Below are 144,179 nucleotides of genomic sequence, written 5' to 3' on the forward strand. Positions count from 1 at the left end.
AGGAGCTCGCTACGGGATCAGAGCACGTTGATGCATGCTCCGTTGAGGATCTCCTTCATCTTCGTGGAATGACTTCAGGTTGCATATATGGAATACCGGGTGCACTTGAAAGTTTGCTGGCAAGTCCAGCCGGTACGCCAAGTTTTCCACACGTTTGATAATGGTGAAGGGGCCATCATACTTGCGAATAAGGCCTCGGTGGTGGCCCCGAAAGATAGCTGTGCGGTCAGGAAAGAGCTTGACCAACACTTTGTCTCCAACTCGAAATTCTGCTGGGCGATGCTTCTCATCTGCCCATTTCTTCATGCGCTTGGTTGTCTTGTTTAGATATGCCTTCACCAACTCTGTCTGATCTTGCCAGTTCCTGATAAACTCGTATGCATAAGATGCTTTTCCACGTCCTCGCGCAGCAAGGGAGTGCGGAGTCTGCGATTGTTGTCCAGTTGCGACTTCAAATGGACTATGGCCGGATGACTCGCTCTTTTGAAGGTTGTAGCAGAATTGAGACGCATCAAGTAAATCAACCCAATCCCTTTGGTTGGCACTGACAAAGTACCGCAGGTATTCCTCCAGCATGCCGTTTATTCTCTCTGTCTGTTCGTCGGTTTGGGGGCGGAATCTTGTGCTGAAATGCAAGTTTGTCCCCATTAAGCGAAACACTTCTCGCCAAAACTTGTCAGTGAAGCGTGCATCACGATCACTGACGATGCTCTCTGGAATTCCCCAATGCTTAATTACGTTTCGCACGAATAACTTTGCAGTATCAACGGCTGAGCAGGTGGCAGGGGCAGGCACGAAGATGGCATACTTTGAGAACCTATCCACAACCACATAAATCGAACTGCAACATTGTGCTTTCGGCAAGCTTATAATGAAGTCCATGGTTATGCACTCCCACGGGCGACTAGGGACAGATAGGGGCTCCAGTAGTCCACCGGGTCTCTGATTGATGGGCTTGTCTTGTTGGCAACTCAAGCAAGTCCGCACATAGGCATCTACGTCATCGCGCATCTGCGGCCAGTAGAATGCATGTTCCAACAATGTCAAGGTCCTCTATTGTCCTGGATGACCCGCCCAAGTAGTATCATGACACTCGTGCATCAAGCGCCTCCTCTAGGTATCTTGTCGCGGAATATATAGATGATCGATCGCCTGCAGCGCGGAGCAAACCATCCTCTAGCCAGAATCTCCGCGTCTTTCCTTCCTTCACCAATGCAATCAATTGTTGAGCCATTGGGTCACTTTTCGAAGTTTCTCGCACTTGTTCAAGAAGATCGCTCTTCGGTTGGCTCACACTGCCCTCCCAAGCGAGCAAAGCTGCAAGTTCCGCCTTTCGACTCAAGGCGTCGGCCACAACATTGGTCCTGCCTGGCTTATACTCGAGGACCATATCGAATTCTGCCAAGAAATCCTGCCAACGTGCTTGCCTTGGATTCAACTTCTTCTGAGTTTGAAAGTAGCTAGTCTCAATATTGTCAGTGCGCACAACGAATTGTGATCCCAAGAGATAGTGTCTCCATGTGCGGAGACAATGCACGACCGCCAACATCTCGCGCTCGTGCACCATGTATCGACGTTCAGCGTCGTTCAACTTCCTGCTTTCAAATGCGATGGGATGTCCTTCTTGGAGAAACACCCCACCAATAGCAAAGTCAGACGCATCGGTCTGCACTTCAAAGAGTTGCCGACAGTCAGGCAACTTCAGCACTAGCTCCTTTGTCAAGGCATGTTTTAACCCATCAAAAGCCTTCTGGCAGGCATCAGACCATGGCCATGGCCTGTCTTTCTTCAACAGATCTGTGAGCGAAGCCGCAATCTGGGAGTATCCCTTGATGAAGCGTCGGTAATAATTTGCAAGTCCCAAGAAAGAGCGCAACTCAGGAACCTTAGAGGGCGGCTTCCATGCTTGAATAGCTTCAATCTTCTTGTGGTCCATTTTGAGAGTGCCTCCTCCAATAATATGCCCCAGAAAATGGACTTTCTTCTGGCCGAATAAGCACTTCTCTCGCTTGGCATATAATTCGTGGTCCTTCAAAGTCTAAAACACAATCTGAAGGTGCTGAACATGCTACTTCATCGAGTCACTATACACCACTATGTCATCCAAATACACGACGACAAACTTATCGAGGTGCGGGCAGAAGATCTTATTTATTAGGGTCAAAAAGATAGCGGGCGCGTTCGTCAAGCCAAAGGGCATGACAAGGAATTCGAACGCCCCATATCACGTTACACAAGTAGTCTTTGCATCATCCCCTTCTGCAACTCTCACTTGCCAGTAGCCCGATCTCAAATCCAACTTAGAGAAGACCTTTGCCTTTCCAAGTTGATCGAACAAGTCTGCGATCAAAGGAAGCAGGTACTTGTTTTTCACCATCATTTTGTTCAGTGCCCTATAGTCGACGCACAACCGCTTTGACCCATCGTGTTTTGCTTGAAAGAGCACGGGCGCTCCAAAGGGAGCTTTGGATGGTTGGATGATTCCTGCTTCGAGCATACCATCCAATTGTCTGCGTAATTCCTGCAACTCAGGAATTGCCATGCGATAAGGAGCCATTGCGGGTGGTCGTGCACCTGGTATTAATTCAATCTGATGATCTACCTCACGCCTCGGAGGTAGCTTCTTTGGCATCTCGGCGGACATAATATCACCGAACTTCTTCAATACTGGCGCTAAGGCCTCTGGGACATCCGCGACTTTTTCTACCTCATCTGTAGCATGGATTGTGACAAGAAAAGTCTCGTCACCACTTTTCATGCCTCTCTTCAACTGGAGCGCAGACACCAAACGCTCACAAGGCTTCCCTGTCATCGCAGTAACCATGCATGGCTGACTCTCACTCTCAAAGCTGACAACGTTGAGGTGGGGCATCGACACTGCCTTGTTGCTTCTCAAGAATTCCATCCTGAGGATGACTTTAAAATCATCCATGGGTGCGACTGATAACGCGATCCTTCCTGACCAGTTGTGGATCCGCACTGGTACATCCCGAGCGACACCGTAGATGGCTTTAGCCTCTGAATTAACTGCTTTCATGCGGCTCTCTTTTTTCTCCCACTGTAATCCCAACCGTTCTGCTTCTTCATGCGAGATGAAGTTGTGTGTGACACCTGTGTCTACCAATGCTTTGGTGAGTCTTCTGTTGAGCAAAAGTTCTAAATACATCAATTCTTTGCATACTGTCGGTTCCACACTGGTTGTGACCTTTACTGGATTCATCATATGCATTGCGCCAACTGTTGGTGCCACTGTAGGTTGATCCTCTTCCTCACCCTGAACAACATTCGCAACTCGGAGTGCACGGTTATCTCCATTCCCTTGACCGCGGTTTCTATTGGGACATGTATCCTGCCAATGATCCCCATGGCAGATACGACAGTCACAGCGACGATAATTACCACCTTGAAAGTTATTCCAATTCTGATTATTATTTTGGTCATCTTGTCGGCCATGATTCTGTTGGTTTTCCCGACCAGCATTTTTTCCTTGGTCGTTCCTTCGATTGTTTCTTCGATTGTTGCGATCATTTCCCTGTTGTTTGCCTTGAAATGCAGGGTCCTTCTTATCCAGCTCGACAAGTTTCTCTGCAACCGCAAGCGCCTCAGCCAGTGTTGCGGGGTCATGCTGAATGAGTTCTTGGTTTGCCCATCCTTGCAACCCGTTGCCAAAGTAAAACAACTGATCTTCATCATCCATTCTCTCCACTTCCAATATTATCGAAGAGAATGCCTTGACATAGTCATGTACTGACCCTGTCTGTTTCAATGCCAATAACCTTTTGCTGGCCATTTTTTCTTGATTTTTAGGTAGAAAGTAGTCTCGCATTTTCTTATGGAGGTCTTTCCATGAGACTATAGCAACCAATCCCCGTCGAACATCACCTAAGCGACGTCTCCACCAAAGGGTCGCTTCATCCGCAAAGTACATTGTTGGGGTGCGCAGCCTATCTGCGTCCTCCTCTATCCTCGCAACTTCTAGAAATTGGTCCATCTCGTAGATAAAATTCTCGAGATCCTTTGAGTCCCGCGTGCCTTTATACTTTGCGGGCTCAAGTAGCCTGTAACGTGGTCTATCCATATATGTCGGAACACCGTCAGCCAGAACAGTTCTCAACTGCCGCTCTAACTGTTCATTCTTTCATCGAACAACATCCAATTCAGCAACCATGATGTTGAACCGACCCAACAAATCATCAAATCTGGTGAAAAAGTCTTCCACCAAGTAGTTAAGTTTAGTGGCAAGACCTTCCACCGAGTCTTCTACTCCCTCTACTGCTGTCTTGATCTCTGCATTGAGATCTCTAAAAGCGACACAAGTTCCATTAACCAACTTCTCCATGTTGGTCACTGACCCAGTCCGCTCCGCCACATCGCGCGAGATGGCTGACACCCGATCATCAGTCATGAAGTCCTCTTCAGCAGGAACCACACTGCTTGAAGGAGTCATGACAATCTTCTTCGGCGCCATTGTCACTCCCAATATCGACAAGGCTCTGGTACCAACTTGTCACGGGCTGGGAAGCGAAGGCCCCCGTGACGTAGCTTCGGGCAATCACACACACCGAAGGCATGCCTTTTAAGCGTACAAACAACGCACAACACACGCGCACGAGCAGAAGCAAGAGTACGCGTATGCACAAGCACAAAGAGAGAGAGAGAGAGAGATGCAAAAATCTTCTTTATAGATACTTGAAAGCAAAGTACATCAAGAGGGGAAGAGAGGGTCCGAATACACGGGGTTCTTATGCCGTAAGACCTTGTGGGGCACTCTAGAGTGCCAAAGAGGTATATACATGAGAGCAAAAAGGTGAAAAACATGGCGGTCCGAAATAATCACAATGTTTGTTTATAAATATTTTTCATATTCTGCATTAAATAGGATTGTACTTTCCAATATCTTTTTCTTGTGAAACAGATTGCGAACACAAACTTGTTTCGGTGTTGTTCATGTGCCTCAATCTATTTTTTTCAGAAATTGTAGAATCTGATTTGCATTTACATGAGAATCCTAAATTTAATTAGAATCAGTTCCATCATTTAGTTTCTGAATATTAAATATGAGTTTGTGAAGTCTTTGCGTGTGCTTATCCAAAAATTAAATTTACAGAAGTGGGAGAATTTCAAAATTGCAAACTGCATTTTCTATATATATATATATATATATATATATATATATATATATATATATATATATATATATATATATATATATATATATATATATATATATATATATATATATATATAATCAGTGTTGTCAGAGGCGTACGCCTCAATACCTGAAGCATACAGCTCAAAGGCGAGGCACACCCTCAATACCTGAAGCGTAAGGTTAGTTCAAAGTGTGGCTTAATGAAGGTTTTTTTGTAGTTGGGTCACGTGCGACGTTGTGCAATCAAAGGCTTATTTGATCATTATGCCCCTGAGAAATAGGAAAATGTCGTTGTCATCCATCCCCTGCTTGTGAGTACAGGTGAGAGGGTGGTGCGGTGTTAAAAAGGAGAGGTTTGTGGTTTGAGAACCTGTTGACCGTCCATCTTAGAGTTGGTAAGATGGACGACTACGGTGCACTCGCTCATGCATTGTGGGGGTGCTGGGGTCGGCTATCCTAGAGCTTGGAGGGAGGTGGGTTCTTGATGGGTCGAGCCTAGTTTCTGCTCAACTCAGCCTGTTTGCTTGTAAATTTAGCCTAACCTGTCGATTCTGACGTCACCACCCTGTTCGGCCACGACCAGTTAATGGCGGATGCAGAGATCGATGATGAATTTGATGATGGCAAGATTCGATATGGACTCGAGTTCGGTCTTGACGCAAATGGATCCGATTAGATAAACGGTTCGGCTTCATAAGCTCAAAATTTAAAACATTACTTTAATATTTAATATGATTTTGATGCCTTTTAATAGTGTTTCACTAAAAATGTAAGTTTATCTATCAAATATCAAAAATAAGTTTTATTAATTAAAAATGAAAAATCAGTGCCCTCTTTAATATTATATATTTTATTATTTTGATCATGAAGCTTACGCTTCAACGCCTTGAGGCTTACGCCTCGCTTCATAACATGCTCAACGCCTAGCTTGCCTCATCCCATTTAACAACCTTGGTTGAACTCGTTTACCAACCCTAGGCATGGGACATTATTCGTGCTCCTAGGGTTGTCCTGTGTGTACCGCTGCTGGGGCCACTTTGTCTCATCCGCAGGATTTGTCTAGCATGTCAAATACGGCTTTAGGCTGCGTTTGCATCATACAGAAAGAGACTCCATGTGGCTTTCGTCACGGAATCTCCCACCAACTGAAAGGGAGTCCGACCTACTCTCTGTAGCTGGCAAATTTCAAGTCATAATATTTTTCTCAGTGGAGAGCAGATCAAGTCATATTGTATATAACCAATCGGACCCCACTGCGCATCTCACTTGAGAACGATGAGTGACCTCGCATCGCCACAAATTGAGATGTGAGGTGGGGATTGAATATATAACCTATACAACATTGCATAATCTGTCAACAACCATTAGCCTAACTCATTTCGTCTGAGTTTGGGTCTGATCTTCAAGGTTCAACTCTACTCGAACTGGACCAGTCAACCAGCTTGCAGTTGAGGTGGTATCCCATGTGGTAAGCGAGGTCGTGTGTCAAGCTGGAGGCTCAGGATCGAATCCCTCTGTCACATGAGAAGGCTGTTGTTTTGCTAGGGGTCCTCCTAATTCCAGTTTGCCTTTAAAAAAAGATCAGGTCATATTGTATACAACCAATTCCATCAGTTATATTCAATTTCCCCAACAGATGTTACCTTATAAAAATGTGCATGGACCCCATTCTCACAGTTCTTAAGTGAGATGCGCGATTCCCAAGTAAGATTTGCAGTGAAAATTGAATATAACCGTTTATAGGTTATATATAATATGACCAGATTTTTTTTAAAGGCAAGCTGACCCCTACCAGTTATAGAACTACAACATTGGGTTTTGAACCTGCAACTTTTCAACACAAGTGACCTGCACTAGCTGCTCCTAGCAGACAAGCGGAACCCCAGTTGGTTAATATGACCAGTTGGTTAATCTGACCAGATTTGCATCCTTTGGACAGGTTTAGTCTGACAGTGTATTTCAAATTTAGACTCATTTGAAAAACATGTAGGTTTTGGAGAAATAGGACTCGCAAAGTCGATTTCATGCAGTTGGGATAAGGCTTGATGATTATGAAAAAAAAATGTAGGTTCTTAGGTAAGAAAAATATATACTTGAACGCGTTTATATATATCTGACAACTTTTTGGACCCGATCCAAATGGTTATATGCATTTTATACCCAAACTAGTTTGTACTCAGTTTATATATAAAACCCATTTCCTATCCAAACCTAACCATTTTGGACTGGATCCATGACTTGAATTGACCTCAAACTCTATCTATTATAGACAAAATTCTTTTATACCCTAATTTGCACTTATCTTTTTATACCAAACTCGTGGGGATGAAGGCGGGAGTGGAGGGCAAAATTTTCAGATGGGGTGGGGGTGGAGACCTTGACCTTGTACCTGGCCCCTGCCCGGGTTCACTGCCATCCCTAATTGAAACCATATGCGGTTTTCCTTGCTCAGACGAGGTCCCTGCCTAGGGATGGCAGTGGGGCGGGGCGGGGGACAAGGTTTACACCCCTGCCCCGCCTCAAAATTTTATCCTCCACCCCCGCCCCGCCTCTGCGGCGGGGATGGATTTTATCCTCCACCCCCGCCTCCATCCCCGTTTCATACCCTTCATCCCCGGTCCAAACGGGGATGAGGCGGGGCGGGGCGGGGATATTGCGGGAAAAAGTGGTCGGGGCGGGGTTGGGACGGGGATTAGGCGGGGACGGGGTGGGGCGGGGAAAAGTGCACGTCCACCCCCGCCCCGCCTCCGCGGTGGGGATGGATTTTATCCTCCACCCCCGCCTCCATCCCCGTTTCATACCCTTCATCCCCGGTCCAAACGGGGCGGGGCCCCGCTTTCCCCCGGTCCACTGCCATCCCTATCCCTGCCTGGTCATAAAAAAACCAAATGATGGTAAGTTGGAGTTAATCTAGAAAAGAGGAAAAACTAAAAGCCTCAAAGCGGTCTATTCTCACGTCCGACGGTCTAGATTTTTTTTTTTTTTGAAAGGCCAGTTATACAATGACCATTGGGATTTGAACTTGCAACGTCCCAACACAAGCTGACGTACACTGGCTGTTCCTACCAGACAAGCGGAGCCCCATTGGTACCAACAGTCCAGATTTTCATGTCAGTAGAAGTTAGGCGGCCCTCATGCAAATCTTTTTCCCTGAAGAATATGTTACAGGGACACGCCATTTTGGTGACGTATTTTCATGACACGAGAAGACACACATGAACACGACATGGATACGTATAGACAATATTCTGATGTTATTTTATTATTTGTAATGTTTTAAGTTTTTATTTCAATAAAAATGGTTTTTTACAATAATATAAAAAACTATTTTTTTATACATTAAAAAATAAAAAATTTCGTGACTTCGTATCTTATTTTTAAAAAGTTCGAACTTACTAGTAGAACCCACGTAACGTGTCCTCGTGTTCCTGTGACATAGCCTCAGATTTTGACTCCGCGGTACGTATACATACTGACATACACGTTCCATTTTGAGAAGGTTTTAAACGGCAGAGAGCAGGAGGGCGCCTTCCCCGCCCCCCCCCCCCCCACCCCCACCACACACACACACTCTCACTCTCTGAGGAGAGTCTTCGATCCAATTGTCGAATAAGGAACCGGGGCGGGGAAGTAGATGGTCGCGGCGGGAGATCGGAAGGAGATGAAGGAGAACGGAGACGACGACTCGGCGAGCCAGTCAGGTCACCGAGTCACTCTCTTCACCTCATTATCTTATTGATTTTACCCTCTCGTCTTCCTAAAATGTCTACGTCGAGTGGGGTGCGATGACCCCGGGGACCGATCTCGACGCGTCCATATGATGTCTCATCTCATCCTCCTACGAAGTCATCACCGTGATTAATGCTCGAGAGAGACCTTCAAAATTCCTTCCGAGGACGCTTAATGACGCGTAGAAAGAAACGGAAAGAAAACGCCAAATCCCGTATATAAACGGCAGGGAAAAAACAGTAAAAACTTCGGCTTTTCGTTCGGGAGTGCCCGATCTGGAGGAGCGCGAGGAGCGTGCTTCTGGATCTGCGAAGATCGGAGAGTTTCAGGCGAGAGATGAAGCGGATGTTTAGGGGAATCGAGATTCGAGGAGTTTGATTCTCGGTTTGAGTGAATGTTGAAGGTTTTTGCTCTAGGAAGTCTCTGATTGGCCATCGGATGGAGGTTTGAGGTCAGAAAGTTGAAGTATCGGTTTTCTTTTCTTTCTTTTGAGAAAATTTGAAGAAGTTTGGGAAATTTCTGAAACGTTTCGAAGATATTTTATCTTTTCTGTTAGATTTGGAAACTGTAGTGTACCTCAGATTTTCAGAATTAAGGAAACTTCGTGAAACTTCCCGAATTTTTAAACCTACGTTTTCCTGCGTGTTTTAGTTTAGGTGCATTTGGCTAGCAGAAGTTCTGGATTTGAATAATTTGAGGTTTTTCTTCTTCTTTTTTTGAGATTTTCTATCTGCCTCTTCTTTTCAACTTTCTGGCGGAGATGAATGAACTTTTATTACCTTTGAAGCTTTTTCCTGTGAAGTTCTTTTTTCAAAATTTAAGAAGACGCAGATTTATCTTTGTGTTTTGAGTAAAATCAAAAGAGAGTCTGAAGAATTCTTGAAAATTTTGTATGGATTGGCGAGTATGCTTCTGAATGTAATATCGTTTACGAAATCTTGAAGATTTTCTCAGAAGCATGAAGACTGTTTTCTTATAAGGTGAAGTTTATGATATCTTAGGAAACGATTGATTTTAGTTATTGAAAATTTTGAGTTATCAGAACAAGTAGCTTGAAAATTTTAGTTACCGGTCAGGAATTTAGGATAGTTCAATGGAGGATCAAGCAGAAGATCATGATGCTCGTGATCTCCAAGAAATTAGGCCAAATACAACGGTTTCGGTGATAGTGGTGACTGTAAGTACTTCAACTGAACGTGAAGATGGTAGAACCCCTGAACAAGGGAATTCCGAAAATCTTTCAAACGAGGGGACGTTAAACTTGGAAGAGAAGACTCCAAAGACCTTGAATGTGGTGGAAGCATACAAGGATGTGTGTGTCATTGATATCAAATGTGATGAAGTGGAGAAGGGTGGATTAAGTAGCAGAGATTTGGATAAGGAAAAGGCTTGCAGGATTTGTCATTTGACTTCAGAGCACCATAATTCTTCAGAGGTGATTGAGCTTGGTTGTGAATGCAAGGCTGACCTCGGTACTGCTCATCGTCACTGTGCAGAAGCTTGGTTTAAGATCAAAGGCAACACGTAAGAATTCTTTTGTCCTCCATATGTTAGCTTGTTTTGTCAATTTCCAACTTGAGGTTGTTAATTTCCCGTATAATCATTCTGGTTGGTCCATTTGTCTTGTTCTTGGATGGAATCAAGATCATCACCGTGTTTATTAAACTTATAGTTACTGTAAAACAAAAAGATTATATGATTCATGTCGCCGACCCCATGTAGATGGGACAAGGTACGAAGACAGTGACGATCTAACCAATCAGCCATTCCTTGATTGATTATTGCAATCACGAATATTTTATCTTCATTTCCATGTGCGGTCAGATTAACTCTGCTTTTACCAGGGAAAAAAGGAAAGCAAGTTCAAGTTCAAAATCATGGGGTCAGGGATTTAGTTTGATGAGTCAGGCAGAGTTGTCTGAGCTCTGATTCGAGGCAATTTATATATTGATGTGCTTTTGTTGACTTGTAACTTGGGATGAGCAATCCAATTTGTCTTGCAAACCGATTCAAGTTTACTCTGGTTACCATCCTTCAACTTCTTTGACGAAGTACCTAATATGGCTGAGACATGTTTCATCTTTTAAATATTAGTGAGATATAAGCGACAAATATTACTGTTCTATGATATGGTTGTTATTTTTGTATAACGTGTTCCTCATTATACTTGTGGTCAGGTAGCCATCATGAACACTATTGGTTTCATTCTCTTATATGCTTTTGTTCATTGTTCATCTAGGAAAGACTCTTCTATGCTATCAGTTTCTATATACATCTTTTATACTGCTTTCTTGGCCTATTAATCAATAACACATATTGATGATGTGCTTTTCCTATATGGATTTAATCAGTAAGAAGTGTTTGTTTCAAATCTGGTCAATTGTGATATCTACTTGAATGCTATATCATTCAAATAAACTTGCTGACTTGCTGAATCTGTGTAGTGCCTTTTCAATGTTACTAGTTGTCATTTGGGTTTTCTTCAAGACTTCATGGACCTTGATGTTTTAGTTGCAGACACAGACTATTTTTTTTTTGTCAATTTTTGACATGATTTTACTTCCAATATTTTTGGGAAATTAGAGAATGGTGGGTAAGCTTTATTTAGATGCCAATGCTGAGGGGCATTGACTAACCTGAAACTCGTACTTGATTGACACTAGAATCGAGGAAAATTCCTTTTTCTTATGTTCGAATTATGTGCAAGTTGGCATATTCAGCTCATTGCTTTACGTGGTTTAAAAGTTTATGTAGCCAACACATGACTATTTTAACATAGTTCTGTAAAAGTATATTTTAGTGGCTATTGCTAGGATAATTTCAAAGCTTCTATTCAGGAATATGAAATATCCATTACACCAGCTTGGGTAGATAGCTACTCTAAATGCAGACAATGTAAAATCCAAAGCCTAAAAGGCCAGCTTGGGAAAATAGCTGCTGTAAGTGCCGAAAGTGTAAAATATGAAACCAAAAAGGGAAGCCAGAATGGTAGAGAATAGGAAATTTTCCATGTGGAGGCTAATGTGTTACCTTATAGTCCAAAAATAGACCTATGAATTCAAAAATTATTTTAAGGTCCATCTTTTTCAAGAAATAGCTAAATAGCTTCATGAGCCTCAGTAACTCAGATTACTATAGTCGTACATATGTTAGGTATAGTGAATTTACTAAACCGCAAATCTTGTATACTATTATAAAGTTAGAACAGCTTTCCAAAGCAAGGGTAGAATAGACATTTCTTATGCATGAATGTGAAAATCAGGTCTTATAAGTTCTACGAATCTGATCACATTTGTGAAACTGTTTACCATTTCTGAATTCCAAAGAAACTCTGGATTTATCATTCAACGGTTATAAGAAAAAGAAACCTGGGAATGTGTTAGTCATCTGTTATCAAGAAACAACTCCAGTGGCATCACCTGATCAAGTGTGGAAGCAAGTTTTTGATCATGTCAGTCCCCAAGAAAGTAGGCCAGTGTTTTGAATATGGATAGGCCTAGTAGTCTAACAGACTTAAGCAAGTCACATTGACCCATGAAACTAAGGAACGGTTATTAAAATTCTCTTGATAAGGGCTGGACCTGCAAGACCTTCCCTTCCCTCATACATCAGGGTGCCTCATGTTTGTTGTATCAACCATAACTCTTTCTGACTAAAATGCCTTTGAATCACCAAGCATGGTCTATTATGGATTAAACATAGCAATATGCCTGGGCTTGTGTTACCATGTTTGACTGTGGATCACTATTGATATGTACAATTTTGAACACCTTGTGTTTTCATCCTAACAAGGTTGTCATTTAAGAAAACGTAACAAAAAATTGAAATTTGGCCTCCAGTACCCTTGCTTCTGGTTTTATAAGGTTATAAAGGTAAAGATATCTTCTAAAGAAAGCCCTCGTTTCTTACTAATTTTTGTCATTTCTCCATTTAGAAAAGCTGTGTGTGTGTGTGGCCCAAAGATTCATTGGCGGTACTGTGTAGGGCTACAGAAGCCAAGCTCAAGCAGAGACTAGGATGTTTGAATTAGGTCCAGATAACTGACCAGGTTCAAGCTAAGCTCAAGCTTGATCTGAGCTTCAAAAGTCATGTTCAGTGTTGGCTCCTGTTGAGCTTGAGTGAGCTTGAGTGAGCTGGAGCTTGGCTGGCTAAGCTTAATCTGAGACGAGACATAACTTTTTTCAGTGTTGAGAGAGACGGTGGAATTGATGGGGTTCAAATACATCACCTCCTAAGCAACGGATCAATGACCTAACCGTTGCAACAAAATCCACTTTTATTGTCCTTCATGCACCATGCAATTAATGAGCCCAATTTTAGTGCTCGGGCTCAGATTGTTTTATGTAAACCAGCCTAAGTCTAGGCTCGGGCTTGGCTTGTTTTATGTAAATGAGCTTGCCTGGTAAGAGGCTGAGCTTTTTGCAAAGGCTCACTTATTTAGATCTAGAATGCCTAACCCAAAAGAATGGAAATGCATAATGTTCTGTAAATTTTTATTTTCCAAATATTTCAATGCACGAATGCCATAAACTTTGTTGGTGTTGTAGAGCACGGCTCATGGGATATGATGTGATGGTCCTTTGACATTCAACATGATGTATACTCTGAGATGCATAAGTTCATGTCCATTCCTTTAAGTGTTCTATTGGAGCAATTGAAACATCAGATTTTTCCATCTATAAGGCGATTTTGTGATCCCTTCACTTTGTGAGTTATGAGAGGGAGAAAGTTGGAATGTTGTTTTCGGTGAAATCAAGCATAATTCATGAGTGATAATCATTTGTGTTTCAATTCACATGAACGACCTTTACTCTTTAGACTTGCTTCCATATTGCATCCAGGTTGCACACTCAAGTCTCGGCCTTTAACATAATGCAGGCGTTGTGAGATTTGTAGCAAGCCTGCAAAGAATATCACGGGCTTTGGAGACAGGGGGTTTATGGATGAGTGGAATGCGAGGGAGGTCAGCAGCAGCAATCCACTGCTTGAAAGGGAGAGTTGCTGGAGAGGTCAGCCATTTTGTAACTTTTTAATGGGTTGCATGGTGATAGCTTTCATACTTCCATGGTTTTTCCGTGTAAATATGTTTTGAGAGATGTGATTTCTTGAGTGGATAGTGTCTGTTTGGATGCATAGATGATGTGTGCTAATTGCTTAGTGGGAACTAAGAAGATGGGTATAATGCTAAATCAAGAACGGGAAAGATCTTTGTTGTTTACATCTTTAAATGATAAAATTGTCTCCAGGACATATCTATATGCAATGTTCTGAAACTGATGGATGTATGCAATTAATAGGGCGTTTTTAAGCCATTCAGGTGAGTGGAAAGTTGGTGCATGTTTCTTCTTTCAATTCCTATGGAAAATTCTTGTATCTTTTGTAGTGTGTTTTGTTTATGGTTTGTGTAATACCATGAGGGACCCGCGCATTATGCTCTTGATAATACTTGTACAGCTTTCTTTGCAAACTGTTTTGTACAGTGTTCCTTTTTTCCTTGTCTTCATGTCTAGCTAAGTTTCCCAAGTTTTACTATGAACATGCATAAAACTGTTTCGATTTTATGTGTATGTAGCTGCAAAAGAGCCTAGATTCCGTGGTTAAATTGTTCACGTAATAATCTAAACACTATATGTGATATCTATTCTTTACTTAATAGAAAACATGTATCAGTTTAAGCATTATTTTTATGTAGATGTGTTTTTAGTTCAATAAAAAAATCAACAGTATATAGTTCAAGAATTCTTGTTAAATTGATTTGATCCAAAGCATGGTTTTTAAGTAAATAAGTAATGATAAACACATCTATAGGTTTGGATTAAGCAAAAAACTTGAGCAAATGTGTTTTTTAAAGAGGTCTGAGATGGTTTGAGAGATAAATGGCCTGGAAGCTACACATTACTCAACCGTAAGCACTTGCAGAGCAATTACAAAGTTCGGTATTCTCTTTTTTTCTTTTCTTTTTTGAGTTATGAAGTAAAAGGTTTGATCATAATTGCCCATAAGTCTGACTGAAAAAAGGGGGATGAGAGAGAAGAGGAAGAATGGCAGAGATCAGCTCTCTCTCTCTCTCTCTTTCTCATCAATTTTGACCCAACTCAACCCAAACCGAATATGATCCCGACCTGACCCATTGCCAGTTTAGTTATTGCTGTATGTGTGTCTTATGTAGTGTTTTCTTGAATATGGATCTTACAACAGCTAGGGGGATCCACACTAGATGTGGATGCACTTGTGTCCTATTCGCATTTAATTTTTTTGAAAAAATATATTAAAATGGCTTGGGCATACGTGGGATTAATGTGCTATAATCTTGGACAAGTGGACTTGTATACCAAACAGATGGATGCGGATATGGATCGACCTCGACCAGTTCCTATCTGAACTGCTTACAACCTGCTTTAGTCCTACCATAACATGTTGCAGATCACTTTAAACCGAGATTTTTCAATGAAGTATTAATCCCTCATACCGAACTCTCTAAAAGGTTGGATGTGACCTGAAGCATGCACAACTTGACAGCTCATGTGGGACGAAGTCCAATTTTTGCAACTAAATTGTGTTAGTTGGTGATTCACTATCAGCCACATCAGGCTCAAACTTGAGCGCCCAAGGTGTTCAAGCTCAGCTCGAGCCGGCTCGTGTGCAGCCATAGCTAGGGCTGCAAGGGGATTGGATACGGTCAGGATCCTGCCTGATTTGAATGCGAAACAAAATTTTGTGAATTTTATCCAAATCCCAATCTGAGTGTCAAAAAGTCACATTGATATAATATTGAATCTAGATCTGAACTATATGCGGTAATATTGAATGTTGTAAAACATATCCAAAACATGCTTCTTATATGTAAGAAAACAACTCAATCAGGTTAGATTTTGATTCAAATTCAAATGAAATCCAACTTGACATACTGATCCTATTCTGACCCAAATCCAAATATGATCTGAATAATTCCTAATTGAAGGATCCGAATTCAGAAATAATTTGTGAGGCTCGTATCAGATATCCTATCACAGCATAGCATAACCTATAAGCTGAGCACAAATAAGATTTGGCTGATCTGACTTCCTAATCATAGAGGTCCAGTCATCGGCCGAGTACCTTTCAAAAGTACTTGGAGCAATGACTGGGTGCCACACCCCTGCCCCCTTTCTTTCCATAGCTAGTCAAGCTGGAGTAAGGCAGACCCCTAACAGTTTATTGAGAAATTAAAACTAAAGGATTCCAAGAATCGACAATTGAATGATGTATGTCCCATGGACCACTTTCTTTTGCCCCAAACCGACGCAATCATTGATCACAATGTTGGGCACAAGAGAAAATCTCATCTGGATGGTTATGCTCGGTATAATCAGATCCAACTTGCACCAGAGGATCAAGAGAAAACCACTTTCAGGACTCTTTTTGGGTTTACTGTCATGCCATTTGGACTCAAGTAAACATACGACGGACAAAGAAAAAGATTTGAAGAGAGATTTTACAGACAAGGATGGAGGTGTCTGTCGATGATCGTTAAGTCTAGAAAGCGGCAAGATCATTTCGACCATCTTCGACAAGTCCTCACCCGACTCAATCCCAAATAGCAGCCAGAGAAAACAGGCTGGAGAGGTTCCATGCTAGCTTGTCTACCCTTGCTCTTCACCAAGGCATGGCTTTGATCGAGTCCTCAATGTAGTTTGGCAGCTGAAGCACCGAGTCAATGACGACTTGTTACTACCGATCATGGGGGTGCACCACACCACCTCCTTCACAGTGATGTATCTTAGATCCTCATACATGATCCTTTGTGTATTTGTTGGAAGGTGATTGAAAACAGGGCCTTCGGGTAGCCAAAGGTCGAACCAAAATTCTACTTGACCCTTGTTAAGGTGACATCAGATCCAGGTCTAATCCAAGTGAATCCAATGACTCGTCAAGATAAGGATAAGGGTAGCATGCAAATGAATGAGGTTCAAGTCTACCCAAATGCTAAGGCAAAATCTGATGTGGAGTCTAATGAGGATCGAATTCTACTAAAAGAGGACACAAACAAGAATGGGGCGTCTCCAGCTAAGGTGGTCTATTGGCCAAGACTGTACTTAATTCAGAGAGAGTATTGTCATGGACTTAGATTAGCATTAAGGTCCAACCATGTTAAAATCTGGTCCGTGTATGTATGCTTTTTTATTTTGGATTGTGCGAGTGAATGTGACGACGCTTGTTTTATTTCACATGATATCAGAGCTACAAGATCTAGTCAAGCTCTCTACTGATCGTACATAGCTCTCACCTGCCTCAAAGTGTTATCTTCAATTATCGACATCAATGGCGCTGCACAAAACAAGCAATAACACAATAGGTGTGAATGAACTCTTTCCTTTGTTCTCGACCCTTATGAGCCTACAACACTTCTTGTCGCTAAAGCTATCCACACAATTTTTTTTTTGAGAATTTCAATTTATCTCACTCTTGAAAAACTATGATCTTATGAGATTTGTAGATAGAACAAAACTCTGACTTTATGAATATTTGAGTGTGTCTGGAAAAGAAGTCGAAAAAAACCCCGAATACATTAAGTGGGAACGTATAGATCAACTACTACTAAGCTGACTATCTGACAATATACATAGCCAAGCTGCGAGTTTAGCCATCTCATACAGTGTCAAATACGTTTAAAAAAATATATATGCTGCTTATTCTAGAGCTAGAGTTCAACTCAAATCCCAATTACAAAACCTAAAGAAAGGATCATGCAACATCACTGGTTATATTCATAAATTTTGTTCTGCTCCCTCTACGTGGCACTTGATCCCTCCTTGGATATTGTCTGCCTAATTCTCCAAATACAATGGATATTGTCTGCCTAATTCTCCAAACACATGTTAGGAGGGTGGCCCTTAGCCTCATTCAAATGTTTTCATCAACATGGAGACATGCCTAACTAGTGGAAGAGTATGTGTTCGGCTCACTCTTTGATGATGACATTTTTTTGTTCGGGGTTTTACTAGCCTTTGAAACAAGATCAGCAGGATATCTCCATTACAACTTTCAATCTGTCTCGTATAAATTTGGTGCCAGAGGGCTTGATGAAGCCGAGAAGGCCTAAAAATAAAAAAGAACTGAGTTGTTAACTCTCCAAGTTAACTGTTTTTTTTTTCATAACAGAACTGGGGGGAATTAGTGCCCCCTCCTTTTTACAAACAGACTTTAGCCAACCGAAACCTGCTAGAGGCCTATTCATTCTACCAAGCTGTTATTCAACTACCTACATACCAGTAGGGTTTGAACTCGCAACATCCCATCACATGGTGACTTGCACAAACTATTCCTATCAGATGGTCGGAGAGCCCTAGCCTGTTTGTGGTCGAAGCACAAACTGCTCCAACTGGTAATTGTGGTTTTTATGAGCAAAGGTTTTTTGGTTCAGAACACTTATATTGTTCTGCTTTTCTACACTTAGGGATGGCAGTGGACCGGGGGCGGGGGACAAGGTCTCCACCCCCGCCCCGTTTCAAGATCTGAACCTTCATCCCCGCCTCCATCCCCCGCACGGGGATGGATTTCAATCTCCACCCCTGCTTCCATCCCCGTTTCATGTCCTCCATCCTCGGTCCAAACGGGGGTGAGGCGGGGCGGGGCCCGTTTCCCCTTAGTCTATAGTCTTCCCTTAAAAGATTGGGGCTGGGGCTGGGCGGGGCGGGGAAAAGCTTAAGTCCATCCCCATCTCCATCCCCGCACGGGGATAGATTTTAACCTTCATCCCCACCTCCATCCCTGTTTCATGCCCTTCATCCCCGGTCCAAACAGGGCGGAGCCCTGTTGTCCCCCGGTCCACTGCCATCCCTATCTACACTAGGGATGGTAGTGGACCGAAGGCAACGGGGCCCTGCTCCGCCTCGCGCTGTTTGGACTGGGGATGAAGGGCATGAAACAACGATGGAGGCTGGGATGAAGGTTAAAATCTATCCCCGTGCGGGGATGGAGGCAGGGATAGACTTACACTTTCCCTCGCCTCGCTCCATCCCTGTCACAATCCCTGCCTTGCCCCACCCCGCCTCCAATCCTTAAGGGATGACTATGGATCGAGGGGAAACGGGGCCCTGCCCTGCCTCACCCCCGTTTGGAAGACTTGAATCAGAGATGGAGGTGGGGGTAGAGGTTAAAATCCATCCTCGTGCGGGGATGGAGGTTCGGATTTTGAGACAGGGTGGGGGTAGAGACCTTTTCCCCTGCCCCCGCCCCGGTCCATTGCCATCCCTATTTTACACCCGCCTAGGTCGCCCAAGTGGTAGCGGGCTTGGGGAGAAGCTGCTGACCCCTTCATCACAGGTTTGACTCCCACAAAGGTGTCTTTCACCGGTAGGCTTCTTAGTAAGTGCTTGGGTGCCGATGACCCCACCTGGAGTTTACCTACTTTGGCAGGGAACGTCGTCATCAAGAAAATTGTTCTGCCCTGCGCAAGTAGAGGGAGCCACGTGGCAATGGGCCCTGTAAGAAGGAGAGCCCCCGAGCACTTTGTAAGTTCTGCCCGGACACACAACCACGCCTGGTTAGAGCCTCACTTATTGCGCTTGAAAGGCTTTTGACGTGATTGGTAATCACTGTGTTTTTATATATAAATTTTCTTTCATTGAAAAAAAAAACAAAAAACTTGTTCGTGAAGGAACCACACTACCACCTTGTTATGTTAGAAAAAAATGATTCTTAGCTGGTGTTTAGTGTTTATTTTCACCCCTTTTCATATGAAAGAAAATAGCTTTCATATGAAAGGGGGCGCTTTCAAACAGGGGCTGAAACATGCGCCCACGCGAAAGTGAGTGTGAGGCCCACATATTAAATGCAAGAGCCCTGTTTTCATACGAAACGAGGGTTCTACCGATTCCCCTTCTAGGGAAATGACTTTCCCCCAGGGTACCTGTTTCACACGAAATTGACCCCCCTTCGCATGGGACGGCGTGTAACGAATGCCCCATTAAAGACCTACCCAAGTTGCACTAGTTACCAAATAGGTCATGCTTGATGATGTTCCACATTCATAATCGATTCATTACTAATGAAATTGACTGCCATAATCCTGGTTGATGTATATGTGATTCTATGTATGCATCTTAGAGACCTCTCATTTCGTCTGAATAGCGTTCACTCATCGATGGTTTCTTCTAATCCAGAGGATCCTGGTTGAGCTTGGCTTTGTTGTTTGTTGCTAGCTAGCTGTAGTTTCTTTTTCTTTAGCTTTTGTTTTTCTATATTTTAGTTTTGCTTTCTATTTTGTTCGGTTCATGGGTTCAACATTTTGTTGATCTTCATGAGTGATAATGTTCATCCTCTCTCTCTCTCTCTCTCTCTCTCTCTATATATATATATATATATATATATATATATATATATATATATTAGAGAAATTTTGATAATACGAACTGGATCCCGGTTGACAACTCCTACGGCTGCAACTGAATTGAATACAGGCTGGATCACTCCAGAACTAAATTAGAACCTGCGTCCCAATCCAAATCAAATCCAAAGAGGTAGGGTTGAATCCGAATATGAAATATAATTGGCAGTACTGGATCTGGTAAAGATAAGAGTTAACAAGCACTCTATATGTTAAAAAAATTAAAGCAACAATTAGATTTTGAGCTGAACCCGAATTTGGACCATCCTAAATACTGATCCAAATCTGAATATCTAAATAAGATCTGATTGCACATTCTGATCTTACTGAATTGCTAAATAACATGTTGGATTCTGATATCAGACAATATCCGATTTGTTTGCACCCCTTACAACTTCTATTGTGACGACCGAGTCCCTAAGTCCCTATTCGTCGTGTACTCAACCTTCACAATTTGGGCCAAGAGCACGGACAACCCATAGTTACCGAAATCAATTACAGTAAATAGGAATCCAGTCTCGTTGGGGATAGGGATGGCAGTGGACTGGGGGAAAGAGGGGCCCTGCCTCACCCCGTTTGGACCGGGATGAAGGGTATGAAATGGGGATGGAAGCGGGGACAAAGGTTAAAATCCATCCCCATCCCCATTCGGGGATGGACTTACGCTTTTCCCCGCCCTGCCCCACATCCCCAGTCCTTCTAAAGGATGGCAATAGACTACGGGGAAACGGGGCCCTGCCCCGCCCCGCCTCATCCCTGTTTGAACTGGGGATGGAGGACATGAAACGGGGATGAAGGCGGGGGTGGAGGTTAAAATCCATCCCCGTGCGGGGATCGAGGTGGGGATGGAGGTTCTAATCTTGAGACGGGGCGGGGGTGGAGACCCTGCCCCCTGCCCCCCCCCCCCCGGTCCATTGCCATCCCTACTTGGGGATCCGGGGAGTCCAAGTCATGATACAACTTTGATGTTTAGAATTTTTTGTAAACTGATGGTAATATATATAATTATGACACTATTTGGACGCTAGTTTTTTTAAGTCTTTATATATATATATATATATATATATATATGTGTGTGTGTGTGTGTGTGTTTTGTTATTACTTCATAAGTTTATCTGTTAAAATAAAACAATAACTCATTTATTACTTTAAATCAGCATTAGATCGTTCTTGACGTTTTTTCAAGGTTTTCTTCTTTTCTTCATTCAAATCGCAGACCTTACGGTTGTATAACTGGTGGGGTTTCCTAACTCCAACTTTTTTTTGATATTTACACGGAGAAACCACATTCAGGATCAGAGACCTAGTCACGCTAGCTTTAACTACCATACTTGTGGTCGCTGTCTTAACAGTGTAAAACTCTATGGGCTTACCCCTTGCCCCTGAGGAGTCACTACTCTTTCGGCTAGAGCAAGGGGTGATGCCCATGGGATTTGAACCTAAACCACTTGCCTAGGTCCCATCCCACTATGCCAAACCCCAGCTTGCCTACCAAAAAAAAAAAAATCTCCATAAGCCACTTCTTAGACAGTTTCACACTTCCCGTACCTTCTAAGGATTTGAAATAACCACTTTTAAATTCCGCTTCCTGTTTTTTATTCCCGCTCTGGCAACTATGGGACAAGCATGGCATCATGATCCAAGGATTTCAAATACAAAGCCTTATTAAGGTTGAAATTGCGTGTACTTTTTTTTTGAAAGGCAAGCTGGGGTTAGGCAAACCCTACCAGATATCTCTTAAGCCCCATGTGGTAGAGTTATTGGAACCTGGGCCTTCAACTTGGCACAAGACCCCTCTTACCACGTGGGATACCACCTCGGTGGTAAAAATTTGGGTATACTTGGGTCAAGCCATGCCTATTACATATACCAAATCCAAGACTCGATTCGATCTTGGGTTACTGAAGTTTCAGTAATCCCTGCTGGCCTCACTCTAGCCAAGCATTCAGCTTATTAACTAATTAAAATTGAGAGTACTAGTCTTGAAAGCTTTGAAATGCCTGATATTTTGAAAATATCCGTTTTCAAGAATGTATTTATTTAAAAAAATAAAACCTTAAAATCAAGAGATTTTCAAAGAAAGGCGGATATTTGTTATTATGGTTAAACAATTAAAAATAATAAATTTTCTTTCATCCTCAGAAAAATAAAAAATAATAAAACGCTCTTGCTCTGTGATGTGGGTTAGTTTTGTTAAAGGAAGTTTTCATTCTTTATTAACGATGGGCCCCATCTCGTTCATCCAACTTGATAGGTTCCAAAATATCACAATTGGACTCTGTTTGCCACTTCTGACTCTATAAATTCAATAAAGCCCAACCATAGCAAGCCATTCTCTCTCTCTCTCTCTCTCTCTCTCTCTCAAACACAATGTCAGCTGTTGTAGAAGTGAGTGACAAATATAGGAGTCACATGTATGAAGAAGAAGAGGAGACACAGTGGAGGCATGGAGGTCCTCCCAACTACGACCTTGTTAACAAGCTCTTCGAGGGGGGCCGAACCAAGGTGTGGATCCATATTGACCCTGCTGCACAAGCTGTTCTGCTAAGCTCAAGTCAAGCTTATGCGGGTTACAAGTGCCCAGCTAATAAACTTAGCTATGTCGAGCCTAGTTGGGCACATGAGCACTTGGTAGCTCATAGCTCATAGAATGAAAATAGGGTTTGTCAGGAGATTCAGACCTATGGGAAGTTATCAAAGGCCCATTGCCCTGTAAATAATTGGCCCTAGATTGTTGAATTACTCATGGAACTTATTTAGCATCATCATCATCACTATCTTCAGCTTCAATTCGTCCATATTGTCTTAGTGTTAATCTCTCTCTCTCTCTCTCTCTCTCTCTCTCTAGGAATGGCCCAAAGGTTCTTTGGAGGAGATCGTGCAGAATGCTATAAAGAAGTGGGAGATGGAGTTGTCTCACAAAACCCGAATCAGAGACTTCAAAACCATCAACCCTGAAAAGTTCAACTTCTTCGTCAATGGTATCATCTCTCTCTCTCTCTCTCTCTCTCTCTCTCAAGAAAACCAAAAGGTATTGTTGCTCAAATTTTTAATTTGGAGAGCTACCTTTTGTCCGACATTTCAAAAAAAGGCTAATATTCTTCAAAAAAGGCATTTCGGAACCTTCTTCACTAGAGACGTCAGTAGAAGTCAGTTCGGTTCCACTCATCCCTTATGTCATGCCCTATCTTCATATCATCTTACATCTTATGATGCAATTTGTTTTGATCAAATCTGACCATATAGATGGATTCAACATGGTAGACGTAATAAGAATCTACACTTGAATCGTACTTTTTGACTAAAAAATATAATTTTTTAATTACAAAATTTTGTGTTTTTTCAACCATTGGTTTTCGAATCATAAAAAAAAACTGCACAAAAGTCAGATTTTGGTGATTTAAATATCGATCTTCAGTAAATAAATGATGTAGATCACAGGAGTCCAATTTGATCAAAACAACTTACATCAATAAAATCCCAAGTAGAGATGTGAAGATAGGGATGACATATATAGGGGATGAGGGGAACCCGTTTGGAAGTCAGCTCAAGCAATACAAGTGAGTTATAGCATAATAAAATTAGTGAACTGCCTCTTTTTTCTTTTTACATGAAAAAACTGTAAAGATAATAATAAAAAAAACTGGCTCCAAAGGGGTTAGCATATATAGTTCGAGCAAGCATAGGCTGTCATACAGGCAATTGGGGTTTGATTCTTACAGGCACTATCCGCTCCCAAAATAGGCCTTAGGGGCGAGGGTTCTAGATTACCACGGAGTTTTACCTGAAAGTTTAAAACCGCAATTTCTTGCCAGATTTTTAAAATATTAAGAGATTTATGAAAAAGTATAAATACCGTGATTTGAATCTGATTTTACGTTTTAAACAGCTATTTATCGTGAAAAAAACTGTGCATTTTTATTTTTAAATGATTTTTATTAAATTGTCTTATAAAAAATAAATTTTATATTTTTTAATTTATTTTTTTATTGTCGAGAATTTGCCAAAGAAAACAAGAGATTTGTGAAAAAAAATTCAATTTCTCGCGAGTTTTTGAAAAACGAGATTTAGCCTAAAAAAACGTTTGTCACTATGGTAAGGCGGTGGCTGCTTAATGGCGCCCGCTGGCCCACTTGTATTTCTGTTTTCTTGTATTGGAATCATGGTGACCCCTCGTCACCCTGTTCCTCTACTTCTTTTTATGAATATGATTATATTTCCTTCAAAAATACTTGCCTTAACTACATAATAAAATAATTAAAAACAGAGCTTTACAAACTAAAGGATAGACATCATACATAGCTTACACTAATTTTAAAAGTAAAATTAACAGTCAAAATCTCTATTTGGCAGTTTTAGTGAAAAAGTTGCGTCGTGAAAACATGGAATTCCTTTTGATAAATCAGGCAAAGGATGAGACAAAGGAATCTTCCCAAAACTTGCTTTTCTTCTTAGTTTATAATCATGAAGTGGGGAAGATTATGAAATAAATGACAGGACACCTGGGAGAAACATACTATATTAACTATATATGCTTTGCAAGCATATTGGTCATGGGACCAATAAATCAGAAGGCTTTTACGTGGCACAATTATACATGACTTATATAATTGATGACTAAGGAACCCTTACAGAGAACAAGATTACTTAATAGGCCGGCATCCTGCAAGTAGGGAAGGCAGGTGACCCGGGGAAAACAGGCCCCCACCCCGCCTCGCCCCATTTGGACCGGGGATGAAGGTTAAAATCCATACTCGTGTGGGGATAGAGGTGGGGATGGACTTACTCTTTCCCCCAACCCGTCCCATCCCCGCTCTGCACCATCTCCAATCCTTCTAAGTGATGACAATAGACCAAAGAAAAATAGGACCCCGCCCTACCTAACCCTATTTGGATTGGGGATGGAGGTGGGAGTGGAGGTTAAAATCCATCCCTGTGCGGGGATGGAGGTTCGGATTTTGAGATGGGGCGGTAGTGGAGACCTTATCCCCTGCCCCGATCCACTGCCATCCCTACCTGCAAGGTAAAACTCCTGGTTGATGACACACCCACCCAACCTTACATGCCCCAACCGTGATAAAGCAATGGCTGCCCCCATGTGTGAGCCGATTTCAATCTTTAACCTTCAGCTTGACACAGGATCTCACTGACCACATGGGTAACATCTATGGTGATCAGGTGGAATATGGATGCACAAGTATTTGTGCATTAAGCACCTGATCATCCTCCATCTTGAGGACAGGGCCTGTCAGGTGTGGGGCCTAAGACCTGATGGAGGGCGATCGAGTGCTTAATCCACAATTTTTATGCAATCATATTGCACCCCATCCGGCCTCCTCACCACCACCCTGTTGGTAGTGCACGCTACAAGACATTATATTGGTGAAAAATCAAGCCACAAATGGTGATGATAAAAACAGTTTAAAATGGTATCATCATACGGCATTTTCGGGTCAACTTTAACACATAAAAACAATAAATAAAACATTCAAAACAAGATTCTAATGTTAGGTTGTTGGCTAGATCTACGTCATTTTTGTAGTCTTTCGTTATGTTTGTTTTACTTGAAGTTTACCTTGATGAGGTGCATGGTCTTGTAGGAAGGAAAGGGTTGTCAGCAGAAGAAACTCTGATTCAGGGAAGCTACAACGCTCTGTTGGACAACTCCCTGCCGGAGGAGTTTCAGTACTACAAGGCCAAGGAGGAGAGCTTCGAGTCCTCTCACGACATCTTCAGGACGACATTCCCTGGTGGGTTCGCATGGGAGGTGGTGGAGCTGTACTCGGGCCCGCCAGTGATAGTCTTCAAGTACAGGCATTGGGGTTATATGGAAGGCCCTTTCAAAGGACATGCCCCTACCGGAGACAAGGTTGAATTCACAGGCCTTGCAGTTCTCAAGGTAAATGCTACTAGCTGCCTCCCTCCAGCACCTGCAGAGGGGGATCAGGTATCTCTCAACTGACCCCTCAGCTAGCCAATCACGTGGCAGCACTTCATGGCCCCCACAGAAACAGAATGCAGGCCCCACTTAAAATGTTGCCATGTGATTGGCTCATGCGCATCCATGGATCTTTTTATATATTACACTTCAGATATATATTATATATAAAAAGTATTTTTTTATTTATACGAGCTCTCCCAAGCGACTCATTTAAGATAAAATGAGTTGCTCGTGGCTCGGCTCATCAGCCATACGAACCCATCATGAACAAGTTCATGACGAGCCAAGTCGCAAGCTGCTCGGTTAATTTGTTTACCAGCCCTAGTGCCACGTAGTGGCTGCCTCATATTAAAAAGGGGGTCCGTGCCTGGCTCTCCCTGTTAAGAGGGTCAAACACTTTATAAGTGCTCACACTGAATGCTGGACCACGCCTCATAAAATTTGCAGCTAAGCCTACTAGGGAAACTGCAAAAAATTTCTTCTTTGAGCATTAATGGTGCTGATAGTCTACAAAATATAGAGAACACCAATAATCATATAAATACAAAAGAGCAAACCAAAATAACATATAGAGAACACCAAATACACTCTAATCAGGTCGTCTTCAATCACCTAAAACCACACCAATTCCTGTACAAATATGTTGAAGAATTCACAAATCCTTAACCCTTCTTTATCATAATTGAAGTTTCTTTTGTCATTGAATTTCTTCACCTCAAACATAATTTTCATCATCTTTGATCTTTTCTCAAACCACTTGCTTCATGAACCACAACATGGACATCATTCTAATTACATCCATCTTTTTTTTTTAAATAAAACATATCGTGTTTAATCATTTTCTCAAAGACCAATATGGTTTTTCATCCCCCCAAACTTAGATAGCCTTTAGCTGTTCAGATTTTGAAAGCTATCAGCACTAAGGAGAAAAAGTCTACAGCTTAGTTGTCTAGAATTAACAAATGAGATGGAAGGAGAGAAGCATCGTTTCTAGTTACTTTCTCAGTAATATTGAGGTTTCCTCTTTCCTCTGTGTCTCAATGAAACTGAAGGTCACACAAATGATCCATCTCACACCAACATGGGCTTTGCAGGTAGATGAGAAGCTTAGAGCTGAGGATGTGGAGATCTATTATGACCCAAGCGAGCTGTTTGGGGGTCTACTCAACGGACCGTTAATATCCAAGAATGACCAACAAGTGCAAGCCTCTGCATCATCTTGCCCTTTTTCCAAGGGCAGTGAATGATCCTTCCTTTTTTTCGAAAGACGCTTATCCTTTTCTTTATTTCAGTACACGGTTATGTACGTAGCTGAATGGACTTTGTTTTGTGTCCAATAAAGTGTTAACTCCTCCTTTATGTGGTGATAAGTCAATGGTTGGGCCTTGTCTTATGAAATTTTCAACCCATTGTTCTGGTTGGCTCCTTGCATCATCATCTGTATCACGTTTCTCTCTATCTAAATAAATTTGAGGGGGGGGGGGGGGCAGCTTTTTCATAAGAGAAACCACTAACTAAATCAGAGACCTAGTCCGTACTTACGGTCACTTTCCTGACAGTGTAAACCCTTAGAGAATTGTCATCGAAAAATAAGAAAAGGCTTATTAATCTTAAATTCAATATTATAGATTACTTTGGGAACATTGTTCCAGTTAACAGCTATACCATCTTAAACGTGTATGGCTCGTCTTTACCCGTTGATCTTGCAACTTAGCAGGTACACCGACATGTTTTCCTGAACAGGTCTTGACAATATTTAAACCCAGAAACTTGAATGATTAGCTACTCTTTAGAGGACTATAGGAAGGAGGATCAGGTGCAATGTGATTGAACACTTTTGGTGTACCGATGCACTGATCACCCACCAACTTCAGGATACATCCTGTGAGCTGTGCTGTAGCAACACACCAAAAGTGTGCAATCACATTGCACCTGATCTTCCCTCTCATGTTGGCGATGAACTATTAATATGTGCTTTCATCTAACGTAGAAAAACCACCACTATGGTTTGGACGTCCCGTTTACCAGCCAAGAGGTGTCATGTTGACCACGAACCCAGTCAGCGTAAAACTTCACTGAGTATTCCCCTTTACCCACCAGTATGGATGTAAACTTTGTGGGTTTGGGTCAGATATCCAATCAAAGCAAATCCGTTTAATCGGATTTAGTATGCATTTTGTAGTCAGAGTAGAAATCAGGTTGGATTTTGGCCATAAAAATTGAATTCCATCATATTCGGATCCAAACTCGGATTTATGTGATATTTTCGATCAGATCCATGTAGCGTGTTAGACAACTCATAAAGTGGCGTATAAGTTAATTTCAAAAAAACTTGCGTTCAATGCAGCAAGCCGCCTACGTTGTCTAAATGCATTGAGACATGTTGATAGGCTTTTAGCCTCGTACCGCTGTGGATTAATGAGATGACATGAACGTTGCAGATTCGGGTCCCATTGAAGGAATACATTCGACACCTTTAAACCCAAATCCCAGTATAAAAAAAATCTGATTAATCATATTCAGTATAACCTACAACCAAACCAAATTCATACCCACCAGAAATAGTTTTTCGTTGACATTAGCTTTATCACAAAGGATGCACACCACGAGTATCGAATTTAATTTCTCTTTCAATCTGAAAGCCTTAAGCAGGTCCACGTAGCCAGGTGTGCAGAGCACTTGCGATTGTTGGGAAAGGACCATTAACAACATTCGTCATTGTCATCATCACAAATAACAAGCCTAACTTTGAAGTAGGTAGCCAATGTATGTTATACATTAAGATCAAGGGTCAACAATGCCTTTTTTCGTTAATCTAAGGAGCGTTTGATGGCAGCACAAGTTTAAGTTGGCCCACACCAGCCCGGGTCACCGAAGTGGCAGCAGGCTTAAGGAGAAGGTGCTGACTTCTTCGTCCCAGGTTCGACTCCTACCAAGTGTGCAAGTGCCTTTAACTGTTGGGCTCTGTAAGGGCTTGGGTGCCGGTGACCCCACCCAAAGATTACCCGCTTCAGCGGGGAACTTCATCATCAAAAAATAAAATAAAATGAGGTTTAAGTAGACCGCATAAACGAACCAAGCATTCAGTTTTTGACATGAAAGATAATGAATACCAACATGCATACGTGGACCAAACAATTTTCAATTATTTTTCAAATAACGAGCACAATCATGGCGAAGAGGATTCACCCCCTGACCAAACAAATGTTTTTAAAGCAATGGTGATGCATAACATGAGCCAAGGCACTTTGCTAATGGAGCAATGTCAAGAAGTAATATTGTTAACTTAAGTCCAAGGAAACCCTTAAACAGGATAGTGGCAATGGTTGTGGGGGAGGCCGACATGGATGAACTTGAAAGGCTCTTCTATAGGTTTATGATCCGAATCTCAGGTCTTAAGGTGTGGTTCCACATAATCTGAACCTAAAAGGCACATAGATCCAAGCAGGTTTAGGGTGGATCCTAAATCACTATCCATCTTGGAGCATGGGGTTATAGGATCAAAGACTTCGGGATATGTCCCCAGCAAGGATGATTTAGTCAGAAACACAAATACACGGGTGAGCTGGGCCACGGGTCACTCCTGCAACACAAAATAGATAATTCTGGTACCTGAAGTCAAAAATCATGCCGGAATTTTGCATCATCAACAAGTGCAATTGATAACATCTCTGTACAGAACTTGTCATCCACCTTCAAAGCCAAAGCCTGTCCACAATGGAACAAGGATACCTCCTAAGCTTCCAATTGGTGAAGAGGGGAAAAGAAATATGATATATGTGAACACTGACCTTATGGTAATATGTAATAGCTGCATCGAAATTGTTCTGAAGAAACAACAAACAAATTCAACACTTGTAAGAGAATCTAAAGAATCAGGCAGGTAAAACATTGTTCTCACGTAGTACAAGGAATTAAAAAAAATAACAGAAAAAGAACACATAATTAATTCACTTTTTTCACTATATTCGGACAGGGCAGGAAGAGTAGTGCTCAGACCTGCTGATGGGCACCAGGAACACAAGTATTTGAAACAATCAGTTAGCCAGTAGCGCCAGTACAATCTATGCGCCACATGCCTAAATATCATATGCGGCCCATTGAATAATACTGGTTGTCAGGCCTATACCATGATAGCAATTGTTTTCTTCATGGTGCCCCCACAGGACACCCAGGCCAGAAGAATAATACTCACAGAACTTCATAAAGAGAACCTAAGGGTGCGTTTGGATTCAAGAGGATCTGAGGGAAATAGAACTCTGATTACCTATCCCACATGATTCTTTAGTTTGGATCCATTTTTTAGTATGGTAATTTGAACTCAAAATTCCCTTTTAGAGTTCCCACTTCTCCAAGTGCGAACTCAAATTCCTCAACCATTGCCACAACCCACCTTGAGCTCCCATGTAGGGTCTCTCTCTCTCTCTCTCTCTCTCTCTCTCTCTCTCTCTCTCTCTCTCTCTCTCTCTCTCTCTATATATATATATATATATATATATATATATATATATATATATATATATGAAAATCTTCCACATCAAAATGTGCAATTACTAGGTATACATACAAAATATAAGAATTTCCAAGAAAAGCAAGAATGACTTGGCATCGTGGAGTAGCTTAGGAAAAATAACTGCTTGCAAAACAAATGGACTAAAAAAATCTTTAACTACCAAATAAAATGCAGAATTCTTAAATCTGTGCGCCAAAAAAATAGCAAATATGATCATATGCACAAAAACATGCAGCTTGGTGTATTCCACAAAGCATGCAAATGCGCACACACACACATCAACATGCATGCACCCGTACACACACGCACCTGCACAAGTGTGTGTCACATACAAACACAGGCACCCACAAGTGTGCGTCTCTCTCTCTCTCTCACACACACACACATGGATTTTCTGACCATTCTTCTCAGATTGTGTGAATTGAAGCAAAACAGATACAAGGCCATGGTATCACTGTCCAAATTGAAAGACGATGGGCAGACAGAAAATTGAGCATTAAACTGAAATAGAAACTAAAGACACGCTGCAAAAGTATGAATAGAGATTAGTGATGCAGCAATTGAGACATAGGCATAATTGAGAACTACAATGGGACTTTTCTTTCAGCTTAGAAATGTGTCAAGCAGGTTGCTATATGATTTAACTAGTTGTAAAAGCATGTCTGAAATTAATAAGCATTGTCCAGGTCATCAGGTCTGAGCACTAAGAATATTTCCCATTTCATTTCTGAATTGACTAAAAGAAATGCGTAGACAACTATTTTAGCCATGCTAATGATAAAGACAGTGACAGATCATAATGTGAGAAAAGCGTGTATACCTGGAGGTGGTAGGTGTATGCAAGACCTGCATAAGTGCTTAAACTTCTGTTTGAGAGGGACAGTGCCTTCTCATAATATGAAATTGCTTCAGGATAGCGCCTAATGAAAAACCTTTTCTCATTAAAAGAAAAAAAAAACCACCCCACTATTGCAATTTGGAAAACTTGTGTTTATGTACCCTTACAAATAGCATATCCAAACTAGCAGACTCTCAAAGTACAGAATCGCTAAAAAAACATGCAAGAGAACAATTAAGAGAAGTATTCAACAAATGTACAAAATACACTTGCAGCACAAAGATGACACTTGTAAGTGCAGTTGCCCAATGACACTTCAATCTACAAAGATGTTATTAATGTTGTTCCTGGTTGATATTAGTAGCATGCAAATTACAGTTGTTTCAATTATTCACATATTTTCATGGTGCAACATGAAGATTCTTTTACAATCTAGACTTTAGATGAGATGAATAAAAAGTCACAGGCTAAATACATTTTCAAGCATTTATTTATAGTTTGGTGCAGACATATACAAGAGGAACGTGCCAGATATAAAGAAAATATTCTTAAGTGCATGCATGAACACACACAGCAACAATAAACACAGGATGTAGAGTATAACACGAGATTCCATCAGATTTGCAACATAAGAAAAAATCGCTCACAACAATTTTCTCTAATAATATGGCACCCATTTTAATGACAAAAATTCCAGTTCTCCAAAGCTGGTTGAAGCATATCAGAACATAATTTCATTCATCACTGGATTGGCAGAGAAGGGAGGAACTAAGCAGTATAGCAAACAACCTTTTTCCTCACAAATTGAAAAGGCTGCCAGAATGCAAGCGTCATTGAAGATGTATAATGCCAAGGCTTCAAAAAACAGTAGGATCCAAATGCATATAAACCATTTGCCTATGTAAGGCAGTTAAAGCACATAAACCACATATACTGAAAAGCAGAATTAAGAAGCAATGAGAGAAGTGGAAGCAAGAAACAAGGGCTTTCAGGTCCAAGGAAACAGAAAGCAAGAAGTGACTAGGAAGCAGTTAAGAAGTGAATTACAATACTTTTCAAAGTTGATAAGTAAAAAGAGACGAACTTGTTATACCATCTGATGCTATCATTACATCTAAGATTTATTAACTAAATTTTTTGTTTTCAACATAAAGTATATGCCAATATAATACTCATTGGACCTAAAATAATTTTCTTATTCTTTACCAAATTCATGAATTTAGCCTACCCCATTTTTATATATATAGACAAAATCAGTATGCATCTTAAATCCAAGCAAAAATCATTATGTATTAATATTATAATGACCAGTAAGCAGCAAATAATACAGAAGTCACTGGTAAATTTATACAAGGGTACATGATAGTGCATATGTTTTTATAATGAGAAGAAATTTTAAACACATTTAATTTTCTTAATGAGGGTTAAATAAAAATTAGAACATTTGTAAATGTGTATTCGTAAATGAAAATATAATTCTCTTGTAAAAAAATTGATGGCCTTGGAGGCATGCACCGACAACGAGAATTCAGTTTCCAAAACGTTATAGCTACTAGCTTCTGCAGCAGCTTTATAGGAAGCAAACTTAAAAAGAATCGAAGATACATAAAATCTTCCAGTAACAATGTTTTAACTAAGAATAAGTCAAACATAATCAAATAAACCCCAAAAATATTTGAGGGATAAGAAACACATACTTAAGCTTCCTTAATGAATGTGCGAGGTTCACTAAAGTTGGTTCCCATATTTCACATGAAGAAGAAGGAACACATGCCAAAGTCTTTTCGAACCACCGCACCGCTTTTTGATACCTGTACATATGGAACATACAAAGAATGAATCCAAGGAAAAGCATGTGATGTAGTCAACAAGAAAAAGAAGTTCTAAAGAAACAAAAAGAAGACTAATAGAAGAACAATAACAACAACAAAAGCAACACTATTCAGGAGTAATGTATTATTACAAATGTTTGTAGGTACAAACACCTCTGGATCTCCATAGTGCAGGTGTTTTGTTCCAATCGAACCTCATAGATGCATTCAGCATGTCAAAAATAGTGGGGATCGGCTTTTCAATCGTGTTTTTTTTACTAAAAACACAATTTTATGACCTGGGAAAGTATCGCACATTGTAGGCTGTTGATTTTTGAAGCTTTACAAAAACCTACCTATATATCATAATCAGACGATCTAAGAGTCGATTCCCACTAAGAAAAACATGGAGAACACATAATGTAAGGTTACTTTCATGAAAAAAACAAAAAAGGAGAAAATAAATAAATAAGAGCCATTTGTACATAAAATGACTAACAAATATGGTTTCGAAAATAAATAAATAAATAAACTAGCAGATTAAAATTCAACAACTCTCATGTTGCTTGAGTAAATCCAGTGGCTTTATGGATGAAATACGATCCACAACCAACTTGCAAAATATCGATAAAGATGAAAGCAGCAACAAAAGAGTGTAGTATATAGCAGATCAGATACCATGTACTATAATTGTTGTTAGTAAACAATTAGGGTCATTTTCCCTGCATATAAACTGCATTGCAACTGGTCAGTGGTCACATGTATAGATCCCAAGTGGTTGCCCACTTGGACTCGGGCTTGGGATGGAGAGCTTTCCCCATATTCCAAGTTTGAGTCTCTATGTGGGTGCTCCTTCTACAAGGGAAAGCATGATGGCTCTTCTTGGAGGTTGAGGGGAGTACACAGCAGTTTTATGTCGCCGGGACAGCGACCGTAGGTTAAGACCAGCACAACCTGATCTCCGATTCCAAAGATGGTCCCCCCCCCCCCCGCTCCCCACCTTGGATATATATATATATTGGACACATGCATGCATATGGTGTATGATCCACAACATGCCCTCTCCCCCACCCCCCAACACCACCTTTATTAAAAAGGAAAACTGAATATCGGAAATATACATATACATATATATGTCAAGACTAAGGTTGGTAGTTGTTGGGTACTTTTGGATGACAAAATATGTATTGCACATGTACTTTCGTAATATTACAAGGATATTTTTAAAACATGAAGTATTTATTAATCTAAATGTCATTAGGGTGACACCTCACATTAAGGACTGACCCATATTCTTTCAATTCTCATCTTCTTTCTCTACTACACGCAGGCTGCAGCATATCAAATACTATGCAAATCTGATATGGTACAGAGTGGGGCAAGAGTAAGATCCTCATCAAGCCACACTAGCTGCACTACCGATAAGTACCTTCTTCTTCTTCATCCCTTCTTCCTCTAATCTTTGTTTCTTTTCTTCTATTGAATCTATTTTCCAATACTCTCTTTCTTCTCCTGCTTTTTTGTTAATTCTTCTTTCTTCTTCTCCTATTAAATCTTTGTTTCTTTTCGTTAAACCTGTTTTCTCCATTCTGTTCTTTCACTACTTTCCGTTTGTGTTCGTGATTGTCACGTGATCTGTTGCCTTTGTTTTTATTTAGTCTCCTTGTTTACGTTCTTGTCAAAAAAATAAAGGAAATATCTTGTTCTTTAGTTTTGCTGTATTAAACCTTTATCTCATCTCCCTTTTGGTTCAACAGAACTATTCTTTTACGATGATCCACAACACATCCCCCGCTCCCCAACCATTTATATATAAAAAAAAACTGAAGATGGGCCATATATATATATATATGGTGGTTCACACTCTTGTTTGCATGGATCTAACCTCCAAATGACCATATAGATGTGTTTAACATAATTTATGTACTAGGTTATGACTTATGAGGTTTTATCATTACAACACCAGATTGATTTCTGAGATGATGAAAAAGTGACACTTAACAATTTATGAAGAAAAGGGTGGTTTAAAAATAGCATAAAACCTCACATTCGAATCAATTTTAACATATGAAAATAGTAAATTGAACATGGTAAACATGATCCAAAGGTTGGTTTTTGCTTTTGAAGATTAGATATTTGTAAATCAAGTGTGTACCACCATAAGTTATGGTGCTTCGATACCACAATAGATGCACACCATGCATACATACATACAAACATACATGCATACACACTATACCCATAATTTTGAAATTTACCATGCCATGCACTCTGTACCTGTACCTGTACCTGTACCTGCACCCATACCTATGTGACAGATGGAAACAAACTATCATTTATTCCCAACCCGATATTTATTGTCATACACATCATTATAAACTACCAAATGTGATGCAATATTGAGAAGGACAAGGAAACCAAGCAAAGATTTAGCCCTTTAATGCTTTCAAATTGCAGCAAAAAGAATTGATCATCTAAAACCCAGTACAGTGCAAAGGAAAACCATAAACAAATGAATTTTCATTAGGAATATGAAGCTAGAAAGCAAAATATGTAGTGCACGATAAAATTTTGAACATTTAGTAACAGATTATGCAAAAAACATGGAAATTTTTTAGGATGCGAGAAGTGTCATACTCTTTCATGTGATAAGCAACTACCCCAAGCTCATTATATACAAGTGGATCTGAAGGGCATATTGTCTTTGCCTGCATTAAAAACTTAACCAGGAAAAGAAATGTCACCTAGTTGTACCAGACAACAAACACACAGCTACAACAAGCCAGAGGACCTAACTTTCTTAAAATTTTGAGAATTAACAGAAAAGATGCAAACAATATAAACAACAGGCTTGTGTTTGAATGACTAACACATGCTAAGATATTAAAAGAGAATTGAACACCAGAGCAATCTTTCCATAGTTGCAGGAAGTTCAAAGCATGACCAAAGAAACAACTCTAAGCAACATTGCCATGCTACATTGCTAATATGAGAAATTAGCCACAAAGTAAATAATAATTAATCAGAATATAGTTTAAACATGGAAAAACATTTGTTTGTATGATTTTGCAAGTGATTGCACAACCTAGAGCAAATATTTGGAGTGACGTTCATACAGATTACTGCCGGAACAAAATAAACACACCAACACAAAAGACATAGTAGCTTTAAGTGTGCCAAAACAGGAACAGGAAAAAAAATTGTCAATATTAGTTTGAATCGAAAGAACAGTCAATGTATATCTGTGTTACATAGATACCCCTCAAGGTCCAGCATGACGGTGGTCAGCCAATGCCCAACAACAACACTTCTTGACACAACTTGGCATAGCTATTTTCAAACTACGAAGTGTCTAAGACTGTTGGACATATTGGAGATGGTGTGTGTGTCGAGTGTTAGACACTCGATGTGCAGTGTAAAGATGCTTCAAAAATAAAGAAATGTCTGATATTTTATGAAGTACTGTTTTTTTCTCAAGCATTGAACATATGTTGAACAAGGATGACCGCCACTACCAAGTAGCTTTTTTAGTGTCATTTTCTAAAAGTGTTTAGGAATTTTTCATCTAAATTTCAAGGATTTTACTAATCATATAATTTTTATTTTCGTGTGATGCAGTATTTTTTTCATTTTCTAGGGTTTCAATATAGTTTCTTCATCTTCTTTTTCATCTTTTTCTGCCCCTCTTCACTCCCACAAGTCACTCCATGTCATGACAAGGTGTTTGCCCAATCCTCTAGTTGAGAATTGGCAACCTTCTCTCTCTTGCCACACCCTTTTTTCTACTTTTGATCATAAATTGAGGGTCTGTAATATTTTTTCTTACATTATATACAGAAATACATATATAAATATATATAGTTATGTCGGTAAAAGTATCTTCAACAAGATACTATAATCTAAGACCAAATATTCTTGATGAAAGATAAGTGCATACATGCACGATAAGAACACCAAGAACACTTGTGCACAAAAGCACAAATCAACCAATCTCACAAATGCACACTAACAAATGAATATAGCCTTTATTGAACACTTGGCTTTGACCCAAAGCCCATACAAATTACAAGGGGAGAACCCCTATTTATATACACCATAGAGAGCCTTGGAGGGGCTCCACTTATAGACGTTGGAGCCCCTCTAACGGTCACAATTGTGACCGTTGGAAGGGCCCAACGTCTATAAGAGTGGGCCCTCCAAGGTAGTTGACTTGGTCAAAAAGAAAAGAAATAAAAGAAAATAGAAGAAAAACAAAATTACAAGCATATTCGTAAGGTGAATATGCGCAAGAAAGGTGAAACGACTAAACTACCCCTACAACTAACATTAAAGAAATATATATATATATAGAGAGGGAGAGAGGGCCCTCCAAGGTAGTTGACTTGGTCAAAAAGAAAAGAAATAAAAGAAAAAAGAAGAAAAACAAAATTACAAGCATATTCGTAAGGTGAATATGCGCAAGAAAGGTGAAACGACTAAACTATCCCTACAGCTAACATTAAAGAAATATTATATATATATATATAATATATGTATATATATCACCTTATATATATAAAATATATATGAGATTACAAGATTTGATACATAATTTAATAATGTCTACATATCCAATTTTTAAAGTTTGACATGTTTAAAACTGTATTGTTTTTTTTAGCATCAGTATGTACACAAAAGGTATATGGCTGATTGTTAAAATGTATCATTCAACCTTTGTAATATTATATATATTTTATATATATAAAGGATAATACATATTCATATATTGTATATATGCATATGTATTATCCTAAATATATATATAAAATATATATTTTTCTATTTATAGGCATAGGGGTATTTTAGACATTTCCAGTTTTACGCATATTCCATTCGGAATATGCTTGTAATTTAATTTTATTTTTTCTTTTTATTTTTCTATTTTTTTGGGTTTGCGCCACCTAGGGAGGCTCCCCAAAGAGTCGTTGGGGGCTCCCAACGACTCCTTTGAAATGAAATGGGGATCTTCGAAACACGAGCTTTGATTAACAAGAGCAAGTGTCAAGAATGACACTAAAGCATAACCCTTAAAAAGGGTATAACTGGAAACAAAATAAAAATAAAAATGTATTCTTTATTGATATGAAAAACCAATTGCTTAAGAAGCATTGGAGTGAAATACAAGAGGGGCTGCACCCCTTTATATACACAGCTGAAAGAGGACTCAATAGAGCTGTTGGGCACAGTCCAACAGCTCTATTTAGAGCTGTTGGAATGTGTCAGTCCAACAGCTCTATTAAGAGCTGTTAGACTGTGTCAGTCCAACAGCTCTATTGCTAGTCAAGTCTGGACAGGACTTGACTAGCAACAGTCATTCTAGTTCAAACTGAACTAGATGACATAAAGACAAAAAATAAAAATAAAGGAAAAAAAATACAGAAAAGAAAGAAATTAAAAATGTATTTATATATATAATAATATAATATTATTATATATACATATATGTACAGTTTTACATTTTAACACTCCCCCTCAAACTTACGGTACAATGAGCGAAAGTTTGTCTAAGAGAAAGTGAAATCGGGGAGCAGCGAGAGGCTTTGTAAAGAGGTCTGCTAACTGATATTCTGAAGTGACATATGGCAGATCAATTATCCCGTGTAGATATTCCTCTCTGACGTAGTGACAATCCATTTCGATGTGTTTGGTGCGTTCGTGGAATGTTCTGTTACTGGCAATGTAGATCGCACTTTTGTTGTCACAACACATTTGTGAAGCCTTTGTTGCTTCAACTCCCATGTCAGCAAGCAGTCGTCGGAGCCAAACTACTTCCATGGTCGTGGTTGCCATGGCTCTGTATTCAGCTTCGGTGGATGAGAGAGATACCTTCTGCTGCTTTTTACACCTCCACGAGATTAATGATTCCCCTAAAAAGACACAAAAGCCAGTGGTTGAGTGTCTGTTATTGGGATCACCTCCCCAATCAGCATCAGTATATGCAATTAAATCAAGAGAAGAGGAGGAAGATAAGAAAAGTCCTCGTGAAAGAGAGGACTTGATGTATCTGATAATACGCATGACTGCTCCCATATGAACAGAAGTAGGAGCATGTTGAAATTGACTTGCTGTATGAACAGCATGTGCTATATCTGATCTGGTAATGGATAGATAGGAAAGTGCCCCGACAAGCTGTCTGTAAGGAGTAGGGTCTGCAAGAAGTTCTCCATCATCAATCTTCATTTTAACATTAACAACTTATGGAGTGTCAACTTTCTTATCATCAGTAATACCAGACCTGAAAACAATATCAAAAGCAAATTTAGTCTGAGATAATAAATATCCTCTAGGAGAATAAGCAACTTCAATGCCTAAAAAATATCTCAACAAGCCCAAATCAATCATTTCAAAATGAGATTTAAGAAGTGTTTTGATTGTTTCAACTTCCTGTTTATCGCTTCCGGTGATGATCATATCATCCACATAGAGAAAAAGCACAATGATCCCTGCATCAGAATTCTTAATAAACAAAGCAGTGTCAGTTAAACAGAATTGAAAACCAATATCAATCATAACACGACTAAACCTATCATACCAAGCTTTTGGTGCTTGTTTAAGTCCATAAAGAGCTTTTTCTAAGCGAAGGACTTTACCCTTAGGAATACTTAGACCAGGAGGGGGTTCCATATATACTTCTTCAACTAGCTTTCCATTTAAAAAAACATTTTTGACATCCATTTGAAAAATAGACCATTTTTTGATAGAAGCTAAGGCAATTAAGGTTCGGACAGTAGTCATACGAGCCACCAGAGCAAAGGTTTCTTCATAATCAATCCCGTATTCTTGGGCATAACCTTTGGCTACTAAACGGGCTTTATATCTTTCAAGAGTACCATCACTCTTGGTTTTAATTTTATAAACCCATCGGCATCCTATAGTTTTCTTCCCTGGAGGAAGATCTTGAATATTCCATGTAGAAGCCTTTTCAAGTGCATCTAATTCAGCTTTCATGGCTTCTATCCATTTGATATCATTTTTTTCTTGAAAATATGTGGATGGTTCTTCATATGAGTGAATTAATGCAATAACTGCCCTATATATGGGTGAGAAAGACTCGTATGATACAAACTTTCCTGGAGGCCTCGAGATTCGGGATGATTGTCTAGCTGGAATGTTAGAATATTTCTCAAGTGCACATGGAGGATTAGACTCTTGTCGCCTGGAATATTGAATACTAGTATCTCTATTAACTTCTTCATTTTCAACATTAAGATCAATAATTCTTTGATCATCATCAAAGTTACAGTCAAGGTCATATTCATCAGATGTTGATGTTAGATCTAGCAAAAAGGAGTACTCAGTGACGTCTTTTAATTTTCTAAAATCAAAGAAGCTCTCTTTTTCAAGAAAGGAAACATTTCTAGACACATATAGTTTATTATTTTTGAAGTCAAAACATCTATAACCTTTCTGGTTTTCAGCATATCCTAAAAAGGCACAGGGAATCGCACGAGGGGAAAGTTTATCATTTTTGTCAGTAAATATGAAACATTTGCACCCAAATATTCTTAGTCTAGAGTAGTCTGGAGAAATATTCATAAGTTTTTCAATGGGAGTGATATTTTGTAACGAAGAAGATGGCATCCTATTAATGAGATAGGTGGCAGTTAAGGCAGCTTCTGCCCAAAAGTCTTTCGGGACTTGATTTGCTATTAATAAAGTCCTAGTGGTTTCTATAATATGACGATGTTTTCGTTCTGCCAGTTCATTTTGTTGAGGTGTATAAGGACAAGATCTTTGATGTGTGATGCCATGCAATTTAAGATAATTTTGAAAATCTGTGGATAAAAACTCTCCCCCTGAATCTGTGCGAAAAATAGTAATATCATTTTGAAACTTGTTTTTAACCATATTATGAAAAGTTTGAAAGTATGAAAATACTTCAGACTTATGTTTGAGAAAGTACATCCACGTATGTCGAGAGAAATCATCGACAAAAATTACATAGTAAACAAATCCTCCTTTAGAAATTACTGGTGCAGGACCCCAAACATCCGAGTGTATTAATTCAAGTGGTCTTGAAGAGAAAAAGGTTCTATTCTGAAATGGTAATCTTTTCATTTTGCCGAGAATACAATCTTTACAATCAAATGATTCAGAGTTACAAAATTTCCCTAGATTTGGAAAATGTTGGATTTTGGCTATATGTGGGTGACCAAGTCTCTTATGCCACAGTTCCAACTCTATTTTTTGAATATTATAACAAAAAGCTTTCTTCGGCAATTGCAGCTCTTTTTTATCTCAGCTCCTTAAGTTTGGGACATTGTGGCCTGTAGTGTCCCGGTTCATGACAGTGATGACAAATAACTTTCTTCTTATCATAGTCACCATTTTGTCGGTTAAAGTGAGGAGGCCTATATGATCGAACATGATTCCCTGGTCTAGACACGGCTAAAACGGAATCATCTTCAATTTTTAAAGAACCTTTCCGGAGACGATTTTCTTCCATTGTTAACTCTTCAATAGTTTCCACAATAGAAGGAATTTTTCCCCGGTGAAGTAGGGCCGATTTAGTGGTTTCAAATTCCGGCCTTAATCCAGTGATAAATTGGTAAAAATGTTCAACATCGAGTTGTTTCTGACGAAGCTCGATGTCTTCGGCACAATGCCACTTTGGTTCTAAAAGGGAAAGTTCTTCCCAAAGTTCGGACAACCCATTGTAATATTCACGAATAGTTTTGTCTCCTTGTGTCATCATTCGAACTTTTTCTTGGAGGTTGCACACGTGTGCAATATCTTTAAGGGAATACATATTCTTAAGGTATTCCCATGCCTTATCGGCATGATCAAATTTGGCAAGACTTGAACATTTTTTAATGTCAACGCTATTGATAAGCCATGACATTATCTTCGCATGAGATATTCTCCATTCTTTCCATTTCTTCTCGTATGAGGCAATAGCCTTGATTTTCTTTTCTTCCGATAGAGGGACCTCTTTATCTCCCTCCTTTTTAGTAAGAGATAGCTTAGGTTCTGAATCGGAACCATCCACAATCCCCCATAAGCCTTTTCCCCATATATGGTGCTTCATGATTGAAGCCCATGTTACATAGTTCGTATCGCTTAGTTTAATAGGCATGATGGTGACTTTATCATTGTCATCCATCGATTACAAGGAGAGAAAGAATAGGGATAGAAGAGAAACAAGAAGGAAAATGAAAAAGAAAGAAAAAAAAACAATACAACAAGATGTGAAATCTTCTCCAATGAAGTGATAAAACACTTCTCTTCAAGTGGCGAACACTTTTGCAAACGGGCACGGAAACCGAGGCAGCTTTTCCTCAAGATTTAGTACTTTCGCGGCTCTGATACCATGAAATGAAATGGGGATCTTCGAAACACGAGCTTAGATTAACAAGGGCAAGTGTCAAGAATGACACTAAAGCATAACCCTTAAAAAGGGTATAACTGGAAACAAAATAAAAATAAAAATGTATTCTTTATTGATATGAAAAACCAATTGCTTAAGAATGATTGGAATAAAATACAAGAGGGGCTGCACCCCTTTATATACACAGCTGAAAGAGGACCCAATAGAGTTGTTGGGCACAGTCCAACAGCTCTATTTAGAGCTGTTGGAATGTGTCAGTCCAACAGCTCTATTGCTAGTCAAGTCTGGACAGGACTTGACTAGCAACAGTCATTCTAGTTCAAACTAAACTAGATGACATAAAGACAAAAAATAAAAATAAAGGAAAAAAAATACAGAAAAGAAAGAAATTAAAAATGTATTTATATATATAATAATATAATATTATTATATATACATATATGTACAGTTTTACATTTTAACATCCTTTGGGAGCCCCCTTTGTGGCTCCTCTCTTGTGTTATAAATAGGGGTCTCCCCCTTGTATTTCTTAGAGATTTAGAGGAGCTCTTGCTCCATTGTAAGGGGTTTTTCCCCTCTTCTCCCTTTCTTTCAATAATATTCAACTTATGACTTTAAGTCATATTTTTGCCCCTTGTGTGGGTTTATGTGTTAGCACATTATGTGCTTATGTTGTTCCCTTTAATGGGTTTATTCGCACTTCATGTGCATGTATGGGTTCATTATTTGAACCTAATGTATTCAAAGTCACTTTCTAACATGGTATCAAAGCCCGGTTACGATGGGATTGTCTCTTGGCGCAACGGAAAGCATGGTGCTCAAGAAATGGTGAAGTATTTATTGTTCTTTTTTTATTAGAAGTTTTTCGGTATGTATCTCTTTTCTTAACATATTATGCATTATGAAACTATCTTTCTTGCACATTTAGTGTTTTTAGTTGAATCATTTCCTTTCACTTTTTCGCGTGTTCGTATATCTACTTTTAAATTTGGTAAACTTGTTTATTGTTCAAAAATATAATTCTTGGTTATATAGTTATCGATTTCTCATCACATATAATAGTAATTTATGTTTTGCAAAATTATTTTTCAATTATGTGAGATTTATGATTTTTCATAAGAATTTCGCGATTAACCTATAAGTTAACTTTTTAAATACGATTTCTTGCTAAATTAATGATCTTTGCTTAAAAACTCTTGTGTTTGGTTTTTTTGGTAAATCTTTTTGTAACTTATATAATTCTTGTATAAATTAGTGTTCTTTGCTATATTCTTTGATTTTCTTATCTAAATCTTTGTAGCTTACCTCTTTATGAATCCTAAGTAGTTCTTGTTAATGATAAGAACTCCTAAAGATGTTTCAATGATTTTGGTTTATTTAAAGGATTTTTTGTGATAAATAGGTTGTTCGAACCATTGTAAAAGATTTTTTAAAAGAATTTCTCACACTATATAGAATGCATAGTGTGTCTACTACATCTTTTTGGTATAAAAGATTTCGTTAATTTTATTGATACAACTTTACAAACTTGTTGGTTTGTATTTTTCACATAAGATTTCAAAACCTCTTGTTTATATCTCTAAAGATGTCTATGTTGACCATCATATGGTCCTCTTTGTCCTAAATTACATTTATCAAGCATATAATTGCATAATTAAAAGTTTGAAAAATCTCAAGGATTGCTCTTTTTATAAAGTGCATACTTGCTCCCTTTTGTGTGTTTTTGTATTTTATATACATTTGTTTCTCAAATAGTTGCGCTTGTATGCATTTCCTCTTTTCTATGAAATGCATGCCTTAGTGCATGTTTGTTTACACCTTGGTGTGTATTTGTTCAAATATTGTATGAGTGCCCTCGTGCACATCTTTTTGTGCTTGCATATGTATTGTCTCTTTGTAGACATTTCTTACATTATGAAGCTTTTATGCACATTTCTTTTTGTGAAAAATATAATGAATTTAGATATTGACCCTTTTTTTTAAATCATTATAAAACATGATAAGTACTTATAGCACTTTGTACGTTTCCGCATATCTCATCACAATCAAAGGATATTTAAAACTTGTTGTATGGGATTTTTATCCCAAATCTATAAATTTTCAAGTACTATTGAATATTCTTTTTTTGAGTTTTGAGTTAAAACTCTCTTTGTGAACCATTACGATTCTTGTGATTCCTTTGATTAAAAAGCTTGATTGTCTTGATTATCCCAAGATGTATTCTTCATGTCATTATGTTTGTTGCCAAGGTATTCTTTTGATTTTTAATGGCACTTATTTTATCCATCACATGTTGTCATATGATGCATCAATTCTTTTATGGCCATATTGTTATATTAGAGATTTTTGAGGTGAGTTATGGGCACCTCGTGTTATATCATTCTAGATTGTTCACTTGTCATATTATAGATGGTGATTGAGGTGAGTTATGGGCACCTTAGGACTCTAGAATGATTTGGTATATGATCTCTAATTATGAGTGTGGCACTCATTGTTATGTCATTTTAGTTTGTCCACTTACCATATTATAGATGGTGGTTGAGATGAGTTATGGGCACCTTGGGACTCTAGAATGATTTGGTATATGAGTGTGTCACTAGTTTAATGTTGGCCATTGATCTTATGGATGCTCTTATTTATATATAAATGTGATGGATATATAATGTTTAAAACCTTAAATGTTTTAAGGTATATTAAAATCAAGGTTTTGGGGGTTTTTTGCCCAACCTTTTATTGTTTATGAATCATATGAGTGCATTTGCACATTTATGTTTTGTGCTCTTATGCACAAGTATTCTTGGTGTGTGTATATTCACACATTTTATTTCAAAATGATATTGTTATGAGTATTCTTTTTTTGAAGAATATTGTTTCAAGGTTTTATTTATATGTTTGTCATTACAAGTTTTATTGCCTCAAAAGTCTTCTCCTTTTATGCCCCTTATCTAAGTGTCATCATATGTAGACAAGAATTTTATTACACCTTCGTGTGTTGGTAGCCCTTTGTTGGCTTTTGCTCTCTTGGTCTAGTAGTTGAACACACTTGTCTTGAGTGTTATTTTATGTAGACAAGGCACGTTGATTCACACCATGGTGTGTGATTTTAGTCCATGTTGGCGTTTGTGTCCTTGTTCTAGTCGCTGAGATGTAGGCCCATGGTTGACTTATTTCACTCATTTCAAGTGTCATCTTATGTAGACAAGAGATGTATTGTGTTTTAGCCCATGGTTGGCTTGTTACTCTTGTTCTAGTAGTTGAACATACTTGTTTTGAGTGTATTTTTACGTTGACAAGAGATGCTTTTGGTCCATGTTGGCGTGTATTCTCTTGTTCTTGTCGTAGATGCACTCATTTCAAGTATTATTATATGTAGACAAGAGGTTCTTTTGCACACCTTTGTGTGTGTCTTTGGTCTTTAATGACATTATATTTATATTCTTGATCTAGTAGCTAATACACTTGATTTATGGGTTTTGGAGGACTAATGAGGTAGTGATTTGTAATGGATGAACTATTGTTGAAATTTGCAAAATTTCATTCATGACTTATGTTTTAAGATATTCAAGTGAATCATATTTTTGATATGCATATTTTAAAAATCAAGTTGATTTTTGGGCATATATTAAGTGCTTATGGTTCTTTGGCCACTTTTGTATGCAAAATGTGTTTTTGTCAATTGAGTGAGATTTTCCTAAATGGGTAAGATTCTCTACTCAAATAACACTCTTCGTGTTGCCTCGTAAATGGATTTAAAACCTTGTGAACTCTTGTGTTTATTTTGTCTAAAGTATGCTTGGAGACGTCGTTTCTTTTGTTTAGCACTTCATTACATGTTTAAAGCATGATTCATTAATGATTCCTTTAAGTATTAATTCATTTCATGATAATATATGCATAGGCTCTTTATGGCTTTTTAGGATCTCATTCAATAAAGCATATGTAACTTATGCCTCTTCGTAGGCTTACTATGGTGTCCCTTAGGGGACCATTGTGTTATTCCCCATTATGGGGTTATGTTTGTCCAATGTTGGACCTTATGAATAAATTATGCATTCTTGCAATTCATTTCCGCATAATTTGCTTCCGCTTACCATTTAACATGATATATGATTTTGAAATCTTGTTTTTTCTAAATTTTCCTCATGCTAAAGTAATTATTTTATCATGTGATCTTGCATAAATATAATTTTGCACCTTGTTAGGAAAGTTCCATTTGAGTAAAGTGCAAAGACATTTTTTACTTGTTCTTTGTTGTTGTTCCACAGGATCTTGAATATAAGTGGAAAAGGAAGTACCTTTGATAGATCATGGAAGGTGCTCATCGTTAAAGACATTCGAGGAAGACATTTACATTTTCAATGGCATTCAGACTAAAGGCTCTTGAAGCCTTGAGATTCTTCCTCTTGCTTTCTTCAATCTTTTCGTTCCCCCACGCAAAGTTTGAGGGGGGGTGTTAAAATGTATCATTCAACCTTTGTAATATTATATATATTTTATATATATAAAGGATAATACATATTCATATATTGTATATATGCATATATATTATCCTAATTATATATATAAAATATATATTTTTCTATTTATAGGCATAGGGGTAGTTTAGACATTTCCAGTTTTACGCATATTCCATTCGGAATATGCTTGTAATTTAATTTTATTTTTTCTTTTTATTTTTCTATTTTTTTGGGTTTGCGCCACCTAGGGAGGCTCCCCAAAGAGTCGTTGGGGAGCCCCCAACGGTCACAAATGTGACCGTTGGGGAGCCCCCAACGACTCCTTTGGGAGCCCCCTTTGTGGCTCCTCTCTTGTGTTATAAATAGGGGTCTCCTCCTTGTATTTCTTAGAGATTTGGAGGAGCTCTTGCTCCATTGTAAGGGGTTTTTCCCCTCTTCTCCCTTTCTTTCAATAATATTCAACTTATGACTTTAAGTCATATTTTTGCCCCTTGTGTGGGTTTATGTGTTAGCACATTATGTGCTTATGTTGTTCCCTTTAATGGGTTTATTCGCACTTCATGTGCATGTATGGGTTCATTATTGAACCTAATGTATTCAAAGTCACTTTCTAACACTGATGTCATTCATATAAAAGTACAAAAGCACCTTAAAAACCATAAAAAGGATTAAATAGAATCAATACCTGTTCAGCAAGTTTAAAGCAATGGGTCCGCATGTATTCCATCCCCAAGTATAAAATGGGCAAATGACACCTGTAATAGGAGTCCAGATCAGCAAAGTCATATTTACTTTTGATTCAGATGAATGCTTTCAAACACAAGTATCACAACAAAACAGCCAATACTGAAGCAAAACTGATGAATCCTCATTAATTTCAAACAGATTGCGATAGACATTGTCAAACAATGGAACATAGTACCATCAAAGGCAACAGTTGTACAGTATTGCATGAAAGAAGGAGCCATATCACATAAATCAGATTCACTTCACGAATATTGGCAACAGTATGCAATAAGAAACAAAATTAGCAGACATGAATAATTACGGCAGATTATGTGAAACCAGAAGAGTGCCACTGGGATATCAACAGTCATGACCAGCTAAACTATGTAACACTAACAAAAGAAATTGCAAACACACTAACCATCATAGGTAGTTTAGGCTAAAATTAACCCAAGTAGCTACTACAAATAGTAAATATATCTTAGTCCAGTTTTGACTATTTGACTGCTCACAATTAATTGTCTTATTAATGTAGGCATTGTGTCACCCATTTTAAGTTGTTTAGCTATTGATTCTACCATAAAAGATGTTAGTTCCTTACCAAGTCTTTCCTGCATGACAATTCACATCCACCTTTATGGGAAAGCTCGAAAGGTAAAAAAAAAAGGATCGATGTCGCACAAGACTTCTACACCTCATCATGAGATTTTAATGATCTTCACGAAGTACTTACCATTTCGCAAGTCACAACCATGGGTCATTAGAAGATCTCCAACATCCTGTATAACATATTAGTCTACACTATACAAGGGCATTTTCATAATTTTTCACTATGAAACACCTTGGCAATTGCACCAGCTGTGTTAAACACTTAAACTTACATTATTTGTTTAGTTTCTTGTTTGTATCATGCTTCCTTTGGTTTTATTTGATTTATGGCCATATCCTGTATTACACCACTAAGAGTGGCATTGTTATAATATTGGCAATTACATTGGCTATTCTCAACCAACCCTACAAGGACTTCTCATAATAATAAAGAAGAGGCTATGCAGCCCAAACACCTGTTAAGATATTGTATCTATCAAATATGTATATTTATATATATAGTTTTACATATATGTGAATATATATATTTTTTATTTCGTATATATATAGTTTTACATACAAGGAATGTTTGTAGAGCAGGTAGTTAAGGAAGCTGATTGGTGTGTCGAGAAGGATTCAGAATCAATGTGGAATAAGATAGCGGGTGGCATAAGAAAAGTGGCTAAAGAGGTATTGGGTGAGTCTAAAGGTGGTGCACCAATAGGTAAGGATACATCATGGTGGAACGAGGATGTCAAATTAGCTATTAAGGTTAAAAGAGAGTGTTATAGAAATCTAAGAGTCGTGATAATGAGAATTTGGAGAAGTATATGATAGCAAAGAAGGAAGCTAAAAAAGTAGTTCGAAACGCGAGGGCTAAGGTATATAAGGAGGTTTATGACAAGTTGGATACCAAAGAAGGCGAGAAGGATATTTATAGGCTTGCAAAGATGAGAGATAGGAAATCGAGGGATTTGGGTATGGTTAGATGTATCAAAGATGAAACGCAAAGGGTTTTAATCAAAGATGAGGAGATTAAGGAGAGATGGAAAGATTATTTTGATAAGCTATTTAATGATAGTCATGCTCAAGATCTTGGAGACTTCTCCATTCCTTTTCATGAGATAAATCGTGACTTCATGCGCAAGATTCAAAAGAAAGAAATTGTAGTGGCATTGAAGAAAATGAAATCAAGAAGGGCAGTTGGCCCAGATGGTATACCTATCGAGGCTTGGAAATGCTTGGGAGATAAAGGTTTAGAATGGTTGACAAATCTTTTTAACTTGATTTGGCGAACTAATAAGATGCCTAATGAGTGGAGGAAGAGTACTTTGGTGCCTTTATATAAGAATAAGGGTGATATACAAGATTGCACAAACTATCGTGGTATAAAACTCATGAGTCATACTATGAAACTTTGGGAGAGGGTGATTGAGTCTAGGTTGAGGAAGGTTGTCATGATATCGGATAATCAATTTGGTTTTATGCCTGGAAGATCAACTATGGAAGCTATACATCTTCTTAGACAACTTATTGAAAGATATAGAGAGAGGAACAAAGATTTGCATATGGTTTTTATTGATTTAGAGAAGGCATACGATAGATTACCTAGGGACGTTCTCTGGTGGACAATGATGAAGAAAGGTGTTTCTCTCAAGTACATTAGTATAATTAAAGATATGTATGAAGGAGTAGTAACCAATGTCCGCACTTGTGGAGGGGTGACAACCAATTTTCCGATAACGGTTGGGTTACATCAAGGATCTGCTTTAAGTCCTTTCCTATTTGCGATAGTGATGGATGAGCTTACGATATCAATTCAAGAAAATGTACTGTGGTGTATGTTGTTTGCTGATGATATTGTTTTGATTGATGAGTCTAGAGCTGGGGTTAATGCTAAGTTAGAATTATGGAGACAGACATTGGAAGCTAGAGGTTTTAAGTTGAGTAAGAGTAAGACTGAATATATGGAATGTCGGTTTAGTAAGCAACGAAGTAGTGATGGGAGTGTAGTGAAGCTTGGTGAGCAAGAAATACCGGTGAATGATTATTTCAAATATTTGGGATCCATCATTCAAAAGTATGGAGAAATTGATGGAGATGTAAATCATAGGATAAAGGTTGGGTGGATGAAATGGAAAAGTGCAACTGGAGTGTTGTGCGATCGTAGAATGCCATTGCGGTTGAAGGAAAAGTTTTATAGGACGACTATTAGACCCGCTTTACTATATGGTACGGAATGTTGGGCTGCCAAGAGACATCATATTCAAAAAATGAGTGTAGCTGAGATGCGGATGCTTAGATGGATGTGTGGAAATACAATAAAAGATAAGATCCGGAAGGAGGAGATACGTAAGAAGGTAGGTGTTGCACCCATTGAAAATAAGATGCGAGAGAATCGTTTATGGTGGTTTGGACATATTCGGCGAAGGCCTAATGATGCTCCAGTTAGAAGGTTGGAGAAATGGAAAAATATATTAGTTAAAAGAGGTCGGGGTAGGCCTAGGAAGACTTGGATGGAGATGATAGGAAAGGATATGAATGCTTTGAACCTCACCGAGAACATGGCATTGGATAGAAATGATTGGAGGAAAAGGATTCATGTGGAAGACCCAAAATGAATTTCTTTTTTGGTTCATATCGCTGACCCCAATTGTTTTGGGATGAAGGCGTAGTTGTTGTTGTTGTTGTTGTTGTTGTTATTTTGTATATAATATATATAATATTTTTGCTGAGTATGTACAGTTGTAAACTGAAATACCCATCAGGGGTATTTCAATCATTGCACAGTCCTTTTACTCTTTTTTGCTGATTTTCTGCTTTTTTTTAGGTTTTTAAATGGTTGTTGTGACAGTCCAACTAGTCATTGGAGGCAATCCAACAACTAGCTGAACAACCTACCATCTCTCATTCTTGGCTCTATAAATACAGCCCTCTACTTTTTATGTAATGCTTTTTTAAGCATATTTGTGATTAATTCAAAATTATATTTTTATTTCTTCTCTCTTATGAGTTGTTAGTGGGTATCATCTTTGTGAGATTGTATTTGATCCATAAGGGGCCTCTTTGTATTTGTGTTCTCTTGAAGCCCTTAGCGGCATTCTCTTGTATTTCTTTTGCTTATTTACATGGTATCAAAGCCATCGGTATTGAGATCCGAGTGAAGCTTGTTCGTGTGGATGCGAGATCATCAGCTTGTGGTGTCTAAAAGAACCTTGCTTCTATCCTATCTTGCTCTCTCCCTATCTCATGCTTTTTCTCTCATTCCTTCTCTTGTATTCATGGAAGATGAATGATAAATTATCGTTTTCATTCCCGTGAGGCTCAATGACACTAACTATGTGGTGTGGCATCCATTGTAAAGTATAAAATTGTGCCACTAACGATTCATGTCATTTTTTTAATGAATTGTGCCACATGTAACCTTTTTGCCCAAAAAAGGAAAAAGGAAGATAGAAGAGAAGAAAAGAGAGTGGCCTCTATGGGGCCATCATTCAAGAAAAATGGTATAAATGAAGGCTCCAAAAGTGTTGAAAACATGTCACTTGATTAACTTATGGAAGCTCTACAACCACTATTCAAAGGACAAACTTCTTCTTTATATGGCATGGTCGTCTCTACACGCATGGTCTCTAGTAGGACTTCTTGGATTCTTGATTTCGATGCCTCCTTTCATATAACTCCTAATGAGTCCATAATATCTGAATGTCACATTAACCCCCAAAGAGTTATGTTTCAACCAGAGTTGTCAGTCAAGAAAGCGAAAGCGGGAAGGGTGGGATGACTTAGAAGCAAACCAGGAATCGTCTCAGAATCGGCCTAGGAAGAAGGGGGAAGCGAAAAAAGAAAAATAAATACAAAAATAATTAAAAAAAAGAGGGAAAGCAAGGGGGAAGCGAGCTTCCCCACTTTATGTGACGCTTTTGGTAACTTTGGTTTCAACCGCATATGGAACATCTTTAAAAATTCAAAGTTTATGTACTATAAAAATTTCTTCGAAAAATAGCGAAAGTTTTGATGTTTCAAACATTATAATAGTACCTAAACTAAATCTAAAACTCTTGTTTGTTTCTCAAATTATCAACCATGGAGGTATGCTCACTTTCTCATCTAGTGGTTGCTTGGTGCAAAATATCTAGTCTGAGAAGCCGATTGGGCGAGGCTATAAAAGAAGGGACATCTACGTCATGTATAACTTAGAACCTTCCAATCAAGTTTTTTGTAATTTTGTTGAATAGGACATTCAAAATTGGCATAAGAGATTAGGACATCCAAAAATATCAAAATTGTATGTATTTTCTTTTCATGAAAATTGTAATAAAAAAAGAATTAGTTTGTGAAGATTGTATTCTCAGAAAAATGAAATCTTTACCTTTTGGACCTAGTCATTTTGTTTCTAAAGAACCATTTGAGTTAATACATTTGGATGTACGGGGATCGTATCGATTATGCCTAAAGGAGAAGTATCTTATTATGTTATATTTGTGGATGACTATAGTAGGCACACATGGATTTATTTTCTTAGACTCAAATCTGAAGTATTTGATTGTTTTCAAAAAAATTATAGATATGTCAAAAATCAATTTTAAGTCTATTAAAATCTTTAGAACTGATTCGGAAGGAGATTTTTTATCAAATGATTTTAAAAAATACCTTAATCAATAAAGAATTCTTCATCAAAGATCTTCTCCATATACACCATAACAAAATAGGTTGGTCGAAAGAAAACATCAACACATTATTGAAACCACTAGAAGTCTAGAACTCTTCTCATATCCAAAAATGTTCCAAAAAATTTTGGGTTGAAGTCGCCCTTATGGTGATCTATTTAATTAATAGAATGCCTTCAAATATTCTTGAAAATATTTTTCCTATCGAAAATTTGTTTAAAGTGCCTCCTGACTATAAATGAAAAGATTTTTTTGTTGTAAATGTTTGATTTTTCTAACAAATGACAATCTTTCCGCAAAAGTCATCCCTTGTGTTTTCTTGGATTATGCCAAAAACCAAAAAGGATATAGGTGTGTTATGATATTGAAAATGACAAACTTTATGTTTCAAAAAATGTGACTTTTCTTGAAAAAAAATGGTTTTGGAAAAAATGAGTCTAAGAAACCGCATGAGTACTCATTTTTGTTTGATTTAATATAAATGCATGATGGTAATATTGTTGAGCATGATAATGATATTGATGATGTGAATGATAGTAATGTGATTCAAGATGTGCATGAGAGTAACAATGATGACACTCATAATGCACATGAAAACGATACTTCTATTGACATAGTTGAACCTCACAATGAAATACATGTTTATTCTTGTCAAACTCAAGAACATCCTCCATGTGCATTAGAGAGGTATTATCAAGGTCAAGACATAGATCAACCTAGTGTTAGGAGATCCATGAGAATGTCTAAAGCACCTAGTAAATTTATATCCTATGAATCATTTGAACTCAATTATAGAGTGTGTCTAATGGTCATTCACTCCTATGTAGAACCCTCTTCATATAATAAGGCTAAAAAACATCAAGAATGAATTAGTGTCATGAATAATGAATTAGAAGCTCTAAAAAAGGCAAAAACTTGAGAAATTCATATTTTACCAAAAAAAAAAAGAAAATTATAGGATGCAGGTAGGTTTACAAGGATAAAACCAAAAGTGATGGAACATTAGAGAGATATAAAACTAGTATTGTAGCTAGAGGATATAGTCAAGAGTAAGGTATCGACTATGAAAAAACATTTACTCTCATTGCTCGTATGACTATTGTTAGAACCCACATCTCTATAGCTTCAATTAAAAAATAGACTATTTTTTCGATGGATATTAAAAATGTCCTTTTAAATGGTAACCTTAACGAAGAAGTTTATATGGAACCTCCTCCAGGTTTAGAGTTGGCACATAGAAGAGTTTTTCGTTTGCGAAAAGCTCTTTATAGCCTAAAACAAGCCTATAAGGCTTGGTATGATCGATTCAATATTGTGATAGTTCAACTAGGTTTTAAATCCTGTTATACTGACATTGCATTGTTTGTTAAGTCTTCTGATGGAAAAATAGTTATCTTGTTGCTTTATGTGGATGACATGATTATCACAGAAGGTGATAAGCAGTGAGTTAGTCATATCAAAGATGTCTCAAGTCCAACTTTGATATAACAGATCTTGGTTTTTTATGTTACTTTCTTGGTATTGAAGTTGCATATTCACCTCATGGTTATTTTTTGTCTCAAACTAAGTATGTTACTGAGATAATAGAATGATCTAGGTTTCTTTATGAAAAAAGAATTGACACCCGAGAGGTCATCAACGCTAAGATGAATAAAGATGATGGAGAGCCCTTGAAAGACCCAACATATGGACAAATGGTTAGAACCCTATCTTATCTCTCTATTCTTCGTTCTGATATTGCTCATGTTATTTATTTTGTTAATCAATTTGAGCATGCCCCTACTACAGTACACATGAGTGTTATAATGAGAATTATTAGATATATTAAAAACAAAATAAACTATGGTTTATTTCTTTCATCCTCTTCTTTATAAGAAGTTATTGCATATTCTGACTATGCTTGGGTAGAGATGTGAATGATAGGCGTTAAACTACCGGTTTTTGTATTTTTGTAGGTGACTCACTAATTTCGTGGAGATGCAAGAAACAACGGGCGTCTCTTTCTAACACAAAATCAAAATATTGTGCAATGGGGACAACTACTTCTAGACAGTTGTTAGAAGACTTGAGAGTTCACAAAGCAAAACCCTCAAGATTGTGTTGTAACAACAAGAGCACAGTATACATAGCGTGCAATCATACATTACATGAAAGAACCAAGCACATTGAAATAGATTGTCACTACGTTCGTGAAGAATTTATGAAGAAGACCATCACGTTGCCAAATGTGTCATCTGAGTATCAACTGACGGACTTCTTCACCAAAGCGTTTTTGGTGCCTAGATTTCATTTTCTCCTTGGCAAACTCTCGGTTATTGCACCATGAGTTCGAGGGGGGTGTTAAGATATTGTATCTATCTAATATATATGTATATAATATTTTTCTGTGTATGCAAAATGAAATACTCATTAGGGATATTTTAGTCATTTTATCTTGTAATAGGGGCAGCCTAGTAGGGGCTGCACAATCCTTTTGTTTTTTTTTTGCTGATTTTCTATTTTTTTATTTTTATGTTTTTGACTCAAACGACTAGTTGGACTGCCTCTCATTCTTGGATCTATAAATAGAACCCTCATCTAGTTTGTATGTAATGCTTCTTGAAGCATATTTGTGATTAATTCAAAATTATATTTTTATGTCTTCTCTCTTATTAGTTGTTAGTGTGTATCTCCTTTGTAAGATTGTATTTGGTCCATAAGTGGCTTCTTTGTTATGTCACATAGGTGCGAGTGTGGATATGGGTGCAAATGTGGCGATGCGGCACTTTAAAAAAACTTGAGTATAGGGATACAGGAAAGGTATATATATATATATATATATATTAATAGTTTTAAGTAAACATTGTGTATATGTGTAAATTTATGTATTTATTTATATAATATAGATAAAACAGGGCTTGGTTAGGGTTATATGAATCTACTTTTAGATAGAAATGGACCTCAATGTGGTTGACTTCACTTGACAAAGGATGTTGTGTCCAAGTGTCGCACCCGCATGGATGTGGGTGAGAGGTAGGTGTGGTGCCCTGTTAGAAGAGTTTGTGTTACATAGCTTCTTTGTATTTGTGTTCTCTTAAAGCCCTTAGTGGCATTATCTTGTATTTCTTTTGCTTCATTACAACATCAAGAGGCAATGTTATCAGTATTGCATCGTATCATACGATACGATACGTTGTCTCAACACATTCGTAGGAGAACCAATACGATAATGTCCTTGTATTGGCAAAATCATGATCAACAGCCCACGTCGAACTGTGTTGTGTGATACATGGGTGTATCGTATTGTCTCGTACGATATACCTTGTATCACACAAGTCTTCCTTTTTTTTTAATTATCGGTGTTGGCAAAGTGGTGACCGACCACTTTTGGAGGTCATTTTGACCCCATTTTTTTACTTTTTTCGTCTCTAAACTTTGTTTCTAAGGCTACCCATTGATTTTGGGGTTTCTGATAGATTCAAGCCCTAGAAGTATGATTTACCCAAAATCTACCAATTTTCATCTTAAACAACCATTTTTTTCCTCTAACCTTCAAAATTGAGTCCTAGGAGTTTGTGTGAGATTGAAGTTACATAAAGTAAACTCAGCCTTTTTGTTGTTGTTTCAAGATATTCCTTCATTTTCGCCTTTAACCCTTTTCTTAAGCCTTAGGTGTATTGTCGATCCTAGTTTTTCCCATTTTCATACTAAAACATATTTTTGTATTCTTAAATTTCAAAATCATGCCCTAAAGGTCGTTGGACGGTGGAAGATAACAATCCAACATGGAAAATTGAAAACTGGTGGACTTATGGACGAGTTAAGATGGATAATAAAGTATAATTTTTGTGGTTTTGTAATACATGGTGAATTATATAGATTTAAATGCCACATTGTGGGGCATAGCAACTCCACCGTATAATTATGTACTCATAGTATGCCCTTTTGTTAAAGAAAAATTGTCAAAAGTCATTCTAAAATAAAGATGAACCATCAACATCTCAAGCTAGTGGATGTTGCAACAAATGGAAAAAATCATTGAGTTGATGACATATATGTATACACAGGGAAGGGGGACCGTCCAACCAAAAGAAGGTAGAAATCGGCCAATCCATTTTAAAAAATAATATATAAAAGCATTTATTGGAAAATCAGACAACACGGATGTGATCTTCATGATAAAAAACCTAAAAACTTACTCTTATTGAGAACTTTTTTATGCATAGATTGGATTTTTACGACCTTTAAAACTTCAAAAATTTCAAACCGTTGATTTTTAGTACATTATAAAATCCTACGTACACATCAAAAAAAAAATTGCTACAAGAACCGGTTCTTAGGTCTTTGACCATGGAAATCACATTCGTACGATGTTTGGATGTTGGATTTTTGCCAAAAAACACTTTTAAAATCAATTTTCAAAATTAGTTTGTACCTTCCTTTGTTTGGATGTTCCCCCTTTATATATAGTTTGTAACTTTTTATGGCCTTTGGTCCTAACTAGAGTTATGAGAAGCTTCTTAGATAGGTGGGAAGCCTACTTTCCGAAAACTCGTTTTAGAAACGCGATACTCCTCGCTTCCGAAACTTGATGGGAATCTCAATTCTCCCACATTTCTCCTATGCTTTTTACACGCTTCATCTATTCTTCTTATATGTTTTCTAACTCTACTTTTCATGTTTTTTATGTGTTTCCTTCCTCTCACTCACTTTCATGTGTTCTCTAAATTGGTAGTCATCATTTTTAGATTTTGTTAAAAAATAATTCTTAAACTAAAAAATCATGAAATTTAAGAATAGACACTTATTTTAGTTTTTATTTGTGCTTCATTTTTATTCCCATTCAATTCTTATATTATTTTATATTCTTTGCTTCTCGTTTTCTATACATTTTAAAATACATTGCTATTCGCTTCCGCTTCCTGTATCGTTTCCTGCTTCTACTTCCTAGTCAGACAACCTAGGTCCTAACAGTGTGTTATATAAACCTTTTGACTTTTGTATGTAGGGATATTTTATTTTTGAGTTTTACTTAATTGCATTTGTGAAAATTAGAACTAGCAAAGGTCTGACATATTGATGACCTAGAATAGTTGTTGATGGCCGCTGAAGGCATTACGTTTTGGGATTTAAATTCTGCCATTCATTAATTCGTGAGGACTTGTATCACAATCACATAGATCAAGAACTTGGTGCGCTAGTGCAGCCATGTATTTGGGCCTTCAGATGATGTTGGGGCTACAATGCTCGTCAATCTGAATAAGATAAATAGAATGAGGAAAGAAATATTACAAGCATTGGCACGTGCACAGGGCATTCATACACGGGCAGAAGGAAATGCAAATGATGAATCAGATGAGAGGCACAAGAGGATATCTCTGATTATGAACATGGAATGCTTGGTATTAAAGATGAGTGATGTAACTTGTTTTTTAGTCTTTTGATTTTTGTAATCACGTAGTCAACTTCTATGTTATTGACTGTATGTAGTGAATTTCTAGGTTCTATGTTATTGACTTTATATAGTGAACTACTAAACTCAATTTTATGTCAATGACATGTCAATAGTCTATACTTATTTTTATTTGATCACTTGATTTTAGTGCTTGTACTCATGCTTAAATTTATTTTTCTTGCATTCTATGAATTTTTAATTTTTAGATAAGTTGATTTTTTCTGGTTTTCTATGTTTTTTATTTTTTTGCAAAATTTAAGTATTTTTTCTTGTATCTTACCATAGGACATGATACATCTGTATCCCCAGCCTTTCTGATAGGGTTTTGATACGATATTTACAACATTGCCAAGAAGTGAGAACAATTTGGGGCTAGAGTTTTCTTCTTTAAAGGAAACATCCACTCCCTTGCATTAGTACCAAGAATTATTATAAGACTGCTAGAAAATTCAAATAATAGAATTGGGACCAGGAGAATTTTACTTACCCTTTTTTTTGTTTTTTTTATAAAACCTATCCAGCCATTTCAGAATCCACACTGATGAAAAAGCCACATGGACCACATGGCCTCTCCTTGTACCCAAATTATCATTAATCGTTTACGGTGGTTTGGACATATTCGGCGAAGGCCTAATGATGCTCCAGTTAGAAGGTTGGAGAAATGGGAAAATATATTAGTTAAAAGAGGTCGGGGTAGGCCTAGGAAGACTTGGATGGAGATGATAGGAAAGGATATGAATGCTTTGAACCTCACCGAGGACATGGCGTTGGATAGAAATGATTGGAGGAAAAGGATTCAAGTGGAAGACCCAAAATGAATTTCTTTTTTGGTTCATATCGCTGACCCCAATTGTTTTGGGATGAAGGCGTAGTTGTTGTTGTTGTTGTAATCAGCTTATTGTTATCTACCGCCTCAAGATTAACACACCACACCACTCCTTTCAAGAGAAGAAATCTCATTCACACAAGAACAAGCTAGGTAATAATATAAGTTCATAGAAATCAATAATCAACATACAGTTATCTAGCGCATCTAGATTGACACACCACACCACTCCTTTTAAGAGAATAAACCTCACACAAGAACAAGCTAGGCAACAATATCGATTCATAGAAACATGCACAAGACTTCATAGCCACTTAGTAAGAATAGAAAACCAGACACAAAAGAATCAAAATTTCAAAAAGCAACAAAAGAAACTAGAAGATAGACAACAACATCCTGTCTCAAAGTCACAAAAACATAGATGTCACAAAATAAAATTAAGGAAAAGGGATCATATGGAACAAAAACAGAGACCACTCATTCCAATTACCCAGGGAATAGACGTGTTGCGGTTCGAAATGCAGCGATTGCTTGGTCACCCTCTTCTTTTGCAGCATGAGCATTTCCAAAACATATCCAAGCCGCAGCAAATGTTCCATCCAAACTCGTTGCTTTGCTGTAGATAAAAAGCAAGGTAAAATGGTCAATAGGTAATAAGCCGAGAAAACAACATAAGCCCTACAACCACAAGTCAAATCAGTCCCAGAACAAAGTGAAGAAATTAATCATTTAAGGGGAGATGTGAAAAAATAACAGACAACAAGAATCTCCTGACCGCTACTGAAAATGCTGCCACTTGATTTATTTCTTTTAGTTCTCATTTCACATCAAGAGAAAGATGGCACTTCACAAAGAAACAAGCAAAACTTGAATATGTACTAGTTAGCTCATTTCGGCTACCAAAAACATAAAGTGCCAATTATTTCCAAGAGGAATAACAGATTTAAAACAAGATCATATAAGATGCAAATATCAAAGGTATGGAATTCACTCATGGAGTCCTCCATATACATCACCAATTTGATGGCAATGTTATAATTTCTAAATGTGATTCTAGAATTATTTGGGAGTGGCAGTGACATAATATTCAATCAAATTCGGGGGAGCCATCTAAAAATGGCTCTTTGTAATTTACATGTAAAATCTATTGCTGTAAGTATCATATTGGTATGATACACATCGTTACTATGGGCAAAAGTGATATGATATACACTCATATCGCAATACCAGTGTGTATTGAATTTGTAGCGTATGTATCATACGTTATAGCCATGTATCATACGATACAGACATATATTGTATGATACAACCATGTATTGTGTCGTATAGTACAATACACCCTCGACGCACTTTAAAAAGGGCTGAAATTTGTTTTTATTTTTTGAGTTTTAAAGACCTCTTGAGGTCCCACTTCTTCATCTGTGTCGAGGTCATTAGAGGGGTATCCATGCACCCTAGGAGTCATGAGAGTGATTTGGGGGCCGAACTATGCACAAGGAAGAGGGTTTTTGTGGTTTGCTCAAGTAATAGTGCATTTCCACAATTTTTTCACTCAAGGAAGTGGATTAAGGTAAAAAATCTCTATTATAAGTAAAATTACAAAACCACTCTCCAAAAAATCTGATTCGGAGGCTCACGCCCCCAAACCCCCACCCACCCCCTGAACCCCCACCTTATGGGCAGGGGGCGCTGGCCCTTGCAACCCTCTGCCAACTTACTGCAAAGTTATATTCGCAAAAATTAGAGATTCATATCAAGGTCGAAACTAGACTTCACACACCAACAAAGATAGCATCAAATGAACTGGCATGGCAATGGAGCACTGAAGTAATGAGTGAAAACCGATTGAAAATCGAGTGCAGCTATTGTCATGATATTTTTGTTTATGTAATATGAAAGTATGAGTCTTAAAACATGTTCTTAATTGCAAGATACTTAATATTTTGCATTTTTTTGTGAGATAGATGTTTGATGATGTCTTATGTAACTCATAGAGACAAATGCTTCATATGTGATTTTATTATTGTAATTGTTAAAATGTAACAAGTAATACATATATAATATATATATATATTAATAAAATAATATATATTTATATTTTTTATTTCTTTTTTTATTTCTTTTCTTTTATTCTTTCTTTTTATTTTCTAGTTTATTTTGAACTAGTTAGTCAAGATCTAGTTAGATCTTAACCAACAATGTAGTCGTTGGACATAGTCCAATGGCTATAAATAGAGTCGTTGGACCTAGTCCAACGACTATTAGGAAGAGCTCTTCCTACCTCACTCTCATCTTGTATATATATGGGTGTCCCCTCCTTTGTATCTCAACGCTTTTTAAGCATATCTTGTGAAGAAATAAAGATTTATTATTTTAGTGTGTTTTTTTATTTTTACCCTTTTATGGGTTGTGTTGGAGGTGCCGCCAATAGACACTCTTTTGAAGGTTTCTTGTGCTTTTGTAGAAGACCACCATTTCATTACATGGTATCAGAGCCTTGAAGACCTTTAGATCTTAAAGATTTTCACTGCCTCCTTTGCAAAAAGTGATTTATCCTCTTGTTCATGACTCAAGAGATTGTTTTTAAAGAAGGAAAAGCCTTTGGAAGAAGCTTGGCTACAAAATTTTGTGATTGTGCTCATTCTTCTCCTCTCTTATATTTTCTTTTCTCTTTTTTTCTTCTCTTATCTATTCTTTCTTTTTCTTACCCTTGTAAAAGATAGATGACAATGAGAAGATCACCATCATACCCATGAAATTAAATGACACAAACTATGTAATGCGGGTTTCAATCATGAAGCACCACATTTGGGGAAAAGGGTTGTGGGGTATAGTGGACGATTCTGATTCGGAACCAAAACTAATCCTCACAAAGGTTGAGAATGACAAAGAAGTACCTCTCACGGAAGGAGAGACGAATAAGGTGTTGACAACCTATGAGAAAAAATAGAAAGAGTGGAGGAAAGGGCACGCCAAAATTATGTCATGGCTAATTAATAGCGTTAACATTAAGAAGTGCTCAAGCCTTGCCAAATTTGAGCATGCCAATAAAGCTTGAGAATATATTAAAAATATGTATTCTCTTAAAGATATTGCACATGTGTGCAATTTGCAAAAAAAAGTCCAAACCAGAGTTACCGGAAGCGCCTAGGTAAAAGGGGAAGCGCGCTTCGGAAGCGCGAAACGTCGCGCTTCCGAAGCGTGAGGGGAAGCGTCCCCCTTTTTTGGGAAGTGTGCTTCCCTTTTATGGGAAGCGTGTTTCCCTTTTATGGGAAACGCACTTCCCATTTATGGGAAGCGTGCTTCCCCCCACGCTTCCCCATTTTTTTCGCTTCTGGTTTGCTTCCTAGGTCGCTTTCGAGACGGTTCAGAATTTTCTTCTAAGTAGTCCCACGCTTCCCCGCTTCCTAAATTTTTGAAAGTGGCTCGCTTCCCGCTCCCGCTTTCTCGACTGGTAACTCTGCTCAAGAGTGTCATCGCTCTTGGTTTTAACTTTGTATACCCATCGACAGTCAATAGGTTTTTTGTTAGGTGGAATGTCTTGAATGGTCCAGGTATTTGCCTTTTCTAAGGCTTCTAAATCTATTGTCATAGCTTTAACCCATTCGGGTTGTTCTTTGGTTGTAGCATAACTAGAAGGTTCTTCATAAGAGTGTATCAAGGCAATGTAGGATTGATATTTTGGTGAAAATGACTCATAAGACACAAATTTTCCAGGAACTTTAGAGACTCTGGACGACTTTCTAGTTGATATTTGGTCTTATTCCGTAGTATATTTTTCAAAAGCACATGGTTTTTCTAAATTTTCTCATCTAGAATATTGAATACAATCTTGATTGTTATTAACTGGTTTTGTACCTGTCATATCATTTTGATCATCTTGATTTTCATCAATATCGCTTTCATTAATCCTTGGAACCAAATCTAATAAAAAGGAATACTCATCTATTTTCGTAGGATTTTTATTTTCAAAAAGACTTTCGTTTTCTAAGAATGATATCTCGAGACATATAATTTGTTGTTTTTAGGATCGAAACACTTGTAACCTTTTTGATGACTTGCATATCCTAGAAAGGCACAGGGAATGGCTCGTGGGGAGAGTTTAGCATTTTTATCTGTAAACACAAAACATTTGCACCGAAAGACCCTCAACCTAGAGTAATCTAGAATTTGCTTGTAAAGTTTTTCAGTAGGAGAAATATTGTTTATTAAGGAAAAAGGCATCATGTTAATAAGGTAAACATCAGTTAATGTTGCTTGGCCCAAAAAAACTTTGGTACCTGATGTGTAATGAGTAGCGTTATTGTTGTTTCTATAATGTGCCTATGTTTTCTTTAAGCTAGACCATTTTGTTGAGGAGTATATGGGCATGATCTTTTATGTGAAATCCCATATAAGTTTAAATCATCTTTGAATTCTTTTGATAAAAACACTCTCCCTGAATTAGTGCGAAATATTGAGATATCATCTTTAAATTGATTTTTGACCAGATTGTGAAATATTTGAAAATATGAGAAGACTTCGGATTTATTTTTAAGGAAATAAATCCAAGTATGCCGTGTAAAGTCATCTACAAAAATTACATAATACATAAAACCACATTTTGATATAATAGGTGTGGGTCCCCAAACATCTGAATATATTAGATCAAGTGGTCGTGAAGAAACAAAGGTTCTTTCTTGAAAAGGTATTCTTCTCATTTTTCCAAGAATACATTTTTCACATGTAAAGGTTTCAAAATTAAAAAAAAATCCATGTTTGGAAAAAACTGAAACTTGGATATACAGGGATGGCCAAATCTCGTGTGCCATAGATCCAAGTCCATTTTTTTAATATTACAACATAGTGTATTCTTGAGTATTTCCAAAAAATCCATATAGTATAAGGCTATAAGCCTCCTTCTCTATAGCCTTCCCCAATCAGCTTCCCTGACTGGTGATCATGCACTCAACAATCACGAGAGGAGAAGGAAACATTACACCCATGGTCAGTTAATTGAGAAACGGATAAAAGATTTAAATTGAGTTTAGGAATATATCTAATTTTTGGAATACAAAACCCTTTTGAGTTTTGAGAAATATTTTCAAAACTTCCTATTCCTTTAATCTCAAGCGATGTTTTATCTGCAGTAAAAACATTTGATCCACTTGAGTTATGACATTGGGATAGCATTTTTATGTTGGGTGTCATGAAAAGAAGCACCTGAGTCAAGAAGCCAAAGAGTTTTACCGGGATCGAAGATGCCGACGGAAGAGACAACGGCCCCGGTAGATGAAGAAGCTCCTTTGAGAAATGGTTGAAGTGCCTCCACCAATTATGTTAGAGACATGCTCCCAATAGATGTCTCACTTGATTCTTACGGAGATTTAAATGTAGCAACCTTCTTTTGATAAGGCCGCTTTAATTTTGAATAGTAAGTCTTGACATGTCCCGGTTCACGACAATAGTAGCAAATGATTTTTCTTCTTTCAAAATCATTTCCTTGTTTTCATCATTTATTTGTTGAATTGTAATCCATAAGACAATGTATTTTATAATATATATTTTATATGTATAAAAGAAGATACATATACATATATATTTCATATATATGTACATGTATCCATCTACTTATATATATAATATATATTTCTTTCTTGTATTAGTTGTAGGGGTATTTTAGTCATTTTACGCATATTCATGTCGTTGAATATGATTGTAATTCTTCCTTTTAATTTTTCTTATTTTTGTAACTTTTTATTTTTATTTTATCCTTTTTTTATGTACTGTTTTTTGTACACAGTCAGTAGCTGACTGTGTACAGTGTACAACAGTCAGCCACTGACTGTTGTACACAGGTAAGAATAAGGGACGTTGGGCTGACTCTCAACGGCTCTAATTAGAGCTATTGGGAATCAGCCCAACAACTCTTATGAGTTGCTAAAGCTTATAAATAAGGGTTGTAAGCCCATTCTAAAGAGCGAATTTCAGTAAGGAGTTGTCTCCTTAAGCTTATAAACATTGTGCATTTATTGCACTTCTTTTGTGGTGTAAAGCTTATAAACAGTGTGCATTTATTGCATTTCTTTTGTGGTGTAATGCTTATAAACACTGGGCATTTATTTTGTGTCTTGAGTATTTGAATTATCAAGTTATTTGAAAACTTGAGTGTTTGCAAGGATTCTTCACATGGTATCAGAGCATTGTTGGAGAAAGAAAGATCGTGCGGATTCTAAATTTTTCGGGTGTCGATGCCCAAGTCTCAAAATTTCATATTTCTTTTACATCAAGAGATGTTCCATCCGCGGTTGAAAAAAAAGATGGAGAGTGATTTATACTATATAGATTCTTTTCAAATTCCAAAGAACCTGTTTTGTAATGTTGTCCAACAAAAGGATATTAATGTGTGGCACAAGAGACTTGGACATCCGAATATTGCAAAAAAAATTCATTTACCTTTTGTTAAAAGTCTATGTAAAAATTATTTCACTTGTAACGACTGTATTCTTGGGGAAATGAAAAAATTACCTTTTTGTCAAAGATCTATGTTTACAACAAGACCTTTTGAAATTATCCATTCGGATGTATGGGAACCGGCACCCGTCCTATCAAAAGAAGGCCTTGCATATTATGTCATTTTTGTTGACGACTACACAAGATATTGTTGGTTTTATTTTCTTAAACACAAATATGAAGTTTTCTCAATTTTTAAAACCTATCATATGATGATTAAAAATCAATTTAATGAGAATCTAAAAAATTTTAGAACTCTGGTGGAGAATACCTTTCAAGTGAATTCAAAAATTATCTTGAAAGTCATGGTATTCTTCACCAAAGACCTTGCCTGAAAACCCCTCAACAAAATGGATTAGCCGAAAGGAAGCATAGACATATAATAGAGACAACTCGAACATTACTTGTTTCTCAAAACATCCCAAAAGGTTGTTGGGCTGAAGCGGCTTTAGCATCTGTCTATCTTATAAATCGGCTACCTTCTAAAAACTTGAACAATATCGCGCCTTTTGAAAAATTGTATACCAAAGAACCCGACTATAGTCGGTTGAGAATTTTCGGTTGTAAATGCTTCGTTCTTACTGACAAGAACAACAAGCTTTCACCAAAAGCCATTGCCTGCGCTTTTCTTGGATATTCTGAAACCCAAAAAGGGTTTCGTTGTTATGATATTAAGAATGACAAGCTATATCTTTTCAGAAATGTGAGTTTTCTGGAAAATGTTAATGGTTTTGAAATGAGTGAACCCTTTGAAAGCAATGGAATGTGAGCTTTCTGCTCTCAACAGGGCAAAGACTTGGGAGTTCCAAGATCTTCCTAAGGGTAAGAAAACAATAGGTGTAGATGGGTATTTAAGGTAAAAACTAAGAGCAATGGATCTCTTGAGAGATATAAAGCTCGATTAGTTGCAAAGGGATATAGTCAAGAATATCGGATTGACTATGAAGAAACTTTTGCCCTTGTGGCCCGAATGGTTACTGTCTGATGTCTCGTTACCGTTGCCTCAATCAATAAATGGAACATCTATCAAATGGATGTTAAAAATGCCTTCTTAAATGGTGATCTGAATGAAGAGGTATATATGGATGCTCTACCAGGAACGAAGACTCTCAAAGGGAAAGTGCTCCTCCTTCGAAAAGCACTTTATGGTTTAAAACAAACCCTCAAGGCTTGGTACGATAGATTTAACTCCGTAACGTTAGAAAATGGTTTTTCTTCCTGTTTCACTGACACTGCCTTATTTGTTAGAAAAACCAATACAGGTAATGTCATTTTGCTCTTATATGTGGATGATATGCTTATAACTAAAAGTGATTCTAAAGGGGTTAAAAGCATAAAATCAATTTTGAAGGATAGGTTTGAAATGTCTGATTTGGGATTTCTAACTTATTTTTTTGGTATTGAAGTAGCATACTCTCATAGAGGGTATTTTTTATCTCAAACTAAGCTTGCCTCTGAGATTATTGACAGGTCAAGTATTACGAATGATAAGGTTTGTGAAACTCCTGCTATAGTAGGAGCCAAAATGAAGATTGATGATGGTATTCCTCTCTCCGATCCCACCCCCTACAAACAGCTTGTGGGATCTTTGATGTATCTGAGTATTACTAGACCAGATATCTCCCATGCAGTTCATACTGCAAGCCAATTCCAACATGCACCAACATCAGTTCACATTAGTGCCATCTTGCGGATTGTGAGATACATAAAGAGCACACTAAACAAGGGAGTATTCTTATCCTCTTCTTCTGAATTAAAATTAATTGTTTATACTGACTCTGACTGGGAGGTGGCTCAAATAACAGTCACTCCACCACTAGTTTTGTGTGTGTTTAGGAGACTCATTGATTTCATGGAGATGTAAAAAGCAACAAAAAGTGTCTATCCTCAACAGAAGTTGAATATCGTGACATGGCGACTACTTCCATGGAGATTGTATAGATTCATCAGCTACTAGAAGATATGGAGATTAATGTAGAAGGGCCCACCAAGCTATACTGTGATAATAAGAGTGCAATTTATATTTTCAAAAACCACACATTTCATGAGCAGACCAATCACATCGAGATGGACTGCCACTATGTCCGAGAAGCATATCTGAAAGGAGTCATAGATCTTCCATCTGTAACTTCAGAATATCAGCTGGCAGATTTCTTCACTAAATTGTTGTGCTCTCTGCGATTCAACTTCTTTCTTGACAAACTTTCGGTCATTATGCCCTAAGTTTGAGGGGGTGTTAAATTGTAATCAATAAGACAATGTATTTTATAATATATATTTTATATGTATAAAAGAAGATACATATACATATATATTTCATATATATGTACATGTATCCATCTACTTATATATATAATATATATTTCTTTCTTGTATTAGATGTAGGGGTAATTTAGTCATTTTACGCATATTCATGTCATTGAATATGATTGTAATTCTTCTTTTTAATTTTTCTTATTTTTGTAACTTTTTCTTTTTATTTTATCCTTTTTTATGTATTGTTTTTGTACACAGTCAGTAGCAGTGTACAACAGTCAGCCACTGATTGTTGTACACAGGTAAGAATAAGGGACGTTGGGCTGACTCCCAACGGCTCTAATTAGAGCTATTGGGAATCAGCCCAACAGCTCTTATGAGTTGCTAAAGCTTATAAATAAGGGTTGTAAGCCCATTGTAAAGAGTGAATTTCAGTAAGGAGTTGTCTCCTTAAGCTTATAAACATTGTGCATTTATTGCACTTCTTTTGTGGTGTAAAGCTTATAAACATTGTGCATTTATTGCATTTCTTTTGTGGTGTAAAGCTTATAAACACTGTGCATTTATTTTGTGTCTTGAGTATTTGAATTATCAAGTTATTTGAAAACTTGATTGTTTGCAAGGATTCTTCACATTATCCTCCCAAAGTATGGAGGTTTGTATGAACGAACATTATTTCCTGATCTAGATACCGCTAGAACTGAATCATCATTACTTTTGAAAATTCTTTTCTTGAGCCTATTCTCTTCCATACTTAACTCTTCTATTGTGTCTTTTATATAAAGAACTTTTCCTCGATGAAGAAGAACAGATTTGGTTGATTCAAACATCGATCTCAATCCATTAATGAATTGAAAGAAATGCTCCGCATTCACTTGATTTTGAAGGAGATCTATGTCTTGTGGACAATGCCACTTTGGTTCAAGGAGGGCCAATTTTTCCCATAACTCGGACAAGCTATTGTAATATTCTCTAATACTCATGTCTCATTGCACCATATTATGAACTTTCTCTTGAAAATTGCATATGTGTGCAATATCCTTAAGAGAGTACATTCTCTTAAGGTAATTCTAAGCATCGTTAGCATGTTGAAACTTTGCAAGACTTGAACATTTCTTTATGTCAACACTTGATATGAGCCAAGACAAGATCTTGGCATGTCCCATTCTCCATTCCTTTCATTTTTTTCGTAAGTGGAGATGGATTTGACCCTTTCTACCTCTCTGAGAGGTATTTCTTTCTCTCCTTCATCCTTGGTGAGGATTAGTATAGGTTCTATATCGGTTTCATCTACTAATCCCCATATAAGTTGCTTTATGATTGAAACCCATGTGACATAATTGGAATCATTGAGTTTGATGTGATTAATGGTGACATTATCATTGTCATCCATTTTACAATTTTTGAGAGAGAAGGAATAAGAAGAGGAAGAAAAGGAAAAATAAAAAAGAAGGATAAAGAAGAGGATACTCTACCACAAACGGTGAATACAAGTATCCCTCCAAGCTTTCAAGCCTTCACACGATCTCAACTTCAAAGGAACTTTACTTTCTTTTAAAAAACTTGAGTGGCACGCTTCTCAATGCACCGAAAGAACTTAGCTTAATCACTTTCACCAATGGCTCTGATACCATGTAAGAAGATAAAGTCCACAAGCAAAAACTCTCAAAATACTCACAAAATATCTCTCACAAGAACCATAAAGGTTCACAAATAGTGTTCAATCACAAGAACCACTAGGGTTCATACAAAATACCAAAAAAAGGGTATGAACAATGAAGACGAGAAAAATGTATTTCATTAAGTGGGAGAAATCCCAACTCAAAAGATGAGATTACAAGGGGGAAAGCCCTCATATTTATAGATGATAAAGAAGAGTCATTGAGGGAGTCATTGGGCTCCCAACGACTCTATTTAGAGTTGTTGGGAGTCCAACGGCTCTCTCATAAACTTGCTTTTGACTTTTGGTCAAAAAGCAAAATGGCTGAAAAGGCTAAAAAAGTCCTAATCCTAATTAGATTAATTCTATCCTAACTAAAGTACATAAGTAGACTAAAAGAAAGGAAAAAATTACATATGAGATTAAAATTACATATCAGATACATATTTTTAACAATATCTACATGAAACCATTGATCTGCCATATGTTACATCAGAGTATCAATTAGCGGACTTCTTCACCAAACCACTAGTTGCTCCTAGATTTCACATCCTCTTAAACAAACTTTCGTTCATTGTAATGTAAGTTTGAGAGGGAATGTTAAAATGTAACATGTAATACATATATAATATATATTAATAAAATAATAATATAATATATATATATATATATATTTTTATTTCTTTTCTTTTTCTTTCTTTTCTTTTATTCTTTCTTTTTATTTTTTAGTTCATTTTGAACTAGTTAGTCAAGATCTAGTTAGATCTTGACCAATCCAACGACTCTTAGGAAGCTCTTCCTACCTCACTCTCATCTTGTATACATATGGGTGACCCCCTCCTTTGTATCTCAACGCTTTTTAAGCATATCTTGTGAAGAAATAAAGATTTATTATTTTAGTGTGTTCTTCCATTTTTACCCTTTTATGGGTTGTGCTTGAGGTGTCTCCAATAGAGACTCTTTTGAAGGTTTCTTGTGCTTTTGTGGAAGACCACCATTTCACTACAATAATTTGTGCAATTCATCATTGTTTCATGTGTTATATTTTTTTAGATTTTTTGCGAATTTTTTTCTTATTTTTCATGTTTTTTTGAAAAAAATTATGATTTTTTACAATACGATAACTATATTATTTTGGGCCTGACAGATATGGCTAACAATACAATGCTTACAACCTTGGTAAAATCCACTTTAATAGTTAATAGTCCTAAGTAGGGTTGTATTGTACATAGAATACAGATGTGGACACAGTTAAGAACCATATATACTGAAAAAAGATATTCAATCAAGAGAGATCCTCGAAAAAAAATTCAAAAGTCTGGTACATATCAAAGGAAAATATTTTAGGGTGTTCCTTTTCAATTTTAAACTAGTGCACTTGATTAAATAGTTTCCCTATGTTATTTTCTTCTTACCATTATTTTACAGGAATTTATAACAGAAAATGAACAGATGTAGAGAAATTGCATCACAAAAAAGAGAGGCATTGGTGGCTATGACGCCCATTTGAGCTCAAATGTTAAGCCTATTTGAGCTCAAATATTAAGCCTGCAGCCACAAGAGAAGAAGCAAGCACAAAGAGAGAAGAATACTCGAGAGTTCATTTCATCAAGAAATAATTTGTTACAAACCTTATAAAGAGATGACCTCCTTTACAAAAAAAGACATAAAAGACCATCTGACATTTTGACTCTTACCACTGAATTACATTATGTACAGAAATATCCCTTAAAAATAATGTAATGTACAAGAGGGGCCACAAGAACACTAGTGATACAATGTTTACATTTCTTAACAACGCCCACCCATATCCAATACATAGCACTTCATACAATGGTTATTACATCCAATAATGCTATATATCATAAAATGAGTCCTACATTACTATAAAACATCAACATACCAGGTACAAACAAAATATAAACTCCTTTAACCAGCCATTCAATAGAAATGCAGTTTGTCTTTTCACTCATATCTTTACATAGAAGCAAGGAAAACATTTAACTGAATTCAGACACAATCTTAGAATAGTAAAATAATTTGATAATTGACACCACCTATGTGAGACCATAATCACAGATTTGACGAAATTTTCAAAATATCATGATAGTATCGCTGTAAATTCAGCTAATAGTAATACGGGTAAAATATCATGAAATTTTGAAAATAATCTCGTGATATTATCAATTAGTTTTACTGTTTTTATTTATTTTTTACATTTTAAATGTTTTTCTCTTTTTTTTAAATTTTTTACTTATTTCTTTTATTATTTATGTATTTTTTGTCTAGACATGATATTTTCTTATTTTTGTTATTTTTTATATTTCTTAACCCCTGAGATTTTCCCAAACCTATAACATCGCAAGAAATAGATACAGATATTTGTGACTATAGGTGAGACAAAGCATTATGATGATTATTAAAAAGACACAGTTAACAGTGAAACTTTTTTCATACCTAATTTGCAGAGGTACCTTATAAGAAGGCCAAATCAATTAAACAAAATAACATCTGATATATATTCATATCTCAAGCAATGTTTCAAAATTTTACAGGTGAACATGGACTTCTAACAGTCAATCACTAGATCCAATGGAACTGACAGAATTCGAGTCATCAATCATTAGGAAAAAGATCCTCATGGACAATGGCAAAATAAAAATTACCAGAAGTATCGGCGTGATTGATCAAACTTCTTGATGCAGTAGTAGTAGCAACCAACTGCAAACCATGATATTGCTCTGAAAGAAAAAATGCAAAAAAAAACATAACAATAACTTTATTACTTATGCTGAATGAATTACTTTCTTTCAAAAAATAAAAATAAAACAGATCAGAATCTTACAGAGATTTTACCTATGTATAAAAGCTATGAAAAACATGCTCATGGTTTCCATAATTCTTGCACAGAAGAAGCAAAATATTCAAACAAAATTTTACAAAAGATTCCCACATATAACTTGGATATAAACTAACAACACACAGCACCAAGTCCATTGAGAGATTAAATATAATCATGTACTTAAAATATTTATAATCGGTCACCACTTTTTCCCTTTTATGAGACCATAAATTATGAGAAGGGCATTAAATTATATGCATAAAAAATTAGAAGCAAAAAGGTTAAATGAATTCTATCAACTTTAGGACCCATTTGAATTCGTGGATAAATGGTCTGACTCATCCCAGTTTGGGGGGATAAATAGTACAAAAACAGAAGAAATAATCCCCGAATATTTCTTCCATGTTCAAGTCCGACGCAGAGCCTATCAATGTAGTAGGGGTATTTTAGTCTTTTACTCATATAGGGGTATTATGGTCAGTGTACATATTATTGTCTTTTTGCTTATTTTTATTTTCATTCATTATTGTACATGTAAAATAGGCCTTGGTCCTTTTTGTATTTTGGCCAAAGAGCCGTTTGGATCTCCCCAACAACTACATTTCTAGCAGTAGGGGAGGTCTCAATGGCTACATGGCTGCCCTTGTATATAAAGGGATTGAAACCCTTCCTCATTGCAATGCTTTTGAAAGGCATTTTATCAATACAAATCTAATATTTTTTGTGTGTTTTATGCCCATAAGTGGCAGATTTGTGTCCTTGTAATTGACCCCATAATTAGTTGTTGTATTGGAATTTGTCCATAAGTGACACTTGAGCAATCCTTGGTGTTTCGTTACATGGTATCAGAGCTAGTGCTCTATTATTGTTATTGAGATATTCAAGAATCAAAACACTCATGGTAGATCGTGAAGATCGGATAAAGCATCGGGAAGTGTGCATAAAGTCTCACTTGAAGATCAGTACTCATGGGACTGATTCTTTGAAGGTTGTGGAGATTGTGGAAGCTTTCTCCTGTCACACATCTAAACAAGTACCGTCTATTCCTCTTGTGCTTTTATATTTTTTAACCTTCTCTCTTCTCTCTTCAATGGCCGATAAGGAGGTGATAATGGTGGTCCCAATAAAAATTGATGAAAATAACCATAACTTATAGGTCACCACCATCAAAAGAATTCTAATCGAAAAAGGTTTGTAGGAATATATTGATGGTTTCTCAACGAAACTACAACATATTCTCACAAAGACTATTAGTGAAAAAGAAGGAACTACTAAAGGCGAAGTTATTAAAAGAGAAGAGAAAGAGAAGGCTCTCTTGAGCTATAAGAAAGCTATGAAAGAATGCAAAATTGGACATGCAAAAGTCCTTTCCTTATTTATGGGAAGTATGAGTGAAGATGCATGTGAAAACATATTGGAATTCGAAAGAGCCGATGAAGCTTGGTCCTTTATCAAGCAAACTTATACTCAAAGCGATTCCCCGTATAGATGGGAATTGCAAGACAAAATTCACACTTGCAAGCAAGGTGAAAAGAATGTGAGAGAATACTACGGGACTCTAAAAAGGTTGTGGGATCAAATGGCCAAGATGGAACCCGTTTGGGATACTCCAAATGATGGCCAACAAAGAAAGAAACAAATCGTGAATGAGCAATTTTTTTAATTTATGAGGGGTCTAAGACCCTAATTTGAACAAATGATAAATAACATCCTTCATAGAAAGAAAGAAGAACTTTCACATATTCATGAAGTATTACCCAAGTTTGCATGGAAGAGACAAGATTAAAATCTCTAACCGAATCAAAGGAGTCTAAAGATAATGTTCTAGTTGTTTCAAGACCGGTTGTTAACTCTCATTCATACAAGCCACTACATTTCTACAAAAACAATAATTTTGGAAAACCTCGGCCTTATGATGGGAAGAAAAAATTGTTTATTATAGTTGTGGAGAACCGGGACATATTAAGCCATATTAGCTGGAATTTAAAGCTAAAGAGGAAAGGAAAATTGCTTTGTTGGTACTTCTCAAGTCAATAAAGAAAATTTAAGCAAATCCATAGAGAACGTATCTTTATCCAAATTGATGGAAGTCTTACAACCTCTCCTCAAAGGTTTTTCCACAACTGGGCTGCCATCTCCACTTCTTCACCTCTTGGTATGACTCCTTGGCTTCTAGATTCTGGCGCTTCATTTCATATGACCTATAATGGTTTCATGCAGTGTTATCAAAAACGCGTCTTGAGGCGCAAAAGGCGCGCCTCGCTTTGAGGTGCGGCCCTCTGTCACTGAAGGCGCAAGCCTGAGGCACAAAAACAAATTACAACAAGATTTTTGAGGCATAATCTTCTTGAAACTGGTTATGGCCCCTAGGGATTTACAATTCTTTAGTTTTTATGAGTAATTATCGTGTTCGTACACCCCTCAACAAAATCGTGTTCGTACACCCCTCAACAAAATGGACTTCCCGAAAGAAAGCATAGACACATCATTGAGACCACTAGAACACTTCTAGCATCTAAAAATATTCCAAAAGATTTTTGGGCCAAAGTCGCCCTTACGGCGGTCTATTTGATAAATAGAATGCCTTCAAAAAATAATGAAAATGTCTCTCCTATTGAAAACTTTGTAAAACGTCTCCCGATTACAAAAGGTTGAGGGTCTTCGGGTGCAAATGTTTTGTTCTTACCAACAAGAATGATAAATTCTCCCCTAAAGCAATTCCTTGTGTGTTTCTGGGTTATGCTGAAAACCAAAAAGGATATAGGTGTTATGACATTGAAAGAAACAAATTGTATGTTTTTCGAAATGTTACGTTTCTTAAAAATGAAAATGGTTTTAGCGAAAATAATATCCAAAAGAGTTGTGATTATTCATTCCTCTTTGACCTAGTCAATGATAAGTGTGAAAATATTCATGAGAGCCAAGACATGCACGAGGCAAATAAGAATGTGAGTAGCAGTCTTGACAATGTAGACCTATCTCACAATAATTTACAAACCTATGCTCGACGTACCGAAGGTCACCCACCATGTGCTTTAGAAAGATACTCTTAAAGTCAGGAAGAAGACGCTTCTAGCCTTAGAAAATCCATAAGAATTTCAAAAGCACCTCATAGATTTGTATCATATGATTCCTTTGAACCAAGGTATAGATCTTGCCTAATGGTTATTCACTCGTATTCTGAACATCAATCATATCATGAGGATAAAGATCGTCAAGAATGGGTTAAAGCCATGAACAATGAGTTAAAAGCATTAGAAAGAGCAAAAACTTAGAGATCCAAACATTACCTAAAGGAAGGAAAACTATAGGATGCAGATGGGTATACAAGGTATAAACCAAGTACAATGGAACATTAGAAAGATATAAACTTAGGTTAGTGGCCAAAGAATATAGTCAAAAATATAGGATAGCCTATGATAAGACGTTTGCCCTAGTCGCTTGCATGACTATTGTTAGAACCCTCATTGCAATAACATCGATTAGGAAATGGCCTATATTTCAAATGGACGTTAAAAATGCATTTTTAAATGGTAATCTTGATGAAGAAGTGTACATGGATCCACTACCTGGCTTGACTTTAGCACATGGAAAAACTCTTCGATTACGTAAGGCCTTGTATAAAACAAGCTTCAAAAGCTTGATATGATATGTTTAGTGATGTGATGACACAATTTCATTTTAAATTTTGCTTTACTGATACTGCATTGTTTGTTAAGTCCTCTAATGCAGGAATGGTGATTCTACTACTGTAGGTAGATGATATGATAATCACAGGAGATGATAAGCAAAGAGTTAAACATATCAAAGATGTGCTTAAAGCCAACTTTGACATGACAGATCTTGGTTTTTTATGATACTTTCTTGGAATAGAAGTTGTTAAATCACATCGTGGTTATTTTTTATCACAGACTAAATACGCAACAGAGATCATTGAAAGATCAGAAATCTCGGATGAAAAAATGGTTGATACTCCGGAAGTCATAAATGTCAAAATGAAGATAGATGATGGAGAGCCCTTGCAAGATCCAATGCCCTACAGACAGATGATTGGGGTTTTGTCTTATCTTTCTATTACCCGCCCTGATATATCTCATGTTATTCATTCTGCTAGTCAAATTCAGCATGCTCCCACAACAGTGCATATGACCGATATAATGAGAATTGTTAGATATATTAAAAAATCTATTAATGTTGGCTTGCTTTTATTATCATCCTCCTCACTAGAAGTCATTGCATATTCTGATTCTGATTACAGAGGAGATGTCAATGATAGACGCTCAACCACTGATTTATGTGTATTTATAAGTGACTCTCTAATTTCATGGTGATGCAAAAAGCAACAGAAGGTATCACCCTCCTCCACTGAAGCTGAGTATCGAGCCATGGCGACCACTACGTCTGAGTTAGTATGGTTGAGACAACTCCTCGAAGACTTGGGAGTTCACATTACCAGAATCATATCATTCTCTAACAAGATGATAGACCACTCAATTGCATCAGTGAGCTCAAATAAACTAGATCTTCAGCAAAGAAGCATCCTTGCAATCACAAGACAATGAAGCCAGACAACGAATGAAAAAGGTGATAACCATCTCGACCAAAATTTCTAAAGAAGTGCATACTGCTACATTATTTCATGGTCAGGCTACACGCCTATGTAACACGGACTCTTCTAACAGGGCACCGCACCCGCGTCGCACCCGCACCCAGGCGGGTGCGACACTTGGACATAGCTTCCTTTGTGTTAGGTGAAGTCAACCATATTGAGGTCCATTTCTATTCAAAAGTAGATTCAGTTAACCCTAGTCAAGTCCATTTTTTATCTATAATATATATAAAAATACATAAATACACACACATACACGTAGTGTTAATTTAAAACTATTAAAAATTATATATATATATATACCCTCCCCGCACCGAAGTTTTTTTAAAGTGCCGCATCGCCACACCCGCACCTATGTGACATAGCTACACGCCATTGTTTTATACAAGCACACATTATCAGTATACAATGGCTTTATATAAGTGCACATTCTCAGCACACCACATAACTGATTTGTACAGATTTGCATGTGTTTCCTGCATTCCATAAAATTCAAATTGAAATCACAATGAAGTGACACCATTATCTTTTGTGTTCAAGAACAGCTTATAAATCTCATATCTTATGGACCACAGTAAACATCTTAAGAAAACTTGGGAGTAAGCTCACAATCAAGCCACATCATGTACACATTGAAGAACATTTTCATCCATTATTTATTAGAACTGAAACAATGCATGTGAGTTTAAAATGAGCAAGTCTAAAAAGTAAAAAACTTTGCAGTCTATTGATTTTTTATCATTCACATTAAGAAATCAGCACTAGTAGTGTATATAATCGTGTTCAATATGAAGCATCAAACTATGCTCAGACATTATCTCATACCAGTACTCACTTTTGAGGGTAGTCTTTCACCAAATTGCATGCCATAATGTAAAGCTCATTAGACCTGCCAAGTTCCATTGCTGCTGCTAAGTGCACTAGAGTACATTTCATATGGAAAGGGTCCCTCTCAAGAAGCCTAAATTAAGACAGAGAATAGAATTAAAATTCAAATATCAAACTATTATTTTATCAAAAGAGTTAATCACAATATATATGCTCAAGATTATGAAAATACCGTCTGCTTACATAGTAGTCATGTCAAAACATTTCTGATAATCTCCACATTGATGATAATAATCAGCTTTGCAAGTTAGCAGATCCGTATTATTCTTCAAACTGTGAGTGAAAGATGCATCCATGGAGCATGGAGCATAATGCTCTCCTTCAAGCTCAGAAAATTTCTCCTCGACAACATTTTCTTTCTCATACTACATATCAAAAAGGTAATACAAAAGATGAGAAAGAAGAAACACAACAAGATAAAAGCCACACATATCCGTTCCATAAGATGCAGCTAACAATACCTCATAAAATAGATGATTGTACCTTTTTAATTAAACAGGAATAAAATGCAGACAGCCAACCATCTCCAGGAGAAAATTGCAGGGTCGACAGCAGGATTTTCTCTGAACAAATGTTGAAAATCAGGGAAACTAAGATTGGCCCTTTATGATAAATATAAAATCCATTTGTACAAGGAAATAGATACACCTAATTCATGCAGCAGAAGAGACACACTACTTGCGCATGCATACACATATGTGAAATGCTTGTGATGTGCATGCAAGTGTGTTTCGACACAATCAGGACAGCGAAAAGGATAGTAGGATAAAAAGAAAAATGCCATGGAGCGGATCAGTAGATGCACACACACAAACTGACAAACAAGTCCTTCAGCGACATGATAAGGGTAAAAGAAAAGGAGAGGGAAAATCAAGGAAAATAGAAGCTCAAAAGTGTCAAAAGTTTGGAATATAAACCAACTAATACCTTCATCACATGTAAGCATGTGGTTGTCTATCAGACATTCCAGAGCCTGAAATAGATAGCTGAACAATTCAGATAACCACAAGAAAATTAATGGGAAAAACTACAATTCCACTGGAACCCTCTAACTTGGTCCCATGGAAAATAGGAGAGCAACTAGCTTGACTAGCTCAATGCCAAGTCCTTGACTAGGTTGACTAGTCATGGGCACTCGTTTTACAATATCATATTTTCTTTTATATGCATAGTGCATACGCATATGAAAGATTGAACAAAAATTGTTAATTTTCTTTCTACAACAGCAAGATCAGCCTTAAAGATACAACATTTATAGAGCAATGAGCTGATTATTCTTATTGATAAATTCTAATCCACAATAAGCTCAACTTAAGATAAAAAACAATACCTCATAACAATAAGGATCTGCCTTAATAGCAGCTTTATACCTACATACATGTAAAGAAAGAACATATCAGCTGCAACCGCGGTAATATTCAAAAATCATGATTCAGATGGAAAAAGACAAAATGAAACCCGGATCCAACTAGCTTAAAACCACTGTCACTGATATCGGCGATATTTTGAAAATAACGCAAGAAATACCAATATTTGAAGGTAGTCGATATTAAAGGTAATATCTCGCGATATTTTCAAAATATCTCCAGAAAACAAAATATCATGATATTATCACGATAATATCGCAATATTTTGGGAAAAACTCTTTTTTTATTTTAAGTTTGCATTTCCTATTTTTTTGTTTCTTTTATATTTTAAAACCTTTAAAACATGCTTCTTTATGTTTTTGAAAGAAAAATAATGTAAAACTTATTATTTACTTAGCTTTTTTGTTGTTATTTATATTTTTTCGATTTTTTAAACTCTCAAGATATTCCCGAGATTTATCAACTTTTGAAAATCTCTCAGAGAAATAACCTCGCCGAGAAATTACCTTTATCAATACAGGTGACTATGCTTAAAACCCAGTATTTACACTTAATCAGGTCAAGTTTTTAGTTGGATTCAGGTTTTAGCCAGATTCGGGTTCAGGTTAGAATGCAAAACTTAATACCAAACCCATATCCAATTATTAATTGGATCCAGATTTGACTACTAAACCCGCCTAATGGACTTGGATGGGTAGGGTGTCTGGTTGCACCCAACCCATTGACATTCCTAAATAGGACTTTTACTCATGAAGCTATTTCAAAACAGTATTTCAATCCTTTATGGAGGAAATTATAGCCGGAGGCACCACTTTTCAACAAGACCAGTACCAATGTCTCCATAAAGGAAAACCAAAGACGAGATCAAAATACCATAAAGTAAAGAAACAGAAATAAGATGACAAGGCATCAATGATCAAATCCTATGGTACTAAGAATTCCAGAACATATAAACATTCACTGACCAAAGCAGTAGATAAATCAGAAAGCAAGGTAATGTGAAATTATTCTGTATTGTTCGGCCAGACAAGTCAAAAACTCTGAAAAACAAGGATGCAGATCATGCAAATTTTAAATGGTTAAACAGGGAAAAACTGCACCCAAATTGGTGTCAATGGAAGAGAAAACAATAGTCCTTACCAAAGGAGAGCTTGGCTACGGTTCTCTAAAGCTTCATAAGCCTTTCCACGTAAAAAAAATATGGCCGAAGAAATCTGCAACAGTTGCATAAATGTTTTCATGCAATAGCGAATTTTTCAATGCAAAGTTTTCAACTAAACCAAATAAGCGGGGCAATCTCCGCACTATTAGAAATGACAACTGCTAAATCAATCAAAAGAGCTAGTATTACACTGGAAGCAGACAAAAATTAAACAGATATTAGATGATGCAAAAATGATCATGTTTAGAATGTTAGAAAGCACCAAGCTACTTCATATTCAAAGCAACGGCCCCAAGCATTTCCCTAATGCTGACAAATAAAACCAGTAAAACAAGTACATGCAAGCATGTAAGAAAAGATGAATTATGCACTTGCAGAAAGCGCCAGTTTTTAGATTTTTTAGGTCAACCATTTCACACCCTTACTGATTTAGTATGACCATGACTATGAATGTGCAAGTAACTAGCTTAAAGCTCAATGGGGAGATGCATGACCAACCATGAGAATGCATGATCAAATCACACAATATAATATATGAATTAAAATGTTATTTTATGAGCACGTCTAATTTATACTGTAACCATGATAAACACATCAAGTTGATAAAAAAAGTAAGGCCAATTTCTTGTTATGCAATGCCAACATGAAATATTTCCTGATAAGTGGATAAAAAGAAAGTGATGGTTGTAACAAAAAACCAAAAAGCCTATAACCAATACTTGAAGACTCACAAGGATAAGCCAAAACAGCAAGACCACATTCCATCCACAAGCAAATTAGAAGTAGCATGGTTTTAACACAGGAACAAGTCATCTACATTAAGAATCTTCCCACATGAAATACAGTACCATTCATGTCCTTGATAATTATTTAAGTGTATAAAATAGTCTTACTCCTATCCAAATTCTCCTTCGTGAATGAAGGAACAAACCCCTCTTAATCTTTCTACAAATGAACATGATTTCTTGTAATTTTTTTCTTAATTTGTTTGCATTCTTTTGACATAGTAATCACTAGTCAACGTACAGTCATTGTCATAGAAACAGTGATATGAATTGATGATCAAGCAGAAATTTTCGATTAAAAAATGGCTGATCTCGCTCCTACGTTGAATATCCAACTAGGAATGCTGCCACAGTGAATGTGTTATCAACAATATGGAGGAAGGACTCATGCAAAGTCAAACTACAAGTGCAAATTACACACTGGGATACATCTACCCCCGAGTTCTCATACAGCGAGCCACAGAATCATTCAAGACAAACTGATAACCAACAACAGTGATTGACAACAACAAAAAAGAGAGAAAATCAAACAAAGAATTAGATTGTGAATTAGATTGTGCTTCTGAAAGAATGCATACATTGATCTCCCGATCCTCCCCATCCTTGTCCAAGCACGCTACATTACAATCACCCGACGAGTTGGCATTCCCATGTTCATCTACTTTAGCGTCGCCAAGCATCTCCAGACATTGATGCCATTGCTTCAACTCCTCCTGCATATGATGAACACAATGACAACTATTATAGCGATGACAGTTTCAACAATGAACCAAGTACAAGGAATTCAAAAGACGATATGAAGCCGATGATAAAGACTGAGAAATGAGCCAATTTAGCACAAGGAATTCAGATAGGATCATGATGACGATGATGATGATGGTGACGAAATTAACCACATGTATGCACGAGGAATTTCAAAGTAGGCATGTCAAAGACGAAGACAACGGCGAAATCAACCAAATCAATGCACAAGAAGATCATCCTAGGACAGATCGGGAACACTAACCAGGCACTTCGCGGCGAGGTACCGGAAACGGAGGTCCCGGAAGATGATCTTGGAGCTGCTGAGGAGGTGAAGGGCGCGGCGGAAATGCCGGCCGAGGAAGAGCGCCTGCGCCTGCATGTAGATGTCAGCGGGCTCTCCGGTGAAAGCGGCGACCTTATCGGCGAAGAAGATGGCAGAGGAGTAGAGGTGCTTGTTCACGCAGTCCCTCACGACCCCGCGGATCTTCTCTATCTCTTCTTCCCTCATCTTCCTCCCTCCCCCAGGGCCTGGCTCAAAGAACAGGGGAAAAAAAAGAAGCCTAGAAACCCTAGACCTTAACCCTAGAAAGCCGAGTTGCAGAGAGCGTTTGCCGCTCTTGATTCTTCGCCGTTGCCGGGAAATTGAAAGCTTGTGAAGAGGGAAAAGGGAGGGAAAGTTTTTGTGAAGGCGATCGGGGTTTTATTTCAAAGGGGGTCGGACTTCGGAGGAAGGTTGGGGTTTCTACTATTGAATTACGAAAATATTCTCAGATTTTTTAATGAAGGATATGCCACATAAACTCTCTGTTTGGTAATTTATATTTTGGTTAGGGGCTCAGAAGTCAATAACGTATTTCGTGATTTCAGTTTTATTCTCAGATTCGGATCAGTATTCTTAAGTTTGATCTAATTCAGATTCAGATCAAAATCTGATCCGGTTGCATTTACTTTTTACGTATACAATGGACTTGTTTTTAGTCTCTCTTTTTTGCCTGATCCAGTTTTACCTCATCCATTTCAGATTGAGATTAATGCCAGATACTTGGATATGATTTGGGTCCGAACTCATACTCGGATATGCTGTTTCCAATCTGGAGTTGGATCTGACATGATGCAGCCTGCATCCAACCTGTTTGCATCCCTACTCATGGCTGGTTTATTTCAGGGATATAAACAGGTCAGATTCGGGTTGGATTTAGGAATACTGAATTTGACGTAATCGGATATGACCTAATAGGACCAGGATTTGGATGGAACGAGCTCTAACCAAATCTCTATCTGATTGGCAATTTGAACTAAATCGGATATTCCTTGGACATATTTTCTCATCCAGTTGTTAACCTGATTCAAATTCAGACACAAAAGTCTAAAAATTTGTCCGAATCCCATTGTTAATCAAATGTGAGGAAACGAAATCAACAGATTTGGACCATGTTGTATTCGACATCACAAATCTACGTATCCAGATTTTCCCATGTAGGGAAAAACTCGATAAAACAGATTCTGCACTTTGGAAAAGTCTCGGGAAAGTAGGCATATATAAGTTTTTTTTTAAATTTATAAAACACCAAAGAGCATAAATAATCTTTGGGATGTAAAAAAAAAATACAAACTTGTTAACATAGGTGAGATTTTGAAAACAAAATATTATTCAAATATCACAGTTTTATCGTGATGAAGATATAGGCTCTCTAGAGTATGGTACTCTATAGCTGAATCTCATTGGCACGACCTTTATTTGACCAATTTGACCCCACTAATGTGTGCAACATGGTCGATAAATTAGTGAATACAGTTTGGATTAAGCAGTTTCAATTTAAAATATGATTTTCTTAGGGTAATTTGCTTCACCCAATTTACACATGAAAATAAGGGTTTACATATGGGCAAGTAGGGGTGGCAAACGGGTCGGGTTGGCGGGTCAGCATACCTCAACCCGAACCCGAACCGTTTATTAAACGGGTCGGTTGTGGCAAACACGAACCCGACCCGTTTAATAAATGGGTAACCCGACACGACCCGCCAACCCATTTAATAAATGGGTTGGGTCGGGTAAACGGGTTTTCAGGTTCCCGGGTCGGGTTGGCGGGTTGACGGATCGGGTTGGCAGGTTGGCGGGTCGGGTTGACGGGTTGACGGGTCGGTTGGCGGGTTGACGGGTCAGGCAGACGGGTTGGCTGGTTGGCGGGTCGGGTTGGCGGGTTTGAAAGTGCACTAGGATCGAGGCGACGAGCACTAGAGGGGGGGTGAATAGTGCTTTTAAAACTTTTTGCGGAATATTGAAGGATTTTGCAAATCTCAAAGCAAACACACAAAGAACACAAGATTTTATCCTGGTTCGGTCAAACCCGACCTACATTCAGTCACCAAGCAAAACCCACTTGAGATTTTCCACTATCAACCTTGTAAACTACAATATCACACAGACCATAACCGGTCCCACTTTCAGTAACAATCCCACTGAAAGCAAACAACTCCTTTACACCAAGGAGTCCTTCTTTTTACACAAAAGAAATAACAACTTACAATACAACCTATGAGCCTTCCTTTTGAATGCAAATGAGATGCAATTGGCTTTTGAGGTTGTTGAAACACTCTACTCACGAATTCACTATCTGTCAAAGTGATTTGAGTGAAAAAATGAAGTGAAAATATCACGTGAGTGAGAAAATCAATACTTGACTGAATAAGAGTGAAAAGCAAGATTCAAATCGATTGAATTGTCATTTTTGAGTGTAAAATGCACTCATATTTATAGTTAAAAGATTTCATACGTTGAGAGTATGAAAGGGTGTCAAAACGGTCCATTTCGAACGATCAAAATGTTTGAAAAATGAAAAGACACGCCTTTTTGAAGTTTCAGGAAAACGGCAAAATTAGTCGACTGAAACATCAGTTAGTCGACTAATAGTTAGTTATTAGTAGACTGACAGTTATCGTCGGTCGACTGATCTGTTAATCGAGCCGTTTGAAAATTTGAACTTTTGAAACTTAGTCGACTGATAATATCATCAGTAGACTGAAAAACCTTTTAGTCGACTGCTGCTAAAAACTTCTGAAAAACAAACATTATGTTCGGTCGACTGATAAAAAGCATTAGTCGACTGCTGCTAAATTTTTCAGAATACACATGTTCTGTTCAGTCGACTGAAAAACCATTAGTCGACTGCTGCTAGTTTTCCAGAAAACACATGTTCTATTCAGTCGACTGAAAAACCATTAGTCGACTGTTGCTAATTTTCCAGAAAACACATGTTCTGTTCAGTCGACTGAAAAACCATCGGTCGACTAATTTGACAAGAATGACTTTTTAGAAAATATGGCGCGAAAGGATTAGTCGACTGATAAGTCTATTGGTCGACTAATAAACATGAAAATTTAAGAAAAGAGTTTTCTAAAAAGATTTTCAAAAGAGTTTCTTTTAGAAAAGTTTTTCTAAAGACTTTTAAGGTGAAATGCAACCTAAATATGCACTCTAAGTAAGGCTCTTACAAGAATCTAAGACTTTTAATGAATTAAACATTTGCACACTAGTCTTCAAGGATTCTTCACTGAATTCTTCAATTTCTTCATAGCCTTAGCTGAAATGCAAATGATTCCACTTGCTCATCATCAAAACCTTGTACTTGAAGTATCATGTATGGCTTCATTGTCGTAACAGGGTTGACCCACCCGCCTAACCCGTTTATTAAACGGGTCAGCCGGGTTGGCGGGTTGGCATACCCCCAACCCGAACCCGACCTGTTTAATAAACGGGTTACGCGGGTCGACCCGTTTATTAAACGGGTTGGCTTAAGCCCAACCCGAACCCGCCTAAGAGGCGGGTTGGCGGGTCGGGTTGGCAGGTCGTGTCAGAAATTTCCACCCCTATGGGCAAGTTTGGAAGCAAGAACCCCCGAGGTGATATCCGATGTGGTAAGCAGGGTCATGTTTCAAGCTGAAGGCTCGGGTTCGAATCCTTCTGCCACATGGGGCTTAAGAGATATCTGGTAGGGGTCTGCCTAAACCCAGCTTTTCTATCAAAAAAAAAAAGTTTGGAAGCAAAAAATAAAATGGCAAGATAATTGCAAGTAGGAAAGAAAAAATGACAACTTTTTCAACCATTCAAAATGAGCGAAAATTTTTGAAAGAAAAGTTTCTATAAAAAGTTTGATTTTTATGAATTTTTTTATTTTTTTTAAATATTTTTTTTTTCTATCAAAAATTATTTTTACATTAGGGCAACCATTCACCCACAACACATCTCTCTCCTTGGGCTGGCACAAGAAGAACTTTCTCTATTTCTGTCTTCAACGCACCCCACCATTTATCATTATCTTTTTTCCCCACCACTATTTTCATCTCTCTCTCTCTCTCTCTCCCCTAGTGAAACCACCTTTCTTTGATGGGCCTGATCAAACCACCTCTATTTGAGAGGAGGCTGATTGACCCTGTCTTTCGCTCTCATTTTTCTCATGCAATACAAATAAGTGAAGATTTTTCTTTCAGAAAATATATCATTTTAGAACTTTTCATAGGCAAAACTTTCTTTTCCTATGAAATTTTTTCTTGCTTTCAAACATGGCCTTATGAAACCTCCCATTTTCTTATGCAGGTGAAACAAACATCCCAGCTCCATTATCCTGTGGTACCCAAACATGGGTTCCTTTTCATGCTGACCATAAATTTGCTATGTAAATCCATTCCCCCACCCGGTGAATGGATTTCCGTATGCATTATTTCAAATCGCACTGCCTTCCCATCATGTGATGCCTTTTCCCTGGAATCTCTTCTTATTGGTGGGAATGAAACAAACAACCCCTCAATGTTCAAATTTTGAGGCATTGTAGACCACTTAATTTTCCAGAGCTTATACAATCAGCTGAGAGAACATGATCGCACTACCTAAATTTTGTTTTTAACTAAGCAAACCATATAGTTGAGTTTGATTTACAGTAAAACTACGAAATTATGCAGGAACAGTTGGTTTATACTAAAAGGTTCATTAGGCTCGAGGGAAGCCAATATTTTCCCACGCCAAGGATAGGCATAACAGCAGAATGCTTCCCATCTGAGGTCATTCCGGCTAGGACATGCAACGATAGGCTGCAAGCTCAAGTGCCCGGACTGATCTTCAGACACGGCATTGGGGCGAACCTCCAAGCCTGGGATGCCATTTTGGGACAGAGCCGCCCCTCAACCAGGATTAGGTCTTGTCCAGAAAAATGGGTAGGGCTGACCTGTTGCCCAACAATTTGAATGGGATGAACCAGTAGCCACCGACAATGATATTTGACTTGAAGAAGATGCTTTTAGCCTAAATTAGTTGCCACAAAAAATTACAATGAAATTGTCCGAAATATGACACAAACGACACCTTTCAGTGATGAATATTGTATTCATGAAATTGGAGTAGATCATCACAAAAAACAATGCTAAACTTGACCAGTGGCGGAGCTAGAAGTTTTTCGTTGGGTGGGCAGACTTTGGGTCTCGAAGAGAATGCTATGGTCTTGAAGGACGATCCATTTATTCGGACCTGTGACGGAGCCAAAAAAATTTCGTTGGAGGAACAGTCGTTCGTAGAGAGATAAAACTTAAATAAACTTTTGAATTAAAATAACAATTGTTACAAACACAAACAACTAAATTTATGAACATAATAAGATAAAACCTTAAATTGTACTTTTAAACTAAAATAAAGATGGTTTACTTAAGAAATACAAACAACTAAATTCATGGAAATTTTACAATTAGCATCTTCTATTTTTCATATTTTGAAAATAATTCATAATTGCATCATCATTGATGGTATCAAATGTCTCATTCTCTATGTAAGTAATCAAAGCATCATTAATCTATTCATCTCTCATTCTATTACGTGGACGATTTTTTATATTGTTCATAGTTGAAAATGCTTTTTCAACACTTATTGTTGCAACTGGCAAAGTTAATGTCAACTTAATCAATAAATACACATGAGAAAATACAATATGCTTTTGAGTTGCTACCATCATCTCTGCTAGCTCTGCTAAAGATTTTAAACTTGAAAAATGATCATTGTTTCGTATTTCTGCAATATATATATATATATATATATATATATATATATATCCAATTGACTTGCAAGTCTAATTATGTTTACTTTAAAAAAGTCCTTAGGGTAAAGCTCAGCAAAACGAATCAACTTATCTTTATCAAAAGCATAGAAATTTTTTTTTGGACTCAAGCATGCCATTTAAAGGAGGAGCTTGTATTTGCTCCAGTGAAACGATCATTCAACTCTTGAAGTTGTAAATCAATAATAGCATAAAACACATCAATACGATAATGACGCAATGTGGTGATCTTTTCAACCTTACGTCTTGGTCGTCCTTTAGGTGTATATGAGTCCCCTAGATCAGGAATCAAAATATCAAATCTCTTACAAAATATGGACACTTTGTTTATGAGAGAGTCTCATCCATTGTCTTTCATACCTTGAAAGCACTATTTTGATGTAGTGACTAAACTCATAGCATTCACACTGTCTTGATCTTTTCACTGAAGTGCTTATGAAAGGTCAGCAATTATTCCTAAAACTTTACACATCAAACGTAAGCAAAAAACAAATTCAAAATCTTGCAACTGATGATATAAAATAATTGCATCTGAACTTTTTTCTTGAATATGTATCTTCTGCAATAATATCTAACACTTAAATAACATATGAATACATACTGAGTAAATTAACCCAAGCATCGTAATGAGAATCCCACCGAGTATCACCAGGTCATTTGAAACTTATTCCTTGATTTAATCCTCATCATGTTTCAAGTTCACCCAATGCAAGTGCTTCAACAATTCACATAAATTTTGCTTCTTGAATAAGCTCAGAACTCTTGCATGAAGTGGAGAAAAAAATTGACAACCCGCCTAATATATTGAAAAACACATCAAGCAATGAATTTGTTTTAGCAACACCAACTAATGCCAATTGAAGTTGATGTGCAAAACAATGAATATAATATGCAAATGCATTTTCATGTAATATAAGACTTTTCAATTCATTAAACTCCCCTCTCATATTACTTGCTGCATCATAACCCTGTCCACACAAACATGATATGCTTAATTTATTATTACAAAATACTTCTTCAATTGTTTGTTTGAATGACATTGAACTTGTTTTAAGAACATGCACAAGAGTAAGAAATTGCTCAACTACTCGACCTTTTTCATTAACAAACCGTAAAACAATAGTAATTTGTTTTTTAGTTGATACATCACGAGAATCATCAAGTAAAATAGAAAAAAAAGTATCGCCAAGTTCCGTGAAAATAGCATTTGTGGTTTGTATAGAAGCAACCTTAACAATATCCTTTGTATATCAAGCGATATCAATTTGTTATTTTTTAGAGCACTTTTCAATACAACTTTATTTGTGTCATCATTGATCTTTGCAAATATCTTCAACAACTCAATAAAATTTCCTCTATTAAGAGATTCTTCAGCTTCATGATGTCCTCCAAATGTTAATCCTTGACTTAACAAGTATCTGATTGCATTAATAGTTGCCCAAAGGTGAAGTCTATATTCATCTTTCTGTCGAACATTTTGTTTATAAAGTATAGCATCAATATGTTGTTTTTGTTGCAACAAATTTTGACACTTCATTCATGTTGAATTGTGAAAATTGATAGGGCTTACAACATGTTTATCAAACCTCTTATTCTCTTTTCAGTTATCAAATCCTTCAGATACGAATGCCCCTGCACTAATCCTCTTTGTGCTTTTTGGCCTGAAAATATAACACTGCAAATAATATCTTTATGCTTACTTGTACTATACTCCAACTAATCCTTATACTCATCATACCAAGTTGAAATTAACCTTCATTTTTTGTGGTTTAGTTGAAACGTATAATCTCGAGGTTGACAAAGACCTCAAATCATATATGTTCTACGAACATTATCTTAGACATTAGGATGATAACTAGAAATAGAAGGACGAAGTGCAGATGTAACTCTGATTCATCAATTTCTGTTTTGCTCGGTTCTCCTTCTTGAGTTATAGAAGATTTATCAAAGATTGGCCTTTTCATTATAAATGTATCCATTCCTACGCAAAAAAAAAAAATAAGACAATGTTCTATGAGCCAAATCTCATTGCAAAAAAGAATCGAGCAAAATGAAAATGACAATTGTTTACGAGGTTAGTAATATGCCGTTATGCTTAAAACGTTAGTAATATGCCTCTAAAAGAATAAACGCACAAGTATAAGTCGAGCATTAACCCATCATTGTATGATCATACGAAGAGGGCTCAGTTTCCCGCTTGCAGGCAACAGAGTCTCCCTGCCTGCAAGCTGCAGAGGCAAGGGCAAAGACACTGCACCCTGCCTGCAAGGGTGCCAAGGGCAGGGGCCTCCTCACCCCTGCTTGGCAAAGAGCAGCAGAGGCAGGGAACAAGGGCTCCCTGCTTGCGAGGACAAGGAAGGCAGAGGAGGGAGAATGGACTCCCTATCGAGCCTGCCACAACAGAACAGGACGACGCAAGCCCCCCGCTGTAAAGGAGAAAGGCAGGGGCTCCACCCCTGCCGGCAACAAGAACAAGAACAAGGCAGAGGGCGAAGCCCATTGTCGACAATCAGAGGAGGTAGGGAAAGCAAAGCCTCTGCCGACAATCGAGGGACGGGGGGAAAGCCCCTTGTCAGGAAGGGCTCGCAGAGGCAGGGGGTGAAGCCCCCTGCCGAAAACACCAACAGAAGCAGGGGGCACCCCCCTACCAGGAAAAACATAAGAGGCGGGGGGGTCACCCCCTGCCGAGAACCAGGAAGAGGGCAGGGGAGGCTTCGCCCCCCTACTGGAAAAAACATCAAGGAGGCAGGGGGCAGCGCCCCTTGCCGAAAAACATAAGAGGGAAGAGAGGGGGGGGGGGGGGGCTCACCCCCCATCAGGAAACAACACAAGGCAGGGGGGAGTAAAGCCCCCTGCCGAACAACATCAAGAGACAGGCCCCCCCAAAGCCCCTGCCGACCACACCCGTCGGCATGCCACGCCCTCCCGAAAAATGGAGCGACAGGCAGGGGTTTCAGCCCCTGTTGATCGACTAGAAAAGCAAGAGAGACGGGGTGGGGAGGTTACCTGCGATGACCGTCGGCTGGCGATGGTCGTCGGTGAAAGGAAGATGACGAAAGAGGAGTAAGGTCTGACACCGACGGCTCGCGTCGCTGGAGCTTGTAGCAAAGAGAGAGAAGCTCAAAGGGGGGCACTGCGGGTTCACCGAAGGGAGGCCGACGACACAGTCGTTGATGGCTGCAGAGCACGGGGTAGGAGCGCCAACGAATGTGGTCGCCTGACCACCGGTGACAGAGCAGAGAGAGAGAGAGAGAAAGTGGTGAGGGTTTTACCCCTCGCCCCTTTCGGTTTGCATCTTTTAAAGGCATAGGCACTCGAATGATTGAGAGCCCGGGTCGGATTTGATCCGGGTTCAACTTAAGGGAACACCCTCGACACGTGCCCGACACATGTCTGTTTTTTTTCCTTGGGTGGGTGATCACCCACTCCTGGCTTCGCTACCTAACACGTGCTTGTGATCGCTAACTAGAAAGAAAAAAACCATAAAAAAAACTTCTTTCAAAGCACCTTCTAACAAGGAGATTTTACTTGTTGGTACAAATTATGCAAATAAAAAAAGCATCCATAATAATCTAATAGACAGGAGAAAAAGCAAGGCAACTATATATCAAACTAAATAAATGTGATACATCTCATAAATGCAAAAAAAAAGGCAACAAAAGGTACCAAATATAAATGCAAGGCACCTATTCATGAGATATTTCTCAATCATCTAAAATAAAAAAAAGCACTAAGGACACCAATGCCAGTAAAAGAACATAGAATATAGCCTGGCCAACCACATATATCACTTAGAATTGAGACCTTGAACTTGAAAAGAGAAAGCACTGTTGCATACCAACCTAAGAAAAACAACAATAAGAAATACACTCCACAAATACAACTCTACATTTCAATAGCTGACAAAGGCATTGTACGAGAAGACCACAAGATGAAACTTTTCTCCATCATCCAATAAAACCCGATATCATATTTAAGCTACAAGAAATGAAGATACAAAGTGGAAAAAAATAAAACATTCATAAAGAAAAAAATCCAATTTAATTAGTCACTGCACAATACTCTCTCGAACAACAATATAGAACCGAGAGATTACATCCCTATCAAACCGCATCCACTTGGAACTACACTATATTGATCATGCTGATTCAATTATCAAGCACCACCCAATACAGAATTATAGACATCAAATCATTAAAAAAATATCAGAATCCCACGAATTAACAGCTTCAAACATAAATTACTCAAATGACTCGCCAAATCAACTCATTTCAAAAACAAAATTCCTTTAAGACAAATCAAGTTTAGCATGTTTTCTAAACCAACTACATTGTGAATAAAACAAAGATACTGACCAACGAAAGTGCTCAATCGTATAAAGGAACAGATGACAAAATCTTACTTGATCCTAAGTTCAATATGCTCCTGGATCCCAAAACCAAAACACCCAGAATCACTAAAGTTCCTCCTCAGCTCCTTGACTTTCAGCCCACTCTCCAGGAGCTGCATCGCCTTCTCGCCTCTCACGGTGACGTAGCAAGCAATATTTTCATTACATCTGATCCCAAAATACCTAACAGTGTGCCTCACTGTAACACAAAAGCAATACAAGAGTTCATCAGAGACCATTTCAGAACACGCAAAGAGAACTAAGAAAAAAAATTATCCGAGACATCTTACCCTTCGAGTATTTGGATCAATGGAAGACATGAAACGAAGAATGAATCAGGGATGAACCCCATCCTCGATCCCTATTGAAGAAATTATTGTTATACCATTATATATATTATAAAATCTTATATATATAACTCTAAAAATATCTCATATCTTATTCTTATCCTTCCTCTAACAAGCTACGTGGGCTCCCATTTCTCTCCTCTACTTCCTCAAACAACGAAAGGTGACTGCGAGGACAGGAGAAACAGAGCCTCACCCCAACCCATTTAGACCAGAGATGAAGGTCATAAAACGGGAAATGAAAGTTAAAAGTAAAATTCTGTCTTGGGATAAATGCTAGAATGGAGGGAAAAAAATTGAGATAGAACGGGTAGAGACATTGTCCCCTGCACCCGCTCCTATCCAGTGCCATCCCTAGTAACGAAAAATGGTGAGCAAGTTATATGTTCCCCCCCGAACAGGCCAGTTAGCTACATCTCATGTTCGGGGGGTCCCAAAGAGCACCACGTATGTAAGCATGTGCGTCTCGTATCCCCATGTTTGTCAGCATTAATTAGCGATGGAGTTTGATGCGATTGCAAAGACTTAAGTACCCTCTCCTCCATTGGTGCCAAAAAAAATGACGATTCTAGAAAAGGAGTGGTTGTAAAGACTTAAGTGCCCTGAAGATGATTATTTAAGACTCACTCTCTGCACTGCAGTATTATCCGAGAAAGAAATCTCCCTTGAAGGAGGCCATGAACATCAACCCTCTCACTCTCTCTCTCCCTTCTCTTTCTGCTTCTGTGCACATCCAACGGAAGATCCTGCATTGCTCCATCAAGCACTGACTGACCTGCACATTGACTGTTGTGGGGCCTGATTCAGAGTTTTTACCCTTATAAAAGGAGGGTTTGGGGGCTCCTCCCAGCGTGGGTAGAATCATTCGACTAAATGAGTTGTAGATCCTGATTCGGAGTTTTTACCCTTACAGGAGAAGGGTCTGGGGGCTCCTCCCAGCGTGGGTAGCATCATTCAACTTGAAGAGTTATGGAGTCTGATTCAGAGTTTTTACCCTTACAGAAGGGGGGGTCTGAGGGCTCCTCCCAGCGTGGGTAGCATCATTGAACTTGACGAGTTGTGGAGCTTGATTTAGAGTTTTTGCCCTTATAGGAGGAGAGTTTGGGGGCTCCTCTCAGCGTGGATAACATCGTTCAACTTGATTCGTAGTGGAGCCTGATTCAGAGTTTTTGCCCTTACAGGAGGGGGGTTTGGGGGCTCTTCCCAGCGTGGGTAGCATCGTTCAACTTGATTCGTTGTGGAGCCTGATTTAGAGTTTTTGCCCTTACAGGAGGGGGGTCCGGGGGCTCCCCCCCAACACGGGTCCCGTGTGTCGTGGTCAAAAAATGCATAGGGTGTAGTGATGAGAAATACATATGTTTGTTTCAAGCAAGGTTGAAAGAAATCAATGGAAAATCCAACAAGGAGCATGCCAGAATCAAGATGTGAATGTCAATCAAGAATGATGTCGCGCAACTCAAATAACACAGAATAATAGGGGTATGGTTTTTAGTTAAAATGGGGAATGAAATGACAATATAAATCACTGAAAATTTACAGGAATAAACTAGACTCAATAACAAATACACCACTTTTTACGGATTTGGAATATGACCTCCGGTTAGTGAGATATGACCCTGACAAGTTGGTCCTAATTCGGTTAGCGATTTGCTTACTGAATAACACTACAAATCGCTATAGTGATTTGCGGAAGACACTACAAATCACTATAGTGAGATCCAACAACACTATAAATCGCTATAGTGATTTGCGGAAGACACTACAAATCATTGTTGAAAAGCCTGATAACACTATAAATCGTTGTGGGGCTCGTTGGAGACCCAAAAACACTATAAGTCGTTATAGTGATTTGCGGAAGACACTACAAATCGCTGTTGAAAAGCTAGATAACACTATAAGTCGTTATGGGGATTGTCGAAGACCCGAAAATACTACAAATCGCTGAAGGAAAGCCTGATAATACTATAAATCGTTGTTGGAAGACCCCAAAAAAATTTGGTCCGGAGGGCGCGCCCCCCCCCCCCCTCGACCCCGCCCGCTGACCGCGCAACGGGATCCACGCCGAAGGGGGGGAACCCCCGGACCTCCCTCTTGTAAGGGCAAAAACTTTAAATCAGGCTCCACAACTCATCAAGTTGAATGATATTACCCACGCTGGGAGGAGCCCTCAAACCCCCTCCTGTAAGGACAAAAACTATGAATCAGGCTCCACAACTCATCAAGTTGAACGATGCTACAGTCAGTGTGAAGGTCAATCAGTGTTTAATGAAGCAATGTAGAATCGTCTGTTGAATGTGCACAGAAGTAGAGAGAGAAGGGAGAGAGAGTGAGAGGGTTGATGTTCATGGCCTTCTCCAAGGAGAACTCTTTGCCTCCCTTGATTTCTTCTCTAAAGAGAGATAGAGTTTTATAGTATTTTACGGAGAAAGAAGAAGAAGACTTTGAAGAGTCAACATCATCCTCGACTTTCTGGATGACAGACATGTTTGTCCTTTTTTTGAACTGTTTTTTTTTTAATGAAGGGCATTTTTGTTATTTTCTCAAACCATCGCTTTATGAGAAGAATAGCAAGAAAGGGTATCGAAGTCTTTGCAACCACACCAGAATCCAATGCTAAGTGATGTCAACATACATGGGAATACGAGCCCCATGTGCTTGTATACGTGGTGCCCCTGAACACAGACGTGGGATTCAGTGAATCATCGAGGGAGAACATACACCACCTTGATTGTATTGTAGGACAATAATGATATGTTTTAAAAAATGCCCATGATTTATCAAAACCATTAAATGGATAATTCCTCAGGTTTTCATTTTTTATAGGACCTTTTTACCCTTCTTGTGTGCGAACTTCATGAATTTTGTAATCCTCATACAATTTTTTTTAAAAATTTGTAGAACAAACCATTGTTCTCACATATATATATATATATATATATATCAGTCATTCAACATTAAAAACCTACATTTTTATCGTACTTGATAAGTTGAGATACAAATCTTGGGTTCTCGTTTATAATATCCAAAATTGAAAAGAAGAAAAACTTTTTTGCAAGCTTTTACAATAGACTAGTCTGTGTTTCAGAAAGTTTTTTTTCCAACTATTCATCAGATTGATATGATCGTGTTTAAAAATTAACGTTTCGATCTTCCTCTATTATTTTTTATGTTTTTTCAAATTCTTGGCACAAGTACTCAAAAAATAGTATATAATGACTGAAATAGGTACAATAGTGTTTATTCGTCTTCTGTTTTAGAAAATTTACACCTCTATCATTTTTTAGTGAATAAAATATCATTAAAAAGATATTATCGTCTAGAATCTCTGCTATTTTTTGTGTTTTTTCAAATTCTTTCATTTTGTAAGATAAAAATCAATAACAAGATAAAGTACTATCTATGAAGTGTTGTTGATGTGTGTTTCACTAGAAATAGCCATCAAAATTGAAACACTGCATTTAATACAACTATAAATTTGTATGCTTACATTATATACACACTGCATTTATTATATTCTTTCACATTAATGTTGCTTCACACTTCCTCTTTGTTGGGGAGAAAAGTACTTCCATCTCTTGGGCCTCAAGAATGTTGTATATCACTGTATCTTTGATAGAAAAAAAAAAACACAATATATCAAAGTTTATTCGAATTTTGTGTTATTCTATTGATTTGTTCTATCTCACCCATACCATGTGATCGAACGAATGATAATTGTGAGATATGTCGACTCTACATCATCATCATCATCCAACACATCGTTCGACTATCATAGGTTGTTAGAGCGAATGCCTTCTGCATCATCATTCTTCACATATTTTTTTATAGATGAAGAGTCATTGATCTTCTCATCACCGATGTTTTTACAAAAACAACTCACTAACAATGAAGTGTCACTCATGCTTTTATCAAAAAAATTATTGTCAATAAATTGTCGCCCATGCTTTTATCGAAAAACTCATTGTCAATGAAGTATCACCCATACTTTCGGAGTTTACTAGTGCCAATGAGTCACTATCGATCAAGAATTTTTGCAAAGCCAAAATGTCATTAGAATGCCATTGAAAGATTGTCGAAAGGATTGACGACCAATAGAACCCTAAGATTGTAAAATAGAGCCTTTGGATGCAAATAAGGAGTTGAGAAACGACATCATTTATATAAAAGAATTTGTAAGATAAAAGAATTTTGTAAGAAAAAAGAATTTTGCAATGCTCCTGTAATACTCTTTTGGAATTTCGCAAGTTACGGACTTTCACAATGTGTCTTACGATAATCATCACGATTTTCACAAGTGTTTTTGAATTTTATATATATATATATATATATATATATATATATATATATATATATATATATATATATATATATATATATATTAGAATATTGCAACCTCATATGAGATTTTATTGATGAGTTTCGTAGGTTCATCCATTTTCATTGTTGTGACCCACGAAAATCGAAAAATTCACATTTGCAAGGGATAAAAGCATCCAAAGAAAGTGAGAACCTTTGAAATTGTCCATTTAGTGGTTTTGATAAATTATGAGGCACTTTTTTTAAAGAATATCATTTTTGTCCGGTACAGTCATTTTTTGTTTTGATAACATTGTTCCCCATCATGTGCCTATCAAGAAAAAGTGTTTGTTTCTAAATTATTTATTATGACTAAATTAATCATATAACTATAACTTTTTTTTAAAGGCAAGCTGGGTTAGGCGGACCCCTATCAGAACCCATGTGAGGGATTTGATCCTGGGCCTTCGTCTTGACACTGGGCCCCCCATTGGTAATCATATAACTGTAATTGTTCTATACATTACAAATTATTATTCGAGTCCAATTAAATACAAAATTATAATATATAGTTTCTCTCTCATATGATTTGGAGCTTGACCCACCAAAGTGGTCAGACAGGTTTACTTGGTTCAGCCGTAGAACTTGGGTCCCATCCCATTGCTCCAAACCCTTTTGGGGCGGGTTCTATAGGGTCCTGAGTAGGTTGGGCCAGAGCAGATCAGGTGCAATGTGATTGCATACTTTTGTGTGCTGCTCAGGTGAAACAATATACTATTGCACTTGATCCTTCCTCTAAGTCGGGCATGGGGCCTAGTCTATCGGGCTCTAATGAGCATTGGGTCAAGTTGGGTTGGGTCAGTCAAATTTTCATCCCCAGAACAAGCCCATTCCATGGACTCACTGGTTGATACAGCGTGAAAAATCTTTTATCAGCAATTTCTCGTGGGGTGAAAAAAATTTGAGTAATTTAAAAACTTCTCAAAAAAATATAAAAAGCTTATCAACAAGCATAAATTTTAAAAAATATAAGTATATACAAATAACAATAAAATTGTATTTATATCGCACTTATATCACAATGTTGGCGTAAACAGTTGTACTAATGAGGGTACATAACTATCGAGCTGGAATTTGTAAATGAAAGTTGTGTCGAATATATTTGACCATATGAATGTATTCAGCATCGTTTTGTTTGCCAAGGATTGGATATATATTGCTCGTCCACGATTTTTAAGTTACTTGAAAATTCCACTTACGTGCTATAATCACATTATTCAGAACTCATTTTGTACTAAATAAACCACGTATGTAGATCACATCTTTAGGGTTCCATCTACAAAAAAAAAACTTTGAACAAATATGGGAAAAGAAAATATCCAATATAGTTGCATACCATCATTGGTACCGAATATTTACCCTAATAAAATCATTGACATTTTAATTACAGATAATTTGAAATAGTATGCTTTTCCTGTTGTTTTAATGGTATTGATCAGAATGCTTTGTAAATTGGGTGCAATCTAGAAAATAGCATGATAAAATGTTGATAATTTCAAAATATTGTGGCTATCAGTTCTCTCTGCTGTAAAATACCATTTCCATCGTATTATTCTTAATGGAAAGCAGCACAAAAAATCAAGTGCCGGGTGTCCTTTTGGATGTGTCCATGTGACATACCCAACCATTCCATGAATTTCTTGCATAACCTCATGGCTTAACCATGCAGCCTGAAGTGTGAACGACCATCTTCAATGCTCTTTTAGATACGGATGCAAACGGTTCGGGTTCGGATTGGATGTAGCCATATCATATTCGACTAATAGGATGTTGGCTAAACAGAATAGAATTTGGATGGTGAAAAGCTCATACCAGATCTACTTTTTTACATGTAAACTGATTTGGGCATCCATTAAATTTGGACATTTGTCAGTTTTGATAGTATAAAAAAAACTATATCCGCATCGGGCTATAATCGGATATGGTTTTGGCTTACCAAATGCAACTAAAGAGAATCAAATTTGGCTAAATTTGGCATCCCTACTTTTAGACCTGTATAAATTTTTTTTATCAGAGATTATAATTTACAGTTCTTTCAACATTGTTCGCAAATCCAAAGGATGACCAACAGGGGCTCCGCTTGTCAGGTAGGAGCAGCTAGTGCACGTTACCTTGACGTTGCAAGTTTAAATCCCAATGGTATCGTTGTATAACTGGTAAAGGTCTGCCTAACCCCCGCTTGCCTTTCAAAAAAAAAAAAATCCAAAGGATGATCGTGCTACTTTGGCTACAATTTCATACAAAATCAATTTACTACATGTTCTAATTCACTGTAATCTTATATCTAGTTTTTTTTTATACGGCAAAACCACCCTAGGATCAGAGACCTAGCCGCGCTGGCTCTGCCAGCCATACCTAATGTAACTGTGTCTTATTCTTATGATATATGCGCATAACACAATGTTAATACACAAAAAGGATACTGAGGCATATGTGTGGATGTAGGGAAGTATGTCACATGAACCATGCCACAAATTCATTTATAGGGTTGCCATAGGCAGGACAAGACTCTCAAGCATGGTGCTTCCCCAAAGGTAGGTCCAGTCCTGTATGGTCCAAGAAGTCCATTGTTTGCACCAATGTCACAAATCTCATTCTCGGGAAAATGTAGTGATATTTTGAAAATTTTGGGTTTCCTTTAGAAAATCATGAGATATTATCAGCATATATGAATACAAGAATATGTAAAAGATATAAAAAGGCACAAATAAACATGTAAAAATATAAAATTGCTACAAAACTATGCGATATTTTGAAAAGATCATGTCTTTTGTTGAGCATTATATCAGCTTTGAAAACATCACAATCAAATGCAATATTTTCCAAATATCTGCAATATTTATGGCAGGTTTGCACTTGCAACTGGCCTCTGGGCATGCAAAACAAATCTTTTTAGAACATTAAGTTGCCGGCCAAGCACGGGCACATCTCTGTCACCTGGCTGAACCTTCGCCATTGGCACCTCTTAGGGCTGTAAATGGGTCGGATTTGTATCGGCTACACAACCCGATTTGAGCCCGGATTTCTGGGTATGGGCGTGGAAAGTGCCTACCCAAACCCAAGCAATATGTGGGCCGGGTTTGGGTCATCATTTTTGCTGGGTACATGAGCCAACACATATTTTTTGCCCAGGTACCCAATCCGACTTGAGTATTCCATATGTATTTTTAATAAAAATAAATTTCTAAAATTAGGCAGATCTAGGTTTGGGATTCCATTTTAGTGACCGAACAAAACCCAAACCCAGTAATTTGTTTTTTGGGCAGGTTCGGGTATACCCTGATAGGTCGGGTACCGACCCCTTGACAGCCCTGGCACCTCTAGACATGTAAACATATGCAGTGCAGGCTGCACAACCCATGCATACCCCATTCAATCCACTCATGAATCTGTGAGAAAATATAACTTGAAACCCTTCCACAAGTGTACTAGTAAACTAAGCTATTTTACTAAGTCCAAATATGTGTCTGTGTGCACATGTAAGTGCACGCACAACACACACAACAAATCACGGTTGAAGACTAGCTAGGCTTGGGTTTAAGTTTTCCAAGAGCTCCACTAACTCTCCTTTCTTCAACTTGGAGTAGCCTTCAACCCCTTTCATCTGTTCTGGTCCTGGAAGCTTCATCTCATCAATCCTCTGCAACTGTAATGCATTTTGTTGGTTTCACTACAAACAGTATCATGATTCATTGCAAGATGTCACCAGCAGAAGAGAAAAAATGGAACGCATGGCATGTATTTTCATCATGAAATCTCAGCAGAAGATAGATGATCCAACATTGCTAGAAACCATTTATGGAGATTGAACATCACAATTTTCTGAGTAATGTGTAGTTACCCTGTTGATTACCAACTTCATCACCTTACACAAAGACGCGAAGGATCATTTATATACAAGTTGATGGTATTGCAGGACACCTAAATAGTTTTAGTGATCCCAAACAAAGTCTAAGTTCAGTAACAAATTAAATAATGTCCACATACTTCTGCATTTGTATGAGCACTTCATCTAGGACCACAAATTCAGAGTAGTACCACGCCATTGTGGGATCTTAAGATTGGCAGTACGTATGGGAAGTTCAGTAACTTTCAGTGCAGCACCCATGTGATCATAAGATTGGGATTTTTTTTCATTATAAGAAAATGCAATCATGCACCAAAAGCTTGAATAATTGAATCAATTATTTCAGAACAATCATATGATTAGACCAAAAGGAAGAAGAATATCATAAGTTATCTCAAAATACCTGCCTTGAAAATCCCTTTGGACTCCAAAACTATTAAAGAAAATTAAGTTCCAATAAAATAGAGCATGTAACCAAGCCAATTCATTCTTATTCAGATCCGGTTTCCCACTTTGGAGATCAGAATAGTGTCAAGGTGGCCTACCTTGTCAAGAATTCGATTGGTGAAGACTTTCTTATTGGTAGCAATTGCACTCATTCAGATCTGTTATTTCCTGAAATAAAGATTCGAACTCATTGGAGGGTCTACCGGAAGGAATTGTGTCAGTCCATTAACAATTCTAGATGAACAGCTGCACTGAAAGCTTTTACAAAGAGAAGGGGAATTTGGTGGAAGCAGCACTAAGACATTGTGGTTAAATTTTCCATCCGTGAGGAGTCCAGGAGAGGGGCCTTTTACCAATTATGTTTAGGCCCTGTTTGGAATCTCTGAGTCCATGGTAACTGGGGGTAGGAAGTATGAAATCCACAAATCCAGTGGATTTGGTACTTTCCACCTTTTTCACCTGCTTGTTTGGGAGCACCATCAAAATTCGGTGAAACACTTACCCAATTCATTTTGAAGTTGTTTAGGAGGATGTTTAAATTTCATAGTTGCCTCTTCAAGTTCATCTTCTTAAAGAACATTTTAAGTGTTTTTTAAAGCTTGATAATATATAAAGATGTATAATATATATAAAACATATATAATATGCATATTATATAATATAATTTATAAATAGATAATATGTAAAAAGTAGCAAATAAAACAAAGTTGTAAAACAAAAGAAAAAAATGGAACATAAGATTGACCGCTCCCCTCTTCGATAGCATCCACATCTCGCCGGGAGAGCTAACATGGGTGAGAAGGGCAGTGTTCTCGAGAGCGTCCATGAAGAATTTTTGCGAGGTTTTTTTAAGCAGCAAACTGTTTAAGAAAACCCTAAATGACCAAAAAAAAATGAGGGAACTCGAAGGAGCAACCTGATAAACAAGGGCATCCTCAAAACTTCTCCAGCCGGAGGTAGACCTCATCCAGGGACTGACACGTAGGGACCAGGTGCTTCTCAGGCAAGTGCATAATCAATGCGGAGCCACCACAGGGCCTCGATGTACTCCCCCTGCTGCCTTAGGATATCCCATCGGTCTTCTTCCCTCCAGTTTTCGGTGGCCAGTGCCTCCTTGTAGGCGTTCTTCATCGACTTGAATTCGAGATCATTCCGAGCCATTCAGCCACTATAGAGATCGCTAAAATCTCAGATAGGTGGAAAGAGGGACTAAAAAAACTAGGATTTGCTTTCACTCAATTTGCAGATCGGAGGAGGATAGATCAAATTAGGGTTTAAAAATGAGGAAAACGTCGGCTGGCAGTACCGGTGTTGTTGACTACTACCTATCCATGGCTTTTCCCATGCCAGTTCCATGATTCAACGCTTTTCCACAAATCCATTCCGACGCCTTATGGGCCTTAATGCCTTCAACAAAATAGCTGTCTTTTTTAAAGGCAAGCTGGGGTTAGGCAGCCCCTGTTCAGGTAGCTTCTTACCGAAGGAATTGGATAGTGGTGTGCACAGTAAAAACAAGAAAGAGAAGAGAAATGAAAAATAAATTAACTTCCCGAAAGATATCCTCGATGTGATTATCGAGAGCTTTTAGTATATCTTGGGGGAAGCAGGGTGGGAATAATTTATCCTTGAATAACCGTTACCTAACCAAACCAACTTCAGATTCCCAACCATGTTAGAAATCTAATGAGTAGTGATTTCACTATTATCCTAATCTTATCTCAATGCCTCCCTAAAAACATTGGATTTCATCTGAGATTTATTTGGTCTAGATAGTTACCATAATCAAAGATCTTTCATTTGGTCGAACACTCATATTGTATCATAAAATAATCTTAATCTAAAATCATTCAATTTGATCTATACTCAATCAACTTGATCTTATTTTCGTTTTGATATATCAAGATTTATACAAATTTAATTATATCAGTGTGGAGATATAAAGTAAATCATAACTGGGTTTAAAAAAATTTATAGGATCCAATGCTAACTGAATAGCTTGACCCAATCTAGAGCCAAACCTATAAACCTGTATGGGGTATTCCTGCTAACAAGAATCACTCAAAAAAGTGAGAAACATTTAGGAGTAAAATCAATAATTCAGAACATAATATTAAAAAATATATGAGTTAAACAAAAAACTTTAAAATACGTCCTTTCGAGTGTTAACCATAGGATAGACCTATTTTTAGAAATTTAAAAAATAAAGATTCTATTTTGAAAAACAATACATAACGTAATATTTTAGAAAACAAGAACTAAATGTGAAACCTTTTTTTTTTCAGTAACTCTTTTCGTAAAAGAGGGTTTCACCTTTTTACTAAAGGGAAAAAACCAGAGGAACTGAAGAGGGGTGAAGGCAACCGCCGCCGTGGGTTCCAATGTAACTGCGCCGCCTTCGGCGCACCATCCCATGACAGAGGGGCTACCACCATCTTCCGGCGGTCAGCCGGCCAGAGCCTCGCTGCATGTCGACAGCTTCGGCGCCCTAACGTCTGCAGTAGGATTTCTCCTCCACCACTGCAGCTCTGTCACCCTCTTTCTCCTTCTTCGACGCCTGTTTCCCACCGAAGGAGAGCTCCATGTCGCTGCCGTCGCAGACAACAACATCACTCTTGCTGCTTGCAGTTGTGCACGAACCAGGTGTCTTTGGAGCTCACGCTCTCCGTCGGAGATTCCGACCCGGCTCTGGAGAGAAAAAACTCGCAAGGTTCTCTGGCGATTTGACCCCCTTCGCGTCCTCAGTCGTCACAACGCTCTCCGTCTCCAAATCGGCCAATGCCTCATCCTCTTCCTCTCGTCAGCCGATCCGATCTCTGCCTCCATGTCCAAGGATGACGGCTTCTGCCTCGATCTATGATTTGAGCCACGCGAGGCTGAAAACGAAGATCTTCGCAGCGAACTGGAGGTCAAGGAGGACGTTGCTCAGCTTGATGTCCCCGTGAATGATCGGTGGATCGCAGGCGGTGTGCAAAAACCTCAATCCCTTGGCGACATCGAGAGCGATCGAGAACCGGAGCTCCCAATTCATGAGCTACGAGCATTTCCAGTCGATTAGGGCATCCTGGAGGCTCTGATTGTGCATGAATTCGTAGACCACAAGGTGTTGATCCTTCCGATCCGAGCAGAACCCTAGGAGCGCTACCAAGCGATCGGAGGCGGCAAGCTTCCCAGAAAGCGAGCGCTCGTTCTGGAACTGGCGCTCTCCCAGCAGCGAGCCGGTATCCATGCTCTTCACGGTGACGTGTTGGCCGGAGTCGAGCGCACCGTGCTAAACGGATCTGAAGCCGCCCTGGCTGAACTTGTTATCCGGTGAGAAGGAGGCGGTGGCACGACGGAGGTGCGACTACGAGAAGCGGCAAAGATTCGGGTCGATCGGTCGCCCTTCTTCCTCCTCTTCCTCTTCGAGCACTCACAGTAGAGGATGGAGAGTAGGACAAGGCAGACGACGGCCGTCGCGGTGCCGGAGACAATGGGGATGAACGTGTTGCCGGTTTTGGACGGTCTCAGGTGGCCGTGCTCGTGGTTTCCGGGGGATGATTCCGGCGAGTGTAGCTGGCGAGATGGCATCCTCCTCATTCTGTCTTGAGAGAGAGGAGTATGATTTCTCATCGGCAGCATTGACGCACTCAATTGGTTCGTCGTCCACCATATGGGGAATCCAAGCCCATGATTCGATCCTTGGGATGAAGGACTGTATAAACTGCAAAATTGGTCGAGGTGCACGAGTACGGCTGAACGTTTACCCCGCATTTCTCAGGATCGAGATGAAACGCCGCCAATGCCCGCTCGTAGCAGAGCAATTCAATCTGGTCGATGTATCGGTTGCCCATGTAGAACTTCGCACCAGGCAAACCTTCTGAATACTTATTCGTCAGGTGGCTCCCGAGTGCCTCCAACATGCCCCTGCACGCGAAGTTCTCCGATGCAATGGATTCGATCCCCTTGAACTGTCGCTACTTCTCCTCCTCCATTTCTACGCCGTCTGCGAGGAGGCTGCCTCCAGCATGCCCCCATGGGCTACCGCCGCAGGGGGGTCGCTTTGGTAAGGTGCTTGAGATGGAGCCCTAATTTTTGAAGAACGACGATGCTGGACTCGTGAAGATGGTTCCCACCAAGTCAATGGTGGTCGAGACCTTCTCTGAGTAACCTCCGTTGGGGCGTTTCGTCGTCCAGCATTTTTTTTTGTTATGGCTGCAGGCGAAAAAAGGCACCTCACCCCCCTTTCCGCCTCCGCGTCTATCTCCGCCTTCTCCTTCTCCATCGCCTCCAGCTCCCTCCGGCAAGCGTCCTCCGCATCGTACCAGCACCCGGGCATCACGCTCTCCATCGCCCTTGCCACCTTCAAGACATGAGCGGTTCCGATCAAACATATCTGGCAGAGCCCGCCGTGCGCTGATGACTCGCATTCGAGAAACACAATGTTCTTTGTGAGCTCTGACAGGAGCTCAAACTTCACATTCTCGCCGCTCCAGCCGTCAATACCGACGTCCTATTCGCTCAGGTGACAATCACGCCTAGTATCGGCATCTTCGTCCTCAAAAACTTCCAGAAATGTCGGTTGTTCGGTCGTCTCTTCTTTCTCCAGTTCAGTTCCAGCGGAGTGAATCAGGATTTCGTTCGGCTTGACGGAGGAGGCATCCACGATCGAAGTTAGGGTTCCGTCTGGCTCGTTGGGGGAGGCATCCCCGATCAGGGTTGGGGGTTTGTCCGGATCGTCGGAAGAGGAGTCGCAGGAGAGGGCTGGAGCTTCGTCCGGATCGTCGGAAGAGGGGTCGTAGGAGAGGGCTGGAGCTTCGTCCGGCTCGCCAGAAGGGACACCGACAGGAATGTGGACGTAGTCGTTGGTGCTGCTGGCAGAGAGGTCTACGGCGACGGTGTCGCCGAGTCCGAGTGAGGGGTCCATACGACTGCTAACGGTCGTTTGCTTTTGGGTTGAACTTGCAGAGGACGATATCTGGAAAACACTCCAAGAAAGGAGACGTTCCCGACGACATTGAAGGAGAAGTAAGAGGCACCCCAACAATTGATCTTGTACTAGGAGGCCGATCGGACAGGAGACCATGCCGCTGAGCTATGATCGTTGCTGTCGACAGCATGGGCCTGGCTTTAGGACCCATCCGGCAGAGAACAGACATTCAAACGTTGAGACCGTGCACAACGAAAATCATGGCTTTGATATTATCGAAGGAATTGATTGGATCGTGGTGTGCACAGTAAAAACAAGAGAAGAAGATAAATGAAAAATAGATTAACGACGTGCTTTAAGGGAAGAGATTCTCTATGTGATTATGAAGAGCTCTTAGCCTATTCTAGATAGGCAGAGGCTGAAAAATTTATCCTTCATTGGCCATTATCTAGCCAAATCAACTTCTTTGTAGCCGTTATCCAGCCAAACCAACTTGGTTGGATTCCCAAACATATGGAAATCCAATGAGTAGTAGAGCCCACCATTATCTTAGTGGTTCCTATCTCAAAGACCCACTACTCAAGTGCCTCATTAGATTTTATGTAAAACCCATTTGGTCACACTGGATCCGTACCAAGATCCAATAACCCCACCAATTAACGTACCATTAACAACACGTATCAATCACTCGGAGCCCCCATTGGTGACAAAATAGGTGTTGAGAAGTAATGAAAATCCAACCAACAAGGGGGGGCTTAGCGTGGTTGGTAGGATCTGTCAGTGCAGGTCTCCGTGTGACAGGACATTGCAGGTTCAAAACTTGTCGATTGAATAATAACTGGTGGGGGTCTGACTAACCCCAACTTGCCTTTCAAAAAAAAAAAAAAATGAAAATCCAAGCAATCTCATTGGTTTTTGGCATGTGGCTCATCTATATGTACTCAATGCAATTCTTACGGTTAAAGGATACAATCAAGGGGGGGGGGGGGGGTCGTGATGAAAAAATGAATCTTTTTAGATGTACAGAAGCACGGAATCAAGAAGCAAGATATCTAAATCGGGTTGCGTAGAATCAAGTCATTGTTGGAGCAGGCGCAACAAAATAACTCCTCGAAAGGCAGGCGGTGGATGAAACTCTAGGCTTAAGGGAGAAGAAGAAAGAAAGAAAATGAGAAGAATATGGGGGTTATTTGAGGTTTGCTTCGAAGGCATTTTCTTCTTACACTAGTATTTTTTATGTATGTTCATAGGGGCCGAGTCTTTCTCAATTTATAGGCCTCCAGATTTCCTCTGCTCGGCTCAACAGTCGGTTGAGAGAATATCGAGGTGTCGAGGTTTTGATAAAGATAAGCTTTGTGCATTTTGAAAAACGGTTGTGTGTTTTCAAAAGGTTGACTCTTGCTTATCCATGAGAGACCTTCTCATGGATAAGCATGAACGTGAGGGCTCATGGCCACAGGTACCAACATCTCCCACTTGGACATGAGACTGCTCAATTTGCTTCCACTAGTGTGGGCTTCCTCGAACTGATTACAGATTTTCCGTTAAGGATTTTCTTCGTAATCATACACATCTTAATCCCATACGGGCACCATGCTTGTAAACAAGTTTTCTGAAATGCCCTTAGTTAAGGGATCAACTACAATATCCAATGTAGGAAGGTAGTCCACATATATTTCATTATTTTCAATCATATCATGTATGTAGTGGTATTTCACCATTATATGCTTGCTCTTGGAGCTATCAACTTCACTTTTAATTAGAGCAATAACAACTTGATTATCACAATATATCTATACAGATTCATATAATAGATCTATTTTTAAGTATTTAATGAACCTGTTGATTCATACTGCAAATGTCGTGGTTGCATTACACGTGATATACTCAGCCTCTTGAGTATGTTGAGCCATACAACCCTCTTTCTTACAAGACCAAACAACAACTCCTTCAAAGAGGAAGATGTAGCCAGAAGTAGATTTGTTGTCATCTTTGCATCTTGCAAAGTGAGCATCAGAGTATCCGATCAAATCAAGGTTGTTATCTTGAAAACTCAGTTGTAAGCCTTTAGAACCTTTAAGGTATCAGAATATCCTTTTAACAACTTGCCAGTGAGGCCATCCTAGATTACTTTGATATCGGCTAACAAGACCTACAACGAAGCTTATGTCAGGTCTTGTACATAGCATCACATACATTAGGCTTCCAACAGTTTGAGCATAAGGTATTTCAAGACTTCGTTGACCCTCACCGAGGCAATCACTCATACTTAAGTTTACTCTTTTAGCAACAGGAGTCCCAATGGGTTCGGAGTCATGCATTGTATATATTTTCAGAATATAGTCAATATATCTTTCTTGACTTAGACAAAGAGTCCTTGAATCTCTGTTTCGGGTGATTTTAATTCCCAAGATATAAGAGGCTTCACCCATATCTTTCATTTCAAAATTGGTGTATAACCATTTCTTTGTGTTAACTATCATTTCATTATCATTACCAGTCAACAAGACATTATCAACATATAATGATAGGATACATAATAGACTCTCACTTTTCTACACATATACACAGTGGTCTAACTAATTTGGTTCGTATTCAATCTTTGTTATGGCTTTGTGAAAAGCCAAATACCACTGTCTTGGTGATTGCTTTAACTCGTACAAAGTTTTTTTCAACTTGCACACTTTAGCATTATTTGTCACATAACTTTTTGGTTGAGTCATGTAAATAACTTTTTTTAAGTCACAATTAAGAAAATCAGTCTTTACATCCATCTGACATATGTCCAAATCATAATGAGCAGCTATGGATAAAATTATCTTGATGAACATAAATTTAGCAACTGGCGAATAAGTTTTCGTATAATCAATCCCTTCCTTTTGGAAAAAACCTTTTGCAACCAGTCTCGCTTTAAACTTATCTATAGATCCATCAACTTTATACTTTTTCTTAAGAACCCATTTACAATCAACCAGTTTCCTTCCTTCAAGAAGATCAATTAAATCTCAGACTTGGTTCTTTTTTATGGATTCAATTTCTTCATCCATAGCCATTTTCCATTCTGATGCCTCTTTCGAATTAATTGCATCAGCATATGAGAGATTATCGGTCATTTCATTAAGGTCTATAGAGTAGCAAAGTTCCTCACATAAATACATATAGTAGTCATCCAAATAGGATGCAGGATCTCTAGACCTTTTATGACCACTTAGTCCTTGAGAAATAAAAGGTTTGAAATCAGTTGGTTCATTGCCTAACTGTTCCACAGTTGGTTCGTTACCTAACTGTTCATCCTGATCATCAGGATCATCCAACAAATCAACTTGTAGATATGTTATCCAACTTATACATATTTGGATCTAAGATTTTTACATGAGCTACAAATCCCCATCTCCTAAGATGATTTAGATCTGGTTTCATACCAGTCCATCTTTCATATGGAGTTGTTGGGACAACCTTGCAGGGCACTCTATTTAAAGTATATATAATTGTATTTATAGCTTCACCCCAAAAAACTTTGGGTAGTTGTACACCTGCCAACATGAATCTAACCATGTTCAAGAGGGTTCTGTTACACTTCTCAGCAACACCATTTTGTTGAGGCTTTTTTAGCACGGTTCTTTGTCTATTAATGCCAAAATCTTTGCAATAATTACAAAATTCATTTGAGGTGTATTCACCACCTCTATCAGATCTTATAATTTTAATGTATATTCCAAGTTGACTTTCAACTTAATTCTTGTATTCTTTAAATTTCTCAAGTGCTTTCGATTTGTTTCTAATGAGATACAAATATCCATATCTTGAGAAGTCATCAATAAATGTTATAAAATATAACATGTCACTATGTGTTTGGACTTTAAAAAAATAAAATAAATAAATATACCTTAGTATAAAATGGCAAGCCAAGTCTGTGCCTCTCAACTAGCTAAAACCGACAAGTTGAATGGGACTTACTTTTCTGTCTGGAAAAGACGGATCCCCTTGGCCTTAACCCTTGAAGGTCTGGAATATGTCCTAAGTATATCTATGGACAAACCAATTGACGAAGCAACCCAAGATGATATCAATAAGTTCAAGGATTTTCAAAAAGATAACCTAATAACGAGAACAATCATGCTCACCTATATGGACGATGATCTAATTAGGGTCTTTGAAGACTATAAGACCGCCAAGGAGATGATGGAGGCAATAGACACAAAATACGACACCACATCCGAAATCCATATCCAGTTACTACTCGAATAATACAATTCGTATAAAATGAAAGAGAGTGACAGTGTAGTAGACCATGTAAATAGGATGTTGGTCATGGCCAAAGACCTAGCCATTGTTGAAAATGTCATTCCAGACATAATGCAGGTGTCCACCATACTAAATAGTCTCTCACATTCATGGAAAATGGTGATAACTACACTGAGGTTGAACTCAAAGAATTTGAACCTGACTGAGTTGCCCTTACAGTTAGCCATAGAAAAAGAACATATGGCTAAAGAAAATAAGACTGAGTTGATGGTGGCTCAAGACACACCATCCCATAATCGAGTACCCTTTAAAAAAAATAACTTTAAGAAGAAGAGTAATGGCAAGTTCCATAAAGGGCAAGATGCAAGTTTCAAACCTCAAGGCAACAAGGGCTCGCAAGTCAAGTGTTTAAGTGTGGCAAGATGAGACATATACAAAAGAATTGTAGGACAAAGTTTTCCAACAATAAGAACAACTGGAACAGTGGAAGACACAACAACTCAAACAAGAAAAACGATGGAAAGGAAGTTGTTTGTGTTGTATCGGAATGCCACTTCATGAATGAAGAACTCTCTAGATGGTGGGTGGACTCTGGGGCTACACGCCACATAGCCAAGTTCACGATGGAAAGGAAGTTGTTTGTGTTTTATTTCAAGTACTAAAAGAGAAATACAACTATTTCTAATTTTGTTTTTAGAAATTTCAACAGTCGAAATCTTGTTTTTGCAATTTTAGAAAAGAAAAGTATGCAGTTTAAAAAATAAAAGATTTTAACCCTATTTTTAAAAATCACAGGAATTTCAAGGGTAGCGGGGTCTTTTTACCCCTCAAGTTATATAAGCCCCAAACCTTTTCGAAAAGGTTATTTCTTTCAAGCTTTTCTCTCTCCTCTTCAACGGAGCTCCAGAGCGATCATAGCGACCAGAGTGTTTTCCGGCCGTTCTCCGGTGACGACATCCCAACTTTTTAGTTGGGTTTTCTCCTTTCAATGCAAGCTTCCTTTACACACAAACCCGAGACCTCTCCTCCAACGAAGCTTCCAAAAATCATCAAAAATTATTTTTTTGGTCGTTCTCCAGCAGCGATGGCCCAAATCAGTGTTTGGGTTTGCTCCACTCGACGCCGGCTTCCTCTGCGCACAAACCTGAGGCCAAACGGTGGCTTGAAACCGATTTTCCCAATAACTTAGGGTTTGTTCTTTCTGTCTTTCTATTTTATGATTCTGTGTTTTGTTCGATGAAGGTTTTTTCGTCGACAAAGAGCAATAAAAATATGCCGGAGGGCTTCTGTCCCGATTCAGTCCATGCCGCCAAAAAAAATGGCAGTTGACCGACTTTTATCCGACGACATAACAGAAAAGGAGAAAAATCCCCTTTTGATTTTTCTAGTCTATCCTTCTGTTTTCCCTTTTCTTAGGTTTTCAGAGACAGGTAAATTTACAAAATGATAGTTCCTTCGATCAAGAGGCAGGCATCTGGTTACCCCTTGGGGTTTTCAAGAGACCCATACAACAGATAAGTATAATTTTTAAACAAATGTCAAATATGCTTAGATGTATAGACTGGATTCGACCTCAATCTATTGAGGCCTCTGCTCAAGATAAAAAAAAAGAAGCTTAGAGAAGATCTATAAGTGTGTTTACACTCTTGACAAATTACGAGCTTTTTCACAAAGTAAAAAAAAGAAAGGACTCACAGTTATGCGTTTTCCTTTTACAAATTGTGACAAAGAGCATGAAGATCCGTCCTTTGAACCTAGCTCTGATACCACTATTGGAGCAAGCGTAACAGAACAACTCCTCGAAAGGCAGACGGTGGATGAAACTCTAGGCTTAAGGGAGAAGAAGAAAAAAAAGAAAAAGAATACGAGAGTTGTTTGAGGTTTGCTTCAAAGGCTTTTTTTCTTCTCACTAGTATTTTCTGTGTATGTTCATAAAGGCCGAGTCTCTCTCAATTTAAAGGGCCTACAAATTTCCTCTTCTCAGCTTAACCGTCAGTTGAGAGAATATTCGGATGTCGAGGTTTTGATAAAGATAAGCTTTGTGCATTTTAAAAAACGGTTGTGTTTTCAAAAGGTCAACTATTGCTTATCCATGAGCAAGCATGAACGCGAGAGCTCGTGGCCACTCGTAAAGTCATCTATAGATAAACATTTAATGATAACAGTTTGGAAAGAAACTGGTGAGCTCAAATAGACTAGCAAAGTCAATCACCGAAGAGAGCCCTCAAATCAGAGCTCATGATATCAGTTTCAAAGAAAAAGTACGGTATTTATCTCTAGTCAGTGCCAATTAGACAAGGAACAATGCTAGAAGCTTCTTAAGGTTGCAAACAGTAGAATCAAGGACATCTTCACTGTCATGAAAGACAGACAATACAAAATCAGTTTGCCTCGTGAATTATTACTCTTTGAATACAACAATCCATTTCATCATCTGCATTGCCTCTATACAAAGTACCACCACTTATACTGGAGTACCAGGACCAGTTACAGTTGATGCACTAAAATGTTAATATTACATTTTTTCATGTTTATACTGCAAGTGGATGAGTTATGATTCCCAGTTTCTCATCCAACACAAAGTTTGCCCTCGAGAACTGGAAGCTATTAAAGAATGGCTTCAAATCATAAATTTCATATTCCTGGGCCTGCATCAACCAAACCAAAAAAAAAAAAAAACATTGTTAACATGCATGATAACAATGCTTGTTCCAGAATTTGAACCAAGCTTAAATTGACAGGTAGATGAACTTCAGAGGCATCTCAGACTCAGGCAAGTGACCCCAATGACTCAGGCCAAGTCAAGTCAATTACATTTGATCTAATGTAACCTAATTTGGACAGAAACAACCTGATGTCCATGGTACCAAATCGAACTTCCAGGTCCAGTTCCAGGCTTAGTTGTAAGTTTGAAATCCCGTGAATAAATGAATGAAGGTGAAATGATCAAACTAGAACTCTGTCAAAGCTCAGCCAACAGCCATCATTTATTTGCATGGATGGCAATGTGAGCAAAGAAATCGACTTGAAAAGAGATGGGCAGTTGTCAATGCCAAGGATGACCAAGATTCTGTTTCAGGTTAGTTAGATGATTTTGAACTTAGGCTAAACTTGCTTCAACCACCATTAGAGCAACATGGCCATCTTTCAACCATTCTCAGCAGTAATTATCATTTTAACAAGGTTCATATACTGAAACAGTAGGGATGTCATTGGATTGGTTTTTATCCAATATCTGACCGAATCCGACTTCATTTAGACAGATTTGGTAAGCAGAAACTATATCAGATTATAATTATATGCAGATATGGTTTTGGTTTTTTTGCTACCGAATCTGATGGATATCCGAATCCAATTACATGTAAAAGCGATTTTGGTACAAGTTTTTCACCATCCAAGTCTGAATATGAATCCAAATCCATTTAATTCTAGGCAACATCCAATTAGTAGGATCTGGTATTGACCACATCCATCCCAATCCAAACCATTTACATGTCTACCTGAAAGTCTTTGCCACCAGAAAGTCTTGGAGTAATTAATATATAAGACAACGATGCTGAAAAACTGGCCTTGTTTAGTAGCTTCTCCTATGTAACTTCAACATTTGTAAGTCTGGAAACAGAAACAGACACAAGTTCTTCAAGTTGAATCTTTTCTTTGACAAGCCCTCGAAGAAGCAGCAACATTAGTTCATTGTAATCTTTCTTAAAGGTCATATACTTTTTTAAACTGTCACAGGGATTTGGCCAACCAGATGACGCACCCACGTCGACGCGACGCGGGTGCGTCACCCAGTGTGATCAACCTGAACATGGATGCGGTCAATGCACCCAAGGTCATATATGTCTAAATTTTTTATTTAAAAAAAAAAAAAGAGCCCGATGAAATGGGCTGAGGAGGATTAGGGCAAAACATTTTTGCCCTCTCCTCTGTCTCTCGACCCCGACGCCGGTGACGCCTATGAGTTGCCACTGTCCGGCGACGTCTCCTCTCCATCTAAGGTACACATTCTCTTCTTCAATCTCTCTCTCCACTAGTCTCTCAATTTCTCGGCTACCTCTTTCTCTATGTTCCCCTTTTTTATCTTTACTGCCTGCCTCTCCCTCTCTCAACTCAATCTATTTCCCCTTTCTGTGTACCTCACTCTCTCTCTCAATCTCGGCTAAACACTGTTGTTGCCTATTTTTGAAAAAAATATTATACCCATTTTAGGGAAAACTCAGTTCGGTTTGTTAAGAGTTGATCATGAGCTTGCTCGTTTTCTCAAAAATCTATTTTTAGGAGTTTTTACATGTAAAACCTATGTAATATAAACATTATACATAATATACATTTAAACATTATATATAATATATTTGTTGAGACATTGCAAGTTTGAATCTTAATGGTATGACCCTGTACGAGGTTTGTCAAAATATTTTGCTGCGTTAAGCAGCCATTTTGCAAAACATGCTGGCGGGCTCAGCTCACCGAACCCAATTAATGAGCCGAGTTGAGTTTTCACAAGCTCAGCCAAGCCCTGAGTTTTCTGTGTGACATATGGTTGCTTATAATGTGTATTATTTGTTGATGACTTGATGTTGGGTAACTTGATTGTCATATTACTGATTTTGTTACTTAAAATTTTGTTGAATGCTCATATTTACTACTAGTCTTCTATTGTTATTGTTAAAGACTTGCATATTTTTAAAATTTGTTATTGCTACTAGTTAAAATTTTATTAACATACCTTAAATTTGTTAAAATTTTGTTACTAGTTAAATATTTAGATCAAAGTTGCATTAATGTTATTGTTATTTTCGTACTTTTCAGTATTTATTTATATGTACAGTACTACTATTAGTCTACTATTGTACATGTTATTGACCTTTCACTAAATATTTTCAATCTTAATTGTGCGCATAATTGATTTTAATATAATATTTTTTTGTTTTCAGGACAAAAATACGGATAAAGGGAAAGGATTTGCGTTATCCTCGTCCCCACATAGGAGTTCTACTGCTAATGTTGATGGTAGTTGTAGTGGGAGTGTTGACAACATGTGATAATGGGGGGCCACTATGAGCACATGTGGATAAACTTGCAAAAACTAGAGGAGGTGATGGAAACAAGAGATTTCGATGCAAGCTTTGTGAAAGAGATTTTATTAAGTTTTACACAAGAGTTAATGCCCATTTGTTGAAGATACTAGGATATGACATTTAACTATGCAGAAGAGTTGATGAGGCAATGCAAAGACAATACAAGATGAATATGAGAAGAGAAAGACAATGAGTGATTCTTGTGCAATTAGTGTACCCTTTTTAAGCTACCAAGAAGATGCTAAAAAAAGTGGATGTAGGAGGTAGAGGAAGAGAAACGATATAATCATCATTCAATACATATGAAAGAGGAGATGAATAGAAAAGTACGAAGGTATTTTTATTCTAGTTCACTTTCATTTAATGCAACTAGAAATCTTTATTGGAAAGATTTAGTTACTTCTTTGGCAATTTATAATTTGAGTGGTTATGTACTTCTAAGTTCAGAAAAACTATGAACCACACTTCTTACAGAAGAGATGACAAATGTTGAGAGATTACTAGAGATTAAGAAATATTCATGTGAACAAAATAGAGTTTTCATTGTTTCTGATGAGTGGATAGATATTCAAAGGTGTCCACTGATTAATTTTATTGCTTCTTCACTTATTGGCTCAGTATTCTTGAAAGCAGTTGATGCATCTGGGCAATATAAAAATATTGAGTATTTGAAGATGTTTATATAAATAATAAAAGAAGTGAGTGATCATAAAGTAGTGCAAATCGTCACAAACAACACTCCAGTTTGTAAAAGTGCAGCATTGAGTTTGAAGAGTGAGTATTCTCATATTTTTTGGACTCACTATGTAGCACACAACTTAAATCTGACCCTCAAGAGCATCCACAACCCCAAAGAAAAAGAAAATTCACCAGCATATGCTCTATGTTCATGGATTGAAGAATTAGAAAAAAATATCAAAAGCATTAAGAATTTTGTTGTCAACCACCATCATGCTAATGTTATATTTAATAAGCATTTTGACCTTAAATTGTTGAAGGTCGCTGAAACACGTTTTGCGGCCATCATTGTGATGGTGAAGAATGCTTTGGTTAACATAGTGATTGATGAAAATTTAACATTCTATCGTCCTGATGATGTTGTCAAGGTTCAAGAAATTAAGAAATTCATTGTTGATGATGAGTTTTGGGACAAAGTCGTATACTTTGTTCAATTTACGCAACCTATTTGAAAAATGTTGAGAAAAGTTGATAAGGATGAGCCCATGCTTCACAAAGTTTATGAAACGTGGAGTTTCCTTATATTGCTTGTATATATACTGGATATGGTGCCCAAATTTTTTGTTAAATTTGCTTGAATTCAACAAGGTCAATCCTACTTGATGGCAGATACTTGTCTTAAGGTCCAATTTAAGCATGACTGACTTCTGGTTGGAGGAAATAATCTCAAGTCACCTTAAATGTTATCTATGGATGTATGTAGATAGATATGCACACATACATCTATATATGTATCAATGATTGTTTCGACATCATAAGTGATTTGGATCTTTTTCAGAGTGGTCAAGGGATTCTTATAGTAGTATGACATATTTAATAGATGATATGGATCGCTGAAGCCCATGCTAGAATGCATCTTAGACAGTATGTCACACGGGAAGATGTGAACATGGCAATTAGAGTGTTGCTTGAATCTTTTATCTCAACACAAGTTTGGCCTTCAGAAATCCTTAAAAAAGGTTTAGATATCTATACCTATTGTTTATTTCCAATGTCTTCTGCCAGAAAACTAGATTTTAGTTGTGTTACCTTTTAGAAAGTAAATTTCAATTTGGATAAACGAAGCCTGATCAAGTGTTCAAAATTGCTATTCAATGCAGAGCTTTAAAAACTATGTCACATGGGTGCGAGTGCGGGTGCGGGTGCGGGTGCGGTAATACGGCACTTTAAAAAAACTTTGGTGCGGGGGTGCAGGAGGGTATATATATAAAATTATATATATATATATATATATATATATATAATTTTTAAATTTTAACAGTTAATATATATACTAATGAAATAAAAAACAATTATCATAATATAATCACCATGCATGCAATAAATCAAAATAACAATCTACAATTCTATTCTACATCATAAAAACTAAAACCACAATTAAATCAACCAAACTATTTTATAAAAACAATCAAATAAAGCATAAAAGAAGTAAATTATACAGTACACCAATAAAAGAAGCAAACAATGCATAATTACATACCAAAAGTATATCCTACACAATGTATATGATGATGACATAATGAATCCTAATAATTTTCTGCTTCATCATCAAATGCATCATAAGAATGAGGATTGGGCTCAGATAAATCCATGTTTATAATATTGAAATCATGCTCTCCCTCTAAGTCACACTCTTCTGGGTTTGCATCTCAAAATCTAGATGATTCTTGTATGCATTGCAAACCCAATAATTAAGAGAGCAATTAGTACATGTATTCATCATTGATTCGTGAAAACAGTCGAAGATTAAAATGAACATATACTAAATCCTTTACACACTTGCTGATGAGTTTGTTTCTCTTTATGTTGTGGATTTGAGAACATGTGCTCCAATTTCTTTCACAATAGGATGAACTAGCAGACTGAGATAGCAATCTCAATACAAGACGTTGAAGAAAAGGTGTTTTTGATCCAAATGTTGACCATCATGTGATAGGATTGTTAGATTTTATGAAATCCAAAGTTTCACCATGCGAGAAGAATGAAGAACAAAAAGAGAAGCTACAGAGAAACCCACGATTCCCTTCTCATTATATGTTTTCACTAATACAAAGTTTAGGGTACTAAGATGCCCTTTTAAAACAAAGAATAATTACATGTGCCATTAATGAAAGGAAGTCAGTTGGTATAATACATGGTTACAGGTCTGGACCCTGACCCGATTTGGACAAATATACACATTTGCACATCTTTTCACCCTCCCTCAAGTTGTGCATGGTTTTGAACCATGAACAACTTGCCTTTTAACATCCAAAACCTGTTTTTGGTCAATCCTTTTGCGAATATATCAGCCACTTATCGTACAAATTCAGGCTCAATCTCCTCTTCTACTTTTTGTCTCACAAAATGTTGATCTATTTCGATGTATTTGGCACGACTGTGATAAATGGGATTGAAGGGCATATTGATGGCACTTTGATTATCACATAAGAGAAAAGATCGTGAGATCAATTCCCCCACCTCTGTCAGTAAGTGCCTAATCCATGTAGCTTCAGCAATGACGGTTGCCATTGACCTATATCCGGCTTCTGTACTTGACCTAGCAATAACCTTTTGTTTCTTACTACTACAGGATACCGAATTCATCCCACCAAAAACACAATAGCCTGATACTGATCTGCGTTCGTCTGGGTCTCTTGCCCAGTCTGCATCAATGTAGACAACAATTTCGTGTGCATTTTGCTCATTTATCCTTTTTCTGTACAAAAGGCCATCCCCAACAGTTTCCTTCAAGTACCGAAGTATTTGTTTAACTGCTTCCATATGCCTCTCACGCGGCTCATGCATGAACCGAGATACCTAATTTACTGAGTAAACAATATAGGTCGAGTGAAAGTGAGATACTGCAACATCTCGACTATGCTGCGATATTTTGTAGGATCCTTATATAGATCTCCATCTTGAGAACTGAGTTTCTGATGGACACTAGGAGTTCCCAAGGGTTTGCACTATTTTATACCTACCTTGTAGAGGACATCAATAGTGTACTTATGTTGGGTGAGAGTCATTCCTTCATAGGTACTGTCAACTTCAACTCCAAGGAAGTATCACAGTTTCTCAAGATCCTTTATTTTAAATCTCTGATTCAAGAGCTATTTGACCTCCTCAATATGAACTTTGGAATTACTTGTGATGATAATATATCTACATATATCAATAATAGAGTAACTATGTCTTGGTTCTTGAACATAAACAAAGAGTGGTCAAGGAGAGATCGGCTAAAGCCATATTTTTGTATTTCAAGAGAGAAACTATCAAACCAACAACAGGATGACTGCTTAAACCCATATATTGCCCTTTTTAATTTGCATACGTATTTTGTAGGATTGCCTTCTGCATATCCAGTGGGTTGCTCTATGTACACTTCCTCCTTCAGATCTTCATGTAAAAAGGCATTTTTGACATCAAGTTGATGAATTGTCCACTGATGTTCAATAGCTAAGGATAGTATGACTGATTGTTCCCATTTTCACAACTGGACTAAAGGTCTTATCATAATCTTGTGGTCTGGGAACAACATCCCAAGTACCACATTCATGAAAAGCCTCCATTTCTCCATTTATCGCTTCAATCCATCTTCTAAAATTTGTTGCCTAAGAAAATGTTGTGGGCACATCTTCCTTACCCAACAAAGTTAGAAAAAGATGAAAGTCCAGTAAAAAATTTTCATAACTGACACATTTTTCGATCGGATGACGAGAGCGAGTTGATCTTCTAACATCAAAAGTAGGAGTAGAAGTAGAAGGTGTATCCATTTCTTGATTAGAAATAGTGGGCGCCTCTCTTCCTCGTCGAGTATAAACAAAACCTTTATACCTTTCTGGTTCCAAGGGTGGTTCTGTACTCGCCTGTGCAATCAACCTATTCCCTTTGATCACAATCTGAAGAACAAATATCATTAGTACTAGAGAAAAGTTTAGAATTCAACCAAGGATGATAGACCTCAACTCTAAAATTTGATTTAGAAGTGATCGGTCGGTGATCAAAATTCAGTTCATCGAAGATAACATTTCTTGACATTTTGATGCGCTTGCTCATGGGATCATAGCACCTGTATCTTTTATAGTTATCCACATACCCCACAAATCTATACTTCAAGGCCTTGTCCTGAAACTTATTTCTCATTGAAGTGTCAATATGAACGTAACATACACAATCAAACACGCGCAAATCATATTGGAATGAACTTCAAACAAGAAAAAGTAAGGAGATTTGTTCTCCAAAATAGCCATGGGCAATCAATTTATCACGTGGACTGCTGAATGAAAGGCTTTTGTCCATAGAGTAATGGGAAGATTACTATCATGTATCATACTCATTGCACTCTCAACAATATGGCGATGCTTCCTTTCAACAATCTCATTCTATTGAGGGTCATGAGGACAAGACACCCTTCTACTTATTCCATTACTTTGAAGAAAAGTAATAAAGTCACTTGAAGAGAATTCACCTCCTCCATCATAGTGAAAGTAGAGAATATTTTCAGAAAATTGATTATTGACAAAAGAGTGAAAGTTTTGAAACAACTTGAAGGTCTCAGACTTGTGTTTCATAAAGAAAATCCAAGCATAGCGAGAATAATTGTCAACAAATATAAGATAATATCTAGTTCCAGATACAGAAGCAATTGGGCAAGCCTCCAAACAAACAGATAATCTCAAAAGGTCTTGAAGCTCTTTTATTGATAAAATGAAAAGGTAAAACATAACTCTTACACAAAAGACAACTAGAACATTTGTTTTCATTGACATTTATTCCTAAACTAGACTTGGGAATGAGATTATTTGAAACAATATTCTCAATGAAATTACTACTGCAATGACCTATACAATCATACCAAAGATTTGGCTTATTGGATTCAGAAACACTGAAAACACATTTAGGAATCACTGAAGATGACGATAAGAAGAGCTTCATGTTGGGGTCAATTGGACGAGTACGAATAAAAAGTTCTTCTTGGAAAACATACATATTGCCCTGTCATTTTTCTTCAACGAACGTCTCTCGTATGCAGAGATCCTTGACAAGAACAGAAGGAGTAAATTCAACTGAAGCATTGATATCATCAACAAGCTTAGAAACAAAAACAATGTTTTTATTGATGTTAGGAGCATAAAAGACCTTTGAAAGACTAAGAGAGGACTTTGACATAGGTATACCGGAGTTTCCAATGTAAGATATAGAATGGTGAGATCCATCCCCAGTGACTATACTATTTATACCAATGTAAGGAACAAGGTTTAGGAGCTTACCAGCATTACCAGTAACATGAGTCGCTGCCCCAGAGTCAACATACCAAGTACCCTGTTCATTCTATTTCAAATTTAATCCAGCCAAAGCTGACAATAGCAACTCTTTTACTTCTCCACTGACCTTTGAGCTATCTGTTCCTCTCTTTGTTTCTGTTTGTGTTGATTTTCTTTATTTAGGGGATTGAACCAACAATTAGTCTTGATGTGCCCCTTTTTATTACACAGGAAACAAGTAGGAATTGGCCTGTGTCGCTGTGAGTTGAGAGGTATGTTGGGTGTAGGCTATAGTCCAAGGGCTTCTTGCCCATTTCTTCCTTGTCCTCCCCTTCACCGAACATCATAATTTTCTCGTCCTCGTCCATAAACTACTCCTGTGGCAAATACATCTTGTGTGCCTGTGTGCACATAGGATTCTTCAAAGAACCCTTTTAAGTTCATCTCATATTGTAATAGTTTTGCACGCAAGTCTTCAAATCTGGGCAGATCAGGTAAACATAATAAAGAAGTAACAATCATGTGGTAGTCAGGTCCCAATCCACTCAGAGTTTGTTGTACTATATCTTTATCACTCACTGCACACCCAACAACTGGCAGTTGATATGTAATTATCTTCATTTTGTTCAAGTACTCCATGATAGTCATGGAGTCCTTTCTCAATATCTAAAATTCTCTTTTAAGAAATACTATCCTTGCTTGAGAAACCTATGAATATGTCTGAACTAATCTGTCCCAAAGCTGGATAACTGTGAAGTCATCTGGAATTACCACAAGCATCTTTTGTGACAACGTAGAGGTAATATAAGCAATTAACGCTCGGTCTCTTTTCATCCAGGTTACAAATTTTGGGTTTCTAACATATATTGTGGTACATACTCCTTTACTATCTTTTTCTTCTCGTGATATAAACTCTGGAAGGATTGGAACAAATCCATCAGAAAGATCCAGAATCCTAATGAAAGGAATGATCTGCTTCTTCCAAGTCAGAAAATTGGAATTGTTCAATTTTTTACACACAAGTTGACTAAGAAAGCTTAATAGCTATAAAGAAATCAGTATATCAAAAAGCAACCTTCAATCTCAAAGAAAAACTTGCAACCTCTTCCTTTTACTTTTTTTGCAGGAGCAAACTTTAACGTTTTCCTTTTACAGATTGCAAGCAGTCACGTAGAGGACTAAAAGTAAACTGGAATCCAATTTCTTTTGTAAAGAGAATATATGAGGCAATGTGAAGGACAATTGACAATAAGAAGAAGCACAGATCTGAAACAAAATCACAAATCTGGTATTTAATTTAGATCAGAAATTGAATTCTGATCAGATCTATTATTGACCAGATTTGATTAGATTAGGTGAACACTAAGTAAGAAAATTCAAATTGAAACAAGTAAAGAAAGGTCCAGATCTGATATTGATTTAGAACTGTTCAAGAAAGAAAAGAATGGAAATGAGGGGTTGCGACCAAATCTGATCGGATCTGATCAAGAAAGGATCAATGAGTTTGAGAAATATAAAAACACAATCAGGCAGGAGTTAACGAGGTTAATAGGCAATAGAAAACATGATCAGATCTGATTCTAAAGAGATCTGATCAAGAAGATGCAAAAATAGGTTGGGAATTAAGAAGAGGACACAATCAATTAATAATAGAAAACATTATCAGATCTAATCAAGGATGTGACGCAAAAAGAGATTGGGAATCAATTTTCTGACTTGGGAGACTAAATGATCTTTTTGGACATACCTTTTGGAAGCAATCTCAAATCTAGCTCTAGCGTGACTCTGATACCATGTTAGATTTTATGAAATCCAAAGTTTCACCATGCGAGAAGAATGGAGAACAGAGAGAGAGAAGAAGCTGTAGAGAAACCCACAATTCCCAATGTAGGAATCGGCTACTAATCTTCTCATTATATGTTTTCACTAATACAAAGTTTAGGATACTAAAATGCACTTTTACAACAAAGAATAATTACATATGAGACATTAATAAAAGGATGTCAGTCGGTATAATACATGGTTACGGGTCTGAACCCTGACTCGATTTAGACAAATATACAAATATGCATGTCTTTTCAAGGATCTATATTCTCCTCTCGCTAGTAATGCCTGTCCATATAATCTCGAATATGCAAAATTTTTAAACTCCTATGTGTAGAATGTGATTATGAATAAAGTATTGTCATACACACATTTTTATGCTTTGATAACTCTGGGTCTAAATTTGTAGGGACACAACCAATACCACATTCCTGCGACTTTTTTGCATAATATTTTGGATTAAGAGAATGTGTCATACAATGCAAATGAGTGTTGATTTTATCCCATCTTCTGACTAAAATTGAATGAATATGATTAAAACATTCTGAATCATCCAATGTAGGATTTTTTCCTTCATGCTTTAAACTACAACTTGTATTTTTTCAATCATATTACCCCACATTTTATAAACTTTGTGAAGCATGGGCTCATCTTTATCAACTTCTCTCAACATTTTTCAAATAGTTGCGTAAATTGAAGAAAGTTTATGACTTTGTCCCAAAACTCATCATCAACAATGAATTTCTTAATTTTTTGAGCCTTGACAACATCATCAGCACGATAGAATGTTCAATTCTCATCAGTCACCATGTTAACCAAAACATTCTTCACTTCCTTAATCATTTCCACCATCACAATAATGGACGCAAAACGTGTTTTAGCTACCTTCAACAATTTCAAGTTAGAATGCCTATTAAATATAACGTCAGCATGATAGTGGTTAACAACAAAATTCCTAATGCTTTTGACATTTTTTTTAATTCCTCAATCTATGAACATAGAGCATATGCTAGTGAATTTTCTTCTGTTTTGGGGTTGCAGTTGCTCTTGAGGGTCAGATTCAAGTTGTGTGTTACACAAAGAATCACTCTTCAAACTCAATGTTACACTTTTACAAATTGGAGTATTGTCTGTGATGATTTGCACTATTTTCTAATCACTCACTTCTTTTATTACTTCTATAAATAACCCCTTCAAATACTCAACATTTTTATATTGCACAGATGCATCAACTGCTTTCAAGAATATCGGGCCACTAAGCGAAGAAACAATGAAATTAATTAGTGGACGCCTTTAAATATCTGCCCACCCATCAGAAACAATGGAAACTTTATTTTGTTTTCATGAATATTTCTTAATCTCTAGCAATCTCTCAATATTTGCCCTCTCTTCTGCAAGAAGTGTGGTTCGTAATTTTTCTGAGCTTGGAGGTACATAACCACTCAAATTACAATTTGCCAAAGAAGTAACTAAATCCTTCCAATAAGGATTTCTAGCTGCATTAAGTGAAAGTGAACTACATTAAAAATACCTTCTTACTTTTCTATCTATCTCCTCCCTTCCATATGTATTGAATGATGCTTGTATCGTTCCTCTTCCTCTACCTTCTATATTCGCTTTTTTAGTATATTCTTGGTGACTTAAAAATGGTACGCTAATTGCACAATAATCACTAATTGTCTTCGCATTGCCTAACCAACTCTTTTGCATCCTTAAATGCCATAACATGGTATCTTCAACAAATGAACATTAACTCATGTATAAGACCCAACAAAATCTCTTTTACAAAGCTTGCATCAAAATATCTTGTTTCCACCACCTCCTCCAGTTTTTACAAGCTTATCAACATGTGCCCATAGTGGCCCCCCATCATCACATGTTGCACCTAACGAACTTGAATCAACACTAACACTACAACTACCAACAACACTAGCAGTAGAATTCAGACGTGGGGATAAGGATGACGCAAGTCCTTTCCCTTTATCAGTCATTTTTGTCCTGAAAAAAAATGTTATATTAAAATCAATTATGCACACAATCAAGATTGAAAATATTGAGTGCAAGGTCAATAACATGTACAATAGTAGAAGTAGTACCGTACGTATAAATAAATACCAAAAGATACGAGAAGTAGTACCGTACGTATAAATAACATGTACAACTGATTGTCGGACGTCGCCGGAGAAGGTCGTCAGAGCGTGTCGCCGAAAAAGGTTGCTAAATCGGCTGAGCGAGAGAGGGAGGAGGAGAGGCGTGAAAAAAAAAAAACGTAAGCCCTTTCGAGTTTTTATTTCATGATTTTTTAAAATTTCCCATTTTACCCTTAATGAAAAAAATCTTTCTTAAAAAAAATGGTAAAACGTGCACCCCTTTAATGGGGTACGCGTCCCCCATTAAAGGGGGACGCGCTTCCTGTCATAAGCGTGCGCTTCCCCACGCGTTTCGAAAGCGCCGCGTTTCGCGCTTCCGAAGCGCGTATCGGGGAAGCGCGCTTCCCCGATAGTAGGGGTGCTTCCAGTAACTCTGGTCTCAACAATATGTCTATGTGTTCTTTCGGCTAGTCCATTTTGTTGAAGAGTATATGGACAGGATTTTTTATGAATAATCCCATGTAGACCAAGAAATTTTTTGAACTCTTTTGACATAAATTCTCCCCCGAAATCGGTTCTAAAATTTTGAATATTGGTTTTAAATTGAGTCTTTATATAGCAATGATTTTTTTTTAAATAATCAAATACTTCCAATTTTTTGTTTAAGAAAAAATATCCAAGAGTCTTTAACTGGTAAGTTGGTAGAGTTAGTAGATGTTATGTGTAGGAGAAAGATTGATATTTTATGTCTTCAAGAGACCAAATGGGTAGGTGAGAAAGCTAAAGTGATAGAACCTTGGGGATATAAGATTTGGTATACAGGAATAAATAGGAATAGGAATGGAGTAGGGATTGCTATGAGTCGTCAGTTTATAGATAATGTAGTTGAGGTCCGTAGGAAGGGTGATAGAATTTTACTTATTAAATTAGTATTAGGTACGGATATTATTAATATTATTAGTGTTTATGCACCTCAAGTAGGTTTAGATGATTCCATTAAGCATCAATTTTGGGAAGATTTAGATGGAGTAGTACAAGAGACATCTTATGGAGAAAAGCTTTTCATCGGCGGTGACCTTAATGGACATGTAGGCATTAGTAGGGATGGATTTGAGAATATCCATGGAGGCTATGGTATAGGAGAAAGAAATGAAAGTGGAGAAAGGATTTTAGATTTTTGTTTGTCCTATGATATGATCTTAGCAAACACTTGGTTTAGGAAGAGGGAGTCTCACCTAGTAACATTTAAAAGTGGGGTTAATACGAGTCAGATAGATTTTTTCCTACTTAGAAAGAGAGATAGGGGTTGTTGCATCGATTGTAAGGTTATACCAGGAGAAAGTGTAGCTACACAACATAGAGTCTTAATTTTAGATCTTAGAATTAGACAATGCCGCAAAAGGGATAGACATAGGATAGATCCTAGAATTAAGTGGTGGGCACTGAAAGGAGCTAAACAAGGAATGTTTGTAGAGCAGGTAGTTAAGGAAGTTGATTGGTGTCTCGAGGAGGATTCAGAATCAATGTGGAATAAGATAGCGGGTGGTATGAGAAAAGTAGCTAAGGAGGTATTGGGTGAGTCTAAAGGCGGTGCACCACTAGGTAAGGATACATCATGGTGGAACGAGGATGTCAAATTAACTATTAAGGTTAAAAGAGAGTGTTATAGAAATCTAAGTAAGAGTCGTGATAATGAGAATTTGGAGAAGTATATGATAGCAAAGAAGGAAGCTAAAAAAGTTGTTCGAAACGCGAGGGCTAAGGTATATAAGGAGGTTTATGACAAGTTGGATACCAAAGAAGGCGAGAAGGATATTTATAGGCTTGCAAAGATGAGAGATAGGAAATCGAAGGATTTGGGTATGGTTAGATGTATCAAAGATGAAACGCAAAGGGTTTTAGTCAAAGATGAGGAGATTAAGGAGAGATGGAAAGATTATTTTGATAAGCTATTTAATGATAGTCATGCTCAAGATCTTGGAGACTTCTCCATTCCTTTTCATGAGATAAATCGTGACTTCATGCGCAAGATTCAAAAGAAAGAAATTGCAGAGGCTTTGAAGAAAATGAAATCAAGAAGGGCAGTTGGCCCAGATGGTATACCTATCGAGGCTTGGAAATGCTTGGGAGAGAAAGGTTTAGAATGGTTGACAAATCTTTTTAACTTGATTTGGCGAACAAATAAGATGCCTAATGAGTGGAGGAAGAGTACTTTGGTGCCTTTATATAAGAATAAGGGTGATATACAAGATTGCACAAACTATCGTGGTATAAAACTCATGAGTCATACTATGAAACTTTGGGAGAGGGTGATTGAGTCTAGGTTGAGGAAGGTTGTCATGATATCGGAGAATCAATTTGGTTTTATGCCTGGAAGATCAACTATGGAAGCTATACATCTTCTTAGACAACTTATTGAAAGATATAGAGAGAGGAACAAAGATTTGCATATGGTTTTTATTGATTTATCGAAGGCATACGATAGAGTACCTAGGGACGTTCTCTGGTGGACAATGATGAAGAAAGGTGTTTCTCTCAAGTACATTAGTATAATTAAAGATATGTATGAAGGAGTAGTAACCAATGTCCGCACTTGTGGAGGGGTGACAACCAATTTTCCGATAACGGTTGGGTTACATCAAGGATCTGCTTTAAGCCCTTTCCTATTTGCGATAGTGATGGATGAGCTTACGAGATCAATTCAAGAAAATGTACCGTGGTGTATGTTGTTTGCTGATGATATTGTTTTGATTGATGAGTCTAGAGCTGGAGTTAATGCTAAGTTAGAATTATGGAGACAGACATTGGAAGCTAGAGGTTTTAAGTTGAGTAAGAGTAAGACTGAATATATGGAATGTCGGTTTAGTAAGCAACGAAGTAGTGATGGGAGTGTAGTGAAGCTTGGTGAGCAAGATATACCGGTGAATGATTATTTCAAATATTTGGGATCCATCATTCAAAAGTATGGAGAAATTGATGGAGATGTAAATCATAGGATAAAGGTTGGGTGGATGAAATGGAAAAGTGCTACTGGAGTGTTGTGCGATCGTAGAATGCCATTGCGGTTGAAGGGAAAGTTTTATAGGACGACTATTAGACCCGCTTTACTATATGGTACGGAATGTTGGGCTGCCAAGAGACATCATATTCAAAAAATGAGTGTAGCTGAGATGCGGATGCTTAGATGGATGTGTGGAAATACAATAAAAGATAAGATTCGGAACGAAGAGATACGTAAGAAGGTAGGTGTTGCACCCATTGAAAATAAGATGCGAGAGAATCGTTTACGGTGGTTTGGACATATTCGGCGAAGGCCTAATGATGCTCCAGTTAGAAGGTTGGAGAAATGGGAAAATATATTAGTTAAAAGAGGTCGGGGTAGGCCTAGGAAGACTTGGATGGAGATGATAGGAAAGGATATGAATGCTTTGAACCTCACCGAGGACATGGCGTTGGATAGAAATGATTGGAGGAAAAGGATTCATGTGGAAGACCCAAAATGAATTTCTTTTTTGGTTCATATCGCTGACCCCAATTGTTTTGGGATGAAGGCGTAGTTGTTGTTGTTGTTGTAAAAAATATCCAAGAGTGTCTACTATAGTCATCCACAAACACAACATAATAAGATGTGCTTCCTTTGAATACAACTGGAGTCGGTCCCCATACATCCGAATGTACTAACTCAAATGCATTTTTAGATATAAAATGTCTTGGCCCAAAGGGTAAAAACTTCATTTTACCAAGAATGCAATCTTCACAAACAAAAGCTCTTTCTTTATAACTTGTAAGAAATGGAAACTAAGTATAATTTAGACACACTAGGATGTCCTAGTCTTTTGTGCCAATTTTCTATATCTTTTTTTTTCACAAAATTACAAAAAGTATAACTCAAGATTGTCTTATCATCCGCTTTAAAAGAAGAAGAATTTGTGCTTGCTATGTCAAAGCCCGGTAATCACACTAAGAGTTATAAACCTGATCACTTTGTAAAAAATGAGAATGAAAGAAACTCAAATAACTATGAAAGAAGTGACAAAAGCGGTGATCATGAATACAAAAAGGGTGGTAAAATCATATGCTATCATTGTTATGAATCGGGACACATCAAGCCTTTTTGTCCCAAAAGCAAAACAAAAGCTAAAAAATAGAAAAAAGTGGTCAGTCCCTAATGGGATGATGCCTATTATAGTGAAAAGACCGAAATACCCTTGGGCATTTCAGTTTACAAGAGCGCACGCACACACACACACACACACACACACACACACAATAAAACACAATTGGGAACCTCATATGGCTTATCATCCGTTTGATAAGTCATGGGAATATCATCTCTTGGTGGCCATCGAGGTTGATGGCCAGGAGAACTTTGCATCGCACCATCAGTATCATCATTACTTGCAGTGCCTACAGATCGCCTGCCATCAACTCTGATCCGTCTTCGTGGCGTCATGTGTTGATCATCATCAGTGTCTAAATTGAAATATACAAACAATTAAAGGCCTATCGGTAGAGTTATCAGCTTCAAGGGACTATTATATTGTGAGTTCAATAAATTATCTCAAGTGTTGTCCTAAGTACATGTCTACATCCTATGAAGATTGCAAAATAATACTATAAATGCATGTCACACGAAAATGCTCCAGTTTTATCCCACACACTATCCCATATGTACTATCTGAAGTGAATCAAGCCGCAGCGGATAGCAAGGTTGAACAGATCCACAAACAATTAATGATTCCAAGAAAGGTTTCCAGAGAGAATCCAAATGTCCTTTCAAAGATAGACCCCAAGAAGAAAATATGATTTGTTGCACTTATTCTATCTTCTAAATTTCTAAGTATTATTCCTCACAAAGTGCCATAACAATAAGAATATTCTTTGATTTCTTACCAGAATGTGAGTTCCTCTTCAAAAATATAATTTCAAGAAGATACTTGCTATGTCACAAGGACACACGGCAAAATGGAAAGGGATACATCAATTTTGTGTATTCTTTCCATGAAGAATAATATAGAAGTGACACGACAAGAGGGTAAGTTGGAGTGCCCCTGTGACATAGGTTCCATGAGATATTTATTCTTGCATTTCATTTATTTTCCGAATTTCCTACTTCCTAGAAACTCCCTTCATGATTAAAAAACTTTGGATTCCCGTGAGAAAATTAAGGCCATCGTCCAAAAAAAAAAGATTCATGAGCTGTTTATTGTTCCATTTCTTTTGTTATCTCAATTTCCTATCTTCTCATACCATGATGCGTAATCCACTGAACATATTTAGGCCATTACGCCCACTGCTTTCTGCGTTAAATGACCAATGTACATCACTAACTTCACGCTCTTGTGAATCAATAATCTACAATACCAGGAAAAAAGGATCAAATTGTACAACTACAGTTTTACCAAAGGAGACTAAAAAGAAGAAAACCAATTCCATGGCAACGGAAAAAAGGAGCATTTTGGGGCCTACAAATTTAATCCCTCACAGACAAATCACAAGGGAGAGAAAAAGAAAAGCATATGAAATGCATAAAAGAGACCAAGAATATTTATGTTCATAGGCAACACCTATATCTAAGCAAGCGAATGAACATATTATTTCATTTTGTGAACAATCATACATCCTTTTTCCAATTGGGCGTTTCAATCTTTCAGAGAAAACCATTTAGAATGCGAAAAAAGACCATCATACATAACCATTCTTAGTTCCAAATCTTTAAGCAGGATCTCTATTTGAAAGTAATCCAGAGAATATTCATACCTAAGAATTTCCCACTTGCCATGCTATTTGTGCGTCAATCACCAGAATTTACAAAAATTTAGCATTCTTAAGGGGTAGAGGTCAAAACCGCCGCTTCTGTAATCTTAATAGTGGTGGTGGTGGGTGTTGCAGAAGGAGAGGATTCTTTACCTTGGTCATGAAGGAGAGGAGGAAGTTTCCGATTGGCTACTCTCCCATCCCTAGTGTCGAGCTCAACCTCCGCAGCCCTCTGATCCTCCATGATCTGATCGATATCTCTCTCATCTTCCATGGAGTAATCCAACCCCACCGACTCGTAGCGATCATGTTCCTCCATCGGCCGATAATCGCTACACCAATGGCGTAGACAATTACTCCGGAAAAACAGACCCCCCCAAAATAACAAACCAAGAGGAAAAAGAAAAAAAAGAAAAACTCACTCCAGGAAGTTGTCATTGTAGAGATACTCCCCTTCTTCATCGTCCTCCTCGTCCCCTTCATCGATATCATCACGGACCACATGAGGGTCGACGGCGGCTTCTTCGTCGTCGGAATGAGACGTCAGGCTGGTGTTCTGCGGGAGCCGGTCGGTGCTGAATCCGGCGGACGTGGGAGAGCCGGGTGTTGATGGTTCATCGGAGTTCTTTGAGTGGGGAAAATGGAAAAAAATCAAACAAAATCAACAAAAAATGCCAAGAAAAGAGACGTAGATGAGAGAGAGAAAGAAGCGGATTGAAGGATTAAGGTTTCTTGCTCACCATTTTCTCAGAGTTCCTCCTTCGAGACGTGCCATAGAGAGAGAAACACAGAGAGAGAGCCAATGGACGGGCTTTTGGCGGGAAATTTTGGCGATACTTAAGGTAGCTCGGATGACAAAAAGTGCCCTTGGTAATATAATAAAGGACCAAGATGTCCCCTTTCTCTCTGAATTGTCAATGGGGATCGGATCTAGGCATTACTGAATCCGTCTTAATCGGATTCAGATTCGGAATCGGATGGAAAAAACCCGAATCCGGATCCGGCTAGCTTGAAACCCGACATTTATACTTAATAAGGTTTGAGTCTTAGTTGGATTCAGGTAGGGTTTCAATGCAAAACTCAATACTGAAACTGAATCTGATTTTAAATTTGATCCAGATTTGGCAACCAAATCTGACTAATCCTATTCGGATCAGATGTCAGGTTACATCCAATCCGTTGACATCTCTCTCTCTCTCTCTCTCTCTCTCTCTCTCTCTCTCTCTCTCTCTCTGGGGTTGGGGTTAGGTGGATCGGATCAGGTTGCCCGATGGAGCTGTTGGAGCATTTTTGTTCTGGATCCAAAGTGGACCCTACCCTGTGTAAGGAAGACGAGACCTACTGTAACGAACTTGGAGCTCCTACTATGACTCGTTTCACTTGGTCTAACTCATGGCTTAGCTGCTCTTGTCAAAACAGTTACTAGGGTACTCTGTCAAGCTAGAGTCCCAGGATCGAATCCCTCTGCCACCTAGGGCGGCTGTTGTTCTGGTAGGAGTCCACCTAACCCCCAACTTGCCTTTCAAAGGCAGCAAACTTACCTGAGTCTGAACCAGATCCGACCCATGTTATCAGGTAGGGCCAGTCTATATCCGAACATGGGTCAGCTTCCAAACAGATATATTCAGACTTATTTGTATTCATGCTGAAATAGGATCAGCATACATGCTGGAGTTCAGGTCACAATTAAGACTATCGCTGTTTTTTTTTTGTTTTTAATAAGATCCAAAACTTTATTGTGAGATCCAAGTCAGATATTACCAACTATGAGTTTAGCACGCCTTGTCAAATCATGATATGGATTAAGATTGCCTTAGTTTTTTAGTTAGGATGTGAGTGCGTACTCTAACCCTGTGAAACTCGACTCATGGTGGGCAGCACTCAGATTCGATGGCTCCCCACCCCCACACTTGCCCCTCTGACCCGACCCCTCCTCCTCCACCTCCTCTCTCTCCTCCTTGAAACTTTGATTGCCGCCGGCATGATGTGGGCTCTCTTATGCATGTCCTGGTAGTTGGGTTTTCTTCCTTTCCTTTTTTATATTCTTTACAAATTTTTTTTCAATATTCCATGAATGTTTGATAGGGTTTTGATTTTAGTTTTTTTTTTGCAATTAACATAATATACTATATTTGTTAGGGTTTATGTATTTGATTTAGTTTTTTCTTTGAAATTGCATGAATGGTTAAATATGGATTTAGGGTTCATTTAGCTTCAAATATGGATAGTGAATGCTTGATGTTGGTTAAACATTATTTTCTTTTCTGTCAATCAACATAAAACTATGGTTTTCTTTTAAGATATAGGGTGTTGATTTGGATTGTTTCAAATGAAATTAATGCTTAATTAGGGTTTTAAGCTTTTTTTGTGATAATTTTCTCTTCAATCGACATTAAGCATAATTCCATTAATGGGTGCTTCATTTTGGTTATCAAACCCCTAATAATTATTTTTTTAAGATTCAAGTTTTTTATTTTAGATTTTTCAAATGACATAAATGTTTAGTTATGCTTTTAGGAATTTTCTAATTACCATATTACATTACTCCATTAATATTGGTTAAGATATTATGTGTTTTTTTATTGATTAGCATAAATGCATAATTTGTGATGTTTTATAGAATTTGGGGTTTTGATTGTGGTTTTTTAAATGACAAAATTTTAATTATGGTTTTAGGATTTTTATGCATTTTTCTTTTTCAATTGGCATTAAGCATGGATCTATGAATAATGATTTCTTGATTTTTGTTAGAATATTGGGGGTTTACTTTCTTTTTATCCATTAGCATAGATGCAATGATTTTTTTTAGGATTTAAGATTTCTATTGGCACAGTCTCAAGTGACATGAATGTCTAATTAGAGTTTTAATCATTTTCATTGTTTTTCATCCTTTTCAATCAGCAATAATCACGGTTTTGTGTTTGATTTCTATTAGGATTTTAGGTTTTCTTTGAGTTTTGCAATTAGCAATAATCATGATTCAATGTTTGATTTGGTTGCCATTTTAGTGTTTTTACATGTTTTCTTTTTTACATGATTTGTTCTGGCCTTTCGTATGGCTATACTTTTTGTGGAGGTAATTTGAATCATTTAAATATTTATGTAATGTAACAGGAATGTCTCAAGTGACATGATTGAATTTTTCAATTAACAATAATCATGATTTCATGTTTGTTTTGGTTGTGAATTTAGTGTATATATGTATATATATATATATATATATATATATATATATATATATATATATATATATATATATATATATATATATATATATTATTTATTTTGCATGATTTGTTTTGGTCTTTCATATGGCTATACTTTTGTGGAGGTAATTTGAATCATTTAAATATTTATGCAATGTAGACATTTGATTGATATTGTATACTTGCACTACAAGAAAATTGTTAATTAGCGACGGAAATTAGCGACGGATTTTTTCCGTCGCTAATTAGCGACAGATTAGCTAGAGATAGAATTTGTCGCTAATTCGCGACGGATTAGCGAAGAAACAAATTTTATCGCTAATCTGTCGCTACTTAGCGACGGATTAGCGACTAAATTTTTTGTCGCTACTTTTTATTACAAGAACACCATTTTAGCGATGGATTTAGAGAGGGAACTCTGTCGTCGCTAATCCGTCGCTAATTAGCGACGGATTAGCGACAGTATATATTTCGTCGCGGTTTTTGTATTTTGATTTAGCGACGGCTTAGCGACGGAATGTTTCCGTCGCTAAGCCGTCGCTAAATATCGCGTAAATCCCTAATCCCATCCCTCTTTCTCTTTTTCCTGTTTCGCTGTATTGCTCCCGCCCGCCGCCCTCTCCCTCCCGCCGCCCGTCGGCTCTCGCCACCGTCCGGCCGCCGCCGCCGCCGCCTCACCGACGATCCTCGCTGCCGACCTCCCTGCTTGGCTAGCGGCTGCGTCAGGGACTCCGAGCACCGGCGACCCGCCGCCGACCTCTTCCTCCTCCCTGCTGTTCCTCTGTGGCTGCTGCCGGGAGGTGTTGTCTCCTCTTCGCCGGCGACTCGCAACCGGCGTCCTCAGCCGCCGACGACCGACGATCCTCCCTGCAGCCACCTCTTCGCCTCCGCTCTGAGTTCCGGCGACCCAGTGGCCCCCGAGCTTCGCTCCAGGTCTCCCCCTCTCTGCTGTCGACTGCGCCGGCCACCGGCGACCTCGCCAGCCGCCGCTCCCCGTGCTTTCCGGCAGGGGGGTCGACCCCCTGCCGGAAAGGCATGGGTGGTCGACCCCCTGCCGAAAACGCAGGGGGTCGACCCCCCCTGCCGTAAAGGCACGGCAGGGGGTCGACCCCCCCTGCCGTAAAGGCACGGCAGGGGGTCAACCCCCCATGCCGGAACTGCCTTTCTGGCAGGGGGTTTAACCCCCTTCCCTGCCGCAAAGGCAGGTGGTTTAACTGGCTAGGTTGAGATTTAAAATTCAAAAAAAAAATTAATTATAAAAAAAAAATTCAAATCGAAATCAACTGGCTAGGTTGAGATTTAATCAACTGTGGTTAGTTAGAGTATTTCATAAATTTTTATCAATTTGTTAGTTTGTTCTAGTTAGAGTAGTTCATAAATTTTTATCAATTTGTTAGTTTGTTAATGTCTACTGGTAGTTAGTTTTACTTCAATTTGTTTTCTTGAAATCTGGTTAGTTAGAGTATTTCAATCTATTAGTCTTTTATAATTATATTTTTCTTAGATAGATTGGTATTTAATGTTCTAACAATCAGTTAGTTAGATTAGGGCTATTTGAATTCTTTATGATAGTGGTGGTTAAACGGAGTTCACATCTTTTCTAGTAAACTAATTGATTGATTTACTATTCCTTTGCTAAGTAGTTCAGATTAGAAATTGTCTATGACTTTATATTAGTCGACTGGTTCAACATGTTATAGTTGGTTTGTTAAATTAGCATCTTCTAGTTAGATTTGGCTTAACATATATACTATTTTTCTTTTCTCTTCTTTCAATTAGTTAGAGTTGTTTTAATTTGTTTTAATTTTTTTAGTTAGTGTTTCATCTTGTTTCATGATTAGTTAGTTTGTTACTTAATTTGTTTTGTTTTTCTGCAGATTTTTCAACGGAACCAACTCGTGCTCGGCCACCTGTGGTAAGTAAATGACAAAAACAATGCAAATCGGGTAAATACCCGTGGTGAGTAAGTGATGCAAACGTATCACATGTTATTTAATTTATTGAATGCAACACTTTATTGTTCACACACTCACTTAGTTGTTGATATCTAGGACTGCTTTGTTGGAGTTCGGAGATCATGCTGAGCATGATTTTAATGTAGAAATATGGAAGTGTTCTTATTTTTGGAGTACGGAGTCCATGCTAAGCATGGTAGTAGTTAGTGAGATATTGAAGTGTGTTTGCTGCAGGTACATGTTTGCCATTTATTTGATATGAATGATTATGATGTATTGCAATGTTTGATGTAATTGTATCCATGCTTGCATGTAGTTACTTTCAATTTGATTTTGACTTCCATGTGAAATTTTATAATAAAAGCATGCTTCAAATGATTGTATCATGTCATTAATAGTTTGCACATGAAAATATTAAGTTATCAATGCATGCATCAAAATTCTTGTTATTGTTTGACATAGTATATTGCATGATAAATTTGATATTTTCTTCATCGTCGCATTCTGATTGTTTTTTTCTTAATTCGTTAGGATACTATTCGTAACATCATACGACAGAATGACTGCAAACCGTGAATGGATGTACCGTAGGATAGTGGACAATGAGTTATCGCATGAATATATGGATGGTGTCGATAGTTTTATTGAATTTGCAACGGCGAGTGTCAGTACGGTAGATCCCACAGGTCGGATTAGGTGTCCCTGCAAGATTTGTAAGAATAATCGATTTGTAGAACCTCATGGCGTTAGACATCACCTATACAGGAAGGGTTTTGTGAGTGAATATCAGAACTGGGCGTTTCATGGAGAAGAATTTAGAAACGATTTTGATGCACGGGTGAATGTGGTGCACGATAATCCATATACGAATTTGATATTTGATGTTGCAGGAACAGAACTGGTTCTGCTATGAGTTCTAGTGATGTAAGAACTGTCGTAGATGAAGAATCATCAAACGATGCAGCTAGTAGATTTTATGATTTACTTAAAGATGCTGATGAGCCACTTTGGAACGGTTGTGAGAGTCACACTATCTTGTCTGCAGTTCTTCAACTAATGAATTTGAAGTCCGAGTATAATTTGAGTCAATCATGTTTTGACCGTTTGTGCATGATTGTGAAGAGTATGTTGCCTAAAGATGAGAAATTGCCACAAAATTTCTATCGTGCGAAAGTTATGGTCAACGCTCTAGGTATGGGTTACAAAAAGATTGATGCTTGTCCAAATCACTGCATGTTGTATTTCAAGGAGCAGGAAAACGACATATCATGCCCGTCATGTGGGCATCCTCGGTTCAAGCCAAAGACAAGAGGCAATGGTAGCACGAGATCAAAGGAAGTTTCATACAAGTCGCTCCGCTACTTTCCTATCACTCCTAGATTGCAGCGATTGTATATGTCTTCAAAGACAGCTAAACACATGAGATGGCATGCAAATAAAGTTCGACACGATGAAAACAAGATCACGCATCCTGTTGACGCTGAAGCTTGGAAGCACTTTGATCGTACTCATCAGAACTTCGCAATGGAAGTGCGAAATGTTAGACTCGGTCTATGTACAGATGGATTTAATCCATTTGGGGGTAGATCAACTCCATACTCATGCTGGCCAGTATTTGTAACTCCATACAACCTTCCACCAAGCTTGTGTATGAAACGTCCAAATCTTTTCTTGTCTCTGTTGATCCCTGGTCCGACCTCACCTGGCCAAAATCTTGATGTATATCTAAGGCCATTGATTGATGAATTAAAAGTACTGTGGGATGACGGTGTTACCACGTATGATGCCCACAAAAAACAAAATTTCAACATGAAGGCCGCTGTTCTATGGACAATCAGTGACTTCCTTGCATATGGTATGTTATCTGGTTGGAGCACACATGGGAGGTTGGCTTGTCCGTACTGCATGGAGGATTCCAAAGCTTTTAGATTGAGGCATGGAAGGAAGCCTTGCTGGTTTGATTGCCATCGTCGATTTCTACCCAGCGATCATCCGTTCCGACGTCAAAAGAATGCATTTACAGCAGGCACAACTGAAATGGAAGGTCCATCCTCAAGATTGTCTGGCATAGAGATTTTAAGAAGATTGCGATACTTTCCAGATGTATTAACAGATGCCCGCAGTCCTACACCCTTCCGTGGATTTGGGAAGGAACACAATTGGACGAAAAAATCTATTTTTTGGGAACTACCGCATTGGCCGACCCTATTGATACGACATAATTTGGATGTGATGCATGTAGAGAAAAATGTGTTTGATAATGTGTTCAATACAGTAATGAATATTAAAGAAAAAACGAAGGATAATCCGAAGGCCCGTATGGATTTAAAATTAATATGTAAAAGACCAAAATTGGAACTCAAAGAGTATAATGGCAAAGTACTGAAACCAAAGGCGAAGTACGTGCTCGGACCTGATCAAATAAAACATGTATGTCAATGGTTGAGATAACTGAGATTTCCAGATGGATATGTCTCTAACATTGCTCGGGCTGTGAAGATTGACGATGGACAGTTATATGGGTTGAAGAGCCATGATTGTCATATCTTTATGCAACGATTGATACCCCTAGCATTCCATGATATGTTAGACAAACCTATATGGGGGGTATTGTCTGAGTTGAGCGGATTTTTCAGAACATTGTGCGCATCGGAGGTCATTGTATCAGATGTAAAGAATCTCGAGGACTCTGTCATCACCACTGTTTGTCTGTTAGAAAAGATATTTACGCCAGCATTTTTCGATGTTATGGAACATTTGATCATACATTTGCCATATGAACTAAGGGTTGGTGGCCCTGTGCAATATCGATGGATGTACCCATTTGAAAGGTATATGTTTTTTTATATTTGTCTCTTTAATGACAGATATTTAAAATTTGAAATGTATATTCTTGTCAGATGCATGTTCGACCTAAAAAAAAAGGTTCGTAATAAAGCAAGAGTAGAAGGCTCTATTTGTGATGCGTACACTTTAGAAGAGATTTCAAATTTCTCATCTATGTACTTCGAACCTTATATTTCAACACGTTACACATGCCCGCCCCGTAACGATGATGGAGAACAAGTAACTGTAGCTGACAAGCTGTCGATATTTCAACGACTTGGGCATGCATTTGGTAGTTGCCGATCAAGGCTATTGACAGATCGAGAGCAAGATGCAGCACACGTCTATATTCTTTTTAATTGTTCAGCGATCGACCCATACATCGAGTAAGTATATGTATATGCAACTCAATTATAAATCCTTTTATGTTCTATATGTGGATACATGGCTCGGTAATATAAGTATTTGTGGTTTGCAGACGATTTGATCTGGAGTTGCAAAGCAAAGTTTCACATCTCACTAATGCAGAAGTACAAAAAGAACGTGAAACTAAGTTTGTGGAGTGGTTGAAACAGTTGGTAAAGAAGCTAACATAAATTTTGTACTTATAAACAACACTAAGTTACTTAATTGATCATGATCACAATAATTGTTTATGTCTATGCGTAGGTTCGCCATGGTGATGTTAAAGATCAAGGAATATGTGATTTAGAAAATGGTCCGACCAAAGTTGTGCAATGCTACAACAGGTATATCGTAAATGGTTATCGATTCCATACAAAAGACTACGGTATAAACAAATCAACGATAAATAGTGGCGTGTGTGTCAAGGGTAGCAGCTACGGTGAAAATGAACATGATTACTACGGTGTTATAGAGGAAATAATGGAGTTAACTTACTTAGGCATGAATAACAGGGTTACAGTATTCAAGTGTCATTGGTTTGATCCAACTGCAACAAGACTCGACAAAGCTTCAGGCATTGTGGAGGTGAATCATAAATCCAGGTTTGAAACATATGAACCATTCATATTAGCCTCGCAAGCTCAACAAGTTTATTATACTTCATATCCGAGTATAAAAAAGTCAGATAGAAATGAATGGTGGGCAGTTTGCAAGGTGAAATCCAAACTATACCCCGAGTATGATCAGTTACAAGAAGATGAGTTAGCTGAAGACAGTGATTACTATCAATCAGATGATGTCTGTGACTTCGCTTATGGTCACGATGTTGCGCATGATATGCATGTCATATCTCCATTGGCTGATGAAACATTCATAGAGGAATGTGATCCAAATGATGTACCAAGTGGATGGGCAAACAATGAAGAAGAAGAAAAAGAAGAAGAAGAAGAAGAAGAAAGTCAAACTAGTGACGAGGAAGAATTCTCAAGCTAGTGAGCAAAATCTTATACTACAAACCTCTATTTAAATGCATTGTAATACTTGATGTGAGTTGTATTGCAATACTTGGTGTGAATGATTAAAAATTTTATTTCAATGTATTGTAATACTTGATACGAATGATTCGAATGCATTGTAATACTTGATGTGAATGATTTCAATTATCTGAATGTATTATAATTTATGCAATTAACGAATGATTTGAATTAGTGCAATACTTGATGTCAATGATTTGAATTATTTGAATGCATTGCAATGTTTGATGTGAATGACTTGAATGCATTGTAATACTTGATGTGAATTATTTGAATGTATTGTATGACATATGTTATTTGTTAGAATATGGTTCGTGGAGGTTATAGTGGTCGCTCATCCAGTAGTAGTCAGGCTCAACCTTCATCTTCACGGGCTCCTGTGATAGGTATATCATTTAACTAATTAGATGCTTGATTAGTTCAAATGCACATTCTGAGAACTTGGTGTATATTTTTTTATAGATGATGTTGCGCCTGTACACGACCCACCTACACCAGTTGATCGCACAAGTCAACAGCCAACACAGGAAACAGGGTCTTCTCAGGCTGGCACAAGAAGACTCATTCGAATAGTGTATATCGATAATCGACCGTAAGTATTTTGTTTTCAATTATTGCATATCTTTTAAATATTTTATATTGATATTTACTGTGTAACAATTCATGTGCAGCACGAGGTTTGAGCCACAAGAAGTAGTACGGGAGATTAGGAATTCACTTCTTCAACATCTACCAGGACCAGTTGCTCAATGGAAAGAGTACCCAAAGGAGGTGTTAGACAGATTGTGGTCCTCATTCATGGTATACAGTTGTTCCTCATAGTTAATGCGTTTCATATTTAATTTATTTAAGCAATGTCTACTAACTTTCTGAAAATATTTGTAGGCTTCGAATCTCTTTGCAACTACGGTGGATGAAAATGATGCAAGGAAGGTGTGGCAGAAGGTGGCTGCCAATCAATTTGCAGACATGCTGCACACTATGAAGACTGCAGCAAAAAAAGCATCTGGTGTAGTAGATGATCCATTACTGTGGAAGGGCCATGGTCCTATTACTATCAGGAGAGATTACTGGGATGAAATGTGCGATATGTGGGCAGGAGATGCATTTAAAAATCGCTCTGCGAAGGCTTCACAAAATCGATCGAAGATGCCCGAAGCCCATCTACACACAGGTGGATCTAAGACATTTGGGAGCCACCTAAAGAAAATGGTAACTCATCAATATATAATATTAATTTTATAAGTATTGTTGCAAATTTGTGTACTAAATCTTTTGTCATTTAACTTCGCAGGAAGCAGAAAAAGGAGGCAGTGTACCATATAAGGATGTGTTTGTAGAAACACATAAACGGAAGACCACGGGAGTCTTCGTATCAGAGAAGGCGAGAATGACAACGGTATGTATTAATTCTATTAATAATCATTGCAATATATATGCAAGTCATCATAATGTTATCATTAATTATTAATGAATACTTTAAACATTATTTTGTAGGAGGCATATGAGCAACAAATGGTAGAGCGATATGGCGAAGACGCTACTCAGCATCCATCATTTGATCCTACAGCATGGGTGACTGCAGCAGGTGAACCCAAAAAAGGTCGCGTGTTCGGGTTTGGGAGTAATATGAACACTTCACCAGTTATTGGTTCTTCCAGTTACGGCTCACCAACTTCTTGCGCCGACATAAGCTCCAAGCAGCCGACTATTCTTTCCGGTGATGATGTACGCGAGATCATTAATGAATCACTGAATAACTACTTCCAATACACTGTCGCCCCCTTTCTCCGAAATGAGATCAAGGCCGCTGTTCAGGATAGGGGATCTTCGATTCCAGGTCCCTCTCAGGTATAATCACATATATAGTTTTTTTGACTGTCTTAAAGCACATCTGAGCATGGTAGAATCACATATAGAGTTTTTCTAGATGCCTTAGAACACATATGAACATGCTATAATCACATATTCAATTTTTTTACTGCCTTAGCACACATATGAGCATGATAGAATCACATATATATATATATATATATATATATTTATATATATATATATATAACTTTTTGTCTGTCTTAGAGCACATATGAGCATGATAGAATCACATATAAAGTTTTTTTGATTGCATTAGAACACATAAGCATGCTATAATCACATATTCAGTTTTTTTACTGCCTAAGAACACATATGAGCATATTATAATCACATATTCTGTTTTTTGACTGCCTTAGCACACATATGAACATGCTATAATAACATATAGAGTTTTTTAACTGCCTTAGAACACATATGAACATGTTATATATCATTTATGATAGAATCACATATAAAATTTTTGGCTTTGCCTGCCTTAGAGCACATATGAGCATGCTATATTCACATATTCAATTTTTTTACTGCCTTGGCACACATACGAGCATGATCGAATCACATATATAGTTTTTTGCCTGCCTTAAAGCACATCTGAGCATGGTAGAATCACATATAGAGTTTTTTTATATGCCTTAGAACACATATGAAAATGCTATAATCACATATTCAATTTTTTGACTGCCTTAGCACACATATGAGCATGATAGAATCACATATAGAGTTTTTTTATTGCCTTAGATCACACATGAGCACATGATAGAATCACATATAGTGTGTAATTTATTTCATTATATTTTGTTTATCAATACTGACTGTTCTTTTCTTGTGTAGGCTGCTAGCGATAATCAGGGTAGTGGAGCTGAAGGGACAGATAAAGACAATGAACAAGAAGACGCACAAAATCTTGGCGATCATTAGAGGACTGTGTTGAAGAAGTTCTATTTTTTTTATTTTTCCTAATTGTAATTGTTGAATTGTAAATAATTAAACTTCTTTGTTTTAAGGTGGAACGATTAATTATTATAGATACTTGTTATATGAATTTTTTTGTGTGGTTTGTTTTTTATTTACAGGAAATATAAATTGTACAGTTCTCGGTAATTAATTCTTAAATAAATTTTTTTTGATTTTTTTTCGTTTTTGCGACGGATTAGCGACGGATGATTCCGTCGCTATTCATATTAATCTAGCGACGGCTTAGCGACGGAATTAAATCCGTCGCCACGCCGTGGTCGCCGTTTAGTACCGGCGGATTGGCGACGGAATATAGCGCTCGTTATTCCG

The 144,179-nt window shown here is 37.8% G+C and overlaps 3 protein-coding genes, 1 long non-coding RNA gene and 1 pseudogene across 7 annotated transcripts; 3 read left to right on the forward strand and 2 right to left on the reverse strand.

The window, feature by feature from the left end:
* Positions 1-8,650: 8,650 nt before the first annotated feature.
* Positions 8,651-14,191, forward strand: LOC149843836 (uncharacterized). Its single transcript, XM_090000088.1, has 2 exons — positions 8,651-10,405; positions 13,760-14,191. Exons 1-2 carry the CDS (start codon positions 9,975-9,977, stop codon positions 13,971-13,973), a joined length of 645 nt encoding a protein of 214 aa, XP_089856214.1. The 5' UTR covers positions 8,651-9,974; the 3' UTR covers positions 13,974-14,191.
* Positions 14,192-23,101: 8,910 nt separating this feature from the next.
* Positions 23,102-27,618, forward strand: LOC149843837 (pathogenesis-related family protein). 2 transcript variants are annotated; one of them, XM_090001958.1, is made up of 3 exons: positions 23,102-23,230; positions 25,850-26,196; positions 27,285-27,618. In XM_090001958.1, the coding sequence occupies exons 1-3, from the start codon at positions 23,155-23,157 to the stop codon at positions 27,435-27,437; spliced, it is 576 nt and encodes a 191-aa protein (XP_089858084.1). In that variant the 5' UTR covers positions 23,102-23,154; the 3' UTR covers positions 27,438-27,618. The 2 variants fall into 2 exon arrangements, with proteins under 2 accessions (XP_089858084.1, XP_089858085.1); XM_090001959.1 differs by having other exon boundaries at positions 25,850-26,148.
* Positions 27,619-28,744: 1,126 nt separating this feature from the next.
* Positions 28,745-82,969, reverse strand: APC6 (anaphase promoting complex 6). Of its 3 annotated transcripts, XM_090000089.1 has the most exons (17): positions 82,488-82,969; positions 82,060-82,194; positions 80,675-80,748; positions 79,498-79,537; positions 79,095-79,140; positions 78,651-78,730; positions 78,351-78,532; positions 78,115-78,240; positions 72,495-72,569; positions 59,911-60,036; positions 47,862-47,931; positions 35,990-36,072; positions 33,239-33,352; positions 31,524-31,623; positions 29,982-30,017; positions 29,803-29,898; positions 28,745-29,211 (listed from the first exon to the last, which is right to left on the reverse strand). In XM_090000089.1, the coding sequence occupies exons 1-16, from the start codon at positions 82,731-82,733 to the stop codon at positions 29,809-29,811; spliced, it is 1,623 nt and encodes a 540-aa protein (XP_089856215.1). In that variant the 5' UTR covers positions 82,734-82,969; the 3' UTR covers positions 28,745-29,211; positions 29,803-29,808. The 3 variants fall into 3 exon arrangements, 2 of the variants coding, with proteins under 2 accessions (XP_089856215.1, XP_089856216.1); XR_016430919.1 differs by lacking the exon at positions 31,524-31,623; XM_090000090.1 differs by lacking the exons at positions 28,745-29,211; positions 31,524-31,623 and having other exon boundaries at positions 29,323-29,898.
* Positions 82,970-92,721: 9,752 nt separating this feature from the next.
* On the reverse strand, positions 92,722-100,372 carry LOC149843839 (large ribosomal subunit protein uL5z pseudogene; annotated as a pseudogene).
* A 40,982-nt stretch (positions 100,373-141,354) lies between these two features.
* On the forward strand, positions 141,355-143,807 carry LOC149843840 (uncharacterized). Its single transcript, XR_016431168.1, has 3 exons — positions 141,355-141,409; positions 141,486-141,615; positions 143,727-143,807. It is a non-coding gene; the product is annotated as an uncharacterized LOC149843840 (long non-coding RNA).
* The last annotated feature ends 372 nt before the right edge of the window (positions 143,808-144,179 follow it).

The sequence above is a fragment of the Nuphar pumila genome, chromosome 3 (assembly GCF_984573655.1).
Source record: "Nuphar pumila chromosome 3, dmNupPumi1.hap1.1, whole genome shotgun sequence".
NCBI lineage: Eukaryota > Viridiplantae > Streptophyta > Magnoliopsida > Nymphaeales > Nymphaeaceae > Nuphar > Nuphar pumila.

Bases quoted from the DNA above. Each gene is read 5' to 3' on its own strand.
- LOC149843836 (XM_090000088.1), top strand. From the start codon at position 9,975: ATGGAGGATCAAGCAGAAGATCATGATGCTCGTGATCTCCAAGAAATT. The intron at 10,406-13,759 runs GTAAGAATTCTT...AACATAATGCAG, and splicing joins TTTAAGATCAAAGGCAACAC to GCGTTGTGAGATTTGTAGCA.
- LOC149843837 (XM_090001958.1), top strand. From the start codon at position 23,155: ATGGAGTTGTCTCACAAAACCCGAATCAGAGACTTCAAAACCATCAAC. The intron at 23,231-25,849 runs GTATCATCTCTC...ATGGTCTTGTAG, and splicing joins GTTCAACTTCTTCGTCAATG to GAAGGAAAGGGTTGTCAGCA. The intron at 26,197-27,284 runs GTATCTCTCAAC...TGGGCTTTGCAG, and splicing joins CACCTGCAGAGGGGGATCAG to GTAGATGAGAAGCTTAGAGC.
- APC6 (XM_090000089.1), bottom strand. From the start codon at position 82,733: ATGAGGGAAGAAGAGATAGAGAAGATCCGCGGGGTCGTGAGGGACTGC. The intron at 80,749-82,059 runs GTATGCATTCTT...CAACTGTTGCAG, and splicing joins GGGAGGATCGGGAGATCAAT to ATTTCTTCGGCCATATTTTT. The intron at 33,353-35,989 runs GTATGACACTTC...CCATATGTACAG, and splicing joins GTTGCTTATCACATGAAAGA to GTATCAAAAAGCGGTGCGGT.